The following is a 144,179-nucleotide window of genomic DNA, read 5'->3' on the forward strand; positions in this document are numbered from 1 at the left end:
CTCGTCGGAGGAGCATGCATCAGAGATTTGTTTGAATAGGCCTCGAGATGTTTTTCATATTTCATAGTGCATCAAAAGTCCAAACACTGTTACCACTTACCGGGTAAGTTATAAGCCCTATGTTATATTCTCATTGTCTTTTCTAAAAGCATGATAAGTAGCCCTACAGTAACTCTGCAGGCCTACTGGAAGACCACGGTCCTTTTTTGAGGTAAACTGTTGACCCTGGTGTCGCAGCAGTGGTGGAAAGTAACTAAGTAGCTAGTAAGTACATTTACTCAAGTACTGTACTATTTTACTTTACTGGAGTATTTCTAATTTTCAGTACTTTTACTTCCACTACATCTTAGAGGAAAATATTGTACTCCACTTCAATTATATAAACTTTAGTTACTGTAGATTTGGATTATTAGAAAACATGCATTAACCACTTCAGCCTATAAACTTTGGCTTTTTGAAAATAGCTGATCTACAAGCTCACACTGCAATGCGTTGTGAGCGTGTATCTATTTAAAACACTTTTTTTTGGGATACATTTTAGACATGATAGCTTGTGAAACGTGACATTCTGCATAATTAAGTACTTTCTACTTTTGGTACCCTACTTGAAGTAGCCTACATTTTGATACCAATACCTTTGTACTTTTACTCGAGTACATTTTGAATTCCGGACTTTTACTTGTAACAGAGTATATTTCTACATTGCGTTGTATTGATACTTTTACTTAAGTGAAACATTTGAATACTTCTTCAACCACTGACCCTGGTGTCGTAGTGAACTTACCACTGAGAACGACCACTATGCCAATGGACCAGTGCGGGACGTCCCGCTGAGACAGACCTCTCTCTCCAAAGATCACCCGATGCAGCCAGCAGAGCAGACAGTCCCTGGCCGCCCGTCCGGCGAAGGGAAGGGGATGATGCGGAGAAGAAGTTGTGAAATATCACCGCACGCTGATAATCAATGGAAAATATGACCACTTTCTGTAAAGCCGTATGGATTAATCCAAGTGTCTCCTGTCCTGTAAAGCAGTTACATCATCCGGAAAGGAGAGAAGGAGAGAGAGATACTCGGGTCCGATGGAGAGGGATGGGATGATAGGGCTTTAATGCGCGCTATCTATCTATCTCCCAAACCCAAGTCCATCAACTGACTCTAGACTGTCTGTCCCTCCCCTTTGTTCTCTTTCCGTCCAGTGTTAAATTCCTGCAAAAAACTTCACTAAAACAGTTTTAGTGCTGTACTTTTCCAACAGTTCTTTAAACTCTCACACGAGCTTTGAAAGCTTTATTTGGGCAGGGTTTGAGGCGCGGTTGAGCCCCCAGACAGGAGTCCCGCTGTGCCGTTGTTGGAAAGAAAACGGGGAGGGAAAATTTGTTTGGCAGGTTTCAAATGTTTCTCTGTGGATTGGAGAAGAAAAGATCCTCGCATCAAGCTTACAATCAGCCTTGATGCTTTTATAGCAACTTTTGATTGTGAAGCCTATATGACTCAAAACACGAATAAACCCGTAACTAATTTAAATTACCTTTTCAGGAATTGTGATACTCTTTTGATGTTTAGTAGTATAATTTCAAAGTGAAATATAGCTGCAAGCAGCGATAATATGGGGCCAGGAGAGAGAAAGAGAAATGATAATTCCTTTAACAGGTCAGTTCATGAAAGTCCTTGCGGTCTTGTTTCCAATGAGTGCCTGTGAGCAATTAGAGGTTAAGAGTCTTGCTCAGGGACAAATTTCATTTCATCGACACATTTGCTGACCTGGCCAGGAATCCACCTGGGGCAACCAGAGTCTCTGGCTCCCTAGGCGGGCTCACTAACCACTCAGCTATGGCCACCCCTCAGAGAGAGAGAGAGAGAGAGAGAGAGAGAGAGAGAGAGAGAGAGAGAGAGAGAGAGAGAGAGAGAGAGAGAGAGAGAGAGAGAGAGAGAGAGAGAGAGAGAGAGAGAGAGAGAGAGAGAGAGAGAGAGAGAGAGAGAGAGAGAGAGAGAGAGAGACGGAATAGATTGAAGAGACATAGAGAGAGACATATGGAATAGATTGAAGAGACAGAGAGAGAGACATGGAAATGGAATAGATTGAAGAGAAAGACATGGAAATGGAATAGATTGAAGAGAGAGAGAGAGCGCCATGGAAACGGAATAGATTGAGTCATGTTTTTTGCATTTCAACTTAAATGAGTCTGCATCAAGTGAGGCTTGAACCGGCAACCTTACGGTCATGAAGCACTCTTAGGTAGCTGCAACACTACCTATAGTGCTATATCTTTGTCCAGGCTGTTATTGTCTGTTGAGGATCACAAACTCTTGCCTTCTGTCATGACCCAAGCCCCTGTTTCACTAACACAAAGATCACTCGTTCACAATCTCCTCAGAACCAAAATTAGTGAAAGTAGCCGATCTACAAGCTCACAAACCATTAAAAGTTGTCAGATTGTACATTGGCTATTTTCACAATGAAGTATGTTATACATTGAAAAAACATACTCTCATTGCTATCTGAAAAGTTGTGAGATTGTAGATCAGCTGTATGTAAAAAACACTCAATTAAGTATTTCATGTTATCTTTAACAATTGCAGATGTATTCATTGATAGTCATGTTGTGTGAAATGCAACTCAGATGAAGTCTGCACCAAGTGAGGCTTGAACTGGTGACCTTCAGGTTGTGGGGCACACATTTAAGCGAGAAGCCACCAACAGACAAGAACCTGTGAAAGGAGATCACACAGATCATACAGTTTCACGCAAATAGCTGAAAAATCCTGGGTTTAAGTGTTTTTCAAACTGCTCAAGATTGCGGACAATCTAAGGGCGGTGCTTACTGGTCAACGTGATAGATGTGTTCCTCATTAGTCAAGGCACATGTGTAAGCAGGTCTAATGGCTGTCGGCCAAACGAGGCATGACTTTTGCCTGTTTAAAGTTTCAATTTTCAAAAAATTGCTATAGCGCCCCCGTTTGACCAATTGGAGTAAGATTGGTTTCAGTGATATTTGGAATGGCCCTTTACATTTCTGCAAAGTTTCAAAGAATGGTAAGTCTGCATGTATGTGTTAGGGGCAGATGAATAATTGTCATAAAACTGCAATATTCATTGGCTCATTAAAGCTTCATTTTTTCACTTATGGAAGATATTTTGCAAACGTTTTTTGGTATAGGTCCAAAGTTCATGTGTAAAAAGTTTCGTGCAGATTACTCAAAAATCCCAGGAGGAGATAGGTTTTAACTGTTTTTCATATAATTCCAAATGGTGGGAGATCTAAAGGTCAGAGGTCAAAAGTCAGAGTGTGAAAGTTGTTCAGCATGAGGAGACGCATGTGTGCATCGAAGTTTCATGGCTGTAGGTCAAACACGGCATGAGTTGTACCTGTTCAAAGTTGGCATTTTTCAATTGAGTGCTATAGCGCCACCTTTTGACGAAAGATTGTGAGAATTATTTCTTGATCGTTTTTCATGACCATCTATCATATGGCCGAGTTTCATAAAAAGCGACTGCACGGTTCAGCCAGAACTGCCAAAAGTGGCAGAAGAAGAAACGGAATAATGCGAATAACAATATGGGTCCATGCTGGAAGCCTGGCCCCATAATAATTAAAACAGATTCATTTGGGTGAAGCTATAGCACACATGGGCATCTAATTTACTATAGCTACATTTTGTCATTGTTTATTTAAATTAAAAGTGAATTAAAATGCAAAAGTTCAAACAAACAAAATAAAAAATATGATAACATTATTTACCATTAATTATTATAAAGTTAGCCACCCATTATTTTGTTGCTAAATTTCAGACAGAATTGTTAATGCTAGTTGGACTGTTAAAAAGACAGGTAAAAGATCAGACTTACAAACAAAAACTGTTATAACTTTCCATCCTGGTGTTTGTATAATATAACCATGCCCCACTAATATACCCGATGCCCCCCCCCTCACCCCACCCCACCCCACATTTCTTTCCCTACCAGTGTGACCTTATACTTGCAGGTGTGCAGCCTCAATTGTCTCCATAAGCACCCCTATCAGTGTTTTACGCTTCACTTGCAAACAAATATTTTAATGGCCACGGGACGAGTGATGGGGCTTAATTTTTGACAAGGTTACTTCATGACTAATGCACTGCATAGCATGAGTGTTTAAGCCGCATTGGCATTTCTGCATGCAAGACATGGTATTATTTATTCAATTCCCATACGCAAGAATGTACATGTTTACATTACGGACAAAGAATGGACTGTTACTATATGATGGAGGATGACACTGTGTTATGGATATCTGGAGGCTATATGCAACCTGCAGGTCTGGAAGTGAGTTCAAGCTGAAATGAGAGATCTGGAGAAAAAAAAAGAGGGAGGGAGGACAGGAAAGTAGAGAGCGATAGAGAGCGAGAGGGAGAGCGAGAGTGAGTCAAAGAGAATGTCTTATAGCAATACAGTCTTTGATGTGAAAGTGCATGATGTGTGTTATGTTCAGACGTGCACAGTGCAGAACTCACCTGTTAGTAATAAGACTGAGTTCCAGTCCAGAAATGGCATTCCATTACATTCCACAAATTCTGCTGCACCAGGGGGCTGGACAAACGTGTGCATGTGCATGCTTACACAGACACACACACACACACACACACACACACACAGAAAAACAAACTGACTCAATAATAACAGACCCATGCAAACACACACACACACACACACACACACACGTAGAAGTGATCAATCACAGACTTGAACGGTTTTACCAAACACTACACTACCAATGACTACGGCATGTAAGATTACATCCAATACAGGCACAAGCTTAACCTGGTCTCAACCCCCCCTATACAGACACACTTCTATCCGACGCATAGCTTTATTTACAGATACAAGCAATCATACTGTACATTGTTACTGTCTTGGTAGCCTAACCATATTCATGATGAGTGTGTACAGTGTGCATTCCATCTTCTAAAACCCTATTCACATTTGCTTGAAATTCCTGCAATTTACTTGTATATTTAATTAGTTTATAAACAGGAAAATACATTTCTATGACCTCACACAACAAAGTTAGTGTGCTGCCTCCAATTTCCTCCGTCTGGAATTCCAGGCTACCAATTTCCCCCACACTACTTAGAAACTCATCATGTTTAAAATACACTTTGTTAAATTCTACATGTGTCAGGCTAGATGTTCTTTCATCAATGTACTTCTTCACGCCATAATTCTGTGCAACACTCCTTTTCAGCCCCCCCCCCCCCCCCCCCTTCCAGGGCTGCAGATGCTAAACCTGGCTCCCATTCAAAGCCAGCAGGAGTTCAAGTCCCCCAACTCATTAACACACGAAATTACCTCCCAGCCTCAGACCCCTTTTAATTCTCTCTCTCTCTTGCACAAGTACACACATACACAGAAGATTTAGCGGTATGTCATAATCACTTTATTCAATATATACTGACTGCCAATGAATATACACAGTACACACAATAATTACACTGGGCGGTAGTAGCAGGACAAAAATTAAATGAGCAGCAGAACGACGACACTCAACATGGACAAGCAACTTCCTTCAAGACAAATCCGCATCCGCCTTTCTCTACTGGTCCTAAAAAAAAAAAAGAACACACATGTTGGAGAAGAAAAGCCCTTGTACAATAAGATGTCATCAACCTCCAGGTCATGAGCAATTTAATTCAACAGTTAATCAAACTAATCAATTTATTAAATTGATTATAAAAAGGAATCAATAATCAAAATACTGAAAGTAGCAGATAAAAGTGTGCGATGATGTGACGTGTTGTAAGCTTGCAGATCAGCTATTTTATGTCATTTTGCGCCACACCATTGTACGGGTAATAATCAGACTAATCAATTTAGTTAAAAATATATATTTTTCCCCTTGTTGATTCATTGATATATACACTTAATCGATAGAAGAAAATAATCAATAACTGCAGCCCTAATTGTGAACTCACCTTAACCATCTGTCCATGAAGCAGGTAAGGTGACTTGAAATCATGCTGGCAGTTGGAGTATCCCATGCCCAGTCCCATTCCTGAGCCCAGCGCCACAGGCCATGTGCGTCCTGAAGAGGGGTATACATTAGCTTACACGTGGCTGTGGGGTCGTATTATTGATGACAGAACTACTACGGTTTGCCCCGTTCCCTCACACAATACTTACGTTTGAAGAAAAGCACAGAGAAGACGATGCCAACACCAACGCCAGTTACTACACAGCGGGAGACAAGGGGAGAGAAAACGCATGATTTTAATCATCCATAGACAAAAAGGATGCACATGATTAAAGAAAAAGGGAGCATTTCAGGTGAGCAGAGAAGTAAATCTGTTGTAATGAGGTGAGTAGCAGCTACTGTGATCTTTGACCCCCCGAGTTGGTATGTAACACCTGTTAGCCAGACATTCTTCATTAGAAATAGAGGTGACACATTGAGAGGTAAGAACATGAACTTCAAGAAAGAAAGGAGAAAAAAAAGTGTATGGAAGAGAGTGGGGGGGGGGGGGGAGCAGGGGGGCTTTGGATGGGAGGAGCTATGACAGCAGACGACAAGAGACACCAAAAGGCATAGAGGTACAGACAGAAGGACTAATGGTGTACAGAAAGGTAAGTGCTGTAGGACTGTAGCTTGGCTTGAGTATGTAGATGGTGGTTGAGCTCACAAGTCAGTTGATTACATGAAAGTCACCAGTGCTGGGGTATTAAGATACAGAACTGTGCAGACTAGAGGGGAACATGAAGAGGAATGTGTTTTTGTGCTTAGTTTCACCTCGCTGCGGGCCACACCACACCCAACTTCAGGCCAGCCAGCACAGAAACACATAAAAAACAACCATTTGGGCCCCTCTAACTCTTAATTGGATTCAGAGAGCTATGCAGCGTGACCGACTTGCCACGGCCAGAACAGTCAGACTGCTCTCTATTACACAACTTACAAATGTTAAACAAGACCACAAGTACAGCAAAAACATCCCACACATCTTTGTTACTGGCACTGACAAGCCATTCCCCTCTCTCCGTTTTCTCTCGTTTCTTTCCAAGTTAGCGTTTACTCTTACTTATTGCAAGTTTTTACATTTTACTTCTGTAAACACTCTCCCCTTTTCTCTTTTACCATCCTCCACCCTTTGAAACCCCCCTTTTCCCAGTGATTTCTGCCCAGCAGTAGGAGAGATGGCCAAATATGTGTGCACTGTGCAGATCTGCAGCAGTTTTGCAGTAATGAACTTATTAGGACATCCTCACAGTTGGACTCCCCCTTTTATTTTGCGCCAGCCTCCACCCTCTCCTCCCCTTCTGTCAGTACATCACCCTGCTCTGTTGTTCCTATCTCGCTGTGCTCACTCTGATACGTCTCCGCTTACAATCCCGACTATCAAATGCACCCTTGTGGGGACAATGTGGATTTCACAACGTTTTGGCCTACAGCTTACACACAGGGGGTTGATTTTGTTTAACTGTAATGGGGATTCAGCGGTCCATTTAAGGGAGAGAAGAAAGTGAGCAAGCAAGCAGTGTGAGCTGTAATCACATAACATGAGCCGGTACTCAAAACCACACGCAAAATCTGTTTTAATTTATGTGTAGCCTAATTTAACTGGAGTGTAAATATTGCCCTAGGCCTAGGGGATTTACTACGCATGTACATGTGAATATGTAGTATATGTGGTATGTGCATGATCAGCAGGCTGGCTCAGCAGGATGTGCTGCATGGGTCAATATAACAAGACATACGAGTTTAATAACCGCGTGGCCTCCTCCATGTCCAATTTTCTAGCTATCGATAGTACCAAGGATGTGTCATTTGTGAATGTAGCCACACAAATCACAATGCAGTATTCAGTGGTGAAGATGCACTGCCAAATAGAAATAGCAATGTTTATAAATACTTCACCCACACATACAAAGCACTTCAGAACTAAAAATGTCAGTGTATGCAAGGAATTCACTGGGGAAAAAACAAAATATAAAATGTTCAACTATTATTCAACTTTCACACTCTTTTTATGAGTTTCACTATATGGCCAGAGGTGGTTCTATTTTGTGATGTCCTGCACACAGCTGCTATTGATTGCGATGCTGTCCTCTGTTTGAAATAACAAGCCTCAGCCTGTATTGTATCAGACCTGATGAAGACCCAGCAAGGGTCGAAACGTTGTACTTAATCTAATAGTTTTTTCTACTGGGAGCTCTTAGTGTGCGGACTTCCCTTCCTCTTCTACTGCATGTATTTGGCATGATTGGTGTACTTTTTAGGGGACAGGCATAGATACTGTATACAGAACATACAGAAAAATCATAAATAGCCTGACAAACTAGGCCTATTATGCATTAAATAATGTATCGTCATATACGTCAATAATATATTCTCATATAGGCCTATATCAATTTTAGAGTCACACCAATTTCCTAAGACATATTTGACCAGGGTGGATGGAATATAAACTACAATTAGGGTTCTGCAATATTAACCAAAGGCATTGAATCTGTTTACCCACATTTATTCATTGAGACATGCAGTGCAATTTAAGCATGCCATAACCAAAGTATATGGATTATGCTAGTTTGTTGTCAGTTTGCACGGGACAATACAGGGTAAAAATATTCGTGAGGATCATCCTCTGAGTGTAGGCTACATGTTTATAACGAGTTATTGGAGTTTCACTCTGCAAAATATTGTCTGAAACGGCTTATATGTTCAGAAATTAAACAAAGGAACGTTGACTTCTTCAGGGATGATGCAACTGTAAAAAGATGAGTCAAATATTGCATTGTGCCTTTAACAGACCGTTAATATGCGGGTAACAGGATAGGTGGGCACCAAGGAAGAGTAGGCACCTCTGTGTTAAATTGGTTATTTTGTCCAAAATGTTAAAAAATATATATATTTATTTTGAAAATGTGTTTAAGTACAGTAAAGTATACATGATTAGAACATGCTTAAACATTCTACAATTAAGATCTAATATTTCTACAATTGATACTAAACCTGTATATGCAGTCATTCTGGGGCATAAACAAGAAGTTGAAGGATACAATTAAGTCTGATAATGATGTACCGTGCATGTTCACATTATGTGTACTTTACATTACTAAAGACCATTTTTTCAAAACAAAAATTCTTCACATTTCGGACAAAATAGGCAATTTTACATCGAGGTGCCCAGTTGTCCCTAGTGCCCACCTATCCTGATGTATCCCGCGTCATCGCTCTGGTCCAAAATACGCTGAGGCGATAAGGGAAGCAACGGACACACGCAAGCCAAAAAAGACTGCAATCCAGGTGATTGTGTAGCAAATGTATGTTATATTCCATTAGGCCTTTAATGACCATAATGAGACAAAATTGTCCACAATTACCAATCACATTATATTCAACCTCTGCTTGCATCAGTTGACCTCAGACATTGTACACAACGTAGCAAATGGATTAGCCAGTGTCCTCACGTAAGCTCTACGATGGTCGAGACAGAGACTGCATATAGTTTGACCAGTACGCCTATTCACTGTGCGAATGTTCACATAAATGTAATGATTTATTAGTTACCCGTTTTCACCACTGTATCAGCCAGACACCGGTCCCATTTCTTTCCGTGCTCTATTGCTGCCATGTTTTCAGCTGTCAGGATTCAGGAAACGGTGCTGCGCAGAACCTCGCGATATGTTACATTTTGTCATGTGACTAGACTTGACCCCACCCAACCCCGTTGTATGATTATTATTATATATTTTATTATTATTATGATTATTATTATCATTATTATGCTATTATGCTGTTACAAGTAAAAGTCCGGAATCCAGAATTTACTTGAGTAAAGGTACAAAAGTGTAGAATACCAAAAGTAGTCCCATTTCACAAGTATAAAATGTACAAAAAATCTTTTGAAAATAGCAGATCTACAAGTTCACAATGTGTTGCATCACGACCATTGTGAGCTTGTAGATTGGCTATTTTCAAATGGGCAAAATGTATCTTTTGCAATAATAATCAAAATAAGTAACTAGTAATTAAAGTTTTCAAATAATTGTAGTAGAGTAAAAGTATAATATTTGCCTCTGATATTTTATTTATAAGTAGTAAAAGTACTGAAAATTGTAAATACTCCAGACTGGAGTCTCCAGTAAAGTAAAAGATACCTCAAACTTGTACTTAAGTACAGTACTTGAGTAAATGTACTGTTTATAGTACACAATATAAGTCAACTCAACACACACTTTAAATAAATACAGGACACAGGAGGTGATTTGGATAAAAGCACTATATAAATGCAAACCATTTAGTAGAAATACACACATGTGGCAGACAAGATACAATTTAGAATAGATGACTAGAAAGCATTATACAGTTTCTCCAAAAGCTTTTACTGTCTGAAATCATTAGTTTTCACTTAAAAGATTACTCTAACTGTGACTTACCTGGCTGTCTTGATAGAGTTGATTAAAGTCTTCATGGCTATACTGTAGTTAATTTCATTGATTGATTGAATATTTTATTAGACAGAAATGTAAAACAGCCCGAGTACAGTCAAACACTTTGTCTAAAAGGATAACACCAAAGATGTCCTTGCGGTCTTGTTTCCATTGGGGTCCAAGGTATTAAATTCATCAACATTTAAGAAATCACACCCAGTGTGAAGTGGGCGGTGTGTGGTCATCACAACATGATTTTGTTTCGGTTTTTACTTTCCTCATTTCAACCATAGTGATTTTGCGATTCTTTTTCACTGATCTCATGAAATACACAACATCTAAGTTAAATATACTACTCTCACATCAAAATGGTTTTAGATTATTTTCATCATGTGTTTCACTAGCCAATCACAGGATGTGGAATTGGAGCACTATGTCACTGTTGTGACACCCAGTGTGAAGTAGGTGGTGTGTGGTCATCACAACATATCTCACCTAAGAAAAAGGATAAATGACTTTTTTTTAAGTCCATACTGCTATTCATAGGGCTGCACATGTGTCATGTGTTTCGCTAGCCAATCACAGTCCTGAATTTGCAAAGTCAGCCAATCACATTACAGTTAGTGGTGATGACACTAGCTGTAATGTGATTGGCTGACTTTGCAAAAGTATCGATTTGCATTAACAATGGAAGGGTTAGGGGTGTAGACTGCGTTGTAGACTATTGGCCAATCACGGTGCAGGATTGGTCAGTGTCCAAAACTCACTTATAGGGGGCGGTTACACCGCCCCAAAAATCACACCCTGTGTGAAGGTAGCGGCGCCTTTGATACATTTTGTCATCGAAAATGTATCTATGTGTTTATAATGTGTTTATAGCCACGTGTCATGTGAAGCTTGACCAATCACTTTGTTGACGCACCTGACCAATCAGAACGTTGACGTACGCACACGGACAAAGTCAGGTATAGAGCAGGATCCGCTCTATACCTAAAGGTATAGAGCGACTAGCGCCGCTAAAAATAGCACCAAACATTCAATATCATCACAAATATATAAAACACTATATGTACAGAGTAGAAAAGGGGAGGTGGGGGGGGGGGGGTGGAGGTAAAGAAAATGGGGGGGGGGGGTCGCCTGTCTAAGGGAGAAGTGATAACTACCTCCCCCTTTGGCCTCCTGAAAGATGAATTATCAGGGCTGTTTTAAAGGATGCCAGTGAACCACATCTTTTAAGGGATGGGGTCAGGGCAATCCAGGCAGTGCTGTCGGAGAATGACGGAGAATTTACCCATGTTTGTTCTATAGGTGGGTGTTACCAGATCGATCGAATAAATACTCAACATAAATACTGAACATTTTGCCAACTGTGTTTTTATAGCGAGGCTCTGCAGCAGGCTAGCCATTTATGAGAGGGTTGGCCTGGGTGTCTGTCTGTGTGGGTCACGTCTTAACCCCCTCACCAGACCCCAGGTTCACACAGACATTAATCAGTCACCCTCAGAAAAGAAAGTAAAACCATGATGTATGTACTTATATAACAGAATAATAATAACAGATAATAACAGAACATGTTTTGTGCCTTTTGAAATATTTGACTTCATTTGTATAATGGAAGTCAAGGGGACTTTGGTTGGGCTGATACTGTACCCAAATCTGGAGTCACATGAGATACAATACAAGGCCGATGCCAGTTGGAAACGCATGCCCCTCGGCCTCTGGTTATACAATTCCTGTTGTACCTGTTGTCAGAGAACCCTTTATACCTTGTTGTAAGAATACCCATTGTCAGAGTACTTAGTGCAGTATCAATTATTATTAATTATATATAAAATATAGTATATATATGGAGGTCGGTATATGATGTCAGTATGACATCATATTGATGACATCAGGGATCTTCATATATAGGCTGCATAGACAGACAGACAGGCAAACAGACAGACAGAGATTTGTGGATTTTCAGTTGTGGACAACCTCCGGTCCGACCGAATTCCCATCAACCTCGGGCTTCGCCGCGCCTCCGACCAAGTCGAGCATACTATGACACTCGGCTCGGCTTGTGTGTCTGTCTGTGTGCAGTATGTGTGCAGCCGCGCCCCCATGTCACTCACGCTCTCATTGGCTGCCCCCATGTGAGTCACGCTCTCATTGCCTGCATGCACTACAGTGTGGCTGAAATTCGCCTGTGCCCCTGGGTGACTCATTACACTCCTCTGAGAAAAATATAGCAGCGACAGTCAAAAATAACACATCTACAAGCATCTACACGAGTTCATCTATTGGGATATCTAAGAATTCCATGTCATTTGTGCATATTTCAGGCCGGATGGCAAGTAATTGCTCATTCCTTTCTATTCTTCTTATTGTTATTTTCGAGCTGCGTTCGCTTCCAGCGTTCGCGCGTCTTACTTGTATATTATATAATATATATAATAGATGTCATAGATGACTGAAATTGTAGTTCGGCCTCATGAAGTCCATAGGCTGGTGCACCGGTCTAGTAATGCTAATGACAATTATAACTCTGTATAGAAATTGAACAGAGATGGGAAATTCACTTCGTTTGACAGAAGTAGCAGCACCATGGTTCCTCCAGTCGCAGTGTCGCCTCTTATCAAGGCGCCCAGGTGGTCTGCCTTGTTCCTTGGCATGTTGTATGGGAAACAGAGGTTTGAGTACTTGAAGCCCATTGCTGAAGAGGAGAGTAAGATTGAAGAGGCAGAGAAGAAGGCCCGAGAGGAGCAGGAGCGAATCTACAAACAGCTGTCATTAGTAAAAGCAAATTCTGATAATGTTCTGTCAATAAAATGACCAAATAAACACACTGGACTTCTAACATTATTCTATAATTATATAAGTGAGAGTGAAACATGATGAACCAAAAAGCATATACTGTATGTCCAACATGAATTGATATTGTAAAATGTTATCTTAATTTATAATTGTTTACACAATGCAACTATGTACTGTATATGTCCACGTTTGATTTTTGTATGAATTAAATAATAACTAATATAGTTTTGTCAATCTCTTAATTCATTTTCTGAACATTAGTTAAAAACTTGGGGGAATGACACAGAGTTGTCACTTCAGTCCTGATTTTGGAGTCTATATCCATGGGATTGACCATGATGACAGCAAACACCATGATGATCAGACCCACAGAGAATAGGACAGTCTTCACCAAGCACAAAGATGTGCTGGTACTGGAACTCTCTGACCCAAGAACCCCATAAGCAAACATACAAAATGTAAAACCACAACAAAGAGATCCGGATGAAGACATGGTTTTTCATATGAAAGTCAAAGTCATTGATGAATGTTAAGAAAGCTTTTAGATGTTGAACTTATTACTGAAAAAAGAAAAAAGAAAAAAACATAAAAAGTGAAACATGTTTTTCTGAATCCAGCTGACATGGTTCAATTTGCTTTGTGTCTTGCTCCAGCTGACCAGGTTGCTATGGTTACAGACTACTGAACCCTCAGAGAGGAGGCCGAGATCATGATCTCTGAACTTTCTCCTCCCTCCTGGGAGCAGCTTTGGTTGTAAAAGTCTTTTACAGAAGAGTCCTGGCTGCTGCAGGTCACAGTCAGGTTATAGGAATCTGAGCTAAAGAACACTTGAGACTACAGTCAGATGTACTGGGGACACTGCATCTGGAAGAAATGTGACGTTCTTAAAGAGTGGCTCTGCAGGAGGGGTGCGGTCTGTGTGCCTGTCCATTTGTGTGTTTGTCCGGAGCTAATCTCACAAACCACTGGACCGATCCTTGCCAAATGTCTTGTGTACACTGCCAGGAGGCCAGCTTAGGACAAGTTTTATATGTTTTGAATTACTGAACTTTTATTTTATAATGGAAATGAAAGCAGCACGATGTAACTATTTCTTTTTAATTAATAAAATGTAATTTTTGTCCAATCTGTATGGTAGAGTATGTTAATACAATATAACTTATACAATTGGGGTGGTTGTATTTTGTCTCCCTGCTCTTCTATTGAGACATTTAGATCGTGTCAAAGGTCATGTCTCACCTAGACACAGGATCTGACACAGATTTTGACCTGATGGTCAAGATTAAATGTATCCCCTGAGCAAGCAAGCAGGCTCTATCAGCTCAATGGTAAAAACAATTGCACTTGCGCAGGAAACCAGGTTTAAATCATGGGGTAGAGGAGGAAAGTTACAAAGTGCAGCTTGAATGGGGCTCAGGTCGGGGAAAATCATACGTTGAGTCATACGTTATGTGTAATGTCACACAGGCTGGTCACATGAAGTCCAAGATCTATAAAAACAGCAGCCGCTGATCATCTCAAGGAAAAACAAATGTTCTAGGTAACAAAAGAACCACAGAATATTAATAACACACAATTATATTCTAAATGACTGACAGACCAACAGCAGCTGGTGAACCTCTTGGGGGAACATTAAGGAACATAGAACATTAAAATCATGATAGATGAATCAAGGCATTGAAAGTAAATAGCTTATCCCTTTTTACGACATGGCTTAATCCGTAAAAGGGGTCTGTCTGTTTATCTGTCTGTGTGTCCAGAGGTAATCACGCAAACCACTGGACCGATCAGCACCAAATGTGTTGTGTACACGGTCAGAAGGAGCAGGTCAACTTATGTATTTTATTATTATTATTTATTTATTCAAATATATCTTCTGAAATATATATATTTTCCTTAAGAATTAAATGTTTTTAATATAACTTTGTCTTTATTATTTAAGTCGATTTTGCTCGGATAGTGCTGAAACATGCCCACATTTGAAGATGACTGATGTCGTCAATATGACATCATCTATATGGCAGAAATACATTTAAATAAATAAATAAATGATAAAAGCTGAGTGCGCATGTGCCTTTGTCATCACCACAGCATGGCTCTGTAAGAGCTAGTTTTGCATACAACATAATGACCCTCCATATTTGGGTAAGACTGACGTCATCATTCATCAATATGATGTCAGAGATCAACATGGGAGCCAGTGAGTCACCCCATCTTGTTTTAGATTAGATCATTAGATTAGAACTATGATTTTAAATCGTGATCTACTATTGCTTGGTCAAGTCCAGTAGGTAGTCCAGTCTAGCAGATCTACAAGCTCACAATGCATCTCATCCCACATCCCACTGTACATTGTGAGCTTGTAGATCGTCTATTTTCGGCCGCGGGACACCGTGGTACGACCGTTGTCGACTGCAACCACGGCTCTCCTTCCATACTTGGCAATGCGTTACTTACTCCTCCGCTATTGGCTGCCGTGGAGCAGAGCGACCACAGTGACCCGGACGTGCATCTGTCAGGGTTTTTCTCCTCCAGGCCAGTGTTGCCAAGTCCGCTTATTATAAGCGACTTTGGGCTCGTTTTTCTGTAAAGCTGCTTGTGAAATAGTGGTAGTTTGCTGGTTGCGTTTTTTGGGGGGCTTGTTTCTTAAGTGTAGTTGCTTATTTGGGGCTTGTTTCCTAATTGTTGTTTAAACCGGTGGTTCTCAAACATTTTCATGTCAAGGACCCCCCCAAATTAAAATGTCTGCGGACCCCCATCTGAAAATATGTTATGCCAGGGAGCCCCGTACCAGATTTGTGTTGTTAAAATGTTTCAAAAAATGTTCCCCTTTAAAAAAAGAAAAAAACTCCCAAGATTATATTGAAAATAGCATATCTACAAGATCACAGTGACGCGTTGTGAGCTTGTAGATCGGCTATTTTCCAGATAGCCAATGCATCTAGGTTTAAAGTGCTCATATTATGGCCTGTAGTTGCGCTTCTTTTGGGCTTGTTTCCATAGACCCGCGGTTGCTTATCTCTCAAAACCTGGCAACACTGCCTCCAGGGCGGCTCGGCTCCTCTCCTTCCTGTACCCCGGTTGAGGAAGTAGTGAATAATTCGCTGACAGGGTTGGGTTCTGTCTGTGAGGGAGGCGAAAAGAAACATCTATCCGTTCGGTGGGGGAGACAAAAACAACAATAGCACCAGAGCCGGAGCCATAACCCATAACAAGCACAATACCAAGCACCAACGTATAAAGTCACCGGTGACATTCTAAGTTCCCCACTGAGCTCGCCTACAGGACGCCGCAGACATGGTAAGGGCCTCGGGGCTGGAGGGAGAGGAACGACGGGGCAGTGGTGGTTGGGGAGGTTTTTTGGTGGGGGTTAGCTTAGTGCTAACTAGGCTAGCACGCTAAGCTAATGCTAGCGTTAGCATTGGGTCCTTTATAAGGAAGCGTCGGGTGGGGTAACTCGAGATATCCTTTGAATCGCCTCTTCTTGCATCTACTTTTACACACTGGTTTGGGAAAGTACCTTGGAGGATGGATCCCCAAAAGAGTTTAGACCCCCGTATCTGACAGCCTGTTAGCTGGGCTAGCTGATCATGATCTACCTGCTGCTATAGCTGGATGCACAGTGTTGGTGCTGCAAGCAGCACAAAGTTAGCACAGGATGTTTTGGATTTGAAGCAAGTTTATGAATAGAAGAACGTGGACATCTCCAAACACCTCGGTCCACTGGCCGTGCACTGCACTCAGCATACATGGGTTAAAATAGACAAGACGCCAGGTTGCCTGTCGCTATAATAAGCCTGCTTGCTCCTCCTATTCCTTACTTACCATGTCGAGCAGCGGCTACCCCTTCCTTCCTCCTTCAAAGTTTTCCTAAACTCAGGGGGTTGAACTATTTCGTTTTGGCCCATGGTTGCATTTAACATTCACACAGTCAGTGGAGTGCAAATGATTGCTGTTGCCCTGTCATTTGTTCTGTTTTAACATTAAAAGCTATTATTTCGGTCTCTTAACTCTCATATAAGGCTGATTGATTGAATACTTTAGCAGTTTTCAAAACGAGCACAGAAAAGTACAGTTCTATACAAAGGGATGCTAAATAGGATTAAACCCAAGAAAGCACTATGGCTTGTTTCCATTGGGGTCCTGTGAATATTTGACAAGAGGATTGGTCTTTTATTGCTGTTTGACAAAATAAGAAGCTTTTGTTGACTAATGGATTATGATGAAACCTCATCCGACATGTTTTGTTTGTTTAGATTTGTTCAGCGATGATTCAAAACCAGTGGGTTGCATTGTTTTGACAGGGTCCCAGACAAAGACCAAATTAGAGGGATGGTGTCCTGACTTGTAAGTCTGGGCAACATTTCATGTGAGAATGAGAAACCAGAGTTGAGAGAACCCCTGCTCTAGTCTAAAGTATACTATTTACATAGATTCTTAATCTATTTGGCCAGACCAGGTGGCTTTTCTCCCCCAGCCCCTCTCTCTCCTCCTTGGGCCTCACCTCATCCATCCTGCTGGCTCAGGCTCTGTGCTTTTCCTCGACCCCAAGGGCCTGTTGGTCTGAGCGTGTTTACACGGAGACGGGACCATTGGTAAACACACTGTCAGAGAGTGCAGGTGTCTGATGGAGCAGACTGATTCATCAGCTGAGAAAGATGTTAGGACGGGCAAAAAAAAAAGCGTCTTGAAAAGGGAGAAAAAGCCACACAAGCTTCAAGTTTGGAAACTTATGTTATGAGCTGGGTGACCCTTAAGATAAAAGTGTTTACGGAAAGCATGGTCTCCATTTTTTGTATTTTATTCTTCTTTTGACCCGCAGGCAGCTGTGCATGAGGTGTGACTGAATTAAGTTACAGTATTTTGTAGAGAAAGCAAGCCTTTTGTCATTGTCACATGCAATTGAGTTTTTCCGCAAAATGGTGTATATGCGGAAAAGCAAATGTTGATTATTAAAGTTATTACACTGTTATTATTTTATTACACTGTTATTATTTCCTATCATTTACTGTACTCGCAGGTTAATGCGAGTACAGTAGTAATAGTGATCGTAGATGATAGCTTTGCCATTTAATTGTAATGGTATTTGAAAAATATTTTGGACCCTCCCTCCCTGGTATTACATGTTCCTTCATCTTCCTGAACATTTCCCTGGGGTTTCATGTTGTGGCTGGCCTGTCCTGTCCTGGCTGCTACTCACTGCATTTTTATGTCGGAGAAACCCCTGGGGGAAGGCTCTGCTATGTGGCCCCTTGTCTGTTCTGCTTCTTCCCAGGATGTCATTATAAGAATTTGTTATTATTAGTACACTTAATTTGTTAACCACATTAACCCTGGTGTCCCTATTTTGGTCAAGTTTTAAAAATGTCTTAAAAGAACTTCAGAAATAGTGAAAATAACTACACCAGCTCACAACGTGTTGTGTGACGAAGTATAGGGGGCTTATATATATGTATAGGGTGTAAAGTGGTTACAAGAATAGTAACAACATTTGACGTACACAAAATCCTCTCTTTAATCAAACCATTGCCTTAGCAAGAAGGTGGGAAATTAGGGACAGAAATTCATTTGTTCCTCAAGAGTCAAAATGTTTGGCACAAACAGTAGCTTATTAGTAAGCGTGCGCAGGTTGTCACTATTACAGCAAACAAGTCTAATATTTCTCACTCCAAATAAGGGATTGGTATTAAGTTGTAAACAGCCCATTCATTGAGTGGTGGCTATAATGGCATCACTTATGCCTAATGGTTATTTGGAGGCAACTTCCTCTTCCGTGGCATTTTTTCATTGCTTTTACTGTTGACAACTGTCTGCTTCATGTCTGCTTTTTGGTTCCAGTTAAATGTACAAGGCTATGGGTGTGATCTCGAAGTGCAAGGTTTGGCTGTCCTGGTGTGAATGTTCCTCATAGAGCTTGATCCTTTCATAACCTTGTACAAAATGTATCATGTCCCCATCATTACCTCCAGCCTTGTGGTGAAATGTGAGAGCTTGGTTTGATCTTTCCATCTCCCCAGAAGCCAACTTTCTTTTAACAATAAATAGGCCTATTTGTTTACACCGTTTGTGTATGGTGCTTTAAAAAAGAATTATTAGGGTTAGTGGGATAAGTACATTGTTCTAACCTCCTGTTTAACCAAAAGCACAGTGAATAGCCTATATGTGTATACAAAACATACATTATTTGTTATTCAATTGTTGGGTTAGGCTTTTTAGGGGCAAGGCAACTTGGAAACTGCAGGCTTTTTTATTCCTGGAAAGTTAGCATCCTATAATGGAAGCCATCTTCTCGCGTTGATAAAAATCTAAAGAAATCTTGTGACATCATTGTTAGGCAGGGTCTAATGATGATGTCACTGGTAGGCGGGTTTCTGAAGTACGGTGATGTCACTGGTAGGCGGGTTTCTGAAGTGTCCACAGCCCTCCTCTGAGACACAGATGGAGTAGGAAAAATGGTAGCATATTATAATGAGCATCCCTATTCTGAGGAGAACTTTAGCCAAAAATAGCAGATCTACATGCTCACAGAGGCGTTGTGGCGTTTTGTACTGTAGATCAAAGTGAATGGTCAGGCTTACTAATTATTGAAGGTTTAAGTGGTTAAATGTCTGAACATCCACATTAACATGAATCCAACACAACACTGATGACAGTGCTGTCAAACAAGTCTATATGAAGCCATCTATGAAATCCATGAAAAAGTTTAATCTGAAACAGAATTATATACAATATGTAGTGGGGGGTCCCTGCTTCATCTCTCTCTCAGCTACAGGGTCCTTGACCTGAAAAGCGTTGAAGACCTCTGATATAGAGTGATAATAATGAATGACCTGACCTTGCTGCATTTGTGTTGTCTTTCAGAATGACCAGCAGCTAGACTGTGATAATTACCTGACCTGGCTGCATTTATGTTGTCTTTCAGAATGACCAGCAGCTAGACTGTGCCCTGGATTTGATGAGGCGTCTGCCTCCCCAGCAGATTGAGAAGAACCTTAGTGACCTCATTGATTTGGTGAGTTACTGTCTGTCTGGCAGAACAAAGCAACCAAACCAACCACTGAATGCTACTGTATGTCTTCCTTTCCCAGGGAAGTATTGAAAAACAGACAAAAGAAAAATACACTGTTTGTGAAATATCTGTCCATTTCCATTGTGGGGTTGAGCAGGTGTATTACCAGATTTGGGTAGCTTGTTAAATTTTCAGAAAATTTAACTTAATATATATTTTCCTATATTCTGTTAATGATTTAACGGTATTATATGATATACAATAAAGAAAGTACTTAACACCTTTATATCATCATTATGAAAAAAACGCTCTTCCAACACCAACCTTGTCCCCAAGACCAAGCTATGCACCATGGGCGACCGGGCCTTCTGCTCTACAGCCCCATGTCTGTGGAATGCCCTCCCCGAACAAACACCTGAGAGCACCACAGTCCACTGATGCATAAATATGGACTAAAAACCTACCTTTTTAACAAAGCGTTTTCTTAATTATTCTTGGGCCTTTTTTCTATGCCCTGATTTTACCTAGCTTTTAATTTGACCCTTTAGCCTAGTGTGGTCCCATCATGTGATTGTTTGGTGTTTTATGCCATGTTTTTAACCCATTTTGGGCAGGAACCCCTATTTGTAACTATACCTTTCAGGACGGGAATCCCTTTTGGGGTTCCTGTTGTTATGTACAGTATATAGCAACATACATTTGTTGTAATTTTTGAATAAATATTTGGAAGTTTTTCAGAAAACGTAGGTCAGGATTTAGACGGCGTTTTTAGAATCGGCCTCAGGTCTAAATGGGTTAAACCCTGTAGCACTTTGAGATTTGCAAGAATGTAACGTGCGTTATAAATAAAATGTTTTATTATTATTAGTTCAAATTTCCAATTGTTATGACTTCCCTAAATGTGCATGGCAAAACCCATGAAGCCCACACATCGACCCTCATTTTAGACATATCCGTTTCTTTTTCATATCCGTTTCTTTCTCAGAAATATAACTGCAAGCGGTGTGTTGCGCATTTTCATATAAAGGCGTGCAGATCAAATCCGACAAATTAAGCTGAGTCAGACACAAATCAAATCACACTCTGATCGGTGTTTTGCGCCGCACTTTGTTTCATGGGTATATCCGGTCCTCCCAAAAGACCCCCCACCTGCTCACCTTCCTCTGGTGGGTTCACCTTTAACCTCCCTTCCTTTTGGGCTTTAGCTCTTTCTCCCGGCCTACTTTGTTGTGTCTGGTTGTTAGTGATTATTAGTGCAGCTGTCAGTCACCGTGAATGCCAGGCGCATTTGGTGCTCCCGCCCTGCCTCCGTTCGCACTCTCACCCCCGGTGATCGGAATCACCTGGGTTTTTGCCTCCTCATTGTTTCTATTCACACATCTCCTACTTTACCGTCTCCTACTCTCTGTTCTTTACTTTTCTTTTTCTTTTCCCCCTAACACACACACACACACACACACACCCGCCTCCCTGTCTTACCCAGTCAGGGTTGCCAGGTGTGGGGGACTGTGTTCGGGGGGAACAGGGCCTCCTTTGTGTCTGTGTTCTGATGGAGGGAGATTCAGGGGAGGGGGTCCATGTCAGTCTTTGAGAGGTAATTTGTACCCCCTTATCCTCTTGATATTATGTTACCCCCCTTATATGCCTTCGAATGTGCCCCCCCCCCCCTGCCCCGCCAGCCCTACCATTTCCCCCAAACCATTTTAGCCAACCGAGAAGAACAGGAATGTGGAAAAGAGAAGGTCTTACTCATTCCCAACTTAAAATGACTGAAGGATATCGCATGTCGAGACTCTTCTGTCTTCCTTGGCCGGTGTGTTTCTCATTACAGCCAACGGTTTTTCTTCTTTCTTTCTTTTTTTCTTTTCTAGAAGAGCTGCCATCCATGCACAGGTGGACTGAATTGACAAAGACAGCTTCTTTCATTTTCCTCATTTTACCCTCTTAAAATGTGGGCTTGAAAAACCCTGTGTGAAAATACAGGTTGTGGGTGATCAGAGTTCAGGCACGCTGGGGAAGTAACTACAAGGCGCTTTTTTTGGGAGGCCGAGTGGAAACGTCTGTTTTGATGTGGTGAGCGTTCCCTCCCTGTGTGCAGGTGCCCAGTTTGTGCGAGGACCTCCTCTCGTCTGTGGACCAGCCCTTGAAGATTGCCCGGGACAAGGTGGTGGGGAAAGACTACCTGCTCTGCGATTACAACCGAGACGGCGACTCCTACAGGTGTGATGCACAACTGCATTTTTTTTTTACCACAATCGTTATGTAGTGTGTATCATTATGTACAATTTTAAACTCCTGTATGTATAGGAATATTGTGAAATATGGTGCCAGATAAACAACTAGAGTTTTACAACATTATGCCTTTTTAGACGCCGAGGAAAGTGAGAAATATAATTTTTTCGTTCTGTTTTCCATCCTGTGATGCATCAGGTCCCCTTGGAGTAATAAGTACGAACCCCCCATCGATGATGGCGCAATGCCTTCAGCCCGCCTGAGGAAACTTGAGGTGGAAGCCAACAATGCCTTTGACCAGTACAGAGACCTGTGAGTACCTACCTAGCCTGGTTGCAGACGAATCTGCCATTGCAAAAACAAAAATTGCCCGTGGCAGATTAAGTCTGGCCCCTCTCAATAGAGATTTCATTTCTCTCCCTCTGAAGTTGTGAGGGACCAATCAGGGCCCAGTATGCAAATATGGGAAGGTTTTATCACCAGAGGCATTTATTTTATTTGTCCCTCGGAAATGCAGGTTTCACACAGAGATTCCAGACTAATATCTATGCAGTGATATTAGTCTGGCCATGCCAGGCTAGTGAGTACCATCACACTAGCCTGACACTCAGCCTGAATTTTCATTTCGTTTCACTCCATTATTCAGTCTGAAAGCCCTCTCAATGCAGCCGATTTCTGAGATGGGGGCGTGGCCAAAGTGGGACTCCACTATGAACCAACGCGATTGGTTCATACTGGATTATCCCGATTCGTCGTACAGATTTTCAACCGAGAAACACCCGCCTTCGACAGCGTCACCAGACCCTGAATGCGAAGCAAAGGATTCAGGGGGTGGAGCCAGGCTACCATCACACCAGAGCTAATGAGGAATTACCACATATATATTTTAATCAATCATTTATTGCCAAAACCAACTTGCAGTTGATTTGGAATTTGGTGAGGTGTGCTTAGAGATAATAAGAAGAAGAAGAATGCGGAAATAACGCTTGCCATCGGGTGACCAATACCGTATAGTTCCAAAAATGTAATTCTCACAATGGGTGTTGGTGAAGCACAGCACGCACAATACAAGAACTAACTAATAGCGTTGTGGCGAGTGTGTTATAACTCTCTCTTTCAACAGGTATGCATCCTAGCATCTGTCATGCGAACAAGTAGAATATTGCCCCCAAACCTTAAATATAAATAGCGATTTTGCCTGGGATTCTGGATTCTGGAATTACCTGCCTGAGCATATTAGGGTAGCACAATCGATATGATTGATGCGCTTGTTTCTATTGCTTTGTTACTTTTTTATGGCATTACATTTTTTCATACATTGTGTTTTATATTCATTGTTGCATTATTGGATCTGTTTTTGCTTAGCTCTAAACTGAATGGTACTGTACTAATAGGGTTTCAGTGGGTTATTATTAAAGTCTTAGAAAGTATTAAATCCATTTTGCCAACTTTAATACCTTACGAATAAGTTTGAAATACACTCAAGTGTATCAATTCAGTGGTATTACATTGTTTGCTTTTCAATTATAGCTTAGACCGTGTTATTGAAACGTTCACATTTGTCACTGCCTCATATTCACTTCCGCTGTGATTTATTTTGTGCATGTTCAAATGAATATGACTAATTGGTTACTTTGATAAAGTCACCATACTGGATGGGTCAGACCACTGCCAGCGGGTTAGGGCGTTGACAGAACGAGGCGACGGCTAAAAGGGCAGGCTGTAGTGGAGGGTAAGCATTGTTTAGCTACGTCATTACTTCAGAGACGACATGCACCTCTGCCAGAGCATTTACACTTGGTGACTAATGATTGGTACGCTAGCCTCATTCCCTCTTGAACATATCTTTTGGGAACTTGGGGGGGGGGGGGGGGGGTCATTCTTTTTATCCTCTTAGCTAAGGACAGCTTGTGTACATGCATCGTATTGTGAATAGTCTGCACTGCACCACCCACTCGTGATAGTCAGGGGGAAAAACACGCGCTCTCTCCTGTGTTTCTGCCTACACAAGCGCTAACTCCGTCTGACAGACATGTGAGACATATACTTGAGAAAAGATTGACAGTCAACAATATATTCAACTGTGTGAAGAAAAGAGTGCTGAGAAAGTGGCTATATGCACCCAAATGTGAAGCTAGTGTTGCAGATCCATTTTACTTAATCACCACTTGAGCCCTATTTTGTACTTTATCATGCGACGGTGTCGTGTGAAAATAGCTCAAAAGCCTTCGGAAGCTTTCAGAAATATCACTCATTGTGAGCGATATTTCAGAAAGTTTTGGAAGACTTTTTTTTTTTTTTGCCTGTAATGACATGCCAAAATAGGGATGCCATATTGAAAGTGGTGAATCAAGCAGTCAGAGCATTTGGAACTGGCTTGTTTCAGTTTTTAACTTACTCTTATGTACCACGGGAAAACAGGATCATCATTAATCCTCTGTTATTATTATTAACAACAACTAAGCTAGTATCACTAGAAATGTATAGTTTGTAGCAGTTGGAAGGCACAGGCGTTAAAGTCTTATCATCATGGAGTCTAGGGGTTTGAATCCGTTGTGGTGCATGCAGCTTGGCTGACTGAGTGTCTACACAAACACAATTGGCTGTGTTCTGGGTTAGGGAAGCTGGGTGGGGAGGGTGATCATTGGTGCTGCGCCAGCAACTCATGGGCTGGGGTGGTGGGGGGGGGGGGGGGGGGGTGGGGGGTTGAAAGGGAGGACTAGATTGGCGGTGCAATGACTTTCTGATGGGGGGCTCCTCACTGGCAGGTGAGTCAGTAGGTTACGGTGGCAACACAGAAATAAGTGGGTAGGGTTAATTGGCATAACGACTATTGGGTGAGAAAAGGGGTTAAAATAATTGACTGCTCAAAATGTAAATAAATACAAAACAAATAAAGAGTGTGTCTATGTGGCTGATATTACAGTTATAGACGGTAGAGGCAGAGATAAGGAGAGCGATAGGCGGAATGAGACTTGGGAGAGACATGTGTAGGAGGAGATGGTGCATGAAGGGCATAGGATAAAAGGATCCAAAAGCAGAACAGGAGTTTAGTGATGGAGATGCATATGTATTAACCCATGAAAACCGGGAAAGCATCTGTTATTTAAAAAAAAATCTTGAACGAAAAAGTTTGAGAACCACTGATTTAGAAGGCATTTGTTGGCTTCAGGTCTTAATGGGTTAATTAAGCAGTGAGAATGGAGAAATGAGGAATGAAGAAGATAAATGCCACCCCTTCATTTGTATAGCACCTAATGTATAAAAAAGATGGATGCGTATCTCAAATCAACACATTCATGCAACCCGCATTTAATATGTAATATCTTCAGTAAAACGTGATGATGAACACCTCGGGCTTGCTGTGTATTTAAAATGCAGCCTTAATCCTGAATAAAAACAAACTGGTAGAAAGGACCTGGTTATTACCGTAACATATGTTTACATATACAGTATCTGTGCAGCCATAACGTACTGCGACCATTTTGACTCATTTTGATTTACAATTGGTTGAAAATGTCCACTCCATAGTGGAAATCTGACGCATGCAGATAACTTGCTGTAGAAATACAGTTTATTTCTTATTCTCAGGGAGTGCAGCAAGGATTTCCTTGAAGCTGCACATCTGTGTTTCCATGAGAATAGCCAGGATCACCTTCATATGTTTCCTGATGTGTGGTTGTCAGGTACTTTGAGGGCGGCGTATCCTCTGTGTACCTCTGGGACTTGGATCATGGCTTCGCCGGGGTCATCCTCATTAAAAAGGCAGGGGACGGATCCAAGAAGATCAAAGGCTGCTGGGACTCCATCCATGTGGTGGAGGTGCAGGTGGGGGTTCAGTCCTTCTTATGAAACAAAGCATTCCTTTTCCAGGAAAAAGAAAGCAATACTTTATACATAATACAATTTGATTAGTCGGTAATTGCTCTGTGTATCTGTCTGTCTTGTTCTGTGTGCAGGAAAAGTCCAGTGGACGAACGGCTCACTACAAACTCACCTCCACTGTGATGCTGTGGCTCCAGACAACCAAGACTGGCTCTGGTACCATGAACTTGGGTGGCAGCCTTACAAGACAGGTGAGTGTTTTTATAAGACTCAACTGCTTTTTCTCTTTGTGTGGACCTACAGTAAATAAACATTTTCTGTTTGTCTTTGTTTGCGGACACATTATTGGAGAAAACGTACAACTCTTGCCAATCGTCTTACTCAACGGTGACTTTTTTTTTAACCACCCATCCATCCATCCATTCATTTCTTCACACTTCTCTTTCTGCAGATGGAAAAAGATGAGACGGTTGGAGAGTCTTCCCCACACATTGCCAACATTGGCCGCCTTGTGGAAGTGAGTAGAACAACTACTGCACTGCTTGGTTAACTACTAATAAGTCTGGCTGCCTGCATACAGCTTATCATGTATTCTATTCAAACGCTGTAAAATAACTGCATACGTATATAATGCATTTCAGAAGAACATGTTTCCCTATGCAGATATAGAAACTCTTGGAAAAGTATTTACATTATTATTTCCTGAAAAGATGTGGGGGGGAAATACGTTAAATCCTGACACATTTCATGTGGTTATGGAACCACAATCATTTCACTTTATTTTTTGTGAACAAAGTGTTGCATATAAACGTATTTTAGTTGTGCCGTGCTTTGTCGATGAAGCATAAAACTGACCTGGATTATTAAAATATAAAATGTATAGGAAGTTGAACCTCTTTATCCCCCCCCAGGATATGGAGAACAAGATTCGCTCCACTCTCAACGAAATCTACTTTGGGAAAACCAAGGACATTGTCAATGGACTAAGGTACGTCCATATAGACTTTTGTCTCAATCATTTGTTCTTTCTTTACAGCACAGCAGCTGGCCACCGTGCCTGCACAAAGGGTTTTTCCAGTTTTACGCGTTAGTCTTGTCTAGCCACTTGGTCTTGCCTATTGATGTCATTCCTGCCTTCATTCATGTTAATTTCGATCCTTTATTCATACTTGCCATTACCGTCCTCTTTTGAACTTCACTTTTCCTGCCCTCTTATTTTTTTCTTCCTCAATTCTATATTCATCCCTCTCCTTGCTCCTCTTTCATTTCCTGTTCTGTCATTCTCTTCACTGTCATTCTCTTTATTTTCCACCTCTGTGATCTTCCTGCCCTGGTGGTTGTCCTCTGGGCTGCAGATCTATTGACTCTCTGCCTGACAACCAAAAGTATAGACAGCTCCAGAAGGAGCTGTCGCAGGTCCTCACCCAGCGCCAGATCTTCATTGACTAGGGTCAGAGGTATAACCTGGCATGGGTTGTCTGTGTGTGTGTGTGTGTGTGTGTGTGTGTGTGTGTGTGTGTGTGTGTGTGTGTGTGTGTGTGTGTGTGTGTGTGTGTGTGTGTGTCTGCCTGCACATATGTGTGTGTCAGTGCTTTGTAAGCGGAGTGAAACAAAAAGTTCTATTTGTGACCTATCAATTTCTTTGACTCAGCGGCCGCATTTTGATGTGTCGATTGTTGAACACTGAAAGATAATTAATGCCCATTGTGTCGTGCATGCTAAATATGGCGATACCTGATTCAAAATGCAATAAATAACCTCCATCACCAACCAAATGTGAATGCAGTAACGTAATAAGTCATAGATCAAAAAATGTTATGGGACAAATCTTTGACAATAGTGTTAAAAACATTTGACGAACCTTGGCTGTGACACATGTGCACAAAAGCCAGTATAAAACATGACGGTCACGTCGGCAATATGTGGTTGACTGGTGAATGCTTGCAACGTTTACATGCAGCAGCAGCTGTGATGTCCTTGACTGGTGAGCAATCACGATGGTTATGCCTAGTGACACACATTCAAAGAACTGTTTAAACAGTGACGGACTTAGACGGATCTGAACCTGCCATCTGTTTGCACTCATCAGAAAAATCACAACATGCATACATTCACAATTCAGTTTAAATTTGCGAAGATTGTAACACTCATCATGAAAAAATGCAGATCTACCACCTTCCAGAGACCTTGAACACAGCGGCACTAGATACTTTATACAAGGTACAAAAGCCCCTCCAAATAATCATAGAATGAAAATGTATACTCCATTGTGTGCCAGACCTAGAAAAGCCTGTGTTTTCTCAGCTATCTAGTTGAAGTTATTTTTGCCAAGTTTCAAGCCGAGAAAGAATCCAGCTGCATTTTCAAGCAGGAAAAAAGGGCAAATCTGAGAAAATCCTAAAGACCTTCAGGATCCCTTAGAAAATGTTCCTCATATCAAACGTTTTAGAGAAGTTGTTATGAAGGAGTTTAAGTTTTAAAAGCAAACAGCAGTAATGGTAACCATGGATATTGTGTGTATAATACATTGATATAAAGGGTGGGCTCCAGTAATTTGCCAATCTAAATTACCATTGAGGACTATGATGGACAACATTCAGTCATACAACCACTGTTGTTCCGAGTTTCACTTTTCAACAGAAACAGCATTTTGGCTCACCTTCTGAATGTCTTGAATGACTTTCAATCCGAAACAGACCCGTTACTCTGGGACTCCAGGCTAAACTGTCTCCTGTCTTCTTTCATATGTCTTAATTCATAATTGTAACAACACAGGGTCTTTAAAGTGCACATACTGGTATTTTAGGAAAGGTCATGGAAGGGCAAAACCGCAGAAATGTATATCGAAATGTATATCGTCAATTACTACTTGCTAGTTTTTTGTGTGTAAATAAGATATATTCTGTATTAAATATTACAAAAAATAGTATAAGCTGTACTACTAAAAAAGCTCTAATAATACCCTGTTAATTAAGGCCTCTGCAGCTGTGGTAATTATTGCCGCTTATAAGACAATGGGAATGTTATTCTCTTAATTAACCATGAGGGTACAGTCTGCCTATACACGTTAATTAGGACTGCAGTGTTCTGTAAGTCTTATAACATTTCTGTTCTCAAACCACTTTGATGTTATTCAGAATTTGGCTCCAGAGTACCCACTGAACTCATACATTGGCACAGTAGTGCAGTAATAAAAGGCATTATACATCTGTTATCCATAAGAAGTAACCTTATGTTACTGTAATTAGCCTGAATGCTAATGAAGTAAAGGGAGACTGATGAAAGAAAAACGCAAAAATGAAGGAAACATGCCCAGTGAAATTATATGGTTTTTCCTTTCAAAAACAAAATTTTACTTATTTGGCCCCTGTGATGCTAAGATCTTACCTAAGCAGGTGGCCATGAGTGAATTTGACTAAAATAAACATTACAAACTTGAAAAAAATGATCAAGTTAAATTATGCCTCACTCTAATTGCACTTCACTCAACTCCAAAGCGTGCGTGTATGTGTGCAGGTGTGTGTGTTTGTGTGTGTGTGTGTGTGTGTGTGTGTGTGTGTGTGTGTGTGTCTGTGTATGCGCGTGTGTATGCATGCACATGTGTGTACGCATGCACATGTGTGTACGTGCATTTGCATGCGATCATGCACTTGACATTGAGCAAGAGTGTGCTGTTGTGCAGGTTTTTAGTTTTTGAGGGTCTCGCCGATGAGGAATGGTACTGTTTATAAGCTAGTATCATGCCACAGAAGAGCATATGATTATAACTGCATGAAAATAAGTGACATTAACTTTTCACCTGGGTGCTGTGTAGTTATTAATGAACATCAAGCCAACTTTCTTATCTTTCCAGGTAAGACGAGTTGGGATGGTCCACACAATTAACCTTTTTTAAAATTGAATTATCTTTCTCTACTAATTGCCTTAATTCATACTCTAACAACAAAGTATGACTGAAGCCTAATTTATACTCTGTAGTATGACTGAGTCGCTTGCCGACAAGAACTGATGCGGTTTCAGACTTTCAAATCAGATCTTTTCGGCAAGCAACGCTGTCTCAATGCTTTATTTATGCGCCGTCGTACAACAACGTATTAACCAGGCTTGTAAATTAAACTTCAGATCTACAGATATTGTCTTGCTGAAACGGTCCTCTGAAAAGGTTGCTTGTGTTCAACTCTGAGGCACTTGTTTCATCCTGCACACACTAATGCACACTCTGTTGGTCTCTCCCCCACAGGAGTGTTCAGACTCTGGGCGACAAGTCGAAGCAAGAGGCTCTGAAGAACGACCTGATGGAGGCGCTCAAACGCAAACAGCAAAGCTAGAAATGCTATGTTCTCTTTCTCTGTCTCTCTCTCTCTCTCTCTGTCTCTCTCTCTCTCTCTCTCTCTCTCTGTGTCTTCTCTCATTCTTTCCACCACGTCTTTGTCATCTTTTCTCTGTTTCTTCACGTCTCTCCCTCCATGCCTGTTTCAGTGCTGCACTCTTGTTCATTTGTGGAAAACAAAAAAAGGAGAAAATGCTTAGCTTTTTATTTGTTTTGGGTATTTTTTTCTTCCATGCATCTCATCTGCCATGAAGCCATTCACACGCTCTCTCTCTTTCTTTCTCTCTCTCTCTCTCTCTCTCGTGCTATGGATATAATGATAGTATTATGACGGTTATGATGATAATCTTGCAGTGTGAGGGCAACGTTTATAATCCCTTATGCTCTCACAGTTGATGTGTCCTTGGTCAAATGATCGACATCGGCTCTGCTCTCATCTATGATTGGGGAACTGCAGGGTGGGGACACATGCTCTACTGTACATGGGGGCAGGATTGGCAGGGCTATCAAATAGTCATTGTTAACATCAACTTGATTTCTTGCACCCATTTCATCACACACACACACGCACGTACGTCAAAAGCCTTATTTATACTACGTTGCACGACGGTGTTGCTCACCGAAAAGAGCAGAAATCAGTTATACACTACCGCGTGACAAATTATAAATTAGGCTTAAGCCACTTCCTGGTTTATCTCTATTACATTGTAACTGTCAATGTAACTGTCATTCTTCTGTGTGATTTGAATGGGAGAGGATGGCCCAAAGTTTGTGTTAGAAAGGATTAGTCGGCGGTTTACGTCTGATTTATACTTAGTTGTGCACCGGTGTCTCCCAGCGAAAATATTTTTCATACATATTTTCGGTGTGAGACGAGATGAGCAACCCAGTATATATCAGCCTTTACCCTCTTCGTTCCATTCTGTCCGCAGGTGTGTGTGAGTCTGTGGGAGCATGAGGCTGCAGTCAGTGGGAAAGGTAGACTAATAAAAACATGGGGAAGGACTGTTAAATTCACTGTGTATACCCATGTCATTATACCCCCCCTCCCCTCCCTTACACTGTGTATAACATGACAATTTGCCTCCCCTCTGTTTCCGCTGTCCAACTCTCTCTCCTCTCACCTATGTCTTTGTTGGGGGTCACAGTTTGTCTTCGCGTCTTAACGGAAAAACCTTGGATCGTTTCTGTTTTGGAGGGGAATCTTATGTTGTATTTTGTTTTTTGTTTTTATTTTGTAAAGCTTATGATTCATATTGTATTAGAGCCTCCAGCAACAATAAAAACAGTAAAAAGCTACTGTGGTTGCTCTTGTCATCTATTTTTCGTCTCCTATTCGTTTGCTGTTAGTGTTTTCACAACTGCTTCAGATGTGCGATTAGTGAGGCAGTGTCTGTTCTGTCCTGCTATCTCGAAGTCGTTGCAGAGCGAAAAAGAATTTAACCCATTTAAACCGGTTTCACCTATACGTTGTACCTTTCAATCCGGGACAGCATCTCTGTCACATTAGCTGTTGCTATATATATATATATATATATATATATATATATATATATATATATATATATATATATATAGCAACATTTATTAAGAAACAATTCATACAAATGTGAAGTTTTTCAGAACTTCCAAGTCCATTCTTCTTGTTACTCCTTACACTAGACAGAGGTATAGTAGATCATCTCATTGTGGTGTCAGCCACCCAGAGTAACCTTCAGATCTTCTTGAAATTGGTCAATGACAGTCACTTGATTCCATGAATTAAAGTTCTCAGTCGCCAAGACTGATTTCAGTCATTTGGATTCCATGGAAGCCAGCATCTTCTATGGAAGCACGTTGCTCAGCAAAAATAGTCGATCTACAAGCTCTCAATGCGTCTGCGACGCATTGATAGCTTGTAGAAAGGCTATTTTCGGTTATTTTAAGATCAGAGCATTTGAAGTGGTCAAACTAGCAATATGTTCAGAAGCGTCTTCCATAATATCTTAATCGTCTCGGATATTTCATATAAAAGCAAAGAATCTGTGTTTTCTTCACATGGTTCGGCAGTATGTAGAACAGCAGGAACAATGTTACTAAAGCATCCTAATTTACATATTGTGTTCATTGTTTAGGAATAGTGTGCGTGTGGTGGGAGATTCTTTCACAAGGATTCACAAATGGCACATTAGGACATTTTCAGTCGTGAGATTTAATTTAGCTTTAATCCATGTTAATGAAGCCACCTTGAACAGTTGAAAAGGACTTTACCAGTCCTTTTTTTAAATGTGCCGATGTGGGTCTATTCATGATTGATTGTTACTGAAGTCTTGATGCCTCTCAACACATCCAAATCACACTAAACTTACCACATGTAATCAAAAGTGCTATTCCGAGTGATGGGCTTCACTAACATTTTGTCATTTTGGTCTGTCGTGCCATAATAATGGGATTGGGTTAGAGGCCTATGGTACAAGGCACCCACATTTTTAAGTGAGATATACAGTAGCTTAAATTGTCTGTTTCTGTCCTTGAAGACCAGTAAATGTTTTCATGGTCTTGGCTGCATTACAGTAATGTGATGCCATGTAATTGTACAAAGAATGTCTACCTGTTTTGTCATCATATCCACATTAGATTCTCACAAAGATTATTGTGTGAATATCACCAACAGTCATCTCCAAAATATCCTCACATTGCTATTGAGTTATTTGGTCAGATATGCATTTGTATAAAAATGGCTTAATTATAGCAAAACATTACCAATAAAGGATGCTTCTATATAGCTACATAACTAACAAATGCAAACAATCTGTCGGGAACAAGATGCCAGCCCACAACTGATCTCATAAATATTGTAATTAATTCGTTTATTGGGCAATTCATTGGTTTACCCTGCATGGAGCATGCTTATAACCTACCTGCCTATACCTGCTGTAGCAGAACTTTTAGCTGCACTAATACATTTACACCACTAGATGTCAGAGAAGATCAGCATATCAATCCAACTTCCATTTAGCAGCTATTCTCAACAGAAACTACTTTCTTTACAGAAAGTCTTTGTTTACTTCTGTGCATCTGTCTCTTGATGATTTGAAAGAAGCAATCGAGGGAATTATAATGTTTGTTCTATTCACTCCGTTTGAATTGCACTTTAAACATATTTAAACGTGAAGATACTGAACCTTAAAACATTACAAAACGCTTGCTTTTAGATTGTGCTGGTCACAAGTCGGCTACTTTTAATTTGTACACAAAGGAGGCTTTTCAAAATGCCCATGATGGCAGAATGCCCGGTGATAAGGATGTAAGATCAGTCCACATGATCCATTAAATTGTATCGTACTGTACACATGGCCTAGTAGTAGCACACACACACAATACACGGACGCGCGCGCGCACACACACACACACACACACACACACACACACACACACACACACACACACACACACACACACACACTCACACTCTCTCGCTCTCTCTCTGCCGCGCACATGCATGCACACACACTCACTCTCGCGCGCGCGCGCACACACACACACACACACACACACACACACACACACACACACACACACACACACACACACACACAGAAACAGGTTTATGATAATGAGAAGCCTCAGGGCGCAGGGGTAGCAGGAGCCATTTTTCTCATTCATGCGGAGTCCCGCGGACAGAGTGGAGGTGTCGCCTTGTTTAGATGAAGAGAAGAAGGTTACGGCGGTTCGTCTCATAACAAATTACCCTGGATTACACCAGGAGAGCATGGATTCACTACAACACAAGACGACGCACAGACCACGGAAAGTTTAAAGGGAAACGGCGGCAGGAATTACGACTCTGAAACCGCGGGGTGACCAGTGACCGACCACCACAACTCAGGAGAGATGCGCGTAATGAAGTGGGATTTGTTCATATTTGTTTTCGGCTGGTTACGATGTATCTCTACGGTCTGTAATGGATACATTGTTCACATCAGTGAGGATGCGGAGCCCGGGACGGTTATATCCAGTGTGGATCAGCGGAGGAGCGCACGGTGCACTTTGGATCAGGTCATCGCTCCGAGATCCACGCACGGCTTCATCGAGACGGACTTTATTGTGTCCGAGACGAACGCAACGCCCGCGGTTGTGTTCGTCTCGGACACAATAAAGTGTCCGTCGCTGCGCTCGAACCCCTTCTCCGTCTACACCGTGGTGGACTGCAGGGACAATGGCTCTGGCGCCAGGCACCTCGTCACCAGCCAGTACGACGTGCACGTCCATGGTAGGAACTGTTCAAACAAACGCAAAGGGAAATCTAAATACGATATGGAGGTAATTAGTCTATTGAATTCCCATAATAGCCCTCATCTAGAGTGCCGTGAGGCGGGCTCCGCTTTATTCCCTGTGTGGGATCTGTTACCTGCCCCGTTGACCCACAGCCGTGTCCACTGCAAAGTCACCCAGAGCTCCGAGTTTTACTTTTCCGAGGGTCAATTGTTTGCGTCTGAGACGCTGTGCTGGCGGCACGACACGCTTCACGAACTTGACTTGCATTGTGGCCACCAGCTCAACGGAAATAATGCACCAGCCGGGTCCAAAGTTCACAACATCTCGGTCCACTGGCGTGTGGGTCAGGGCCCTTTTAGGCAGGGCCACCTGGGGAAGTTACTGGAGAAGGCTGCCCAGTCTGACTCAGGCATTGTGAGCAGGAGGGGGAAGAGAAGCGTCAACAGCGGCCCCCAGTTCCAACCACCCATGTACCAAGTGTCTGTGCCAGAGAATAAGCCAGCTGGTACCAATGTTGTTGTTTTGAAAGCGGTGGACTCGGACGAGGGTGAGGCGGGCAGGCTAGATTACTTCATTGAAGCCCTGTTTGACAGCCGCTCAAACAACCTCTTTGCTGTGGACCCAGCGAGCGGAGCTGTCTCCACTGTGGAAGTGCTTGACAGGGAGACAAAGGACACGCATGTGTTCCGTGTGACCGCAGTGGACCACGGCACACCCCGCCGTACAGCCATGGCCACCCTTACTATAACAGTCAGTGACACTAACGATCATAACCCAGTGTTCGAGCAGGAGGACTATAAGGAGAGTGTCCGTGAGAACCTAGAGATAGGCTATGAGGTCCTGACAGTCAGGGCCACCGATGGGGATGCCCCGGTTAATGGTAACATCCTGTATCGTGTCCTTAACAGCAATGGTTCTAACGATGTGTTTGAGATTGACTCAAGGTCCGGGGTAATCCGCACCAAAGGGCCAGTAGACAGAGAGCAGGTGGAGGCCTACATGCTCTTGGTCGAAGCGAATGACCAAGGTCGTGACCCCGGTCCCCGCAGTGCCACAGCCACGGTTCACATCGTGGTGGAGGATGACAACGACAACGCTCCACAATTCAGCGAAAAGCGCTATGTGGTGCAGGTGCCCGAGGACATGGCCCCCAACACGCAGATCCTGCAGGTTACAGCCACTGACCAAGACAGGGGGAGCAACGCGGTCGTTCACTTCAGCATCATGAGTGGAAACACCAGGGGACAGTTTTACATCGACGCTCAGACGGGACAGATGGACCTGGTGAGTCACCTGGACTACGAGGCCAACAAAGAGTACACCCTGCGAATCCGAGCTCAGGACGGAGGGCGCCCGCCACTGTCCAACATCAGCGGCCTTGTCACGGTGCAGGTGCTGGACGTCAACGACAATGCCCCCATTTTTGTCAGCACCCCCTTCCAGGCCACGGTGCTGGAGAACGTGCCACTGGGTTACTCCATCATTCACATACAGGCAGTCGATGCGGATTCTGGAGATAACTCACGGCTGGAGTATCACCTCACTGACACCACGCCCAACTTCCCCTTCACTATCAACAACAGCACCGGGTGGCTTATTGTGGCTGCTGAGCTGGACAGGGAGAGCGTGGATTATTACAATTTTGGGGTGGAGGCCCGCGATCATGGCCTCCCGACCATGTCCTCATCGGCTAGCATTAGTATGACCATCCTAGATGTCAATGATAACAACCCAGAGTTCACTCAGAAGGCCTATTACATGAGGCTGAATGAGGATGCTGCAGTGGGGACCAGTGTGGTAACGGTGTCTGCCGTAGACCAGGACATCAACAGCGTGGTGACCTATCAGATATCTAGTGGAAACACCAGGAACAGATTCTCCATTACTAGTCAGAGCGGAGGAGGTCTTATCACATTGGCACTGCCCTTAGACTATAAGCTGGAGCGGCAGTATGTCCTGAGTGTTACTGCAAGTGACGGAACAAGGCTTGACACCACCCAGGTGTTCGTGAACGTCACAGACGCTAACACGCATCGGCCTGTGTTCCAGAGCTCCCATTACACAGTCAACATCAATGAGGACAGGCCCGTGAGCACCACTGTGGTTGTGATAAGCGCCACCGATGAAGATACCGGTGAGAACGCACGCATCACCTACTTCATGGATGACAGCATCCCTCAGTTCGACATCAACTCGGACACGGGCGCTGTCACCACTCAGATGGAGCTGGACTACGAAGACCAGGTTTCCTATACGTTAGCCATCACAGCCCGGGACAACGGCATCCCTCAGAAATCTGACACCACCTACCTGGAGATATTGGTGAACGATGTCAATGACAACTCCCCTCGGTTCCTGAGAGACCATTACATGGGCTCAGTTATGGAGGATGTGCCGAAGTTCACCAGCGTGGTCCAGGTCTCTGCCACTGACCAAGACTCGGGACTCAACGGCCGTGTGTTTTACACCTTCCAGGGGGGAGATGACGGCGATGGAGATTTCATAATTGAGTCCACTTCCGGCATTATCCGCACACAGCGGCGTTTGGACAGGGAAAACGTGCCGATTTACAGCCTGCAGGCCTTTGCTGTGGATAAAGGTGTCCCTGCACTGAGAACATCTGTGAACATCCAAGTGACCATCCTGGACGTGAATGACAATCCTCCTATGTTTGAGGAAGAGGAGTTCGACATTATGGTGGACGAGAACAGCCCCATAGGCATGGTAGTGGCACACATATCAGCCTCAGATCCAGATGAAGGGAGCAATGCCCAGATTATGTACCAGATAGTCGAGGGGAATATTCCAGAGATATTTCAGTTGGACATTTTCTCTGGAGAACTCACCGCCTTGATCGATTTGGACTACGAGACAACTTCTGAGTATGTGATTGTAGTCCAGGCCACCTCAGCGCCTCTGGTCAGCCGTGCCACAATTCACATGAAACTTGTTGACAAGAACGACAACGTGCCCGTGCTCAAAAACTTCCAGATCATCTTCAACAACTATGTCACCGACAAGTCGAGCAGTTTTCCCACTGGAGTGATCGGACGCATCCCGGCCTACGACCCAGACATCTCCGACCAGCTCCACTACAGCTTTGAGATGGGGAATGAGCTGAACCTCGTCATCCTGAACCAAAGCACAGGGGAGATCCAGCTGAGCCGGGCTCTGGATAACAACAGGCCCCTGGAGGCCTCCATGCGGATATCTGTGTCAGGTGAGGCCACTATTACCCCTTTAACTGCATGCTTTCAACCCCACGTCTTTTCTGAATATAAAAGCAGAGTAGAGAGTTAAGTAGGCTACATGTTAGAGGGATTTATTCCTGTACTCTACTGTACTATGCTCCACCTCGTTGTTTGAAATTTAAATGAAATTCTCTGGATACTACAAGTAATGAGTATTTAAATGTGGGTTTCCTTAGCTCCATTATTCCAGTATCATTCCCTAATTTCCTTTAGAATGAATCATTCATGAGGTAGGATTAACATTCAGTGCATGGTCTTTTATGTTAGGCCACTTCATCAAAACATATTCCCATCAGTCACAAGCCCCCTCAGACCTTTTCACCAATTCACTGAGCCTGTCAGGCAGTGACATACTTATTCAAGGTAAATTGTTTCATTTGCTTATTAGGCAGCCACTTTTGTCATCTTATTAAAGAGGAGACTTGTTTATACACCCCCAGATTTTGTCATTTAAATAGCTGTTCATCTGAGCATGAGCTGTAGCCAAATGTGCTTGTGGGATCCACACTCCACTGATCACCCTCCCCCTGCCGCCCCCATAATTACTCATCATCCTTTTATACCATGAAAGGTTTCATTAAATTACAGTCTGTTTTGAAGAGTTTGTCTCACGGTGATATTTAGAGACCCCAGGTTGGGAAACACTGGTGTCATCTGTTTGAATAACTCTTTATGGAACAGTAATGTTTGTATGGCCTCTATTGAACACTGTTCACAAGAAGGCCATATTTACTACTCAAGCATGTTTTATTATTTAAACTAGGCAGATTTGGGTCACAGTTTTATCTCTGCACTGCTGTTCAAAGTGAACAAAGTGTCAAACATTTGTGGATTTGTATCCACTGCTGTTCAAAATGAACAGCAGTGGGTACAAATCCACAAATGTTTTGACACTTTGTGTTCACCAGTGTTATTGTCTTAACCTGTTTGACATAGTTGCATCACTTACCCTCCCTACACTTTATTCATACATCTTTATTGGCTATGATGTGACTGAACTTGAATCTGGGAGAGAGAATGTGTTGTGCTGGGATCTTGTGTGTGAGACACATTCTTATCCTTGACCTTGACTATTGGGGGGGGGGGGGTGTTATGAGATCAGCAGCATGAGCCACATGAACCTTAACGTACCTATTTTGAGGCCAACATTCGTCAAAAATGGCCAATCTACATGCTCACAATGAATCGCAATGCGACACGTTGTGAGGGTCTTGTAGATCGTCTATTTTCGGGAAAGAGATATGGAGTAGAGGGGAAAAAAGGAGCGGACCAAGAATTGAGCCCTGGGGGACACTGGTCAACTAAGCATGTAGGATTTAAGTGGTCAAAGATAAATACATTTAAAAAGAAAAGAAAAGCGAAAACCTTTTCAGCAAGGCATAAGGAAAATGTTGCATAGTAGATTTGATTACAGGATACAGTGCTAACAGGCATTGATTGTTGACATGGAATTATTGGCTAATTAAGTGCTATGTTCCTGTTAAGGACACTCATACTCCTAATGCCAGAGACCTATATTGGTTAGTCAGGGTTGTTGTTATAATGGATTGGATGCCTGCTTTGTTTTAACTATCTGTCCTCCCTCGAGCCTCCTTAAAAGAGGAGGAGTCCCCAAATGACAGATGAGATCGCTGCCTGTTTCTCTGGAGGACAATAGTGAGCTGTCGATTTTCAGAGGCAAAGCGCTAGAGCTCATGAGCTCCTGTTTGGGGGCAACAGCTGTGACTCTTCCAAGGACCAATTAGAGGCCTTGTTTCTCCGCGCGTCCAGCACCTGCTGGGGTATATGTGTCAGCACCCCTGCCGGGGAGAGAGGGAGATGGAGGGGAGGGATAGAGGGCAGGAAGAGAGAGAGAGAAGTGAAGGAGGGACATAAAGTGATAGCATTAAGTGGAATGGATTTTGGAGGATGCAGAGAGAACTGTAAAATGGATGCAGGATCATTAGTGAGGCACTACTGTAGAGGGAGATTGGGGTATAAAGATGAGCAGATCCGCTTCTGCTGACCACAATTTAAAAAGAGCTTCTCCCTCAAGGGACCTCTGGAGTATACCCCTATTATCCTTTTGCTTTATGATGCAGTGTGAGGCCACTTATGATGGATGATTGTTGACAGGGTCCATTATATCTTGTTAGACTGTTATTAACATAGTTTTTGAAGTAGAACGCCACACAAGTATTGAACAGATGTTTAGATTGATCTTTACAATCCCCTGATGTCAGGGTGTTACCTACCATAAAATATACTACATTTATCTTGACAAAAAGAGGCATTGCAATATGTCCCATTCGTATATAAATCATGTCATCCACACACGTACCTCTCCAAAGAGAGTAATATCTGAACGAGATGATACCATCCATTGTGTTGATAAAAAAATACAAAATGTTGTGGTCTAAACTTTAAGGAAATAAACCATGAATTACAACATGGTAATAAATGCACCATGGTCAACTAGGAGGTAAAATAAACATAGGAAATACAGTAGTTTATCTACAAATGTCAAATGTAGCATTTGTATTTACTGAATTAGCTGCATTCAAATTATTCAAAATAATATTAGCAGTGTTATTTAGAATACAGCTACATATTCATTTTCTAGCACTTTTTGTCTCTCTCTTAACATTGATGGTTCCAATATAATTCTGGTTCAGTCAAAACAGCCACTAAAAGAGGGTAACATCTGACTAATGGACTCGATTAGACAGCGTATGTGATTGTTATCTCTGCCAGGAGATCATGCATTTGGCTCTGTGTGTCTTTATGAGTGTGTGTTTGTCCGTTGCTAATCTTGCATAATACTAAGGCCGATCAGCATCATATTTCTTGTGCATGAGCAGGCCATGGACCTCAATTCTCCAATATTTTCCAAACCGATAAACAACAACCATGTCATTTTATAATATATGTATTATTGCAGCGCAATAATCCCGATCCCAATCATCCCGCCTGTCTATGGACCGGCACTAGCCAATTGTAAGCTGTTGCATGAGTCATGAGTAATCATGACGGCAAGTAAACATTTTGGCAGTTATGTTTGTCAACTACAGTATGGTTTATAATTTGTCCTATTTACTGAACTAGTAGCTGAAGTCCCAGGTGAGATGCCAGACTAACAACAGCAAAAAATGCTCCTTAAATATATTTGTCTGTTTAGTTTTAGGGCATAGGCCAAGTTCTTACTTCCTCTCGTAAAGGACCGGCTAATGAAGTGTAGGCAAGCCAAACCTGACACGTTTCAAATTGCAACGTTTGATTGAATGGTGATACAATCATAATTGACACAAGTAATTATCAGAATCCCTTATTATATCCCTTACCCCCATTACCCCGTGTCATTTTCATACTCGTGCACAGCCCAATACATTATCATCACATGCCCCAGGCCCAGACACAGAGAAAGATGGTGAGAAGAAGTAGACGATGAATGTGTATGGGGGAGGAAGACAATAGAGACGATGTACTACTGTTAATCACATGCCGCGCTTAGTGCTTTATTGGCTGTATGTTGGGTTCTAATTTTTGCTCCCCAAGTTGAAGATAGTGGAGCTAGATAGGAGATAGTTGAAGTCACACCGATCCAGGGAGTTATGATGAGAATTCTGCTCACGGCGCTGGTTGGGAAGCGCTTTATAGGCTCTGGGATTAGTTTTAGTGCATCTGAATCCTGGGATCTGTCTGTTCTCTGTTGACATACTATGGGAAGTGGAATACTGTTCCGAGGCAAGCATGAGCTTGCATAAATAGGTGTTTGCATTTGATGGGGAAGGATTTTCTCCCTTTCATCCCTGCAACCCTGTTAGCTTACTATAGGAAATGCAGATAGTCCTTTGTTTTTTTCTCTTTAAGATTAATTGTAAGCTTCTTTGCTTCAGTATATAGGCTAGTAGTGTACAATATAGGATGACATGAAATGCAGGAAGAGTGGATGTATGCAACAATGGCTGTGAGATGAATTTGAAACCCTTGGCATCAAATACATGGTGTGCACCTTATCCCACCATAACATCCTGTCCTTTGTTTGGATAGAGAAAATGTACAGCACCAAGCCAACAGAACTGAGATTGAGCAGTCAAATACATCCCCTTGACAAATGAAGGCAGGCTCATTCTTTTCACATCGCACTGCAGTTTTATGTCAGCAGCTAAGGAATCTCTAAAGTTCTACTATTGTGTTCAAAACCTCTCCATACCTGTTGATGTATGGCTTAGCTTGCCTCCTGTTTAATGATGTTTTATCGAAGGCTGCAAAAACACAGACAATTAACTTTCTCAAGTTTGTAATTTCTCTTACAATCCTTACTCTCAGTTATTGTACTATGCTATGCATACATGTTTACCGATAAACACTGAACAGACACATTACGTCGTACCTTTTTCTCAATGCACAATGGCTCTAATAGTGCTGTTGAATGTTAAAGGTTTTCTCTTTTCCCCCCTCTTGATTGTCACTATCCTTGCATAAAGATAATGCTACAAGAGTGGAATTTTAATGGAGGAAGCTCCTCTCCGCCGTATCTTCTAAATGAGAACCCATGCAGCCTGTCCCAGTCGGTGTAATTTCATTACGGTCTATTAAGACTTTAAGCTCTGTGTAGACGGAGTTATTCATGATTTTTTTTCACTTCAGGGCTAAGGCTGGGTGTAATATTAGCTGTTGGATGGATAGCTGCAGAAGAACTGGTGCTGTGCGGGCCTCCAACAGCTGGACTGTTCTCCTTTCGAACTTCCTCGCTGTTCTATTATTATTTCTCACCTCCAGTACACCTTCCTCTTGTTTATGCTATAGCTACACCTTAACCCATTCAATCCAGGAACACATCGGGTTTTAAGATTTCTTTGGCTATTCAAAAATAGCAGATATACAAGCTCATAGCGCGACACTTGGTGCCGTGCTATGAGCTTGTAGATCCGCTATTTTTGAAAAATCTTGAATATTTGTGCAAATCTTTGAATATATCTTTTTTAATGCCAACATTTGGAACTCAAATCTTTGCTTCTGGGGGTGTCCCTGGAACAAAACATTTTGAGATGGGGGTACACCGTAATCTACAGTTTTTTCCTAAATCCTAACAGTATGTTGCTATATCAGTGGTGCTCCAACTTTTCCATGTCAAGGACCCCCAAAATGTATTTGGCCGCGGACTTGATTTTAACCTGAGGTAAAAAATGTTCGCTTTAAAACATATATATATATTCAAATATTTGCACAAAGTTTCCACGATTTAAAAAAAAATGCAGATCTACAAGCTCAAAGCACGGCACTTGTTGCAGCGCTATGAGCTTGTATATCTGCTTTTTGAATAGCCAAAGAAATCTAAAATGACAGAGATGCTTTCCAGGATTGAATGGTTTAACCCCCCCCCCTTGTGGCTGATAGGTTTGTAGTGGCACAGCTGCTTGCGTGGTACACACATGTTTTGTGTGTGTGTGTGTGGGTGTGTGTGTGTGTGTGTGTGTGTGTGTGTGTGTGTGTGTGTGTTTTGATCGACTTGTGCCATCTGTAATCGGGCCGCATTTAATTCCCTGCGCGTTACTCACCTCCCACGACGGTGTTAGTCACCCTCGCAGGCTTGCTTGGAATGTTCGTATCACTTGTTTTCTCTCCCTTTAAACATCACCTATCACCTTGATCCCCGTTTCTCTGTCCCCTCTCTTTTTATTGGCCTGTCATCCATTGCTACTCTTCTCCTATCTTCCCGTGTCCATGGTTCTCACCCCTGCAACCTCCGCTGTTCCCTCCCATCATTTCAAGCTCCTCCACCTCCTCTTTCTTTTCTCCCCCCCCTCTCTCCTTTGAGTGATGCCCCCCCCCCCCCACCCCCCTCTCCCTAGTGAAAGGAAGAATGCTTAGAGAAATGCTTTGTTAAGCACCCAGTTGTCATGGTGAACCCAGCAATGCTTGAGAAATTCCTTGTGGGTGGGGACAAGGGGTAAGGTCCCTTTTGTGAAATGAAGATTGGGGGGAGGGGCAGCACATAAAGTTCTAAAGTGCAACTGTCCCCCTCTTGCCTCTTTCTGGTGAAGTATGTGGTCTTTCTTTTGGACCAGGAAAACTATAATGCTTGGAGTCACAGTGACCTGTCCTCCTGGCCACTCTTTCACTGTGCCGTTTATAAATACTAACTCGGCTATAATTCCACCAGTGGCTTTTTAGGTGAAAGCTGAAAATCTAGCTATGTTGTTGTTGCTATCAGGCAGAAACTTTGTATCTCCACATTAATTCTGTGATTTAATGCCCTACTTCGTCATACTCCAGTGTCACACACATGTAGCAGAAATAATGGTTAAGTCTGTCTGTGTTGGTTTTATACATAGCATAACAAATGAAAATAACTACATTGGATCCACTGGAACACAGGTTCTTCTTTTTTTCCCATTTCCTGAAAAGTAACAGTTTTGGACGTACGAGGTTTCTACCCGACGAAAACAAGTGATATGACAGTGTTGTCTGAGGTCTTTGATTTGTGACATGGACACCTCCACAACCACAAGGGTATCTGATTCCCCGCCGTCGGCTTGTTTTCTCAAAAGGAGAACATCTCCTTTGTGGGCCTTGTTCCTTGCTTGGTTGCATCGAAGGTCCGGATGAGTTTTGGGGGGCTGGCAGGTGGGGGGGTGGTGGGAGTGGTATGACATCATTGCTTGGGGGTGGGGGGGGGGGGTCATGTTTGGGATTAGCATTGGTGCATCGCTGGGGTTGAGGCCTCGGATGGCGTTTGCACATAATCTCAGGGTTGTGTCCTGTATTGTCCCCACTATCTCAGCAGACAATGGGGACGGGGAACTTAGCGGGCTCTGTCTGGGATCACACCCCACTTTCTTTGTGCCCACTCATTTGCCCTTATGCTGTCTTTTAGGGAGTTTCACTGTGGTCTTATTAGTCAGCCATGCAGTATCCTGTTTACTGTATCGTCTGATGGGTGTACACAGGCTTTGTTTTGTGAACTAATCTACACTACAGTGAAACATTTCTTGAGTATGCGTAATGAAAACCCTTAGTACAATAAATGTTGTCTTCCTGTGTAAAAATAGGTGCCATAATTAATCAAACTAATTGATTTCAATGGATTATACATTATTATCAATTAATAATCAATCCCTATTTTGGGCTTGCATTATAGGTGAAAAGTTTCTAAAAGTTTCTTAAAAGTAAAAAAAAATAGTGGAAAAAAAATCTAGATTTCAGTTATTTTCACTATTTGTTTACACCATTGTGAGACAAAGTATAAGATAACGCTTAAGTGGTTCATCTATTTGTTGATATATTAAAGCAAATTAAATATAAAGAACACACTATCGAAAAAGTAATTAATATAATTTAAAAAGATAATCGATAGATAAAGCCCTAAATAATAGTAAAGAAATCATTATTTGTCTACAACATGTGTTTGTGTTGTTACACTGTGACCAACACATACAGTATGCTCTATGTTGTGACACTGTGTTTTAACACATGCTGCATTGTAAGCTTACTGTGGTGATTTTACAGTGACCTGTGAATGAACTGTATTGGTTTTGTACTACAGTCAGTGGTTTGGTCATTGTGGTAAGAGGTGTGACCAATGAGAGACAGTGAACCTCAGTGCATAGGAAGTGGCTACATGTATCGCAAAGGTTGTGGTTAATAATCATAGGATGCCTGTGAGTTCTCTGAACAGATGGTTTCTGTTTTGTTTCTTACTGACTGAGCCAGCTTGAGGCAATTTTGTGATCTAGACAGGGTTGACATTTTAAGTTCATAATCTCAACTAAAGTTTGACATAATTCCCATATTTGTCTTCCCACAATATTTTTCTCTTAAGGGATTCAAACATAGGCTAACTGCATCATATGATTACATTTAATCGTAGTCATAATTATTACTTTATTTTATTTTCACTTTTCAAAGGGCTGTTACAAAGTGCTTAACAGAAAAATATGCTATAGCACACACAGTTAGAAGACAACAACAAAAACAATTAAAACATAGAACATAAGACTCCATAAAACTAAAAGAGGAATAGAATTTATTACACAACAGATTTACTATGAAAGTGCCTCCCTGTAAAAGCAAGTTTTGAGAAGTTATTTTGAGAAGTACTTTATTTTGATCTTGACTTTGCTAGCCTCAGTTTCTCAGGTAGGGAGTTCCACAGCTGTGAGGCTATAATGCTCGGTTACCTTTTTGTAATGCGGCGGGCTGTCGGAACAGTTAGAGGGTCCTACCGGATGAGTGCAGGCAGTGCCTAGGCTCACAGGGTGCAATTATGTCTATGATATAGGTAGGAGCAAGGCCATGTAGGGCGTTAAAGTTTGAAAATCAATTCTATACTTAACAGGTAGCCAGTGTAGTATTGCAGTGATGGGAGTGATGATAATAATAAAGGGTCTTGCCCTTTGAAAGAGTTTAAACGCCTGGAGATGGGAGATGGCCTTTAAGCTGATCCCAGAATACTGGGAATTACATTAATCCAGTCTTGACATAATTACTTTTTCAAGGTCTGCTTGAGATAAAACATGTTACATTTTACAATCTTCCTAATTCGGAGAAAGAATCATTGTTGTACTACATTGGTGATTTGTATGTCAATACAAATTGTGGGCGGAGTGCCTAACGTTGGAGGACAGGTTCCCAAGTTTCTTTTTCAAGTTACCGGTCAGGTTAGTTTCAAGTTTCGTGACATCCAGCATTTTATATCAGAGAGACATGTCACATGCCATAACATCAGATAAATTGATTGTCATTACCAGTAAGGGGAATAATAACGTTGGGTGTTGTCCGCATAACAATGTAAATTAATATTATAGTCAGATCATCTGACCCAAGGGAAGTATATAAATAGAAAATAATATCGGACCAATAATTGACCCCTAGGGAATACCACACGAGAGGGATAAGAACTGAAGACTTCTCCCGTTACAACAGAGAAAGATCTGTCAGAGCGAAACCAGGCAAGAGCAGGGTCCTTAATGCCTATACAGTTAATCGTTAATCGAATGCGGAACTCAAATCTAGCTGGATTAAAAATGAACAGCTGTAAGTCATTATGGTAACATTAATAAGAGCTGTTTATGTGCCGTGCTGGGCATGGATTTATATTGCTCAAAAATACTACTGCCATTCATATGTGAAATTAATTGAGAGTCAACATACTTTTGATAGAAATGGTAAGTTTGAAATTGGTCTAACATTAATTAAAACGAGAGGGTCAAGTTCCCTTGGTTTTTCACGATTATTGCTTGAAATTCCCCTGAAAACAAATTGCCCACCCATTTCTTGTGGCTGGTGTGTTTTTATTTTTCATTTAAGGTACGACATAGGTACTAAAACAAAGTAACAACATGCTCAGTATGTTTTCTATACTGAATGAGTATTGGTATGCTTGAATAACAGCCTCATGCTTGGTCACTTCTCTGCATGCTAATGGCTCTTTACCATTGCGCTGACAGCAGTTTTCCTTTGATATGTAAATGTATTGATTTGAATGTGCAGATCCTCCTCTTTGGCTCGAAGCCCCTTCATGATAACCAAAGAATCTCCGGAATGCCCCGTTCTTATGGTTAGATAGAAAAGTTAACGTTTCACTGAGGATTGGTGTCTGTTTGCAGCTATACAGGCCAGTGGCCACAAATTATTACAAATACATTTTCTTCCAAGATTGTCAGCCTACGCTTCTGAGTGGTGAATGGTTTGACATTGAACCTGCTGAAGCATTTCCTTTACTCGATTAAAAGACAGAATATCACGCCGGGATCTAGTTTGTGTTGCACATAAGGTTTGATTGGGGTGCAAAAAAGTATGCCGGTATTATTTTTTGCAAGAGCAGATGTCTATGAATATTTATTTCACTCTGCCTTTTTAATGACCGGGGGAAAAGGGAAGAGGCCGCACACACACAGAACTCCACTACAGATATGATAATGGAACATTATGATGCTCAAAGTACTTTAATTTGATCTAAATGGCACTAATACTGTTGCTCAGATATGGATAACAGCAAATGTGCTGCGTGGGAGTTTAAAGCTCTCTGTATTCACACCTTTTATCTGAGTGTGAAATCTGTAAGTGGGCTTGCTGTGATATATTAACTGCTTGTGTTAATTTGTGCTTAGTCTCATAGTGCAGCTATATTCCAACAATGGGACTAGCTTGTTAACCCCTTAACATGTTTACCTCTTGTATGATTGAACATTTTCAAGTTCATTAACTTCTACACCGAACGTTTATCTGCCAAACGTGTTTTTATATCATAGTATGTAAACGATAATATTTTGAAGGCTTCGATTATTAACCACTTAAGCCCTTTTTTTTATACTTAGTCGTACGATGTGTTGTGTGCCAAAAAATATCCCATCTACAAGCTCTCAACGTGTTGCTTCGTGGCACGTTGTGAGCTTGTAGATCTGTTGAAAGTGGTTAACGGAGTGAGCATGCTGTGTTGTAGCCTCTGGCCATTAGTAGGCGATCAGATTGTACCCAGGTTAGATAGACAAAAACATTGCACTACAGAGGATTACCAAGGGACTTCTGAGGGTGATATGGTGATGGGAGCCATTGTAAGGAGGTGGACACCTGGCAGGGGACATTGGTAGTATTTTATGTAGGAGGAGGGGGCATCAGCTTTAACCGTTGCTTGTTCTGTGGGGGGTCAAGAAGAGGGGAGTTGGCGGGGGGAGGAATGAAAGGGAGAGAGGCGGGGGGGGAGGGCTATGAAGCGCATTTGTTTCCTCAACGCATAACCTCCAACTAAGCATCATTCTCCATTCAGGCTGCAGTGTGTTCAGCCTGTTTCATGTTTCATCCTTAGTTAATTCAAGCACTGCAGCGCATTCCCCAATGACATTTTAATATGTTCTCAAGGGCCGCTTTTCCTTTTGATCGTCGGGAATTCAAAAAAAATTTTTTTTAATTAAAAGAACACCAAACAGGGCACACATGACTGATTTAATGAACGAGAACTCTGATAAACATGATCTAGTAGTAAATAGATTTTTTTTCTCACGATCCCTGATCATTACAGCTTAACAATGAATAACAAGAGAAAAAAAGCTAAAGTTCTGCTCTTTCATGTCCCATCACCCAAATCGACCCTCATTAACTTCCGTAGAAGACTCGTACTTCTTTTGATGGAGTGCTCATTGAGTTGCAGCCCAGCCTGCTAATTGGTGCGATGTTAAACCTGTTGTCCTTTACGGGGGTGGAGTGTTCTGCAACACACAGGTAAAACAGAACTCCTAGTTCTCAAACATTTTTAATTCAAAGACCCCCATAACTCAGAGAGTGTACAAATGTGGTCCATGAGACCTTAACAGTGTCACAGACAACAGCGTGTGGCTGCAGAAAATAGTATTGGATTGATTTCTGCTGGCAAACATTTTGACGCCCTCTGTGATGTTAGATGGATAGACAGATGCGGTGTGTCTATCATAAGACATGGACATATATTTATGTCCACACACACACACACACACACACACACACACACACACACACACACACACACACACACACACACACACACACACACACACACACACACACACACACACACACACACACATGGAGGTACATGCATACGTACAGTACATACATACATTGTAAACAATGTTGTCACATTTGTGGTATGTATACAGGATCACTTGTTTAAACGTGTACATGTTTAGACAAGTGATCCTGTCACACACCGGTGTCTTGTCTAATTTAGGGAACAGTGAACTGTGCGGGGAGTGTTGTCCAGCTTTATGGACTACAGCTTACCTCTCATCAAAGGTCCCAGTGTTGATGTGTCACAGACCGCAGTGTGGTTTACTTCAATGCCGTAATGAATAGGAACTGCGCAAGAGGCCGTAATCCTGTCAAGGTGATGGCAGAACAAAGCTGTTCTCTGACTCTGCTACACCAATGCTTCAGAAAGCGCAACCCCAAGTGTAATAAATTAGGCAGGGGTCATCTAAGGGCAAAGCAGAGTCCCGGTAATTAATGTATGCAATTGCCATGCTGTACCAAGGGCAACAGAAATTCACTTTAATTTAATCATACGGTCTTATTGTCATCCCCAATGGGAGTGCGCTTCCAGGTCGAGCTGTGTGATTAGTTCTGATCATTGTGTGTAGACAGATGTGTTGTTCCTGTGTGTGAGTGCGGGACTCAACACTTGAGCGTTTGTCAGCAGCATGTAAACACGACCGCGTCTGCCAGGGGAGTCGCACTACTAGTACAATTGTTTGTTTTAACAGTTGCCATTCTTTTGTAAAGCTCCATGTGTAGACCAACCTGGCAGTGAGTGAGGGTTGTTGTGGCCATTCTGGTGTAATAGGCAAACGGTTGCCGCTTTATAAATATATCAATATCTTGATGGTAAGAAATTTGATATCACCTCATTAACCCATTAAGACCACACCTGTGTAACCACTTATACTTACATATACAAGCTCATACCGCAGCACTATGAGCTTGTAGATCTGCTATTTTTGAAAAATCGTGAAAAAGTGTGCAAATCTTTGAATATGTAATTTTTAAAGCAAACATTTGTAAAATATTTTGTTCCAGGGACCCCCAGAAGCAAAGATTTGAGTGACAAAAAATATATATATTCAAAGATTTGCAAAAATGTTCACGATTATAAAAAAAAAGCTGATCTACAAGCTCATAGCGCGGCACTCTGTGCTGTGGTATGAGCTTGTATATCTGCTATTTTTGAATAACCAAATAAATCTAAAGTGACACAGATGCGTTCCCGGATTGAATGGGTTAAAAAAAAAACATGCAGCAGTTTAGCGCAGAACCTTTCCTGCGCAGCTTGCTGGCGAAAGCAGAAAGAATGCAAAGTCGACCAACGGCCTTTTCCCCCTCTGAAGTGATATTTAATTTATGACCTCTCCACTGATGTTAGGAATGGGACCCTGGCCTCACTACCCTTTGATCCAGTACTTAGTGCGTGCTGCACATACAGTAGTGTTCCTGTGTTGAACCCAGGCAGGGGCCGCTATAAGCCACGTTCCCCCACTCCAAAGTGTGGGCAGCCTTATGCAACGCACAGCTGCCTTCGATGGAGCTTCTGTGTGCCCCATATCGCACACAACGAGTATGCCGTGTTCATATTTAGCTTCCGTATGCGATGTCATCATCATCATGGGTCTGATGTATGGCCGCTGGGAGAGCCGCTTGAGGATGATTATGTATCTGTCTAGCATGGTGATGAATGGTATTTTCATAGTTGTCTCTGTAGTGTCTGTTCCCTCGCCGCAATAAACCAGAGGTCGTTTTCTTTGTCTCGCCTGTCTCATCCGCACGTTTTGGAATATACACCGTGGACTGTATGTTAGTATTTAAATAGCCACTGTGTGACTATTTTATTGATTGTAGAATTGAAATACTGGTGCCGTTTTATTATTAACTAGAGTTTCGGGGGGCTACGCCCCCCTCAACCCCAGGCGCACACGGGGCTTTGCGTTTGTTGGTCCCTCCGTGTCCCTGTGTCTATATCCGTGTAGCTGCAGCACAGAGTGGGCAGTGTAGATGGGGATTATGGCTGTTAGAGGCATGTATGCGCACGGGGCCCGCGTGGGCGTGTGTATATGGGGGTAGACAAATTGTCTAAGTAACATTTGCAAAAAGGGGAAAAAAAAAAAAAAATTGTAAGAAAGTGTAATGTAAAAGTTACAAAATGATGAAAAATAAGTAGAAGAAATTATATTTTGTATGTTTCGCGGACCACCAGGGGGTCCGCGGACCCCCTGGTGGTCCGCGCGGAAATCGTGGGATGAAAATTTCCAAAAGGAAAAAAAAAAAAAAAAAAAAAAAAATATGAAGGTGGTTGCTTGTTTTTCTGAAAGCTGGCGAATGGCAGCCCTTTCTGCAAGATGGCGGCCGCCTGGTGTTGTTGTGAGTACGTGTATTTGGGGGGGGGGGAGCTGTGGAGCTACATAGTTGTCCAGAAGACACACACAAACATACACCATGTACAATGGACGAACTGAGCAGCAATATAGACATTCACCACACGAACGTGCATTGTTGACAAAGTGATTGCACAGCTGCTGCAGGCATGACAACCAGGTTAGCGTTAGCGACATGGCAGCTATCACAGCGCCCTGTCCGTCGTGCTGCAACTGCCTGTGATGGCTACAGCAGTAACAGCAAGCTGTCTGCGATGCCATTGTCTGGAGACTGCTCTTAGCGTGACACGACCAATGAGAGTGAGCGCTGTAGTTGTTGCTAAGATACGGTGGCGTCTCTGCCCCATAGCTTGTAGATGTCTCACACATGATTGGCGTAGGCTGCGTTGCCAGGTCTGACTTTGTGTCTAAGCAATGGTCGGCTTATTTTTGCGCGCCTTTGGGCTCGTTTGCATTGTGCGCACGGCAGCGCTTGTTTAGCGTACGTCAGCGCGACGTGGCAACGGACGTGGCAACGTGAAAGGTGATTGGCTGGTGAAAAGAAACACCCGACGTTACACCAGAAATGGTGCCTGGAGAAAATGGTGACCAAAAAAAAAGTTTGGAAAAAAAGGAAAAAAGCCCCGCAGCGGCTGCCTGCTGTTGTGGTGTTGAGGTCGTGCGCACGGTAAACGGTACGAAGCTGCCTCCCCTTCCGTTTTGTCCGACATTTGGTGAGTAGAATTAATTATGTTGCGCGGTGGAAAAGGTGTAGTGAACAGTGAGATGTCCCCTACGCGAGGCGTAAATTCAGTGCGGCCGCCGTGGCGAGTCAGTAGGCGACATGTGGTCTGGCGGTGCGTTGTTTATCCGATAACAGAGCTGTGGGGTGTCACCACCGAGGGTGCGGAAGTTGCTCGCCATTTATATAGTTAGATAATAATAATAGTAATATATTTATTATTTATATACCTGATGTTGAAGCAGTGTTAAATACATACTGCTTTACATACAATTGAAGAAAATGTAAAACAAAAGAAAAAAACAGTATGATTTCTTTTTTTTTTTATCAAACAAAATGTCAACATTAAATTATGGAAAGGCACTATGAAAAAAGCAAGCATTCATAGGGCATGTACACAATGTATGTGTTTACCTTGCGTACTGCAAGTCGCCCTGGACAAAGAGCGTCTGCTAAATGCCTAAATTGTAAAGAAATAAATAATCAAAAATCACTATGGAAAGGACTTTGGATACCAGCACGTTTTAAGAAGTGACTTAAGAGAAGACACTATAGATGTATGTGGCACATATAGGCAACGTCCTAGTTTTAATGACCTTTGTCTCATGTCGTCATCCAGTCTTATCTTTCTCCCACGTTGTTCCTGTCACTGACTGACCAGTGCACAGAAATCGATGAGGCACACATTCCATGAATGTAATCTCTGAATAAAGCATGGAAGACTTGAATAATGCCGGTTAGCCTTTGCCGGCTCTCAGCTGCAGGCAAGGTCAGTCCGTGGGATAGAGTGGTAGGAGGGCTTTTGTGTCTGATGTCTCTTTCTCTGTCAGCCATGTGCTCTCTGTGTCCGGCATGCCTTTGTAGATGGAGGAGCATCACCATGGCCTAATGAGGACTTAATTATATTGACTGCTTCTACATGCCTGTTTCAGCCTCTCTTTCTCGTGTTCTGGCAGTGATTTAACTCACTTTCTCCCTTCATCACCTTCATCATTTACATACAGAAACTTCCTGTTTTCTTCCTTTGTCACGTTCAACATACAGTATACAGTACATACAGAAACGTGATGTCACACACCATGTAGTTTTTTTCCTACGTCACCTTCAGCATTTACACACAGAATCTTCTTGGCAGTCCCTGTTAGATTTTTGCTCTGAATCATTCCCATTTTTTTGGGTAGGATTCATAATTCATAAACGCTTCTTGATGGTTGGAACTGGATTTCATCAATATTTTACAGTTTAAAAGCTGAGTCGTAACCTTAAGTTCTGGCTGATATTTAGTATTCTCTAAAACGAAAGGGAAAAAACATACAGCAAAAATATTTATGCCTGTTGGTACTTTAAATGTGTGTACTGCAGATACTCTAGATTCTATGATGACAAATATTATTTGACAGACCGGTGATCATTTGACTTCTCTAAAAATGATCACTGCCGACCTAAAGGGCCTGGTGTTTATGCCTGTAACCTCACAGATAAGCCTTACTCCTTTCCTTTTGGTACCATGGCCTGTGTGAGTAATAAATGTCAGAATGTGTTTCCTATTCAGCTGAAGATGATTTCAGCTGCGGAAAAAGGACAAATTTAGTGCAAATTTAAATCATTCAATAATTTCCCGAGGCAACATCTGCTTTCCTTTAACTTCAACATAATTGTTAAATGCTTATCTTTAATTTTCTCCTATTTTCGGATTTCTGGTCCCCAAACTGAAGGTATAGTATTTGTTGTTCTTATATCTGGCAGCTCTGCCAATGATGCCTGGCTCACCTACGGTCCTCACACACAATTCTGCCCTGGCTCTCTCTACAGTCTCAGTGTGAGTTTAATCCTCTCCTGGCACTACTTGTTAGCTACAGAGCGTTTTTGGCACCCGAAGGCCCAGAAATGGTCAAACAACCCGGCTTAAAGGAGTGTTACACTCCATTGCTGGCATGTTGTCTTGTAACCAAATAACCATCCTTCCTTTACTCTTTCTTTTTGCCCATCAATCCCAATACGCTATCCATTCCTTAAGCGGAGGTTCCTTCCCCATGGAAGGACCTGTTTGAAGAAGGATAGCCTGGTTTTCTTTTTAGAGGAGATTCTCCTCGCACACAATTTCCCAGCGCCATCTCACATTGAGCCCAGCCCAATGCTTGGATAAAAGAATGTGAATTGGCAGAGAGGACATGATTAAGGCAATGTCTGTCCTCATACATGGCCTAACCTTTAAGAGTCCCTGTTCTGTAAGCAGTTTTTTTGGCTACTACCGCCGCAGAGAATCTATGGTCATGTGACTTGCATGAACAAAGGGAAGTCTCAGAATATTAATCGGGCATAAAAAGAGTGGAATTTTGTTGCTTTGTGTGACTTTAAGGCATGCTTAGGTAGGTGGGGTTGTAGCTACTCAACTGCATCGATTTGGAATGTTGGAATCGATTAACATATGCAGTAATAGTATATATTTTGGCCAAAATAAACAATTATTTTAATTATCTGAAGACTTTAAGGTCTCTGCAATAAGAAATGGCAAAGGACTATAGTTTTGCTCATTGGTCTGGAGGGGATTTAACTGCCTGTCTCGCATGAAACTCAGCTCTTGACATGTGACATGTAATATGATTAGGATATGTCAGACCAATAATTGGACATGGACAGATTTTAATTGCCCATAGAGCTCTCATTGGTTTAGCATAATTTATGTCAGTATATTACTATTTCTACCGTTTTTAATTTAAATGTTAGTCCTCAATTTGGGTTTTATAGTTGCTTGTTGGCTTTACTAGATGTCTGGTGAAATCTTCTGCAATACTTTTGATTTAGCAACAAGCATTGACGATTTAAATGAATACTAATTGAACCAGTATACAGCTCAGAATGAATGAAACCTTTCTAAATGATCCAGCATGCCTGATCTTCAAACTTAAAAAAATCAAAACACAGAATTCCACTAAATGCATACATTTGAATTGTAAATAACTATATTTATAACTAAAAATATTTAAACAATCATTCACATCTGTAACCTAGCTCACATTTTCGTGTACACAGGTGTGTGTGTGTGTGTGTGTGTGTGTGTGTGTGTGTGTGTGTGTGTGTGTGTGTGTGTGTGTGTGTGTGTGTGTGTGTGTGTGTGTGTGTGTGTGTGTGTGTGTGTGTGTGTGTGTGTGTGTGTGTGTGTGTGTGTGTGAGCACGACGAACACTCGTGTCTGTGTTTGTTTGTTTGTTTGCATTCATGTGTGAGTGAGTGAAGCGACTCCCCAGTCAGTCTGTCCTTTGATTGCCCGGCCTGTTTCCTCTGCCTTAAGGCCCTGTAGCGTTCTGGTGCTGGAGTGGCTTGTGTGAGAGCAGCAGGATTAAAGCCGTGTCAGACATGGTTCTGCTCGGCTCTGCTCCTCTTGCTCTATCCCTCTCCTTTCCCCCTTTGGCACTTGGTGTTTAAACTTGCCCAGCGCCAGACAGAGATCCGGTAACTTTGGGCACTGCTGTTTGTTTGTGTGGGTTCTGTTCCACCAGGGCTTACGGGTTCTGTTCCCTGGACCGCTTCCAGAATCCCCAAAACAAAGCGTCCTATTGATTATCTTTGGGGGGCGTGGAGGTGGAGGTTGAGGTTGAGGCTTGTTTTCATGACAGGTTTGATTTGATTAGATGCGTTTTGTGTTTGCCCCTCTGGCTTCAGCAGCAAAAGGAAGCCTGCAGGTCATCAGTGTAATAGGCAACAAATAGACTGTCACTCTTTGACCTCACTCCGTACGCACTAGTTTTGCCAAATGTGTCACAGAAAAATCTTTGGCATCTTTAGAGTTGTTTTATGGGCACTAGAGCAGCGGTTCTCAAACCTTTTTAATTTCAAGGACCCCCATAACTCAGAGTTACAGATCTGATCTGTAAGGGTCCATTTAGAACCACCTCAACCAAGCCTGAGGGTCTGATCATTAGCTCATCCTTAAACACATTATATGTAAACGTGTAAACCCCAAGATGATTCTGAAAGAGGCAGAATCTTTTAGGCTAGTGTTTTTTCAAATGTGGCAAAGAAAGGTATGCCTTGAAGTGAAAAGGAAGTAAGGAAAATTGGTGTTGAACGCCAATTTCCTCTTTAAATATTTATTATAATTACAGGTTTGGGACAAATATTACGCTTCACTGGACGGAAAACTAACATGACCATGAAGTGAAATGATACAGGCCTATCGTGCTAGAAGACTTTGCATAAGACTCTTGGCTGGAGCAGTTTGCAGAAGTTGTAAAAGACACAGATCTAACAATGATCTGTGCTTGTTAGCTACGTACAAAACTTTTCTTTTTGTTCCTATTTATTTAAATGAGGCAGTCTGGGGGGTTCAGGTCTTCATTATAATTTTACTCTTCAGTAAGCAATCGCCTGAGTGCTCCAGGAAAAAGACTTGGCTGATATTCGCTGATAAGCAGTTTTTCCTTGTTATTGCCTTGATTTATAATGCAGAAACCAGGAGAGAATATCGGCTTAACAAAAAGTCATTGCTCCATGAAATTATAGGCATTGTATAACTGATGGCTGAGATATGCTTTGTCATCACGGTAATGACAATGTAGATATACTGTATATAATAATACAAAATGTATCAAGTCAAAATAGACAATTAAAAAGATGTGTATTTAGTGGGACAACATCATTTCCTGGGGTTTCCTGGGGTTTCCGGATAAGGCAAGAATGTCTGTGAAGGGCGTGAAATTACTGTTTGGAAACTTGCAGTGTAGCCTATTGGTACTTTCTCTCAATCTTGGCATTTGGTGGTTAGCCGTCTTGGCTTCGGCTTGTAACAACAAACTTGGGAAAAAAACATCCCATTGTTTTGGGTTTTATGTGCAAACCCAAGTGTTTGACATTGAGCAAATAGTATTTTCTGTAGCTGTTTTAACTGGTTTTGCACAGGGGCATCATTAGGGGTCCCAGGAGATGGCAATTGCCAACCCTTAGCGTTCGCATTTAACCTAAAATGTAAAGTTTTCCACATGTTTTGTCCACCATTTTGCAGATTAATCAGATCGGCTTTAATGGCCATTGATTAGTAGTGCACCTGAGCTCTAAAATATTGTACATTTCTTTTTCGTATATGTTCCTGTGCATTTAGGTTCCAATAGTGTCTAATAAACACAGTGTTGTCTATCGCTGCTTGCACATGACGCACCATACGTTGTCATTTGAGTGAATGTTCTTCTGGTGTTAAGACTGGTTAATGCTGTTTAATGCTGTGCAACAACATTTGTGCGTAGTGCTTTGACTTTAGTGCCACCAAAATTCATAGGCCTTTTTTGGCACCCCATGGTTGTTTCTGAAATGACACCTCTGAATTTAGATTAGGTCTGACCTTGTCTTCCTAACAACCCAGTGTTTTACATATACGGGTGCATAAAATAATTGTGTGGTGATACATTGGGAGCGATGAATATCTCCTACAGTAGCAAAGCAGTAACAGCAGAATCAGTGACCTTGATTTTCATTTGTCTCAAGTATAAATGAGCTCTGAGGAAAGATGGGATTTCTAATCTTTCAAACATTCATAGACACGTTCATAAATGTATGTTCAATGTTCATAGAGGATTTGTGTGATTTAGGTGCAAGAACATTCAGTATTATTGGCTGAAAATTCTAAGTATTAATTTCACATTTCCCGTTCCTTCCTTGCTTCCATTCAGATGGAGTCCATTCTGTGTCGGCCCAGTGTCTCCTCCAGGTGACCATCATCACAGACGAGATGCTGTCCAACAGCATAACGCTGCGGCTCGCCAACACCTCCCAGGAGCACTTCCTGTCCCTGCTGCTCGCCCAGTTCCTGGACGGGGTGGCGTGCGTCCTCTCTGCCGCCCGCGAGGACGTGGTGGTGTTCAACATCCAAGACGACACCGACGTCAGCGCACGCATCCTCAACGTCAGCCTCTCCGTGGCCGTGCCCACCGCCGGAGATCACGCCCACCGGCCCGGAGGCGCTAACCGAGGGGGTGAGCGGCCCGGCAGAGGGGTCGAAGGCGGCGCCGCGGAGGCAGAGTTCTTCGGCTCGGAGGAGCTTCAGGAGAGGCTATATTTGAACCGCAGCCTGCTGGCGCGCATCTCCTCCCAGCAGGTGCTGCCCTTCGACGACAACATCTGCCTGCGCGAGCCCTGCGAGAATTACATGAAGTGCGTGTCGGTGCTGAAGTTCGACAGCCTGGCGCCGTTCGTCGCGTCCGACACCATCCTGTTCCGACCAATCCACCCGATCGCCGGGCTGCGGTGCCGCTGTCCCACCGGCTTCACGGGGGACTACTGCGAGACGGAGATCGACCTGTGCTACTCCAAACCCTGTGGCGCTCACGGCGTGTGCCGTAGCAGAGAGGGAGGCTACACGTGCGAGTGCTATGCCGACTACACAGGTGAGAGAACGCTCAAATTGGCTTTAAGCCTTTAACTGGTGGTTTTCATGGTCAGTGTGATCTCACGGTTGCTTGACCGATTTCAGAATCCATGGGATAGTTCACAGAGGAGATGGTGTGTGGCTGTGTGCACATCTTGTTCCTGTATTTAGGCCAGGTGCTGGACATCTAGGCAAGAATCAAGGAGAAGACAACACATCCGCACACTGGTTTAAAGCTTCCAAAACGTATTTTATTAATGGTGCAACGTTTCGACCTTATAGGTCTTCATCAGGCAAATATCTGCCTTATAAAAGACCTATAAGGTCGAAAAGTTTTGGGAGCTTTAAACCAGTTTGCGGATGTTTTACCATCTCCCAGAATCCATGTGATGCCATTGAAATACACCGTTGTTCTGAAATGTGATAAGATGGTTGAACAAGATGTTGAAAATAACAGGAAATAACTCCTGCTCAGAGGTTGCTTTGCTTCCCTTGACTAAGGCCCCATGGGACCTTGACCACCTCCATTCACTGTCACCTCTCAGGTGTTTATTGAATGCGTCCATTTACAAGAGAGGAAAGGATTTGACACAATGATGACCCCGGTTGTGCACTGTGCAGACAGATGCGGAGTGATGAGTTATTGATTTTATAGACTCACACAAGTCAGTCTCTAAACACTCAACACTCAGCTATGGAATCTCTGGGTGGAAACAATTATATGGGTGATTGGCTTCCAAAGCAGTAGTTGTAGGTTTTTTAGCGTCTGTACTCGCCGCCATTCTAGTAACTACCGTGCATGTAGAAGACTGTCCCCAGGGTAGGCAGAGATCTCAATCGTCTGGCATCGCAAGACTATTGATTTTATAATCCTGGTTCCAGTCAGCCATAGCGGAGTTAAACACAATCATTCCTCTAAATGTTTCCTACACATGCATCGCCTAGATATCAGTTAACAACATAAAAAAACATGTGTGTTACTGACCCCTTCAATTGATACTGGAAGCAACAATCATCTAAACCGCTGTATGTTCAGTTATATTTCAGGGTGGAAATAGTTTAAATGGAAGGCAACTCTACCTCCTGAGCCACTGCTGCCCCTTATTATTATTTACTGCTAGATGAGTAATGTAGTTGACAGCGTGACAAATTTGAAAAGAAATGTCTTGATAAGCTAAGTTTAAAATACATCTTTAAGCTATAATATTTATTTTAAACACATAGCTTATTTACACATCTTCTCATGGTTACCAAAGCATCTGAAAGCTCCAAAGATATATTTATTTGCACCTGTCAAAGTTATTATTCAGTAATCTTTCTGCACGCAGTGATGTGTCTCAGAGCAAAGGGCTGATTGGTCATCGCAGCGTGATAAATAATGTACTCTAGCAATGTGCTCATTCCTTCCTGCAGCCCTTCCTAAAGGCCAGACCCCTGCAGAGGGAGCAGCATTTTCGTATTGCGTGCTAGACTGGATACGACAAAACCAATAGCAATTTAACTGTCCAGAGGAGAATCTCTGAGAGCAATAAGGAAATTATTAATTATGGATGGCTACAGATGGAGAGCGTCTCTTGCAACCACCCCCAAAGCACCACACACACACACACACACACACACACACACACACACACACACACACACACACACACACACACACACACACACACACACACACCCTTGTGAAAGAACAATTGCCTTGGATAAAAAAAGTACCAAACCAAAAAAAGACACATGATTAGACAGATGAAAGGTTGATGCTGCTGGAGAATGTTCTGAGGCTCCATATTTAGAAAATAACAAGGCGCTTTGATGTGATGTGATGTATTGCTGAGGCACAACTGCTAACACTCTGCTATAGTGGTTAAATTAGGCGTTGTTAACTGAGAGCGGTTTAACTGGGTGATGTCGTGTGGCCTTTGGTCTACAAATTATGCACTTAGACACCTCAAGGTACTGAAGATTGTGTACTTTCACTCTGGTGATGGTCGAGGGAAAGGGGAGTGGAGAAGGGGGAGGGAATTCATATATGCTAATATGTGTGAATATCACAGTATTTTCCCCGCTCTTTGTTGAGGGGTTATGTAGGTCAAACTCAGATTTTCGTTTCTTTTTTCGAGTCGTTCTTTCTTATTAGACTTATTACTAGTCTTCTTTGAAGCTGTGTAGTGGTTTTATTACACCCACTCCATATCTAGTGTTGTAATTAGTCTAAATGCGATCTTGTAAAGTAGCAGTACACCACTACTTTATAATATGTAGCCATTTAGTGCGATTGTAACTTCACTGTGTACCCATTTAGACCTGAGGCCGATACTAAAAAAGCCTTCTAAATCCTAAATCCTTTGAAGTTTTCTGAAAAACTTCAAATATTTATACAAAGATTACAAGAAATGTATGTTGCTATATACTGTACATAGCAACAAGAACCTCAAAAAGGGTTCCCGTCTTGAAAGACCCCAAAATGGGTTAAACACGTAAGCCCTATCGTTGCACGATAGGGCAGGAAAATAGCCAATCTACAAGCTCACAACGCATTGCATCACAACAAGCTTGTACATCGTCTATTTCCGCTATTTTTGAAAAATGCCCGAAATAGTGATACCCGATTGAAAGCGGTTAAAATGTGCAATGCATACCAGTCCTTTTGAGTGCCGACCAACAGTAAAAGACTCTGAAAACGTAAAGGTAGTTGCAAACTCGTAACTTAAATGAAAAGTTGAATGAATTAATCTAGCCTGATGATACCAGAGTCATAGCTTCTGTTCTAGTCTAGGACCACATACCGTGTTATTACTAGATGAATGATCAATTCAACTAACCCCAACAATGGCAGTCCCTTTTCCTTTTTTTTAAATAGAAATTGAGTAAGTAGGTACATTGATAAAGTTATTGGGATGTTCTCGGGAGGTTGTGGTTTCCATTATATCATGTCAATTTCTTGACTTACATCTTTTTCGATTAATATTATGCCCAAATGTTTTGTAGTGTGGGCTTGCACTAAGGGAAAACAAAACATCTAATGTAACTTGTTATGAAAAGACATGGGATAAACACCCAGCAGAACAATTAATCTGGAAATCTGGAAAACACCCCTCATGTCAACATATTAAGCTCCTTTCAGGCCACAGCTTGGTAGTTTCTCACTTCTGCTTGTAATAAATGAATACAGCTTGCAGGTTCTGGTGCCACCTGACCTGACTACACTGGCTCATAGAGCATTACACTGGCTCTATCAGAACCAGGCTCCTTGCATCATAGAGCAGTGTTTCCCAACCTCGAGTCTGGGCCCCCCTTGTAAGAGCCACGTGGCCCATACGTCAGAAGCCTATCTCCTGTTTCTGTAGCTTGAGGTACAAGTACGTCCCTCAGCCATGATGTAGAAGTACACCCACTGGACCTGGCGCTAGTACAGTATGTCGCAGGGACTTACCCCTAATCCAACCCTTGATGCCGACTGCCAAGCAGGGAGGCATTGGGTACCATTTCATATAGTCTTTGGTATGACTTGGCCAGGGGATTGAACCCTGTCCTCCCAGTCTCAGGGCGGCCACTCTAACCACAAGGCCGCTGAGCTGGTCCCTTGGGGGCATGAGGCCATGTCTATGCGGAGGTAGTCCAAAACTTTAAACATCACAGAATCATAACTTGCATTTTTAGGTTATTATATTGTCAAACATTTAAAAAATATTTTTTATTGCAAACATTGCACATCTACAAGCTCACAACGCATCGCATCACGGCACGTTGTGAGCTTGTAGATCTGCTTCCCCACCCCCACTAAGTACATAGGGCTTAAAGGAGTAGCTTCACCCAAAAAATGACTTATTTTCTATCAATTGCACACCCCACGAAGGCTTGAATTCATGGAGATTCTTTTGTTTTTGTCGCATTCCTGAGCCAATTATTTGATGACCGGCGGAGTCTCCGGTAGGGTCTCTCCTAAGAGTCTCATACCGGAGACTCCGGCGGTCATCAAATTATTGGCTCAGGAATGCGACTAAAACAAAACAACCTCCAAGGCTTCATGTGGTGTGTAATTGATAGGTGTTACCAAGGATACGACGCCCAGCATTAAGATCGCCTAATTTGGCCAACGCCCACGTGACGTCACAGCATGGCGTCACATCTCTAGAGATAAATACTGGCACTGAACAGAAATAGATTTGGAATGCATTATTTCTCTCTATATCCTGCTCAGCACAAGACATCTTGGACTCAAGCGTGATGACGCTCGAAATAAGTTCTTTTTTTGGTCAACTACTTTAAATGGTTAATATGTCTGAAAAACACAACGTGCGTGCATGCACTTATGGGGGGGTCTCTGCTTTTGGCCAGATGTAAGAAGGGGGGTTCCAAGGAAAAACGGTTGGGAACCACTTCCATAGAGCATTCCATCATAGAGCATTCCAATGTGGCTTGCCAAAGAAATTAATCTGCCAGTGCCCTGTTCCATAAGAAATACAGGCTGAGATAAATTTCCTTCTAGATTGTGACATATATCTCCCCCGTTTATCAAACATTGTCAAGAACCAAACATTCAAGATACAGATTTAACCACTTAAACCCCAGCATCCGTACTGTGGCGAAAGCTTTCGCTGAAAATAGCAGATCGACAAGCTCACAACCTTGTTGTGTCGCATTGTGAGCTTGTCGATTGGCTATTTTCAGCGAAAGCTTTCCCCACAATAACAGAAAACAGAAAAGACACTAGAATAGAGCCCTGAGGGACTCCCCATATGGGGTTTAAGTGGTTAATTGGGTGAAAATGCTGATGATACTATACTGTATGGAACAAGCAGGTTGATAGTGGTTTTTCACTAGTCAGAAAAAGGTCCGCCAAAACATGTTAAAAACGGCTGTTAAACGCCGCACAGAAGGTCTCGCTGGGCACCAGCCACCAAAAAAGCCCACCCCTCCCACACTGTACAACACCTGGGAATGGCCTAGGAACCAGGCATTGCAGAAGCCCACCCCCCCCATTCTGCAAAGGTCTATGTCTACCCCCCCCGTAGTGAACAGCAGCCCCACACCAAAATCGCAACCCCGTACGCCCATTCCACCACTCCTCCCACCCCCCACTGTATTACTTATTGGTGACTCAATCATCAAGCACATCAAATCTGCTAACACAATTACACGCTGTTTTCCTGGTGCAACCACGGTTAAACTCCTGGAGAAAATCCCCGAAGTTCTGGCTTCTCTCCCCTCCTCCGTCAAAACGATAATCCTTCATGTGGGTACAAACGACCGCTACTCAGAACAATCCAGAATCCATTTCACGCATCTCCTTGACCTCCTCAGCAGCAGCGGAAAGTCCATTTACATCTCTGGTCCACTGCCCACGCTGTGTCGCGGTCGAGGAGATGTCCGTCTTAGCCGCCTGCTGGCCCTGCACCACTGGCTCCAATTTGCCTGCTTCTCACACAACATCTACTATATCCACAACTTTTACCTATTTTGGGACCGTCCATCGTTTTATGCCGCAGATGGCCTCCATCCGAGCATACTAGGCTCCCAAATGCTCGGCATCAATCTACATCGCTCCATAGTTACACGGTCGCTACCAACGCATTGACTATTCACAACAACAACAACAGCAACAACAGCTGGCCCGTCGACTCCGCAAGTGTCCGATTACACTTCCGGTCACCCCCTAACCAGACCAGATAGCCGCTATACCGCCCCCTTGTGGTCGGGCGGCCTTCCTCCCTCTATTTTCCCCTGCAAAACCACAGATTACTGCAACAACTCCACCAAAAATAACAATTTTGTCATTTCTGTGCTACAAACCCACCGTCCGGCCAGAGCCCATCCCCAGAACCACCTTAAGGGCGGAGTGGACCCCCGAAATCTCACTCAACTACAATACGAAACCCCCACCCAAATTGATTCTGATATTGCCAAAATGGCCCTGGTAAATGCCAGGTCCCTGAACAATAAACCTGACATTATAAATGACTTTTTTACCTCCCGTGGACTAGATTTCCTATTTATAACAGAGACATGGACCCGAGCTGGGGAAGCAAGTCCCCTTTCTGTGCTCTGTCCCGCAGACTGCAACCTTTTTAACTCCTCCAGATCCCTGGGCCGGGGGGGCGGTCTAGCATCAATTATAAATAAACGTTTCCACTGTCGTGTCTTAACCACCTACTCCTACCCTAGCTTTGAGCTACAGCTGTTTGAACTCAAATTATCAACCCCAGGACTGCTTGCTGTAGTGTATAGACCCCCAAAATCCAAAAACTTCATCGAAGACTTCTCAGACCTGTTATCGCATATTATGCCAAAATGGGAAAATATTCTGTTTCTGGGGGACTTTAACATACACGTATGTTGTCCCACCAGACCCATGGTCAGGGAATTTGAAAACCTGTTAGACTCCTTCAACCTGACTCAACATGTCACAGGCTCCACACACCGGCTCGGTCACACACTCGACCTTATCATATCCCACGGTTTCCCAGTATCAAACATTAATATTTGGGATCAAGTATATTGCACATCTGACCATAAACCTATTCTCTTCAATGTCCCTCTACCCTGTCACACTCCCATACTCCGTCTGCCTACTCGCCCCTGCCGTCACATAAATAGCTCGACTGTTAGTAAATTCACAACATCATACACAGCCACCTCAAACTCTGTCACAATCGAGACCCCCCCACCCCATTTGAATATAGAAGAGATGGTCACCCTATTCAACTCCACCTGCCTGGACATACTCGACAACATTGCCCCTCTAAAATCTGGCCAGCCCAAACTGAATCCACAACCCTGGCTAAATGATACCACCCGAGCAGCCAGGCAACACTGTAGGAAAATAGAACGAAAATGGAAGAAGGACAAACTTCAAATTTCATATGATATGCTAAGGGACTCCATATTAAATTACCAAACCACAGTCAAAACAGTGAGAGCAAACTATTACTCAAACCTCATCACACAAAACTGTCACAGGCCAAAAGTTCTCTTCGATACAATAAACACCATAATCAACCCAAAAGTAAATGCTAACCCGGATACTTCCCAATCCACCTGTGAACATTTTCTCCAGTTTTTTATTGACAAGGTAGCTGCTATTCGCTCCAGCATCTCACCATCCACTGTTGACCACTACACCCCTCCCATTCCGACTGCCACCTTATGTCAGTTCACGCCACTGTCTCTCCCATGTCTGTCAATCATCGTCTCCAAAATGAAACCCACAACCTGCTCATCTGATATTCTTCCCTCTCGCCTCCTTAAAGAGGCTTTCGACAGCCTGGGTCCTAGTGTCCTGTCCATCATTAACAGCTCCCTCAGTTTGGGAATTGTCCCGTCTTATTTCAAACATGCAATTGTCCAACCCATAATAAAGAAACCAAGCCTTGACCCCACCATCCCAGCCAACTTTAGACCCATTTCAAAACTACCATTCCTGTCCAAGGTCCTCGAGAAGGCCGTTCTCTCCCAACTGCAAACCTACCTGGATAACAACGCATCCCTCGAGGTCTTCCAGTCTGGGTTTCGATCACTTCACAGCACCGAGTCTGCACTACTAAAGGTCACAAATGACCTTTTCCGGGCGATAGACTCAGGCGACTGTGCCATCCTGGTGCTGCTCGACCTGAGCGCTGCATTTGACACTGTCGACCACAACATTTTAACCCTGCGCCTCGAACACGAGGTTGGCATCCAGGGAACTGCCCTTAACTGGTTCAAATCGTACATGGCAGAAAGGTCCTTCATAGTTGAGCTTGGCAACACCTCATCCTCCTCCGCCCCCCTCTCCTGCGGGGTCCCCCAGGGATCAATCCTGGGCCCCATCCTCTTTTCACTGTATATGCTCCCCCTGGGCTCCATTATGAGGAAACACGGCATCTCCTTCCACCTCTATGCCGATGACACACAGTTATATGTCCCCCTCAAACCAAATGACACACACTCACTGGATCCCCTGCTAGACTGCCTCACAGACATAAAATCCTGGATGTCAGACAATTTCCTCATGCTCAACGACAATAAAACTGAAATCATTCTCTTTGGCTCCCCTCACAAAACAAACATCATCACCACCTCCCTTGGCCCACTGACTTGCAAACCACATGTCAAAAACTTGGGTGTAATCCTGGACTCTGATCTCAAATTCGACAAACAAATAAATGCCGTTATTAAAGGTGCCTTCTTTCAACTCAGACAAATCAGCAAAATAAAAACCTTCCTATCAACCCCCGACCTGGAAAAAGTAATTCATGCCCTCATCTCCTCCCGCCTAGATTACTGCAACTCACTGTATGCAGGTGTCTCTAATACCTCCCTTTCCAGACTGCAGCTCGTCCAAAATGCGGCTGCAAGGCTCCTGACTGGCACCAGAAGGTGGGACCACATCACCCCCATTTTGGCATCCCTTCACTGGCTTCCAGTCAAATTTAGAGTAGATTTTAAAATTCTATTATTCGCCTATAAAGCCCACCATGGATTGGCTCCTCCCTACATTTCCGAGATGCTTCCCCCCCCCGACAACACTAGGACACTAAGATCAGCGGATCAAGGGCTCCTCAAAGTCCCACACACCCGCCTGAGAACAAAAGGGGACCGTGCCTTTTCGGCTGCTGCCCCAAGACTATGGAATAATCTACCACCATCCATTAGGGCTGCACCCTCTTTGGAAATTTTTAAAAACAGTCTAAAAACGCACCTGTTCTCCCAGGCCTTTTAAATTGTAAACTAGTAAATAGTAGAAATTGTTGGACACCTGTCCACGTGCTCCCACTTTTTCTCTTTTATGCTACTTGCCTTTTTGCTATGATTTTTGTATTATTGCTTTTTTGTATATATTGTTGTTCTTCCTGTTTTGTTTTTGTCCTGTGTATTTTTTGCTTGTGTATGTATTTGATGCTTTTTTTGTGTGTATTTTAACCCTGTTGTACAGCACTTTGGTCAGCCTTGGTTGTTTTTAAATGTGCTCTATAAATAAAATTGACTTGACTTGACTTGACTTGGTATAGCAGCAAGTTTATTTCTAAAACATATATAGACTCACAAAGATAATCCCTCTCAGTCATCACTTATGACCTTATGAAAGTGTGTGGCACAGTGGCCGTGTCTAAATCTGCAGAGACCCTTCCCTGTGCCGATGTTTTCTTATCTGACTGGTTCCGGATGTTTCTGCCAGTGCCCGTCAACCTTGGGGCAGTAGGTGTGCACTATTGGTGTCCTTGAGCCGGAGAAGAGGAGACAACTTAGAATGTTGTGTTTATAAACCGCAACCCACAAATCCTACTTCAGCAACATTTTAATCAGAAATTCCTCAATGCTTCAGTGAAGTAGCAGATTTATGTAGTTTTAGTTCAAAATGGTCTTGACACCACACCAACACAGGAGAATTATCTTAAATCAACATCCATTGGATTGGGCACAGATGTCATTATTTTCTTAGTTTCAATATGCTACCACCAAAGAACCAGAATTAATTTAGTCACACATGCTTTTTTCTCTTTTCTTGTTGATGATTCAGGATGTCTCTCAATTATCCTGTCTGCTTCTTTCTATTTGTTCCAACAAGGTCATTCAGTCATGTTGAAAACGACCGCTTTTATTTGATGGATTTTCCTCTGTAATCTACATCTCCCACTGTTCTGCCTCAGTGAGTGTTGAATTCACCGTTCTCCCCACTGTGCTCAGTGCCTAAGTATGTTGGACTCAATTACTCGGTGTGTGTGTGTGTGTGTGTGTGTGTGTGTGTGTGTGTGTGTGTGTGTGTGTGTGTGCGTGTGCGTGTGTGTGCGTGCGCTCGTGCATGTGTGACTGTGCGTATGTTAAATTGCTCACTCCAGGTGGGAGTGTGGGTAAGTATGTGCTGAATAGCTGTGATCATATGTGCATAGGATGCTGTGTGTGTGTGTGTGTGTGTGTGTGTGTGTGTGTGTGTGTGTGTGTGTGTGTGTGTGTGTGTGTGTGTGTGTGTGTGTGTGTGTGTGTGTGTGTGTGTGTGTGTGTGTGTGTGTGTGTGTGTGTGCGCGTGTGCATGTACTTGATGCAGAACTGTTGGCCCGTAGGCGTTGCCAGATGGCGGTTGGGTGGAAAAGCGAGGAAAATCTATCAAGAGAAGAAGCAATGTTCATAAGGACATATATAGTGAAAGATCAAACATGTCTGAGTCAGTCTGCATGTAGATAGACGACCCAGACTGAATAACCCTTCGCCAACCTACATTTTGGTCTTATATATACTGTAGCTGTTTTTCTCAACATATCCCCAAGGCGGGTAGATGAAATTATTCTGACTGTTGACTGTTATCATATTGCATATGCCCGTAGCAATATTTCATCAGCGTACCGCCAACCTCTACATGGCCGTGTCTTAATGGCCTCTGGTTATGTATTATTAAGTTAAATAAAATGCATGAATGCACTTCTAGCTTACTCTAGGAATGTATATCGCACTATGGAATGGCAGTGCGTGCACCACGCCACCACTAAACATTATGTTTAATTTGAATAACTAAACTAAACATACTGTAAGCTTACGCACTGGCATAGTGACACTTTAACCACCTAAGCCCCTATATGTATAATACGGTAACAGTCGATCTACAACACTCACAACGTGTTGCATCGTGACGTGTTGTGAGCAATGCCAATGTAGATTGGCTATTTTTGCTGTTTTCAAAAATGTTGGAACATTTCAGAACATTTTTTAAAACATTTGGGCATGTTTGCCTATGACATGCCCAAAATCTATCCCTCTATCACGTGTGCCAACTGACCTTCGTCATGATAACATGATGGAATCACAGATACATTTATAAAAGTAATGGGTCGTCGCACTCAAAGTAGCAAGAGTGAGTTGACTTTTTCATTATTTTGTACACGTCTCTAAAATGAACAGACGTTTCGGCTATCTAGCCTTCGTCAGTGTCAAACTCACTGGCGTGGTGGTAACAAAACGTTTATTTATCGGAATCACAGATACAGAATGTCCTCTTCTCTGTGTGTGTGTGTGTGTGTGTGTGTGTGTGTGTGTGTGTGTGTGTGTGTGTGTGTGTGTGTGTGTGTGTGTGTGTGTGTGTGTGTGTCTCTCTCTCCCTCTCTCTCTCTCCCTCTCTCTCTCTCTCTCTCTCTCTCTCTCTCTCTCTCTCTCTCTCTCTCTCTCTCTCTCTCTCTCGCGTGTTTAATGTATGTTTTGTTATAATTATCAAAATCTACAAAGAAACTAGTAACTAATGTTTTCAAATAAATGTAGTGGTGTAAAAGTACAATACTTGGATCCGAGATGTAGTGGAGTAGAAGTAAAAGTTGTTGGACATTGGAAATACTGAAGTAAATACAAATACCTCACAATTGTACTGAAGTACAGTACTTGGGTAAATGTACTTAGTTACTTTCCACCACTGTTAGCGGGTGCGCTGTGAGTCAAAAGGTGGCGTGAGCACATCGGACCTGGTCAGCTGTGTACCCAGCTGGTCTAACTGTACAGTATTGTGTCCTGTCCTCACATTTCACTATAACAGAAAAGGTGCTGGGGTTAGAATAGGAAAAGCCCTGTCAGTTATAGTGCGAGACAGAGCGACCCAGTCTCGGGTTCCCAGAGCTCAGTGTTGTCACGTTGCCCTCAGGGGTGTTCTGCCACTACTACACCGTGGAGAGAAGATGATGCTTTTCTGTTACTTAGCAGCCCCAGGAACATGTGCTTCTCCATGTCCACTGTGGGGTGAATTGTACACAGTGTAGAGACCACTGTGTCCCAAACAAACTACTACTACTACTACTACTACTACATTAAAAAAATATATATATTATTACAAAAGATGAAAAAAGGTTTAAACAACAAAATCACAACTTTTTATCAATTAAAAATTCCAATATTTTTCTAAAGTACTGCATGAATAAAAGCAAAAAATCTAATACATTTCCATAAATAAATAAAATAAAAAAGGTTTAAAGTAGTAAAAATAGCAGATCTACAAGCTCACAACGTGGCATGTTGTGAGCTTGTCTGAAATTGTCTCAAATTATTCAATTTATATGTTGTTAATATTGAAATATTTTACCCATGCAGTAGAGCTTAAATCTTTCCTTTTATCCAGCAATAATGTCCCTATTGTTTAAATAAATAATTGCCTCATTTTGAAATGAAATTCTCAATCAGTTCCCTTATCAATAATGTAGTTTGTGGTAGCAAAATGCTTGATTCAATGGCACAATATTTGAAAAATCCTATTAAGTAAATCAATATCTAGGACCTTAAGAAACCATAGAGGTCATGCTGGTCCACAAACCAGTGTGATCTCTTGAAGACCCCTGTACATTTTGCTAGCCTTAATGATTAATGCTGACAATAAACAGTGTGGAGGTTGGGAGGGCAGACTTGGAAGGGTTGCAAGTAGAGCAGAGGAAACGCTGCTTAAATAATTGATCGGGCGTTCAGTGGAGTTGTGACTATAAGCTGACATGCACTCCTCCCCACCTTGCAGTCACAGTGCCGCTCACCTAGCAACCCAGAGCCAGTGTTGCCAGATTTTGCGATAGAAATAAGCAACCAGGTCGTTGAAAACAAGCCCAAATGAAGCGACTATATGCCAAATGAGCACTTTAAACTTATACATACAGTATTTACAAGCAACTTTATAGAAAAACAAGCCCAAAGTCGCTTATAATAAGCGGACATGGTAACACTGCCCAGCCCCAGAGCTGCTGTTCCACAGCCATGCACCTGTGACAGGAGGGTTCTCCCAGAGGAATCTCCAACTGAGAAAAACACACTGTGGCTCTCCCAGTTTACAGTCAAGACAACAGCGCTTTGTGAGGGTGTCAACAGGGAGCAGACCAGATACTTAACTTCTGTTAAGTTTCTATGCATTCTCTCGAAACTAGAATCCTGCTTTCATACAATATTCATTCATATAGTTTGCTTCCACTACTTGGAAACTTTCATAATATGCACACAGTTGTTAGCAGTAACAGATTATAGTTTTTATGATTTTATAAAACCGTTACCAGGTAAACAAACATTTAAATTTCTAATGCCAATTTTCTCAAAATGTTAAATTGTCTACATACTGCTTTGGAAGCTAAAGATGTTTGGACGGATTTTCTGTATATATATTTTCTGTTTTTGTTTTTGTGGCATTATATTATAAGTGTATTTTAACATAATTGAATTAAAAGCCTGACAAAAAACCTCTGTATATTACCAACCAATAAGTTATTGATCACATTAAAACAAACCATAATGTTCTGACCTCATCTATTAAGTCAATAATATGTTTTACATAATATGCAAATGAGTGCACATCATTTGTGTAAGTTATTGGGGGGCACTAAAACTAACAATACAAAAAACCTTTTGTGTATATTCATTTGTTCATCTTTTTCATTCTGATAGGACAGGAATATTTTTTTGCATATTCACCTGTAGTAACTCTCCTTAAAGAGACAGAATACGCTTGTTGCTGAGAGCAAGTGGCTGAATTATTTACCAGAAAGCTGTAAGGTAGTTTGTTTTCTAGCCGACTGGAAGTTATTGCTTGTAAACGCTCAACATTGGGAAGAAAACGCTAATGCATTGCCATGGTTTGATGGAGTACAGTGGCAGATTAGAAGCTGCATGTTGTTGGTTTGTAGCATAATGGAGGCTTTTAATCACTGCCATTCAAATCAAATTTATATTAGCAAATCAATACATTTCCAGTTCTATATTGAGTCTCATCTGCAGCCTCCTTGGGATTTCATTTGAATGAATGGGCAATAGCCCTACAAAGATAATTAATAAACTGTATCTTCCGTTGACGTTAGGATAGTGATTAATCGTATTGGAGTAAACAAGAGCCATGTTTGTCAATGGTCTACTCTACAACATAAAGACGCATCTTTGTCTGCACCCTATGTGTGCCAGTCAGTACTCAGTACTACTACACGCACGGCGGAAGTGTTCCACACTGCTGCTGACTGAGTGGCTTTGACACAGATTCTCAGTTCATGCATGGAAGCATCCAGTCTCGACCCTAGCAACTGTGCCAGCAGCCTCCCATCCGGAGAAGGGAGACAAATGGCACATGTGGGGATGTGGGCTACAGGAACGCGGAGTATGGCAGTCCGCTCCACTCACTGTGACACACTTTCCCTCTTCTCTCACACTGCCTCATTATACCACTACTACTACTACTGTATTGTAAATCATCATTACCATACTATTGTATTCTAAAAACCATTACTATACCACAAGTACTGTATTCTACACCTCTACTGTAGTCTATAAAACTACTTCTTGTATACTATTACCACTAATACTGTATTCTGTACCAGTACTACTGTATTTTCTCTCCTCCCCTCAAACACAACCATCACATTCTGTCACTGTCAGCCTGATTGGACCTGAAGTAGAGCTGGTAGAGTGGCTATTTTCGCACGCGATGCCACAATGAATTGTACAATGAAGTATGATACAGGGCATAACTGGGTGGTTCATTTGACTAATCAATTTAATGTCGATTATAAAAAATCGATTTGAATGTTCTTTGTGTCGATTCATTGATATATTAGAAATGAAATGTCAGAAGGTGTGACGCGGCTCGGTACTTGCTGTGCTGGACGGCTGCTGTGTAGTGAATAGAGATGTGACAAACTGTAAGGGAGAACGATGGCTGTGTGCCTTGGCATCCCTGAGGATGCAGCCGCATTGACAGCTGTAGCAAAACCTATTTGTCACAGACACACACAATATTAATCCCCCATCCATCGTTGTCTGCCCCTCTCTCTCTCAATCTCTCTCTCTCCCTCTCTCTTACCATTACTCCAGGTGAGCGGTGTGAGCTGTCATCCCGTTCGGGCCGCTGTGCCCCGGGAGTCTGCAAGAACGGAGGCACGTGCGTCAACCTGCTGGTGGGCGGGTTCAGGTGCGAGTGCCCGTCGGGCGGCTACGAGAAGCCTTACTGCGAGATGACCACCCGCAACTTTCCTCCCCAGTCCTTCTTAACCTTCAAGGGCCTCCGTCAGCGCTTCCACTTCACCCTCTCCCTCACGTGAGTATACTGTGACACCCCTCTCTCCATGCAATCGGGCCGCGTGGTTCCAACCACGTACCCCCGTCATTCACTCCCACTCATGTTCCAGCGTTCCCCTCCACATTCTGTGAGGCACTCTTGTCAAATCGTCCGCCCCCGACGTCCCGCTTTTGCCTGCATGCTCAGCGGCGTAAAGCATGGTCTTTGCCTAAACACCCCCCCTCTAAACCCTCTGCCCCCCACACTTTATGTAACCATAATGGTGTTTTATAACAATAATGGAATCACTTAACAGGCCACTTTTATAGAGGACCTCTGGCACGGGAGGAGTGTGTTATCTGTATTTAGGAATACAGAGTGCCAGTGTGAAAAACCCAGTGTGCTGCAAAGTGCATGTGCTGTGAAAGCTTTAAGGAAGATAAATGGTCATCCCCGATGTCCGCGGAAGACTGTGTTTTTTTGGAGATGGGCCTTGTGTAACCAAGAAGAGCATTAATCCCAGACGCAAGACTGTGATCTTATTACAGTCGATGCCAGCCCAGTGGTCACTCTGAGCTACGATAGAGTCAGCGCTTGGCCTAGTTCCACATCGTCCCACTCATCAAGGTGAAGCTGATATACGCTGCCTTTGGGCTGTTTGTCTGTGTGTGTGCATGCGGTCATTATTCCTCCTCACAAGGATGTTCTTTTACTGTGCACTTGTGTATGATTCTTATTTCTTTATATATATATATATATATATATATATATATACTGTATACCAGTGTTGATTTTGACAGCAAATTTTGATTTAGTTTTAGTCATAGTCTTTTGAATAAAATTCCATTTAGTTTTAGTCATATTTTAGTCGCCTGAAATATTTTAGTTTTTGTCTAGTTTTAGTCGACTAAATATCATAAGATTATAGTCGACTAAATCTACAGTTGATTTAGTCGACTAACATGTATTTTGGCGGTGCCTTGATGGCGTAGTAACGTCTGATTTTACACTTAGTTGCATGCTGAAAATAGCCGATCTACAAGCTCACAACGCGTCGCGCTGCAACACGTTGTGAGCTTGTAGATCGGCTATTTTCAGAGCGTAACACCCGAGCGCAACCAAACATAAAATGACTTGTCTTTTAGTTCTAGTGGATCTCTTCTCCACTCGTTCCTCACTAACATTTTAGTCTAGTTTTTATTTGTTGACGAAATTGTCAATATATTTACTCATAGTTTTAGTCATCGTAGCTTAGTTTTTATTTCGTTTTTATTACGTTTTCGTCAGTGAAAAAAGGTAGTCGACCAACATTTTTCATCATAGTTTTAGTCGACGAAATCATCACTGCTGTAAACACACACATGCACACAGTAAAATAGCCTTTAGTGAGGTGCTTTGCCAGTTGTTGGCGGTGGATGTGTGGGGGGGAGGAGTGTGTAGTGCTCTGGAATAAACAGATGACCTGTGAATACTGAACACATGCAAACACAGCAGGACCTCCGTGTTAATGAGAATCTGTCGTGAGCTGAAGGAAACGCGCCGTGCGATGAAATATAAGCAACAATGGGAAGCACTTAATTCCGTGTGATATATCCATCATAACAAAGCCGTCACCTCTGGGAAGGTATCAGAGGAGATGTGTACCGGCATACTGCTTTACTTATTGAGATACATGTCACTTTAGACATGCTGCTCAGGGGTTGACGCTAATAATGGGTGTTGGTGAAAGCGATATGCCTTTTGTTGAGTTTTATGGATTTGGGCTTTCTCTGTGTGAGGCTCAGGTGGCAGTGTAATTGATGAAGAACCGCTCAGACCAGTTTGTTTTTTGGTTGTTTTGTTTTTCAAAAGCCTGTCTACATTTCACCGACTGTTCAGAGAGATGTGTGAAGCAGTCGGTGAGTAAAAGCTGCTGATGTCTAGGGGGCTTTGAGGCAGGTGAGCTCAGCGTGTAGCCCCCGTTACCCGAGATGGCATTGATCAGGTTTCGGCCATAAAGAGCAGCTAAGACCTAGATCCTGTTTACTGTAAACCCGCACAGACAGTGCTTGTTCTGGGATTTGTTGCAACAACAACACTGTGGCCCAGGAAAACTCCGGCACACTAGTCGAGGTTTGAAGGAAAGTGCACAAAAATAAACCTTGATAGAAGAATGACATAATATAGAACATTGATGATATTACTGTTAATTTCAACCCCAATTCAATATATCTGGTAGCTCTATTTATTTATTTATTTGTTTGTGTTTGCTTGTTTTTCATTTTCACAAAAACAAGAAATCCCCTAAGTAATGAATACATAATGATTGCAGATGATCTTAGTAAAATAAATCTAAGAACTTCTCATTATCTAATAAAGAATCCTGCACTGTTTGGTCACCAAAAAAACGATTATTAAAAATTCTGTTAGACAAGACTTTCCATTCCAGTATTGTGGTGCAGTGCGGGATGCAAGCTTGAAACTACCTCGATGATGCTGTGCACTGATTATTTTTTCTCTCTCGTTAGCTATCAAAGCATTTTAGAATCAGCCTACAGCCACATTGCTTTCAGTCATAGGAGTTCTTTTCACCGCTGTGTACATCTTATGTGTGTTGCACCATGTCGCGTGCCATGACACGGTTTCTACATAATGGTGGACTGGTTGTTATTTCTACTGACGGGTGCCTAATGTGACATGTAATGATGCCAATGGAGTCCGTATTTAGTTCCGGCTGATTACTCTTATAGTTCAGAGGGCTCGGGGGGCAAGGCGGATAAGCCTTTTAAATCGATACATCAGATGCTTGAAGGCTAAAGCCTCATTTATACTATAGGAAAATATCTGATAATTAAGCTAAAAATGCATCATGATGCCTCAGGCTTAAGACGGGGAAGATGAGTTATTTTTTTCTTTGATTGAATGTCTTGTAGCTTTCTTAGCATTTTATCTGTGTTTTGTCTGTGATATTATGCATCAGTGTGTCCCCTTTTGCTCTCCTCTGAACTCATGATTATAATTTTTTGTCAGTAAGCTAGTCAGCAGTGTCATGTCCCATGGCCATACTCCTAGATTAGGAATACTGCACATACAGCAGTACACACAAGATACCCCCGCCCCCGAAGGACAGGAGGAAACAAACACTCGATATTCTGCGAGAGCGTCCCAAGATGTGTTGGTGTGGGAATTACAACCCCTTACTGACAACACATTATTCCACTGCAGCTGTCTGACAATGATGCTGTTTACATGACGGCTGCAACTCAATTATCAACCCAATCTGCCTGAAAAGTAGTTGAAATGTGCATTTGATTAATAACTGAGCGAAACCACACTAGTTTTGATTGGATCTGATCGAGTTGAGGTTTTCTCTCGAGGTCAGCCTGTTTGGAATAAGAGTAAATTAGACCTATTACTGGATTATTGCCATTTTGGATCACATGTCAGTGAAGCAATTGACTGTCTGAACAGGCTGGGTTGGACCTGGCAGCAAGTAAGAATGCCTGTAAGCCACAGGAATGTCAGGTTTGTCAGTTCTCAGAGAAGACTCTCTTGGTTTCTTCACTGTGTGGTCCCCAGGAAGATGGATCAGGGTAAATCCTATTGGTGGTCATGTATACATATATCTGATATGACATAGTTTCAGATATCCTTGTAAGCTTATTCTTAAATTACATTTAAACCCACAGAGCACGCCTGGCGAGTAAACTGTTGTTAATAAACCATGTGGTCAAACTGTGAACAGAGCTGACAGGGTGATCCCTTGTTAGGAAGGTGCAGAGATGCAATGCTTTATTCAAATCAAATGTTATAATCAGAGCATTAGTATGAAAACAGGCTACATGCATGGCCACTCTTCAGTCTCAGCTTCAACGTAAACAGAGAGGTTAAATTCAGGTGGTGGTTTCAGCAGCTGTTTTTGTTTTCCTCTGTTAGAAGAAAACTAAATGCATCTTGAAGCTATAGTTGTTTCCTGGTCTATGTTTAATGCATCTGCTTGCTTCCAGTTACTTCCAGTCTTGGCTTTCCTGCTACACCCCCCTAGCATTGACATTGCCCCAGTTTTCTGTCTCTTTTTCTTTTTTTATCTCACACCGTAGTACCTATTCAATCATGGCATGCAGTTTCTGTGTTTCCGTAGTGTGCTTTTAGCCATGATTACACTGCACGTTCGTGTGTGTGTGTGTGTGTGTGTGTGTGTGTGTGTGTGTGTGTGTGTGTGTGCGTGTGTGTGTGTGCGTGTGCGTGCACGTGCGTGTTGCGCGCACGCGTACGTGTGGTGCTTCCCTTGGTCTCAGTCTGTCTCAGTGTCTCGTGGTTAACCCGGGTTAGCTGTTCAGTGATCTGTGTAAAATTTTTGCATTGTTAAAATCTTGCCCTCTTTTCTTCCTTGGCAAATCACATGGCATACTGCGTTACTTTGCCATAGTAGAACTACAACTATGAAAGGAAAACAAGCTTAAATACATCAGACATTTACATATAATGCAGACATTTTTTCTGTAATAGGACATGCCTGAATGTGAATGTTCTCTTAATATGGGACATAACTGCATAATTTAAAGATCTCCAGGCTCAATTTGTATGTTAAAAATTAGACAAACCACAATACAACATGTTGCAGGATATCAGTTATGTAAAATGGTTGAAGTGGCAACAATGGGGTCTTGAGATTAGAGAGGCTGAACAGAGACTGAATGGTTGATGGTTCACTCTCCTGTTCCTATTGAATCACCTGCACATAAAATGCCAGGTGAAGTGCCTCTGAGCAAGGTGTCCTGCCAAAATGACTATTGTCATAATTATATGTATGCTGTGTCTCCCTAAAGACCGTGAAAATGTGACTTCCTATTCTGGTCAACTTATGTCATTTATGTAATTTACTCTGATCTTGCACTTTTTAACCCATTAGAATCGGTCTCAGGTCTTAATGGGTTAAGTTGCTCTGGATGAGAGCATCTGCTAAATGCCTTAATTGTAATTGTAACCTAAAGATTAATAATGCTCTCCGTGTGGCACTCGGTGTTAAAGAATGGGATTGAGGGCAAGAACCTACAAATTGGTACAAGCTACAGTTCTAGAAGATTTGTTCAATGCCTGTCCTTGCATGTCCTTGTGCACCATTACACGGTTGACCTGCTCAGAACAGCTATTTGTTTTTTATACTGTAAATCAGTTGTTTTCAACCCTTTTCATATCAAGGATCAGTATTTATTCTGCATTTGAGCCACGGACCACCATTTGATGAGTTTTAGACTCTCAGACCCAAGACTTCGAATATTTTGTTATCGATATTGTCCACAATTCCATGCTGTATTGATGTTGGTACCATGTAGGAGAGATAACAGGCAAACGTTGATCAAAATAACAATTCTTTAATTAAGTAATGCAGACGTTTAACAATAATTTTACTCTTTAGAGCGTAAAATGAAACCAAATGGACCCGTCATTTTTTAGGGGACCACCTGGAACCACCTCAAGGGCCACTAGTGGTCCCCGGACCACTGGTTGAGAACCACTGCTGTAAATGAAACACTGTTTATGTCTTGGTACATTTTGGTTGTCAAGAATATCTGCATTTCTTCTGTTTTCCAGATTTGCCACCAAAGAGCCCAATGGTTTATTACTCTACAACGGTCGCTTTAACGAAAAGCACGACTTCATTGCCATGGAAATCATCAACGAGCAGATCCAGCTCACCTTCTCTGCAGGTATAGTAGGAGAAATAATGGTTAAACCATATTTTATTATTCTTCGTACAACGGTATCGTGCAGCAAAAATAGCAGATCTACAAGGTCACGGCGCGTCACAACACCTCGTGAGCTTGTAGATCTGCTATTTTGTGTGTGTGTGAAAACGTTCCTTTTTCCAGGACACGCATACTTAGATACAATGCCATCGCTGTCATTTGATTTCAGGTGAAACCAAGACTACAGTGTCACCGTACATCCTCGGAGGGGTCAGCGACGGACAGTGGCACGTGGTCCAAGTCCACTATTACAACAAGGTACGCCAGAAGCAATAGAATGTAGGACAATTTGGTCCCCTATCATATAGGGGGGACGATCCGCAGCGCCAGAGAGATGCATTTATAGAGGGCGGTTTGTGATTGGTTAGTTTCAAACTAGGTTAACCCATTAAGACCGGGAACGCATCTGTGTCATTTTAAGATTTCTTTGGCTATTCAAAAATGTGTGCAAATCTTTGAATATTATATATTTTTTTTAAGTGAAAATGTTTTACTCAAATCTTTGCTTTTGGGGGGGTCCCTGGCTGGAACTAAATATTTTGAGATGGGGTGTCCGTGGCCGAATACATATACATTTTGGGGTCCTTGACATGAAAAGGTTTGAGAACCACTGACATAGTTTTTTCAAAAAACTGTTAGGATTTAGAAGGCATTTGTAGAATCTGCCTCAGGTCTAAATGGGTTAAGATGCCACACACAACCCATTTATACTGGAGTGGATGTTACCTGTCCGTTCACAGAAGCCAGAGGATGGCAGGATAATGAGAGTCTGAGAGCAGGATTATTTAGTCTAAACCACCAGCCTATGACAGCAGGAATACCACTCATTGTTGCATTTGGACTGAAATCGGCACACAGACATACTTAATTGCAGTTTAACAGACAGAACAGGTTTAGTTTGAATGCACAATAATTGGCCCGTTGATAACCGTCGCTCTTCGCCGTATTATCACATTGGCACCTGGATTTTCATAAATGAAAAGCAGTACTGAGTGTGCAGCACAAATGTGGTCCATTTCACCCTCTGATTGAAATTAACACCCTGGATTTTGCCCACTGTGGCCAGAAAACCCTGAGATGTGATGGGTTTTTTTTGTCACTTGCTTAGAGCTGCTGCTGTGTCACTCCAAAGAGTTATCGGTGACAGGCCGATGATCTGGACGAGTGCCAGTGTGCCAGCTAGACACAGTGGAATGAGGGAGGAGAGAGAGAGAGACAAAGAGAGACGGACAGAAGTTAGTGAGCTGAACTGGGAGCAAGAAACAAAACGGTGGAGAATGTTTTAGCCCAGTGGTTAATATCAATAACTGTTGAGAGTGTGCAAATGGACCCTTACAGGGTCCTTTTGGTTCTATCTGTACACTCTCAAGAGTTACAGACCCTTTAAGGGTCCCTCAAGGTACCCTGAGGGTCCCTGGACCCCACTTTGAAAACGACTGTTTGAGTTGACAGACGCTTATCTATGTTTTGACAAATATGGTTCAACAGGGGCAACTTTTGAAATAAATCAGTGGGGAATGTATGGAACCCCCCCCCCCCCCCCCCCCAACACACACACACACACACACACACACACACACACCCCAGACCAGCACACAGGATGTTACATTTTCGCCTATTCAGGAAGTCACTTTGCATCATAAAGATGTTGCCAGGCAACTCCCCCAGCGTGGATATTCTATTCAATGTCTATGATAACATGGCCGTGTCAGATTCCAGCCAGCAGAAGTAATGCAGGAGGGGGGGCACAACAACATCTTGTGGCCCATTGGACGAAAAAAAACGCTTTGGTTGCCTTCCAGGGAAGACATTACACTCTCATTAATCACTTTAGTACAAATCCCAAAGTCCAATGAATCTCTGAATCATTTGCTCTTTAGGTTGACCTAGTACTTTTACATGTAAATGTTTTACATATTTACCATTGATTTATAGACTTGTTTGCTGTCAGCGTTGGTAATCCAGCAGCTCTTGGACCCCATAGAGGACATTTCGTTTTGTTTGTTTTGTTTCCGCTACATTCAACATCCCCGGGTTTATATGTCATTTATAACATCAGCCCCTTTGTCCCCTTGACTGCAATGCATCAACTTAATATGGGACACTGTAAAAAACAAAAAAGGCCCCATAAAAGAGGAGAGAATCTGAACCCCAGGACCCTGCTGCACTAGTTGAGCTAATCCCTCCAAATCAAAGTCCTCAGCCTCTACAGCCGCGGTGAGCTCATGTAGTCCAGGTCCTGCGAGTCACCGAGGTAGAAAGACAGCTCCTCCCTCTTGAGGTATCCCACGGTGGCCTAGACTGGCCTGTCCCTGTCCGCAGGGGGTGGGGCGGGATGAGGTGGGGGGAGGAGGGGGGGGGGGGGCATTTTAGATTGAAATGTGCCTTTCAGGAGGAGTGGGGACTGTGGAGAATGGCAATGACCGCTGCCTTTGTGCTCCGCTCTGCTTCCATTGGGACCACGGGCAGTGAATGATGCAGCCCCGGGGAAGGTGCCTCTCTCGCTCTCTGTTCTCCGGCAAGGACAGAAAAGCGAGGCAGGAGAGGACCAAATGGATGGAGAAGAAGAAAAGCAGAGAGGAGTATTGACTCTGGGTTTTGAACGGGCGACACGGCGGCGCTTCAGGGCCACCCCTCTGGTTGCTATGGCTTTCCAGTCAATCTCACATGATGCCATATTTGCGTAGTTTGTCGCCCATGAACCTCCTTGTGCGCGTCCCTGTCATAGAAGGGTGACGGACTGACGGGGTACTCATATCCTCCACAATCCCCCCTGTCGCGGCATGTGAGAACACTGTTTAATGTAGTCCTGTGAGTAAATATGTACCTTCCAATCAGCGCTGACAGGACTTGGGCTTTGTTCTGCCAGAAAAGGCATTAGCAGACAGTCATTATAGGAGAGTCAACAGCCGTGACTGATGGTGGCTGTAGTGTAGCAAGCCAGGGGCCCCTGGGTGCCATGGCACACAGTAGGGAGGTCAGTGAAAGGACCAGCGGATCTGGCCCAGAGTCAGTTTTGGACCTGGCATTATAGCAGGATGAAACCGTGGAAAAGAGCGTGTCGGATGATTTGAAACTATGACAATCCCAACAGGACTTTTCACAACGCTTGCTTTCTTACTCGCTCCATCGTCGACAAATTTGCCACAAACGTGCTGAATGATCTTCCGACTCAACAGGGGTGGTACTGAAAAGAAACTGTGATTTTTGCAATGCTCAGGCTTTGCAGTGTGATTGTGGATTGTCATCATAGCATTTTAGCTGTCCTTTCACTCTCCACTATGCTTTTGAATAGTAAAGGTGCCTCCATGCACTCATCAAATCACTAATGCAATTCATTTATTTGTTGTATAGATTACTAAATACTCCAATACTTATGGAGAGGAGAGTTGACATTGCTGTTACATCTTAGGTCATTCATAGGTGGACATAAGGTGCTGTGAGAGGCTGGCTCTTGTTCTTTCCAAGTTAAGGAGTAGTGTTCTTTGCATTTCTATCATTCATTCCATCATTGATCACAAGAACGCCCACCGAGACAGGCATGGAATTACTGGCAGCTTCTCAATTAGACGGCAGTATTCATGGCTCACAGAGATATCATCTAATCTCCTCAGTGGGTGCAGCTGAAGGGCCATGTGAGAGAAATTTGGCCAAGCAGTAGTCCCTTCTATATTGCATTGGGGCGATGTGGCTTCGCTACAACATTCCAGTGCGAAAGTTGACCTAAAGTGACGCCTGCGATGTCTGCTTGGGTGGCAGCATATTTCTGTCCAATCCACTCGGGATCTTATCTTAGCAACATTAAAGTAAGGGATCAGACAGTCACAAAGGGGCAGTCATAGCAGTAGATGTTTATCATATGTTCTATTATAATTTGTAAGGCTTTTGCATAAAATGAGGTCACTTTTGGTTTGGTAGGATTGAGGGGCTAATTTAAATGTTGCACAACCATGTCTTTTGCAGAGAATATCTGATTGTTCCACAACACATAAATTACACTTAAAGATAACCAATAATAAACCCCTGTGCATATTCTTAACTTTGATTTGATTTATTTGAAATGCAATAAAACCACAGGGTTACTGCAGTTCAAGGATAACACAATAAAGTCCTAAGACTTATTTCCATTGCGGTCCTCTCACAATCAACAGTTAATAAGTAAAAAAAAATACATAACAGTAACATATACAGTACAAACATAAAAACAAGCACTCCACTATCTTTCCCTAGATAGATACCTAGCAGCATTGCGCTCACCCCGCCCAAGGCCCTCCTATCATTCCTGGACCCCAGACGGTCTTAATTCCTGTTAAATCCTGTCTGACCAGTGGACAGCTTCACTGGGACCGTCCTCTCTCTCTCTGTGGGAGGGAGGCCGCTCCTCTCATCACGGTGGCAGCAGCGCGCGACACCAGCTTGAACCTATACTTATAGTTAATATGAGCTCTACATGACCTCAGAGGAGCGGTCCCGTTTGAAAAGAGGTTGTGACCTTTATTGACAGGATCATTATTCTCTCCGCCTCAAACCCCTCCTCCTCTTGTTGCTCCCACCATTGATTTCACTGACAATGAAAAAGATCCTTTTGTCGGGACCTCTGGCCTGAGAAGGGCGCTAGGCCCCTTTCGTGTGTGTGTGTGTGTGTGTGTGTGTGTGTGTGTGTGTGTGTGTGTGTGTGTGTGTGTGTGCGTGTGCGTGTGTGTGTGTGTGTGTGTGTTTGTGGGAGAAGGGAAGTGCACAAAGTGTTTGTGCACGTGTGTTTAGCAGCCACTGCTTTTTTTAGCTGTAGCTGTTTTGGTGTGAATTATTTTTTTTTTTAAAGTGGAAACTAGCAACAGAGAAGGTTGTGATACAAATGACAATTTCATGTAAGACAACCATGTTTTCCAAGTAGTTGTGAAACATGATAAATTGTTGTAGCAAGTCTTTTAGGTTCTTTTCATACATACAGACAACCACAAATAATTCATCATTATACATGCTGTAATAACACAGTGATGTAATTTTGTAAATAAATAACAGTATTTTTATGTACAGGTGCTTGCATTTCATTGTTCATTGTTCAACAACTGTTGTAAGGGGCAAGTAAAATGATTTAAACTCAATAGCAACAAAGAAATGAAAACATTTGTCTTCATTTCAAACTGGAGCAGTTAGTGGCATGGTGAATTGTTGTGCGTTTTGTTCATTATACTCATGCAGAATCCTTTTCAAATCCCATCATATTATTATATTATAATAGAATTTTAAGTATTCACAGAATTATTGCTGAGTACACATATTGCAGGCCAAGCAGAAGTGTTTTATTTATCTTTTGATAATGTTTTTGGGGGCCTTTATTTGGATTGTGGAGAGGAGAGTGACACAAAGGAAACACAAAAGAAAACAGTGAGAGAGAGAGAGAGACAGGGATCGACACGCAGCAAAGGTCGCCAGGCTCGGGAATCGAACTTGCGACTTGCTGTCAGGCTGCATTTGAGCCTCTATGTGGTGTGCGCCTTAACCACTATGCCATCGGCTCCCCAGAAGTGGAATGATATTCATGACTTTGTCTGTCAACCCCGCAGCCAATCCTAAACCAGGCCGGACTGCCTCAGGGACCCTCGGACCAAAAGGTTGTCATTGTGAACGTGGATAACTGTGACACCTCGGTGGCCCTGAGGTTCGGTCACATGATTGGAAACTACACCTGCGCTGCCCAGGGCAGCCAATCAGGATCTAAAAAGTAAGTACTCAGAAAAGACATTGGCTATAGTAAAAAAGTGAGTTGTAATTGAACTGGAGAATTTCAATCATAAACGTTATTACTTTTTTTCTGCTTTGTATTTAATGTATGCTCTTATTCAAAGTTAATAGTTCTGCAGTGATTTTAATGATTCCACTGATTAATTTATTTTCTAAAGTGACTGCTCATCCAATTGGGAGATAAACGATCATTCTTTCAAGTCAATTATTCTTCCTCGGGGTGTTTATGCTGTAGCCTTTTCAACTCGTACAGGAAAAACTATAATAACTCAGCAAAACTGTGTTGCTGTTACCTTTTTAACGTCCACTGCTCCAGTGTTGTTAACCACTGCCAACCTGGTGTGCCTATTTTGGCCACACTAGGTTGTCACTATAGGTGAAATTCTGTAAAACATCTACAAGCTCACAATGTTTTGCAGTGTGTTATAGGCTTGTAGATTGGCTATTTTAGCTATTTTTGAAATAGGGCTTAGTAGTAGTTTAGAGTACTAGTTCACTTAAAGAAATATTTATTTTCTATCAATTACACACCCTATGAAGCTTTGAATTCATGGAGATTTTTTAGTTTTTGTCGCATTCCTGAGCCAATAATTTGATGACCAGTGGAGTCTCCGGTAGGACCAGCCACCTGGTCATCAAATTATTGGCTCAGGACTGCTGACAAAAACAAAAAAATCTCCATGAATTCAAGGTTTCATGGGGAGTGTAATTGACAGAAAATAAGAAATGTTTTGGGTGGTCAGTTTGTTTTGCTGGATGCAGAGCAAAGCATGAGCTGTTTAAAACAGACCCGGGTTCTTTGTTCATCAGATCCCTGGACCTAACGGGCCCTCTGCTCCTCGGAGGCGTGCCCAAGCTCCCCGAAGACTTCCCCGTTCAGAACCGCCAGTTCGTGGGCTGCATGAAGAACTTGCTCATTGACAATCGCCAGATAGACATGGCCAGCTTCATCGCCAACAATGGCACTTTGCCAGGTACAGTATGTGACATCGCAGCCTGCTGTTTGCCATCTGCGCACTTTCAAAGTTCACGATTACTTTCATCTACCACAGCTGTGAACATTGTGCAGTGCATCGCCGGAGTAGCCTAGTTTCTTACTTACGTTACGCAATATCACAATATAGAAATACTCTGTTTCTGTCCTGCATTCAAAGTTTTACTTGAGTAAAACTACAAAAGTATTGGCATGAAAATATTAAAGTATTAAATTACCAAAGTAAAAGTAAGATCTTTCTAAATGTCTCAAATGTTTTCAAAAATAGTTGTCCTACAAGCTCACAGCGCGATGCGATGCGTTGTGAGCTTGTACTGTAGATGAGCTAATTTTGAATAGCCTAAGTATAAAATTGGGCTTAAGTGGTTAATGTATGTTTTGTAATAATAATATAAATCTGCAAAGTAACTTATAACTAAAGCTGTCAAATAAGTACAATTTTGCCTTTTGGATCGGATGTAGTGTAGTAGAAGTATATTAAAAAATCACACCCAGTGTGAAGAGAGTGGTGCCTTTGAAAGTGTAACTGGTTGCATCCTTGTGTTGCAATCAGCAACAATATGTTGTCACGTGACACGTGACAACATATTGTCACATGTCACGTGAATCTTGACCAATCAGCCGTGCTCAAACATACGGACGGACATACGGACGGACGGACATACGGACAAAGTCAAATGTAGGAGTGGTTGGCACCACTCAAAAAAAGGACTACAAAAATTGTATCCCAAAATTGTACTTACAAGTACAGTACTTGAGTAAAAGTACTTAGTTACTTTCCACCACTGCCTTGTTTAACACCGCAGTGGAAGTAGCGAGCGCAGCGGGGAGCAGAAGATGCTGTGAAATGCTCCTGCTACCTGATAGGAACATTGATTATCCTCCATCTCGCTGCCACTGCGACAGAATAATGAGGCGGCTCAGAGCAAACACACTTAACAGGCATTTCATTTCCTCATCTCCGCAGGATGTGCCGCCAAGAGACACTTCTGCAACAACAGTCCGTGCCTGAACGGGGGAACGTGCGTCAACCTATGGGGCTCCTTCAGCTGCGATTGCCCTCTAGGATATGGAGGGCAACACTGCGAGAGGGGTGAGTCAGTTCAATTAAATAAGACACAGGGCACCGGGCTGGAACATCTCCAGTGTGTATTAACCATATTAACCACTTATAAACCCTCTATTCTTAGTAAGACGGACCTGAGTCTACACCAAATCTCTTTCAAAATGTGAGCTTGTAGATCTGCTGTTTTTGGCTAATGTTCCCCTATAGAATGTGGATGCTGGGGTTCAAGTGGTTAACCCTGGAGTCCATATTTTGGTCAAATGTCATTATAGGTGAAACAAAAGAAAAGGAAAGAAAAATCCCACATTAAAAAAGAAAAAGAAAAGTGAAAATAGCCATTCTACAAACTCACACTGCTTGTAGCTTGTGTGTGTGTGTGTGTGTGTGTGTGTGTGTGTGTGTGTGTGTGTGTGTGTGTGTGTGTGTGTGTGTGTGTGTGTCTGTGTGTCTGTGTGTGTGTGTGTGTGTGTGTGTTGCGCAAATTGCTGAACCAAACTTTGTATGCACATATATTTTTTTAATAATGGAAGTCAGTGGAACTCTGATTGGGCTGAAACTTTGTCTACATTCGGAGTCATATGTCATAGACATATGTCACAGGCTGGCCACAGTATGTCCGAGATCCACATTGGAGCCACGCCTTTCCCATGTGGATCCCGAAATAGGGCTTTAGTGGTTAAGATAAAGTCAAGGCTGTAACAGTGTCCTCACCAAACACTGCAGTGTGTGCGCACTGTTGAATATACAGCTATCTTTAATTTCACCGTGTCCAATGGTTCCGAGTGAGTCATCACCTGTCTCATTTGGGAACCCCTTTCTCAGTAATGGAGATATGCTAATGTGGGGAGAGTGTTCATTATCATTTCATGTCCACTATCTGCTGGCACAGCGGGGTAACCTAGCGCATGAAGGAGGGAATGAGTGGAGCTGTCAGTGCTTCAGTTAGTGGTGTTAACTCAAAATAAAGTGAAAAGATAGTGTTTTATCTGAAGAATGACTGACTTCATTATAAAGCGCCTGTTGACGTAACCCACAAGGGTACTTTCTATTGCCAGAAATATTTTGACTATCTACTTATCAGAAAAGAAAAAGGAAAATATTTTGGGTTACATTTAGTTAGAGGAGACAGCTTTGAACCATTTTAGTGTGTGTGTGTGTGTGTGTGTGTGTGTGTGTGTGTGTGTGTGTGTGTGTGTGTGTGTGTGTGTGTGTGTGTGTGTGTGTGTGTGTGTGTGTGTGTGTGTGTGTGTGTGTGTGTGTGTGTGTGTGTGTGTGTGTGTGTGTGTGTGTGTGTGTGTGTGTGTGTGTGTGTGTGTGTGTGTGTGTGTGTGTGTGTGTGTGTGTGTGTGTGTGTGTGTGTGTGTGTGTGTGTGTGTGTGTGTGCGCGCGCGCGCGCGTGTGTGTGTGTGTGTGAGAGATGTGTCTATTTTGGTGTATCACAGTTTCCCTTTCTCCTGTTGTTGTACAGCAGCTGTTAGACTTGCTGATTTACAAGGAGCACAGCAGCTTGAGAAAGAAGAGCAGAAGAGAAATGAGTCTGTCTGGGACAGAGAGACTGTAATGACATTAGTGAAAATGGCATTTCTTTCACAAAGTATTCTTCTTCTCCACAAACAAGAAGCGGAAAGGAAAAGGCGAGGACGAGGGCATGATGTGGGGAGGGAGAGGCACTGCTACAGCTTGGAAAGAGGAATAATGTTGAGTGTAGTAAGCAGATATAATAAGATAGATAATAGACTTGCCATTTGCACGAATGCATAGGCGTTCTTATAGCACAGCTCCCTGGGTCAGCATTAGATAAAAGTACAGACGACAAGAGACAAGAAAGAACATACATACAATACTTAAGTAATCCTATTAATAAGCACAGTACAAAAGAAAAGAAAAGCTATAAACAGATCTGTTATCTTAAAAAAAAGGAAACACAAAATAAATAAGTGCTTCATATATTAAAATTCAGTTCAATTCATGATTCAATTCGTTTCGGTTCATGATGCAAGACAGCAGGGGATGGAAGAGGGCTCAGGAGCAGGGAGGCATGGTGTAGCATGCTGACACGTTAACGATCACTAATTGGGGTTTTAGGAGTTTTGATGAACGTGAATATACTTATTATGAACAATCACAGTCATGATCAATGAATCACGGCCGCTAAATACTTCTTCTACAATCCAGCTGTTAAAAGTATTTAATCTGTATAAGTAAACATTGATAGGAAAGGGCTGGGCATGTACAGTAGAACATTATGTTCATACTTAGACATTGTTCTTCTGTCTGTGCCTTCTGGGCAGAGCAGCCACCTTATTTACTCCCATGTCACTGGGCGAGGTGAAACTCTTAACACGTTTCAACCTATTTACACAGTCAAATTAATTTATCTTCTGCTGCAAGGAGTGATTTTTTTAGCTGAGCTTTTCTTTTTAGGGCCTCCGCCAGGGACGTTGATAAGATCTAACATTATTATTGCTAAACTGCACCACCACCACCAGAGAGCTTTTGCCTTTGGGCTGCCTCCTTCTCTCTGCTGCTGACAGTGATGCATGTCACGGTGCATCAGCGTGATTTGTTATTAATAATCAATCATCACCGCCAAGGTGGTTCGGGGTGGTTTCCATCAGCGTGAAGAGGGAACAGCCTAATCAAGAGAGAGATGGCAGAGCATCCAGCGAGCGTCCTTTCATGTGTTGTGTGTCTCCTTGATGTGAAAAAAGAGACAAAAAGCTTGCACTGGCTGCATACCAAGTGAATGCGTGTTTAAAGTGCACACAGTGCACACAGGTGCCTAATGCACCCAAGCCCACACACATGCACTTCACATACATATGCATATTATCGCTGTCAGGTAAAAACCTTGTATGTCCTTGTATGTCCAAAACCGTGACTTTTCAGAAAATAGAAAGATTTGAAAGAATGCTTTTCATTATATTTGTGAAACCCACAGACAGAATTTCACTTTGAAATCAGAAATGACTAAAAGAGCTTGTAGATCGGCTATTTTTGCTACTTTTGTGATACACTGTAGTATGACAAAATTGGAGAATTTACACAATTATGGAGATACAATGTTTCTGCCCGACAGCAACGATATAATGTATGACTGAGATTCCTCACACTTGATCACATCATATTTAGCACCTTCTGTCAGGATGTAGCAGGTTAGAATTAGAATTTAAATGACAGTTATTACTGTTTTAACCGCTTAAACCCTATATACTTAGTTGATCGAGCCCCCTGCCACAGAAAAGGGACACTGTAGGCCTCAAGTATAACTCATGTTATTTTTCACTTCATTGTAATACCTTTTGTCCTTGTGTCTTTTATGCTCTGTTAATCATCATAGACGGGTGTGTAGATCCCAACATGAGAGTGATTCAGTTGTGACAACTTCAGCAGATCACAGAGCATATTGCAGTTGAGAGATGAAAGATTACTGCCAACAAGCAATCTGATCCATGATGACTCACTGTCGCAGACCACCTGCTGTGGCACGCCAACAGTTTTCCCTCCTCGGCGCGCTCTCTCTCTCCCATTCTGTTCACTCTCTATCTTTCTCTCTCCCCCTGCCAATTTCTCGTTAGTTGTTCTATGATTTTCATCATTGATCGCTTGTGTTTTGCAGTGATGGCCAGTCCACAGCGTTTCCTGGGTGACAGTCTGTTGCAGTGGAACAACGTGGCGGCGGTGTTCTCGGTACCCTGGCACGTGGAGCTAGTGTTCCGCACGCGGCAGCGCAGCGCCGTGCTGCTGCACATCGCTGCTGGGCAGCAGCACAACCTCACCCTGCAGGTGAGAGCCCAGGACACATGATGCTGTAACTCCTTCCGCCTGCGGGTGCACGCACGCACGCACACACGCATGCACACATTTATTCCAGTCAGTGATATCTGCAGTGTTATCCAGTTGCAACCTGGTGTCTCTATTTGGGGCATGTCATTATAGGCAAGAGTTTTGAACATTAAATCATTAAAATAATTCAATATTTCAACACATTTCAACATTTTCCTAAATGTTTCAAAAGTAGCAGATCTACAAGCTCACAAAGTGTTGCATCGCCAACCGGAACCGCCGCCGGTCATGAAATCATTGGCATAGGAATGCGACAAAAACAAAAAAATATAATATAAGTCTCCATGGGGTGACTAATCGATAGAAAAAAAATCCTTTTTGGGGGTGAACTATCCCTAACCCTAACCCTTAAGTGGTTAACTCTGAAGTGTAAAAATGGACACCTAAGTGTCCTTCTTTACACTCTGTTGAGTTGAATTGACACTGCAACATTTGCTGTGCATATGGCCTCACCCTGCTTGAGGCCAATGTTGCATCATACATTATTTCGCTCGACAGACGAGAGCATCCCCGCTACAATGCACAGCAATGTCAACTCATGTGTAAGGGCATGCACAGTGGTAAAGAAATGATATATATTACTTACTCACTACTGTATATTTAATTAGACATGCACTCTGACAACAACACTTGGAGAGCGAACCGGTGGATCTATTCATTCTAGAAGTTAAAATGGTGCGTTTACGGTTTATATAGTGCCTTTATCCAAAGCGCCTTACAATGTGCATTACATTCACCCATTCACACACACCAACGGAGGAGGACACCATGCAAGGCACCAACCTGCCCTCCTGAGTCTTACCAAGAAAGTGTGATGTGATTAGTGATCTTCACAGCTTAAATAGCTTTGTTATTGTGAGTGAACGCTGGGGAAGTTTGCTCGGACATTTGAACTGACCAGTGGTCCAGTGTCAGTACTGATTTGATCAGAATCTATATTGTAGCACACTGGTTCCTAAACTGGGGGTCGGGACCCCCATGGGGGTCCCCAGATGGTTTTGAGGGGTCCCCAGATGATTAGCTTAATGTGCAACATTGTTTTCTCACTCAACAGTAAACAAACCAACATACAGGGTATCTGCACATTTCTAAAGTGACAATTTAATGACTTCTAAGACCTTTTTAATAACAAATTGTCTAAATTGTCAAATATTAAGTAAGAAAGAGGCAAACGTTGTGAAAATAGCCGATCTACAAGCGCTTGTAGATCGGCTATTTTCACAATATTTATCTGTGGAACCGAGTCAAACTAAATGTAATGCCTACAATTCCAAGTGCTTGTCAGGGTGGGGGGTCCCCAGTTCAAATATGATTGTTTTGGGGGCGTCGCGGCCTGAAATGTTTGGGAACCCTTGTTCTAGCAGAGAGTGGAAGCATTAGACCATTAGTGGAAGCATTAGACCAGTGCACTCTAGCATAATGTTATCCTGTCCTACCGGGCACAAGACTGGTCTTTCTTTTTAGGATTGAGGCTCCACCTGTTGGCTGTCTGAGTATAGCAGCATGTCACTAAATGTTTGATGATGTTGAAACGACTTGAGACAGATCACAATAACTTAAGCCACCCGTCCGTCCCAACATCTAAGCGTTTTTTGATTTTCACGCCCGAGCAGCTGCTGCTGTATTTGTCTGGACTCTGGACTTGACGCCTCTCTGATGTTACATAAGCGTCCGATGTCTATTTTCAGCCATAGTGTACCTACTGTAATGATATGCAGGGATGTGAGCTTTCAACATCCCCTTTAGAACGGTGCGAACTGAAACATGTCTGCCAGTTCTGCAATGTAGAAATACTCTGTTACAAGTAAAAGTCCGGAATTCAAAATGTACTGAGTAATGAGTAAAAGTACAAAAGTATTGGCATCAAAATGTACTTAGAGTACCAAAAGTACTCATTATGCAGAATGTCCCATTTCAAGTTTTCAAATGTATAAAAAATCATTTGAAAATAGCAGATCTACAAGCTCATAATGCGTTGCGTTGCGATGCATCGTGAGCTTCTAGATCGGCTGTTTTCAAATGGCCAAAATGTATATAGGGCTGAAGTGGTTAATGTATGTTTTGTAATAATAATCAAAATTTACTAGTAACTAAAGTTTTCAAATAAATGTAGTCGAGTAAAAGTGCAATATTTGGATCCGAGATGTAGTGGAGTAACGCAAAAGCATTGGAAATTGGAAATACTCAAGTAAAGTACAATTACCTCAAAATGGTACTTAAGTACAGTTCTTAAGTATATGTACTTAGTTACCTTCCACCACTGCCCACGTGTGACGTGACTCTCACTGGTCTCTTCTCTTTTGTCTCCCGTCTCCTGTCTCTTTAATCCTCCCACTTCTCTTTTCCCTGCCTTTTTCGATCCCTAACTCCCTGCTAACCATGTCCCTGTCTCCTCTGTTCCGTCCCATCCCTGTCCTGTTTATTAGCTGCGTGGGGGCAGTGTGGTGATGGGCCTCCAGAGGGGGGAGGACTCCACCCTGTCGCGGGTGGAGGAGGTGCTGGTGAACGACGGGGACTGGCACCACCTTCAGCTGGACATCACCGGGTCTACCGGCCCGGCAGCGCGCCACAAGGCCGTGCTGTCTCTGGATCATGGCCTCTACCTGGTGAGTTGACATTACTCCTCTTAGCGCATTAACACCTGAGGCCGATTCTACAAATGCCTTCTAACAGTTTTCTGAAAAAACGTTATGTTTCCATATCAGTGGTTCTCATTATGAGCTGATTATTACATTATGAGCTGTTATTAAATTTTTTTTATTACATTATGAGCCCTTATTACATTATGAGCCGTTATTACATTAGTGGTTGCTACAGACCCCCAAAATGATATGTATTTGGCCGCCGAACCCCAATCTCAAAAATATTTTGACCCCCAGAATCAAAGATTTGAGTAAAAAATGTAAGCTTAGAAAAATACATATATTCAAATATTTGATGGGTTAGAGCAGTGGTCTTCAAACATTTTCATGTCAAGGACCCCCAGATAGATATGTATTTGGCGGCGGACCCCCATCGGAAAATATTTTGTGCCAGGGACCCCCCCCATACAAGATATGTGTTGTTAAAATGTTTCCAATATATGACACGATGTACTTTTTAAAAACCTTTCTGTTGTATGAAGCACTTTGTAACCATATGTTTAAAATGCTGTACATATGAAGTTTTACTTTGCTTTACTTTCAGGCCAGTATGGAGGTGGATGGGAAGCTAAAGGAATCCAAACTAAAGAGTGTCAGTGTTGGAGGCGTGAGCAGGGCTGATGGGAAGATACAGCACGGCTTCCGAGGCTGCATACAGGTCAGACACGCACACACACACGCACGCACACACACACACACACACACACACACACACACACACACACACACACACACACACACACACACACACACACACACACACACACACACACACACACACACACACACACACACACACACACACACACACACACACACACACACCCACACACACATTTTTTTTTTCAGAAGCAAAAAAGGAAACATTCAAGAGAATCTTAGAAATTCCATAAATTTACAAAACTTTTAAGAAATAGTGAAAACAGCAGATCTTCAAGCTCACCACATGTTGTGGTTGCGACACATTGTGAGCTTGTAGATTGGCTGCTATTTTTTAAATAGGGCATAAGTTATCAAAATAAGAAAAAGAGGTTGCGCATCAACAATGGGTTTTCTCAGTGGAGTGCTAGACCCAAAGTCAGTATACATATCAAAAAAGGAATTTTAAAAATAATCCAAAAAGGTAGCACATCCAAAAATGTCAATAAGTTATCAATTCACAATGTCTTTTTGTAAGTTCGGTTCCCGGCAACAGATTTATCTTTTTGGCAGCTGAAAAGGTTTGGGGGAAGGCCTGGTGTGACTGTGTGTGTGTGTGTGTGTGTGTGTGTGTGTGTGTGTGTGTGTGTGTGTGTGTGTGTGTGTGTGTGTGTGTGTGTGTGTGGATCTCTCCAGGGTCTTCGTGTGGGCGAGGGCCTCAGTCTGTCCCTGGCCAGGAAGGTGAACATTCAGCAGGGCTGCAGTGTGCCGGACCCCTGTGGCTCCAGCCCCTGTCCCGTACAAAGCTACTGCAGTGACGACTGGGACAGCCACTCCTGTACCTGCCTCACTGGTCAGTCCAATTCATTACATGTCTCCATTAACCCGTCTACAAATGTCTTCAAAATCCTAACAGTTTTCTGAAAAGCTTGTGTTGCTATATCAGTGGTGCTCAAACCTTCTCACGTCAAGGACCCCCAAAATGATGTATTTGGCCGCGAAAAATATTTTGTTCCAGGGACCCCTCCCAGAAGCAAATTTTCTGTGAAAAAAACAACCGCACAAGACAAACACAAACCCCCCCTCCCAACCCTCACAAGAAAGTAAATTACATGGTATTAAAAAGTACAGAAAAGAGGGCAAAAAGTGGAAAAAGGAGAGAAAAAAAAAGACAAAAACAAAAGCAAAACCTGAGAAAAAGAAAAAGAAACTGAGGCGATTCTTTAAAAAAATCTAAATCCTAACAGTTTTTGGATTTTTTTTTGGCGATTTTTCAAAAATAGCAGATCTACAAGCTCATAGCGCGGCACTCGGTGCCGCGCTATGAGCTTGTATATCTGCTATTTTTGAATAGCCAAAGAAATCTAAAGTGACACAGATGCGTTCCAGGTCTTAATGGGTTAAAAATATACATTGAAAGATTTGCACACATTTTCACGATGTTTCGAGGACACACCTGACTGTGTGCTGTGTGTGTTTCTCCCTGACACTGGCAGGTTACTATGGAACCAACTGTACTGACGCGTGTGCATTAAACCCGTGTGAGCACGAGTCGGCCTGCGTCAGGAAGCCCAGCTCTCCTCGGGGATACACGTGCGACTGTCCCAGCCACTACTTTGGACAGTACTGTGAGAAAAAGTGAGTGATTTGTTTCAATTTGTGCTATATATGTAATTCGCCTGTTCCTTCCCGTGCAGTGGTGGAAAAAGTACTCAAATTCTTTACTTAAGTAAAAGTACCAATAATGCAATATAAAAATACTCTGTTACAAGTAAAAGTCCAGAATAAAAAATTAACTTGAGTAAAAGTACAAAAGTATTGGCATCAAAATGGACTTAAAGTACCAAAAGTAAAAGTACAAAAATATTTGAAAATAGCAGATCTACAAGCTCACAACGCGTCGCGATGCGACGCGTTGTGAGCTTGTAGATCTGCTATTTTCAAATATTCTTGGTATAAAATAGGGCTTAAGCGGTTAATGTATATTTCATAATGTAATCATTTATATCTGAAAAGTAACTAGTAACTAAAGTTTTCAAATAATTGTAGTGGAGTAAAAGTACAATATTTGCCTCTGAGATGTAGTGGAGTAGAAGTAAAAGTGTTGGAAATTGGAAATACTCAAGTAAAGTACAAATACCTCAAAATTGTACTTAAGTACCGTACTTAAGTAAATGCACTTAGTTACTTTCCACCACTGTTCCCGTGTGAGTGTTATAATGATGTTTCCCGACTGTACTGTACTGTTGGTAATATATTAAATTTAGTCTATTTATGCCCCCATAAGGACTGACTTGCCCTGTCCCAGAGGCTGGTGGGGTCATAAGACTTGCGGCCCGTGTGACTGTCTGACAGCCAAGGGCTTCGACTCTGACTGTAACAAGACCAGTGGGGAGTGTCGCTGCAAGGTGAGCATGTTGTCCCACTTACCTCTCATTACACCTCCTTATAGCAGATGACTGTAATAATAATAATAATAATAATAATACGTAGAGCCTAACCGATGCCCGATATTTGGCTCCGATCCCGATTTGGAAGGGTCCTAGACCACCGATTACCGATGTTTGGAGCGATATTTTGTCAAAGGGTTTTTTAATCAACTTTGACTTTGATTTGTTTAAATTCTATTTAAAACATTTGAGAACATTTAACTTATAGACAAACAATTTATACAAATAAACACAGGGTTTAACCACTGTGTTTAGGGTTTAAACATTTAAACCCTTAAACCCACCTAAACCCTATTAATCTTTTTTCAAATATATCTGATCTACGTTGTGAGTTTGTAGACCTACTATTTTTTAAATTGTTTGAAAACCTTTGAACATTTTCTCCTATAACTACACCCAGGATAACGACGCCAGGTTGAAAGTGGTCAAAATAAATCGTACCGTATATCTTATGTTTTTGACGATACCAGTGTCGTCAACAAAAGTCACATAATGGCCGATATATCGGCCAAACCGATGTATGGGTCTGGCTCTAATATGATGTGCCATTTTGCCCTTATTTCCAGGACAACCACTACCGGCCCCAGGGCAGCGACGTCTGCCTGCTGTGTGACTGCTACCCGATCGGCTCCTTCTCCCGGGCCTGTGACAGAGAGAGCGGACAGTGCCAGTGCAAGCCCGGCGTCATCGGACGCCAGTGTGACCGCTGTGACAATCCCTTCGCCGAGGTCTCCCCTAATGGCTGCGAGGGTGAGGATTATGCAACGTTGTTCCCATGCATTTACATTTTTTTGACATGTTCTCAGTGCTGGGTTATAAAAATAACCCATTTCTCTCCAGGTGAGCATATCAGCGCTGTCTGGGGGAAACCTTGTATGTCCAAAAGCGTTATTCTTCAGGAAATGGACAAAGACAATTGCTAAAAAAAATAGACGATCTACAAGCTCACAAGGATGTAGCTTGTAGATCTGCTTTTTTCACGACTTTTGCGCGACACTCTTGTATGACGAAGTGCGACATTAATTCACGAAAAAACATGGAGATACAAGGTTTCCACTCGACAGTGACGATATATAGTGTTTTTTTAGTTTTTGTCTGCTTCTCCCTTCCTGTCACCTTCTCTTATTCCTTCCTATTCCACTGTGGGTCTCTTCCAGTTATCTATGACAGCTGTCCTCAGGCCATTGAAGCTGGGATCTGGTGGCCCAGGACTAAGTTTGGTCTTCCTGCAGCAGTTCCCTGTCCCAGGGGTTCCATAGGTAAGGATGCCTCTCAGGCAGCTTTACCCCAATTACCATAGGATAATGGGAAAGGATGTGAAAGTTGCCTCGAGCCCTTCTCCTCAAACCCCTTTCCTGTGTCTATATCTTCCCCTTCCCAGGCACAGCCGTTCGCCACTGTGACGAGCACAAGGGATGGCTGCCTCCCAATCTCTTCAACTGCACCTCCATCACCTTCACTAAGCTCAAGGCCCTGGTGCGTACTGTAGATCCACTGCTACTCTCTCTGACTCTAACACAGTTGTTTTAAAAAAAAAGGACACCCAGTTTGTTATGTAATTAGGCCACAGACCCCCCCCCCATAACCCAGTTATGAGTGTACAAATGGAACCACATTTGGTTCCATTTGTACACTCTTGGAGTTACAGACTGGTAAGGGTCCATTTGAACTATCAGACATTTAACTGCGGACCTCCTGAACCCACTCAAGGACCCCTGGGGGTCTATGGGCTCACTTTGAGAACCACAGCTCTGACAGCATAGCACGTTCTATCATGGACTGCTTGCAGCATGTCATATAAAACCATTCCCCAGTTATTTCCACATTTATGTTACTTTCACTTCTAAACTGTATGTTGTTGTATGTCATGTTTTTGATACAATGCAAAACTGTTGTTATGAGGCTGTCTGTGTGTATATATATATACTAGAGTTTCGGGGGGCTACGCCCCCCTCAACCCCAGCCGCGCACGGGGCCCAGCGTGGCCGTGTGTATATTGGGGGACCCAAATCGCCGGAGTGAAACAGTGGAAAAGTTTGTTTGAAAAAGGAAAAAATTTGAAGAAATAATATTTGTTATGTTTCAGGGGGTCCACAGGGGGTCCGCGGACCCCCTGATGGTCCACTGACCCCCTGTGGAGTGTTGGGACGCGCGGGGACACCCCTGGAACATTGCGGACCATTTCGGTGTTTTTTTTTTTTTCATGAAGGTGGTTGCTTGTTTCTGGCGCAGGCTGTGCAAACCTGGCAACCCAGTGCATGCTGCCGCACGTTTAAGTGGCGTAGCGTCATGAGGGTCAGTGGGGCCGTGGCTCGGTCAGTGAAGACCCTGTAGTGCGGATGATATGTGGCATAGAGGGGCAGATTGTAAATCCACAGAGGAAACATCCGTGGGCTACCATTGGTTCAGCGATTTGTGCGGTCGCCCTGCGGCCCCTCCTCCTCCACCAATGTGCAGTATTGAGAGCCCTGACGTCACAACAATTGGAGCGATGGGCACTGCACTGTGGTTGGTTAGGGTACACCTAGGGCCCAGGTAGAACCCAGTTAAAGCCTGCATGGGCAAACCCAGTTAGGACCCGCCTTGGTCCCACATAAACATGGCTAGTTGGGGCCCACCTAAGGGCCAGGTAGAAGCTACTTATAGCCTGCATGGGCATCGCAGTTGGGACTGAAGTGGATGCCGCTGACATTGCTGACATGGGGTCCATATGGTTTAGCCCACCTTGAAACCATATGGGAACTACGCTGGCATGCTGGCTGTAATGCAAATGCTGCATCATACCTGCAGTGTGTAGTTTGATGTTGTGTGTGTAGCAGATATACCTGCAGTGTGTAGATCAATGTCCATAGGAAAGTCAATGCCCAGCAGTGTTTTTTTTCCCCAGCAGAGTTTCTAGTGTCTCTGTGTCTCTTTGGAAGAGGTTGCACATGAACTCTGCAGCCGCACTGAGGCGCTCCAACACAAACACTGTGACATTAAGCTGCTTCACACAACAAACATCAGCACCACGCTGCTGTTTGTCCAAAAGACACAATATCTCCTCTCCCACCGACGTCATGTGTTCATTTATCGACAGCCGTACAGACTCCTTTTGACACATTTTACGTCGTTTATCCAGCTCTCACTGACTCTCCACATCGGGCTGTTATTTTGCTGCGATCAAGTCAACGATGTGAGAGATTAGCTATCACAGACGGACGGACAGGGGGTGAAACATAGTCTTGCGCCATGCCTTTCGGCCTGGCGGAGACAATAAAAAACCGAAAGTAAAGGAAATGGCCATTTCTGCAACAGAAGTAGTCAATAAACTATGCTATGAAAACATGGGCCACATTGGCAAAGAATGTAAGAAAGAGGAAATCATGTAGAAAATAGCCGATCTCCAAGCTTACAAAGGCTGTCAACGTGAGGCGTTTCGAGCTTGTAGATCGGCTATTTTCACAATATTTACTTGTGGAACGGAGTCAAACAGAATGGGGGGGTCCCAGATCAAGTACGTGTATTTGGGGGGGGGGGGGGGGGCGGCGTGAAAGGGTTGATAAACACTGCTCTAATCGGAGCGAAATTATGTGAAATTACTACATGACCATAATGCAGCCTAACATGCGTTGCACGGGGCGGTCCTGCCATTACGTTAGTTACTGTAGTTGCTGTGGAGCTACATAGTTCTCCAGAAGACACACACAAACATACACCATCTACAATGGACGAACTGAGCAGCAATATAGACATTCACCACACGAACGTGCATTGTTGACAAAGTGATTGCACAGCCGCTGCAGGCATGACAACCAGGTTAGCGTTAGCGACATGGCAGCTATCACAGCGCCCTGTCCGTCGTGCTGCAACTGCCTGTGATGGCTACAGCAGTAACAGCAAGCTGTCTGCGATGCCATTGTCTGGAGACTGCTCTTAGCGTGACAGGACCAATGAGAGTGAGCGCTGTAGTTGTTGCTAAGATACGGTGGCGTCTCTGCCCCATAGCTTGTAGATCTCTCACACATGATTGGCGTAGGCTGCGTTGCCAGGTCTGACTTTGTGTCTAAGCAATGGTCGGCTTATTTTTGCGCGCCTTTGGGCTCGTTTGCATTGTGCGCACGGCAGCGCTTGTTTAGCGTACGTCAGCGCGACGTGGCAACGGACGTGGCAACGTGAAAGGTGATTGGCTGGTGAAAAGAAACACCCGACGTTACACCAGAAATGGTGCCTGGAGAAAATGGTGACCAAAAAAAAAGTTTGGAAAAAAAGGAAAAACCCCCCGCAGCGGCTGCCTGCTGTTGTGGTGATGAGGTCGTGCGCACGGTAAACGGTACGAAGCTGCCTCCCCTTCCGTTTTGTCCGACATTTGGTGAGTAGAATTAATTATGTTGCGCGGTGGAAAAGGTGTAGTGAACAGTGAGATGTCCCCTACGCGAGGCGTAAATTCAGCGCGGCCGCCGTGGCGAGTCAGTTGGCGACATGTGGTCTGGCGGTGCGTTGTTTATTCGATAACAGAGCTGTGGGGTGTGGACACCGAGGGTGCGGAAGTCGGTCGCCATTTATATAGTTAGATATACTGTATATATTCATGTATGTTACACAATCATGTCTGTAAATTTGTCCACCAGAGGGTGCTGAAGCTGCTCAACTGTGCACATCTCTCTATTTTCATCTCAACCCAGTGGCTAATTTGTGTAAAAAAAACAAAAAGATTTCAATGTGATTCCTTTGACGAGGACGATTTACCTGGTGTTTTGCTTAAATACCCTTCCTTCCTCCGCCCCACCCCCAGTCAGAAAAGCTGTCCCGAAATGCGACGCTCCTGGACGCCGGTCACGCCCAGAAGACGGCAGCCATGTTGGCCAACGCCACGGTGCACACGCCGCGGTACTACGGCAGCGACGTGAAGGTGGCGTACCGGCTCACAGAGAGCCTGCTGCAGCACGAGAGCAACCAGCAGGGCTTCAACCTCACCGCCACGCAGGACGTGCACTTCACTGAGGTGAACCATGAAGCCTGATTGAGCCAAAGATTGCTGATCTATAATCTCACAGTGCAACACGTTGTGAGATTATAGATCTGCTATTTCCGGTGCGCAACACCGGCACGCTACTAAGTATATCTCATGCTTAACAGCTAGAAAAACTGACATATCTATTACACGTGGAAATATAGACGTAAAACACAAAACATGAAACTGCTTAACCACCAGGGCTCTAGTGCCCCCTATTCTGGGGGCACATAACGGGTCAAGTTGCGACGCGTTGTCAGCTTGTAGATCTGTTATTTCTGGTGCTGAGATTTGGAGTGTAGAAGGAAATGAGCAGACCAAGTAGTACAGAGCCAACTCATTACTGTTTTACTATGTATATAGAGGGTTTAAGTGCTTAAAGTGATTGATCTCTTTGCATGTCATTGAACAATATGATTATATATTTGTGTAATTAAATTCAAATATCTTGCATTATAGATAGATAATCAATCCAGTGTTTCCACACATGCAGTGCTTCATGCTGTGTCGGCTGCATTATTAATAGGAATGCTGAGAAGGACAGGTTCTTCTAGCTCGCCTTCTAGCTCCCTCTTCCTGTCATACTGAATCCATGCTGCTCCCTGTCTGACAGAACCTGGTGCGCGTGGGCAGTGCCATCCTGTCCCCAGAGACACGGCCACACTGGGAGCTCATCCAGCACACGGAGGGAGGCACGGCTGCCCTGCTGCGCCACTACGAGGAGTACGCCAACGCACTGGCACAGAACATGAGGAAGACCTATCTCAGCCCCTTCACCATTGTCACCCCGCATATAGGTGAGCGGTTACCCCAAGGAAGACAAACATGTCACCGAATGCAGTGGTTCTCAAAACCTTTTAATTCGAAGGACCACCAGTTTGGTTTGCATTAGGGCTACAGACCCCCATAACTCCCCATAACCCCTAGGGGGTCCTCAGAGTTACTTCAGGGGGTCCGCCAAATCTTTATGTGATATGATTTTTCTATTTACCATAACCACTCGAAATCTAGCATCCCTTTTCTGAGGAGAACTTTAGCCAAAAATAAGAGGTATAGGTGTAGAGGGAAAAATGAGCAGACCAAGTAAACAAAAAAAAGTAAAATTTACTTGAGCACCTGCCCCTCAAAATGTCTGTGCACGCCACTGCCTGTAAGCGTCCATTTGTTTCCTAACAAAAAAAAAGTTGGGATTTTATTATTTAGGTGCAAGTATAAAAAGTGATACACTTTTTATACTTAAGCACAAAGGCTTAAAACTGTCTCTTTTCTGCATCTGTTGTCCCTGCCCCTGTGACGCACCGGACTGGCCGTTTTAGGCTGAGGCGCACCGGTAGACTCCCTTTGTTCATAAATATATGTTCATTTGTGCAGATTTTACTATTTGTCTGACCTTGCTTATGTGTATATTATTATGTATATAAACAGTAATCTCCGTGGACCGTCTGAAAAAGATGAATTTCGCTGGAGCCAAGCTTCCGCGCTACCAGTCCCTGAGGGGCCCCCGTCCAGCGGACCAGGAGACGGCCGTCACCCTCCCCGACTCCGTCTTTGAACCGCCCGTGGAGACCAAAGGCCACAGGCACCTGGACGTCTTCCCAGAATCCTCCCCGGGGAACCACTCGGTGGCCAGCACCAGGAGGAAGAGGCGGCACCCGGAGGACAGACAACAGGATGCCGTCGCCAGTGTGATCATCTTCCACAGCCTGGCCTCGCTGCTGCCGGAGAACTATGACCCCGATAAGAGAAGTCTCCGGTAAGAAACTCCGGGAGCAGGAAAATGGAGCTTTGTGGAAAGCAGAGAAAACAGTCATGGTTCTTATTCACCGGCTGCGTTTTTTTTACTATTCATTTGGTGATTATACATGTTGGTGATTTTATTTGTGCTGAAAAAATCGACCTTGTTATGAAACAATTATTACCCCGCTTCATCGCCTCATTATATTCGCGTTCTGTGTGGAATCGATGTACTCAAATCATAAAGCGTAGGGTCGCACTCAGAAATAAAAGTCACTTATTTTGTTATTATTTTATTATTCCATAAGATGACAGACGTTTAGGCTATCCAGCCTTCATCAGTGTTTAATGTACTCATGATACAAAGCCGTTAAACAAATGACTTTAGTGATGTCAGTGTTGCTCACCCAATGTGTCATCATGTGTCTGTGGCCCACAGGGTGCCTAAGCGGCCGGTCATCAACACGCCAGTGGTCAGCATCACGGTGCACGACAATGACGAGCTGCTGCAGCACACGCTGGACAAACCCATCACCGTGCAGTTCCGTCTGGTCTCCACAGAGGAGCGCTCCAAGCCCATCTGTGTGTTCTGGAATCACACCATACTGTGAGTGCACGTACACACACACACACATGCGCCCGCACGCGCACACACACACGCACGCACGCACGCACGCACGCACGCACGCACGCACGCACGCACGCACGCACGCACGCACGCACGCACGCACGCATGCATGCTTGCACGCACACACACACTGAAATGTTCACCCTTGAGCTGAGTTAACATCTGTCTAGCCCTATGGTGAAGCCCGATTTAACCTTTGTTGTGTGTGCCAAAAATAGCCAATATACAAGCTCACAACGTGTCGCATCGCTGCTCGTTATGAGCTTGTATACCGGCTTGTATCACTAAAGCATTACTGGATGAGACAGTGTTTTCACATTGTTCTTGTCTGGGTTTTATTTTCAATAGGGCTGCAACTAAAGATTTCTTTTCATTATTGGTTTAATCTATGGTTAATTGAGACCATAAAATGCGGGTAAATATGGTAGAATGGTAGAAAATCATGGCAAATGCTCATCAAGTTATCTGAAGCCAAACTGACATCTTTGAATGTCTTTGTATGTTTTACCCATGCATCTTGTCCTTTTTATAACTGAACAAAGACTCACAGATTCACATTATGGCAAAGTTGTAAATAACACATGTTAGAAATATTTACATGATCACTAAAGCGATTATTTGATTGCAAAAATTGTATTTGAAACATCGATCAATTAATTAATCACTTGCTTGTTTCCACCTCTGATTTTCAGTGCTGGTGCTGGAGGGTGGTCAGCCAAGGGCTGTGAGGTGGTGTTCAGGAACAACACTCACATCAGCTGCCAGTGCTACCACATGACCAGCTTTGCTGTGCTCATGGACATCTCCAGGAGAGAGGTACAGTAAGAGCTAAAAACCACTGTCGACCAGGCGTCCCTATTTTGGTGCATGTTACATGTTAGTATGTCAGGCAGAAACCTCTTATCTCCATATTCTAACTTTTTGTGTTTTTTTTTTGTGGAAATTAACGCCCTACTTGATCATACTACAGCGTCACACTAAAACATCAAGAGTAGCAGATCTGCAAGCTTGAAACGCTACGCTAAGCGACACTTGCAGATCTGCTACGTTTGCTATTTTTTAATTTTAATCCTGAAAAGTAACCCCGACAAAGTTGATAGGCAGAAATGTTCAAAAAGTGATCTACAAGTGATGCGACATGTTGTGAGCTTGTAGATTGGCTATTTTAACTATTCATCGCATGGCAATGTATTTATTTTACTAAACTATTAGCTCATTTCACAAGTTAGCTTGGACAGAGCCTCAGTCTGCGCCTCTGCCCTGGTTAAATAACCCTGCCCTCTAGTGGAGGAAATTGTTGAACCTCAGTATAGACATAAAGTTCGATCTGAGTATGTGACAAAAACATTATCAATAATCGATTTGAATGAACCCCCAGGGAATCATTGATGGTTAGGAACCAAATGGACGCTTACAGGTCTGTAAATCTGAGAGTGTACACATGGAACCAAGTGCGTTTGGACATGAGGACTGCAACTATCCAATATTTTCTTAGCGATTATTCTATTGAGTACTTTTTCGATTAATTGAATAATCGAGAGAAGCCTGCTTGTTTTTTATCGATTGTTTTATTATTATATCAACAACTCAACACAAAAAAAAACATTGAATTGACTTTTTTTTGTTAACTTAATCGATTAGTCTGATTAACCACTTAAGCCAAATAACCGATCTACAAGCTCACAACGTGCCACATCGCAATGCATTGTGAGCTATTCATTTTCACCCCAGTGGATTATTTTCATTCAAATCGATTATTCAATCAAAACGATTTCTCCAATTAACCCATTAAGACATGGAACGCATCTGTGTCACTTTAGATTTCCTTGGCTATTCAAAAATAGCAGATATACAAGCTCATAGCGCGGCACCGAGTGCCGCGCTATGAGCTTGTAGATCTGCTATTTTTGGAAAATCGTGAACTTTTTTTTTTTATATTTTTTTTCCCGAAAAACTGTTAGGATTTAGAAAATGTTTAGAATCGGCCTCAGGTCTTAACGGGTTAACTGTTGCATCCCTACTGTACGGTACATGCTATATCCGTCTTCCTTCAACTCTGTCCTCTCCCGAACTTCTGCATTATTAGAACGGCGAGATCCTGCCAATCAAACTGATCTCGTGGTGCAGCGTGGGCGTGACGCTGGGCTTCCTCTCCCTCACCACGTTGTTCCTGCTCTGTCTGAGAGCCATGCAGTGCAACAAGACCAGCATCATCAACAACGGCGCCACCGCCCTCTTCTGCTCCGAGCTCATCTTCATCCTGGGCATCAACCAGGCCGACAACCCGGTAAGAGATTCAGAGATCTGTCTTCTCTCTTTCTCTCTTTCTTTCTGTCTGTCTACACCAAAGTTAGAATAGTTTTGAAGCGAAAATAGCAGATCTACAAGCTTGCGCTGTGAGCTTGTAGATCAGCTATTTTCACTATTTTTAAAAGAAACATATTGGAAAAATCCACCCAAAATTCTAGGTTTATTTATGAAATATATAAAATAAAATAGCCAATCTACAAGCTTGTGTTGTGAGCCTGTACATTGGCTATTTACGATGTGGCCACAATGCTCAGCCATGTATAAATCAGGCATGACAATGTTTTGATCTCCATCTCTGTGTCTTATGTAGTTTGTGTGCACGGTCATGGCGATCCTCCTGCATTTCTTCTACCTGTGCACGTTCGCCTGGCTCTTCCTGGAGGGGCTGCACGTCTACCGCATGCTCAGCGAAGTGCGAGACATCAACTATGGACCCATGAGATTCTACTACCTGATAGGCTGGGGTGTGCCTGCCTTCATCACAGGTCTGAATCTTTGCTTTAACCACTTTAACCCATAAGAAAATAATAGCCAGCACTCTGTGATACACACTGAGGAAGGCTTGATGCCGAAACGCGTCCGTGTATGCTGTCCGTGCCTCTATGAATTAAAAGTACCAGAAGGACTTCAAAGTGCTGGCTAATATTTTCTTATTGTGAATCTTTGTAAGCCGTGCACCCGGCAAATTGAATTATACAGACTGAGTGTGCTCGTTTTTGTTTCCACTTTAGGCAAAATATTTTACAAAACTAATTCTCAAAAATGTTCATTTGTAACACGTGAGCTTGTAGATTGGCTATTTTTTAAATGTGGCATACGTGGAAGCCATACTTACAGTACAAATCCAAGCAAATGCAGAATTAGAAGACCTTTTGGCTTTGGTCAAAATCACATCACCAATATGTGCCCACGTGTCATAGGAGAAGCTGGTAAAATGTTGCGTCGGATGGAAAGTTTGATCTTATGATTTGTGTTGGTTTGTTGCCAGGCCTGGCGGTGGGACTGGACCCAGAGGGTTATGGGAACCCAGACTTCTGCTGGCTGTCTATGTATGACACTCTCATCTGGAGCTTTGCCGGTCCTATAGCAATGGTTGTGTCGGTGAGTCCATTCATCTCCTCTCCTCTAACTCGTCTTGGAGTTTGTTTGTCTTTAATGGGTTTCTTTTTTTAACCCATTAACACATCCACCGCCAAGGTTTTTTTGTTGTTTTTTTCACGTCGCCATAGACCTTGTTAAAATCCATAAAAGTGATCTCTGCTTTGTTTACATACATTGCCGACATCTGCCTGCGTCTCCCACTCAAGACCACGTGTCAAACGGGGCAGCCATGTTTGAGTTCTGACCGTTTATATTAACATGGGAAATGCGAGGAGAAAAAACTACAAGGGCTAAAATGGACTTTCAGTGTGCGCCTTAAAATGGAGGCCGACGGGAAACGAAAAACGGGATCGCAAATAGTCCCGACTTCCGGTGGTGTTACACTGAAAATGGTCCGTGTAGAAAATTGAAAAAAAAAAAAGGAAAAGGAAAAAGCACCCGGACCGTAGGCTACGGTCTCGGCGCTTAACAGTTGGATTTAACGGTTCTTGGCGGTTAATGTGTTAAGACCTGGAACACATCTGTGTCACTTTAGATTTCTTTGGCTATTCAAAAATAGCAGATATACAAGCTCATAGCGCGGCACCGAGTGCCGCGCTATGAGCTTGTAGATCTGCTATTTTATGAAAAATCTGGCTATTTTTTTTCGAAAACTGTTAGGATTTAGATTCTTTTTAAAGAATCGCCTCAGGTCTTAATGGGTTAATTAGTGAGAATGCTGCGTGGTATGTAAATTGATTGCTGTTTTATTGATTTCCACAGATGAACATTTTCCTGTACATCCTGGCTTCCAGAGCCTCCTGTTCAAAACACCACAGCTTTGAGAAGAAGCAGCCCCCTGTGTGAGTGGCAATGCTGTAACCTGAGTACAAACACACTAAACTACACTCACCGACATTACTTTATTATAGAAAACACAATAAGAGAGAGAAATTATCCTTGACACTCCAAACAGATAACATTAAAAAGATCAAAATGTAATTTAAGTAAATACAAGTAGACTCATCGTTTCAGAGATATTTATATCCACAATCATGATATTACATGGAACAATATAAGCTGTACAAAAGAATAACTTTTTTTTTTAAATCCTGAAGTTGTTTTACTCATCATAACAAAGCAATAACAAGCCTTTGTCTCGCTGCATGTAAACTCCATGTCTGCAGCTCTGGACTGAGGACAGCAGGGGGCGTTCTTCTCCTGGTTACAGTCACATGCCTGCTGGCCCTCCTCTCTGTTAACAGCGACATGATCATCTTCCACTATCTCTTTGCTGGGTTCAACTGTGTACAGGTGAGCCCTCTCTCATATCCTCTGCTGCTCACTTTGAAAGGTTTCATAATAATATAGTAATGATGATGATGATGATGATAATACATTTTATTTATGGACACCTTTTGGCAGTGGTGGAAAAAGTACTCAAATGTTTTACTTGAGTAAAAGTACAAAGGTATTGGTAACAAATGTACTTAAAGTACCAAAAGTAGAAAGTACTCATTAGGCAGAAGGTCCCATTTCACAATTTTTCAAATATATAAAATGTATATAGGGCTGAAGTAATGTATGTTTTGAAATAATAATCAAAATCCACAAAGCAACTAGTAACTAAAGTTACTTAGTCACTTTATACACCACTGCACATTTCCTAATAATGATGACACTTCCCCTTCTTGAGATTTTCTGGAATTTCTTGACCTCCGACTTCCCAGTAACTGACAACATTGACACATCCTCATAGGTCACGAGGTCATTTCAGTGCACTGTTCCGTGGAAATAAATATTCACTTTCACTATCCTACAATATTAAACGCGTGGTCAGGGACCACATGCAATACCTTCACGGACCACCAGTGGTCCACAGACCACCTGTTGAAAACCCCTGCTGACTGTAACTGATTCCTGTCTGGCCAGCCCTCCACACAGTATTTCATGACTGCATCAGCATGACGCAAACACTGTCAACCTGCATCCGCTCGTGAAGCTCAGTCACTTGCAGTGGTGGAAAAAATACTCAAATGTTTTACTTAAGTAAAAGTATTAATACTGCATACTGTTACTTTACACCACTGCATGTTAGACACAAGATGCAAAAACAGCAACTGGTGTTCCTAGAAGCACCTTCACATTAAAATCCTCAATGTTCATCTCATAACTTAAACGAAGTATGAGTATTTGACTGAGTAGGAACATGGAAGGAGTGCACTCTCAGAGCATGTGGACCTCACAGAACAGTGAGCAGGCCAGCTTAAACAGACGGGCTTAGAGACGTGATTTGAAAGTTGTAATGGAATGCGACTGAACTGGGGGAGAGGTGTTCCAGAGCCTGGGTGCAGAGCTTGAACAGTAAAATGCTCAGTGTTCATTTATCCATTTGTAACTCTTGAGAGTGTACACATTCGTACACAGTCTGTTCAGAGTTAATTTAACATTCAAGATGTTGCTGTGTGCACACTGGTTCTCAACGTCAGGGGCCAGGGACCACCGGGAGGGGGTCCAAAATGGACACTTACGGGTCTGTAACTCTGAGAGTGTACAAATGTGTATAGTGTGAGTGCACATTTCTACACTCTCAGAGGTAAATTAACACTTTACAGCGTTGGTTCTCAAAGTGGGGTACGGGGACCCCCAGGGGTACTTGAGGCGGTTCCAGGGGGTCCCCAGCTAAATGATGGCTAGGAACCAAATGGACCCTTATGGTTCTGTAACTCTGTACACTCTGTTCCATTTGTACACTCTCAGAGTTAAATTAACATTGATTTTATATATATAATATAAATTCGGGTCCCAGAGGTATAAATCCCATTAAATGGGGGTCCATAGCCTAATACATGTCAAACTGGGGGTCCTTGACATTAAAATGGTTGAGAATCACTGCTAGAAAGCCGTATAAACTTTCTCTTATGGGGGTCCCTGGCTTATCTTTTCAAATGGGGGTCCGCGGGCTAATAAGTGTCAATTTGGGGGTCCTTGACATGAAAAAGTTTGAGAACCACTGCTTTACAGTTTAGATTGGGGGTCCCAAAGAGAAAAAATAAATAAAGATTTTTTCCCCCCATTTGTACACTCTTAGAGTTACAGACCCATAAAGGTCCATTTGGACCCTTGGTGGACCCCCAGACCAGACATTGAGAAACAGTGCCTTAGCACCCAGAGCATCCAGCTGCAGACTTGTGTCTCGTGCCTGACTGTGTTGTTTTCCTGCCTGTCTCTACCATAGGGTCCATTCATCTTCTTCTTCCGCATAGTCTTCAACAAGGAGGCCAGGAATGCCATGAAGTACTGCTGCAGCCGCAAACGGCCCGATCATATGATCAAGTCCAAGGCCTCTGTGAGTCTCTTAACTACAAATACCTTTGTGTGTAAAAGCTTGCATTTCTTAACACCTCTGGAATGTAGAGCTGAGGGTTTGAAACATTTCAATGTAAAGAGCGAATGCTGCCTTTGGGAACCGACCCGTTATATACCCGTCACAAGCTCTTAAAAATGCAATATTTATATGTTTTATTCAATGTATTCATTGTCACTCGTTGCGTTTTGAGAACGATTCCTTTGCGAACGCTTTAATCAAAAGGTTCGTTCATGAACAGAGATCCACAGTCAGTTGGCTATAAAGTGAAATAGCACAAAAGCATCTCAGGATCCACATGGGAACGATGTGGACGTCAGTTGTCTATGACTTTTTTATGACTCCAAATTTGATCCAAGCCCCATTGACTCTATTATGATATTACAGTTAAATACATGTTTAAACACATGTATAATGTCTGAGATACTTATGTGGCCTACCGGCAGTGTGCACAAAACATTTGGCACTGATCAGTCCATCGGTTTTTAGATTAGCTCCGAACACGCACACACACACGCACACGCACACGCGTGCGCACACACACACACACACACACACACACACACACACACACACACACACACACACACACACACACACACAAAGGCACACAGACCAACTTTGTATGATTTTTCTTTTTGCCAGGCCTACAAATGTAACGCCAACTACATGGATGGTCGGCTGTACCACCTTCCATTTGGAGACTCCAGTGTCTCTCTGAACGGCACCATGCAGAGTGGCAAGAGCCAGCAGAGCTATGTTCCATTTGTCCTCAGGTAAGCAGTTGCAGAGTCCACAACGGGTTAGGGTTAGGGTTAGGGTCAGGCACAATGGTCACATCTGTCCCTGATGTCCCTGTTTTTGGCATGTCATTAATAGGCTAACATGTTAAATGTTTCTAATGATTGTATGGAGTGTAAATAATAATCATTTTGCGTTTCCCAGGGATGATGGACTTAATATCAGTCAACCTAATATTGCACTGAATGAGCATGGATCACTTTTCCATGAAACTAAAGAGCATTTGGACGGTACGTTTCTTTCATTCTTTATCTCCGACTCAAAAGTAATGACATTGTTTTGTTTTATAGAGATGGATAATGAGTTTAGGAAAAAACAGAGCGATTTAGTCACGATGCCCCTTGTGCGTGTTGCATGTGTGTGTGTGTGTGTGTGTGTGTGTGTGTGTGTGTGTGTGTGTGTGTGTGTGTGTGTGTGTGTGTGTGTGTGTGTGTGTGTGTGTGTGTGTGTGTGTGTGTGTGTCTGTGTCTGTGTGTGTGTGTGTGTGTGTGTGTGTAGATCGTGACACTGACTCCGACAGCGACCTGTCTATGGAAGATGACCAAAGTGGCTCCTATGCCTCCACACACTCCTCCGACAGTGAGGATGAGGAGGGGCCTTACCCCGCAGAGGAATGCTGGGAAAGTCTGGCCTCCAATGTGGCCGGGAGACCACCACCACACCCACACGGTATATGATCCCATCTAAACCACAGTGTACCTCACCCTATATAAAGTCTACACTGACTCCCACGGCTGTTTGTGTTTTTATAAGAATTATGAATGATGATTGATTAAAAAAGCGATTCCCAACCTGTACTAGGCCGTGAGGACATTGCCGTATCCCTTAGGCCAGGGGTCTTCAACAGGGGGTCCGGGGCCCCTTGGGGGTCCTCAGAGCTACTATAGGGCGTCCGCCAAATCTTTGTGTGAGAGGATTTAGTTTTTTTTTACATTAACCACTTGAACCATAGAATTCCTTTTCTGAGGGGAACATTAGCCGAAAATAGCTTGTAGATAGCTTGTAGATTGGCTATTTTTGGCAAAGAGGCTATAGGTGTAGAGGGAAAAAATAGCAGACTAAGTAAAAACATTTTTTTTAATCTGAAACACAATTTTATACAAAATAGAGTAGGGGGTCCCTGCTTCATCTCTCTCTCAGCAAGGGGTCCTTGGCCTGAAAACGTTGAAGACCCCTGCCTTAGGCACTCAAATAATTGACAAAACACTTAAGATTGAAATCTAAACCACAGTTACCTCACCTACTCTATGACTCCCACTTCTTTGAACAAACGGCCGTTTGTGTTTTTATAAAAATGATGAATGACGATTGTATAGAAGTTGCCAAAAGCTTCCGGTGTTTTCCTAAATGTCTTGTGTGGTCGTGGTGCAGATAACAACCTGGGTAATAAGCTGTACTGGCCTGGAGAGTACGCCACAGTGGTGGAGGAGGATGGTGAGGGCCTCGCAGTGGGAGACAGACTGAAGGTGGAGACGCTGGCCAACGCTGACCTGGGTCCAGGCCGGGATAACAGAATACAGCCGGACGATAAGGAAAACACATTGCTGCTCCTTTCCAGTCTGCCAAGCCTGCATTCGCACCCTCAGAAAGGTAAGCAGTCTGTTTGGAAAGTCACTGGCGATTTTCATAATGATCGGATTAATCATTTTTTAATATTTATATCGTCCCTGTCGGGCAGAAACCTCATATCTCCATTTTTCAACTTTTTATGTTTTTTTTTGTAAATGAATGCCCTACTTTGTCGCTGGACAATGTCACACCAAACTAGCAAGAATAGCCAATCTACAAGCTCACAACGCGTCGCGATGCAACAGGTTGTGAGCTTGTACTTTTGACCGAATTTTGAAAGTGAAAGTGGTTAAGTGCGCCTGTGGGTTTAAAAAAATATTTAACCAATGAAATGTATTAACAGGAGCTTGTGACTAAATTAATAACTACATTGGATGCACACAGGCTATTTTTTGCATTTTCTAAAAAGTAACCGCTTTGGAGATGGTTTAGCCTGACAGTAACAATATACGGATATATTTAAATGCAGGTATCCTGAAGAAGAAGCAGCTTTCTCCAATCGCAGAGAGGAATGGCATCAACCGTATCCACAATGAACTCTGTGAGAGCGTAACGGGCCCCACCTCGCCCCACAGCTCCACGTCCAGTGACACTAGAGTAGTGGGCACGTACAAACCCGCCATCCCTGACCAGCTCAATGGCGTTGCCATGAGCATCAAGGCGGGGACCGTGGATGGGGACTCGTCAGGATCAGAGTGAGTACCAGCTTAAGCCCACACACAGTAAAATTTGGAGCGTAAATTTTACTCAGAGGGTTCAAATGAGGTTACATTTATAATTTGTGATCTGGTCTTTACCGTGTAGTGTCAGAGATTACATTTAGGTTATAGCTTTTCATGAAAAAGGCCTTTACACACAAGGGGCATGACGATTAATCAATACAAAAATGCAACAAACTCACCAGCAAATATTCTGCATCAACATATAGTTGATGCCTCATTAATACAGGTTGATCTGGACACAAACAGTTACAAAATATATATCTTTGAGTGAATTAATCGCACGCAAATAACGCCCCCCCCCGTGTGTAAGGTCTTTTAGTCATATTAAAATGGTATCGGGGCAGTTTTAAGTTGATTCTGGGTGTTTAAATGGTTAGATATTGAACTGCGATGTTGTGAAAAGAAGTGATGTTTTTTGCATACGTTTTGGTGCTGCTGTCCTCAGTGTGATGTCCCCTCGTCCTCATTGTTGTGTAGTCTGTCACATGTCTGTCATTATTACCCAAATAGAAGCCCACCCTATTCCCAGCGCAACTGCAAACAGCTGACCCAGCACTCTGGGGAGTGGGGACATGCCTTATATACATACAGTACCTACCTGTATATGTGAGGCATGTGTGCAACTTGTTACTCTGTATGTTGAAGTGACACGAGTAACACTTACATACGTGTATATGAAAATATCAACAGATCAATAATGACTAGGGATCTGCAAATAAAATGAAAGTGATCAATTATTTTACACTGTCCAATAGCAAATGAATTACAGTAATTACAGTATAACAATATAAATAAGTGCTAACTCTTAGAATCGCGTGTACTCAGTTTCCAGCGCAGTTCCAGCCCTGCAACATTTGACTGGATCAAATGGTTCTTGCGTACAGCTGGTTCAGTTTAGATAAGAGATTAGAAGCATATAAATTAATTTGGCCTGGTGGGGTAGGGGTAGAATCAAGGATTGAATCCAAGTGGTTCTAGATTCTGTTCCTGCAATGGCAATTTTTAGGGTAAGTGATATTTTTTGGTTAAGACAGAAGTGTTTTTTTTGTGAAACGGTTAAAGCTCTATTTTCTTATAGTAATCATTGTTACTCAAGTGTTTTTCAACATGGGTCTCCCTGTCTCTCCAACTCTTTAGTAAACAGAAAATACATTTTCAAGTGGGTTGTGTTTTTTATGGTGTCCAATTTTGTCTACTCATTTCTTTGTGTTATCACTTCCAATTTGGATTTGGATTTTGGATTTTTTGACAAATTCGTATCCCAAGTTGAAAATGCATTTTCTGTTTACTAGAGCTGGAGAGACAGGGAGATACTGAACAAACATTCTATATCAATGATTATTATCAGAATATAATTTAACACTTATTTCAACCAAAAACGAAATCACTTCATGCACCTTTAAGTTTAAGAATGTGTTTGGTACTGTATGGTTAGAGTTAAGATCTGGAGAGGGCGTTCAGCATGGAACTGGGTTGGAATGTGCATACACGTCTAAGAATATAGTGAGATAAGAGTAAGTAAGTAGAGTATAGTAAGATATATATTTTTGCAGTGAATCTAACTACCCCTCTTTGCCCCCTCTCTCTTTCCAAAAATCATAGATTTTTATACTTTAATTTCCGTTACTGAAACACTGATCCTCATTCAAAAATAACAGGATCATTGTCTTCAGATTGACTCATCATTTAGCATCTCTCACTCAAAAATGTGTATGTATGGACGTACGTACGTGTGTGTGTATGTGTGTGTGCGTGTGTGTGTGTGCGTGTGTGCGTGAATCATTGTCACTCATTTTTTTTCTCTCGTTCCTTTCTGTTCTTTCCTTCCCCCCTGTGTTCGTCTCATCCGTCTCCATCCAACGCATCCCTGTCCCATGTCTCCTCCTCCGTCCAACGTTTTCCCAGCAGCCATCGCAACACATCCATGTGACCCAGCTGACGGAGGGGTGTGTCTTTGCAGGTCATAGAGCCTCGCTCCTCGACGCCGAGCCGTGTGATGGAAAACTATTTAACAGGACATGTGCCGAGAAACTCCCCATAACCTGAAGGACAGTGGAACTCCCCTTTCTCATCACCATACTCTAAAGGAGTATGCAGGATTTTGTGTGTGTGTGTGTGTGTGTGTGTGTGTGTGTGTGTGTGTGTGTGTGTGTGTGTGTGTGTGTGTGTGTGTGTGTGTGTGTGTGTGTGTGTGTGTGTGTGTGTGTGTGTGTGTGTGTGTGTGTGTGTGTGTGTGTGTGTGTGTGAGTGTGTGTGTGTGCATGCGTGCGTGCGTGTTTTGTTTAAGGATGTGTGTGCCAAACCTCAGGAGTCACTGCACTGGCGCAGGCTCGAGCACACTAATAGGAATGAGTCTCATTCTCCCTTTAAAGAAATCATTGTTTTGTTTACATACTTGAAGCAATGCACTTTTTTTTTATTCACACTGCCAGGCAAAATCTGGCAGTTAACTTTTTTTTATATTCTGGGATATATCATTTTTGGAACAATGCAGAAGTCCATCCTTCTGGCGGGGTTCATCAAGTTGTAGGATTTCAAACATTCAGGGAATTTCCTCTTCATGCATAACAAGTTTTGTAATGTCATAAAGGTTTGTCTGTATAGTTTATGTTGTTAACTTTGTTGCTTTTTTAGAAACATTAGTATTTGTGTTTAAGGGAAGGCGCCAGTCTGAGGTTTGCTCCAGGGTGGAGTTGAGTCTCAGGTTCATTATCTGTGTTTTGACTTAAAGTTGCTCCTTGCGCATGGATTGCCCTACGGGCGCAAAAGAAAAGAGTGGATCATGTCCACAGACAGAGGAGAGGCAATACGTTGTCTCAGCTCTCTGAGAGACTTTCAGAACATTTCCATCCAGCTGTGACTTAAACTGTAAAATCCTGATTTTTAATTTAACTCTGAGGTGTACACTCACAGTTGAATGAAAGCAAGATAGGACCCTTTGGTAGAGGTTTGTATTGTGTAGTTACCTTGTCATTGTGTGACTACACCAATTGGTGAGATTTATTGCGCAGTTGATTAGAACTGACTTCTACGGCGAAACAGCTCTCAAAGTCACTCTTTTTGTACATAAACGAATGCAAACAAAGCTGAAACATTTAACTTCCTATATCTCGCCAATTGGACTAGTTACATCAACTCAAACATCTACCAAGTGCACTATTGCTTTAACACTCAGGAGTTTACAGTGTACCATCATACTGTGATAGACTGAAACTCTCCAATCTGTGGTCTGTGAACTTGGACTTGGACAAACGGGAAAGACAGAGAATCACTGTATTACTGTATCTGCCCAGAACGGACGGACGGACGCTCCATAAGCTATTTCTCATTAATGAAGGATGTTTCCTGTGGCAACATGCTAATCAAACGCTGGTGAGCTACCGTGTACAGATTTTAAGCTTGAGAGAGTGACTGCCTTCAACAGCACCCAGCCTTCATTGTGTCAGAACAGGGAGAAGGGTGGTGGACGTATGTCCGGATCTCATAAAGGACTCACCAGGACTTTTGATACATAAACTTTTGTAAATTATCGGGAGCCAATTTTTGTACGGACATCACGTGCTCCCGCTTTTCAACATTTTTGTCCAATGTTGAAATGCATTCAGATGACATCAGTGACTAAACAACTGTGTTTTATAGATTAGTTATGAAGCATTTGTCATTTTGTAAAATACTTAATGTAATACTTGCAAACTTGTGCTATAATATTTGAGCTGTATTCCAATTTTATTGTACAGAGTTGCCTGAAAAGTTTTCATGGAACATATCTTGAAATTAATCATTGCATAAATGTCTATTTACTTCACACAGACCAGTCCCACATACAGGGCCAATGCGTCTGTCTCACTTGGAAAAAATCATTCTGAATATGGAAAGAAAATAAGCTGTATCATAAATACTTGTTGCTAATTTCTGTATATTTTTGTGATCTTTGTGGATATTTTATTTTTGTGTACAGTACAAATCTATTCCTCCAATGCCACAAGCAACAACACCTCTTTCCGTTCTTGAAAAGTGGAAACTGACACTTGTAACTACGACACGATTGTTTCTTTACTCTTGTGCCCATATTTTAGTTGAGAAACTGTTACATAGCATTACCCATGTTACCTCAATATTTGTGCCAAGTCATGTAACAACATTGTTTTTTTTTTTTTTATCTGTACAATGTATTTTGCATTTGTTAATCTGCTGTTTGCTGATATCAAGGTGCATACTGCTACTGTACATACAAGTTGAGAGATCAACTCTTTGCCATTCGAGAGAGTAGGCTACAAATGCTAATTTAGATATACCTATAGAACCCTATTCATTTATACCCTGATTGATTTAAAATCAATCTGTTGTTACACAGATGAGGAGTACTGGACACATGGCGCTTACCTTCCTTTGCTGTTTTAAGCCTAATTTATACTACGTCAAATGACTGAGTATATATTAAGCATGATTCAACATTTCTCCATTGGTTTACTGTTCTTAGCTGGCCTGTAAAAAAAACATTCATCATTATAGCGCCAAACAATCAAGTGCTTCAGAACCAAGACCTGTTATAGGTGACTGATGTCAAAGCTTTAGTGTTAACAGGGTAGACAGTAGAAAATGGCTGGTATTTTTCTATAAGGAATTGCTTTGTAAAGGATTTCACCCACATTCAATGAGTAAAACAGACAGACATTAAAAAATTCAAGATTCAAGATTTTTTTATTGTTACATCTTATGTAAGAGTACATATGAGTAAAATGTTTTGGTTTTAATGATGGTATTAGTACTGTGCCTGTGCTCATATTGGAGAATCCAGTGGTGGAAGAAGTATTCAGATTTGTACTTAAGTAAAAGTAGCAATACCACAATATAAAAATACTCCATTACAAACAAGTGAAAGGCCTGTATTCAACATTTGAGTTGAAGTAAAAGTACAAAAGCATTTACATTAAAATATAGTTTACTACCAAAGTAAAAGTACAAAGATTTTCCAAAATCTGTCACTTTTTCAAAAATAGCTGATCTACACGATCACAACGCATCGCAATGCAACGCATTGTGAGCTTGTAGATCAGCTATTTTCAAATACCTATGTATTGTAATAATAATCTAAATCTACAAAGTAACTAGTAACTAAAGTTTTCAGATAATTGTAGTGGAATAAAAAGTACAATATTTTCCTCTTGAGATGTAGTGGAGTGGTAGTTTAAAGTATAAAGAATTTAACTATTAAAGTAAAGTAAATGTACCTCAGAATTGTAGGCTACTTGAGTACATTACTTGAGTTAATGTACTTACTGTAGTTACAGCTGGCCTGTAAAAAAAACATTCATCATTATAGCGCCAAACACCATTGCTATTCCATAACTATCTTGTGTCTGCCATTTACCCACATATGCATAACTTGCCCGTTCTTGTCAGTTGAATGCCACATAGCATTTATTGCATGCATGCTTTTCTTATTTAATTTGTGGACTCCAGGAAACGAATGGGGATCACAATAAAGAATGATACATGCAAACACAGTAGGTAAACATTACATCAACCATTCCCAAGCTGTGGGCCAGAGGGTGTTGCAAGTGGCCCCCATTTTAATGATAATATAATATTAATATATATATATATATATATATATATATATATATATATATATATATATATATATATTAAAAGGACAGTATTTTTTCATTAAAACCTTTACAAATGTGCTGATGACGATAAATATGAACATAAAGTTATATGTAGCTATACTACGTTAGTGCCATTGATCTAAGCCGGAACATAATCGTTTATCATTCAAAGGAACATGCTCTGAAAATTGTACATAGTATGGATTTGAACACATAAACTTAGTGGCAGTTTTTTGGCCATAATGAGGTTTCTGCCTGACAGACAATATATTTATATTTATATTGAAAAAAGCAAGTCAAGATTACTAGAAGACACCTGCTGAAAGACAGTGAGAGATGGTGTAATGGGATAGTGATCAGACTCTCAGCACAGAGGTTCCATGTTCAAATCCCAGTCATCCCATATTTCAATGTATATATGCTTTGACATTATCAAGGCCAAAATACAAAAAAGCAAGTCAAAAGCACTTGAAGACACCTGCTGAGAATATAAATGATTTCAAAGAAAAAATCGGTAGCACTTTACAATAATGACCCGTTATAAAGCATTTATAAACGTTTATAAGTAGTTTGTAGACTATTAACAAATCATTAACAACCTGTTTGTTGACATTTGTAAATGATTACTAAAACCTTTATAACTACAGTTACAAATCATTTATAAAGTATTAGTAAGTAGTGAACTATTCATTAATAAGCCATTTATATACATCTGTAAAAGATTATTAAATCATTTGTAACGACCCATTCTAAAGCATCTATAAACGTTTATAAGCAGTTTGTAGACTATTAACAAATCATTAACAACCTGTTTATTGACATTCGTAAATGATTACTAAAACCTTTATAACTACGGTTACAAATCATCTATAAAGGTATTTTATGACTATTCATGAATAAGACATGTATAATATATCTGTAAATGATTATTAAATCATTTGTAACTGATGTTACATAATATATACAAGCTATTGGTAGCTTGTTCATGTTTAACATATGCTTTGTTAAACATTCCTAAAGTATCTATAAATCCTTAATACATGTTATTATGTGCCCTATAGTAAAGTGAAGACAGTTCATCATTTACAACTGTCTGTTAATGTGTTTGTTCATGTTTAACATGCTTTGTAAAACATTCCTAAAATATCTAAGACTATGCATTATTATACTCTAACAGGAAGGCTGTACTTGTCAGCCATCTGTTAGCTCAATGGGTTGAGACGCAGTATTCATGATCCAGAGGCCATGAGTTCAAATCCCATTGATGTCTTTCCTATGATTCTTTCCTTTGCAGACTGGCTTCCAGAAGATCAACTGAAAACTACCAGGAAGGCTTTACTTGTCAGCCATCTGTTAGCTCAATGGGTTGAGACGCAGTATTCATGATCCAGAGGCCATGAGTTCAAATCCCATTGATGTCTTTCCTATGATTCTTTCTTTTGCAGACTGGCTTCCAGAAGATCAACTGAAAACTACCAGGAAGGCTGTACTTGTCAGCCATCTGTTAGCTCAATGGGTTGAGACGCAGTATACATGATCCAGAGGCCATGAGTTCAAATCCCACTGGTGTCTTTACTGTGATGCTTTCCTTTGCAGACTAACTTCTAGAAAAACAAGTTAAAACCACCAGGAAACCTGTAACTCTCAGCCAACAGCTTAGCTCAACTGGTAGAGCGTCTGTCCAATAACATGACTTGACTTAACTTGAGTGGGTTTGATTCCCACTCGAGTCAAGTGTCCCCGGTAACTTGAGGCAACGGATAAATTGACTGATATCCTTAGTGATGCTTCCCTTTGCAGACTAACTTCTAGAAAAACAAGTTAAAACCACCAGGAAACCTGTAACTCTCAGCCAACAGCTTAGCTTAACTGGTAGAGCGTCTGTCCAATAACATGACTTGACCTGACTTGAGTGGGTTAGATTCCCACTCCGAGTCATGTGTCCCCGGTAACTTGGGGCAACGGATAAATTGACTGATATCCTTCGTGATGCTTCCCTTTGCAGAATAACTTCTAGAAAAACAAGTTAAAACCACCAGGAAACCTGTAACTCTCAGCCAACAGCATAGCTCAACTGGTAGAGCGTCTGTCCAATAACATGACTTGACTTGACTTGACTTGAGTGGGTTCGATTCCTACTCGAGTCAAGTGTCCCCGGTAACTTGGGGCAACGGATAAATTGACTGATATCCTTAGTGATGCTTCCCTTTGCAGACTAACTTCTAGAAAAACAAGTTAAAACCACCAGGAAACCTGTAACTCTCAGCCAACAGCATAGCTCAACTGGTAGAGCGTCTGTCCAATAACATGACTTGACTTGACTTGACTTGAGTGGGTTCGATTCCTACTCGAGTCAAGTGTCCCCGGTAACTTGGGGCAACGGATAAATTGACTGATATCCTTAGTGATGCTTCCCTTTGCAGACTAACTTCTAGAAAAACAAGTTAAAACCACCAGGAAACCTGTAACTCTCAGCCAACAGCATAGCTCGACTGGTAGAGCGTCTGTCCAATAACATGACTTGACTTGGCTTGAGTGGGTTCGATTCCCACTTGAGTCAAGTGTCCCCGGTATCTTGGGGCAACGGATAAATTGACTGATATCCTTAGTGATGCTTCCCTTTGCAGACTAACTTCTAGAAAAACAAGTTAAAACCACCAGGAAACCTGTAACTCTCAGCCAACAGCATAGCTCAACTGGTAGAGCGTCTGTCCAATAACATGACTTGACTTGACTTGAGTGGGTTCGATTCCCACTCGAGGCAAGTGTCCCCGGTAACTTGGGGCAACGGATAAATTGACTGATATCCGTAGAATAACTTGTAGGAGTGTGCTGGTTCAAATCCAGTTCAACCCACTCAACCCATACTGCGTCTCAACCCATTGAGCTAACAGTTGGATGACAAATATAGCCTTCCTGGTAGTTTTCAGTTGATCTTCTGGAAGCCAGTCTGCAAAGGAAAGACATCAATGGGATTTGAACTCATGGCCTCTGGATCATGAATACTGCGTCTCAACCCATTGAGCTAACAGATGGCTGACAAGTACAGCCTTCCTGGTAGATTATAATAATGCATAGTCTTAGATATTTTAGGAATGTTTTACAAAGCATGTTAAACATGAACAAACACATTAACAGGTTTAAGTATTACGTTCTCTTTCGTATTATCCACACCTGTGTGGCTGAAGAGATAAACACAGGGTTTGAAAGCAGAAGGTTTGGGGTTCAAAGCTCCTGAAGAACATTTTCACTGGCCATCTAAATTCTAAAAGGCGGGTGAACAATGACGTTCCCAATTGTAACTTCCATGCCAGCGTGGCTCAAGAGATAAACATAGGGTCTGAAATTAGAAGGTTTGAGGTTCAAGGCTCCTGAAGAACATTTTCACTGTCCATCTAAATTCTAAAAGGCGGGTTAAGTATGACGATACCAATTGTATTTCCATGCCAGCGTGGCTCAAGAGTTAAACACAGGGTCTGAAAGTAGAAGGTTTGGGGTTCAAGGCTCCTGAAGAACATTTTCACTGTCCATCTAAATTCTAAAAGGCGGGTTAAGGATGACGTTCCCAATTGTACCTTCCATGCCAGCGTGGCTTAAAAGATAAATCAAAGGTTCACAAACTAAAGGTTCGAGGTTCAAAGCTCACTCAAAACAACTACTAAATAAAAACTAAAAGGGTAATACAACAACAAAACAATGGAGCTGTGGTCAATACAAACTGGTGATACAATAAAAAAATGTCTCATATGTGAAAAAAACAGTGGCCATAAAATCACAAAAAATACTAAAATAAAAATCTTTAATTAATATGTAAATGTATTAAGCTCCTCCCCCTGGAGGTGGGCTCCCTCCATGCTCCTCCCTCTCCTACAAGAGCTAAAAGAGGGCGTGAGGAGGGAGGCGGGCTTCATCCATGTTTCTCGCCTTAAAAAGGCCAAAAATTGTGATCTTCCCTGACCAAGATTCAAACCCACGACCATCCGCTTGTGAAGCCTATGCTTTACTCTTGCACCACCAGGCCTTTCACATTAATTAGGATTTTGAGGTTATATTTAAAGTTAAAGCGAGAGGTGACACGTCAAAAGATGAAAATCCACAGCAAACACCTCTACCCCTGACAGAATGACTGGATCTACTAGATACACCCTCTGATGATCAGGGAAAGGGTTCATTATGACACGACTGAGATTTAGGTTGTCTAAAACCATCTGTTAGAAAACCTTTACTCTGGCTGAGTCTGAACCCAGATTTACACTTTCATTGAAAGGAAACAGAGAGATGTTTCGTAATGTCATAAAAATTCATACCCTTTTTGTCATTTATAAATTCCGAAGTTTCAGATGATCAAAACTATAGCAATTTTGGTGTTAAATCAAGTAGGCTACATTGTTCTCACTTTGGACTGGACATTAAAAAATATGTCTTAAGTTTTCAACTATAGTTCCTCAAACAGTGCTGTATTATTGACCACAGATCCTCTATGATTAACTGAATTAAGTTTAAGAAAATACCACTTCGCACTCATGGCATGCAGCATATCAATCAAAACAATGATCAATTATAGGCCGAGCTCCATACTTCGTTTTGAGGTATTCTAGTGACTCAGGGATAACAAATTACATAAATTCAACCACTTAAATGTAATGTATTTATTGCAACAACCAACCAAGAGTGTTGCAAACGGCTGAGTTTGTAACAAAATGAGGAAACTCACACAAACAAAGAACGTTTAAATTATTTTATTAAAACTAACTTAACCCCATATGGGTAACCGGTGAGCCTCAGGGCTCAATACTAGTGTATTTTCTGTTTTGTGTTATTATGAGGAAAGTTTTGATTGAAAATAGCCGATCGACAAGCTCACAACGTGTCGCAGTGAGCTTGTCGATCGGCTATTTTCTGCTAAAGCTATACCCACAATACGGATACTGGGGTGGTTAACAGTGCTTAAAGGGCAAGACCACTTTGGTAGAGGTTTGGGTTGTGTAGTTACCTTGCCATGATGCATCTCCAAAGGTGGGCAAGAAATCTAAAATAATTGCTCCATTGATAATAAAAAAAATATGCTCCTCATTGAATTACATTGTAGGCTGAAACAGCTCTCAAAGTCACTCTTTTAGCACAAACGAACGCAAATAAAGTTGATTCAGACTATATAGAACATCACCAAACCCAGTACCGTTTGTTTTTTAAATAAAAATGCTGACATCGTGTTGATTTTGCTATTTTTATTAAAAAGAACTCGGACTGGATCCGCGGATCTGGATCTTCAAATAGTAAAATCAACAGGAAGTTGACATTTTTATTTGAAAAATAAACAGTACTGGGTTTGGTGATGTTCTATATTGACTGAATCAGCTTTGTTTGTGTTCGTTTACGTGCTAAAAGAGTGACTTTGAGAGCCGTTTCACGGTACAATGTCAATGAGGAGCATATTTTGAATGATCAATTTCTATTCAATTATTATACAGCAATTATTTTAGATTTCTTGTTCACCTTTGGAGTTACATCATGACAAGGTAACTACACAACCCAAACCTCTACCACAGTGATCTTGTTCTTTAACAAGCAAAATCCAAAAGGCTAGAGTGCTCCCAGTGAGCTTCACGGTGACACAATATAACGTCGGGTGGAAACCTCATATATCCAGAACTGTTACTTTTCAGGATTCAAATTCAAAAATAGCAAAAGTAGCAGATCGAGTAGCTCAAAACATGTCGCTTTACGCCATTTTCGAGCTTGTAGATCTGTTACTTTTGATGCTTTTGTGTGACACTGTAGTGTGATTGTTGTTTATTGTTTATTTTAGATCCCCATTAGTGACTGCCTCAGCAGCGACTATTCTTCCTGGGGTCAAACAGTACAATAAAAAAGAATTACAGTGCAATTAAAAAATTATAATTGATAAGCACAAATAAATAATGTTTCATTATTGAGCCATCGGCTACATTCCTCAGTGATCCTTTCTGCACATCGTATGACCCCTGTTCTGTTGGTTACGGTGACAAGACATGGGATAATATCCCGGTTTTCACCACAGTTAAAATAACACTTGTTCTGAGAGATGTGCCAAGTGCTAAAATAGTCGACGACCATCCTGATGAAAACACCAGGTGCAGATAAAAAAAAAAAAAAAGTAAAAGAAACGATCAGAAGTAGCAGAAATAGCAGATGCATTGCAAGGCGTTGTTAGCTTTTAGATCAGCTATTTTGGTGATCACAGTGGTGTCACACGGATTAAAGTGATAAGGGTCTCAGTTTGGGTTTTTGAAAACATGGTCATCCTACTTTTGATCCCTGAGCAACTTGTTGAGAAGCATACACCAGACTTTCGTACAGACATACAGACTAACTTTTGTTTCGGTAGTGACAAACTTTCGTTTCGGTAGTAACATGTATACCTCACTTCTCAGCTGACAAGCACGACATCACTCCACCAGCCCTACCTCCCACACCTTCACCGCAGCAGCCTGACAGCCAAGGTAATGACTTCTGTTGTCCTCATCCCCTCCATGCAGTCTTTCCTCTCTACACTATTTCCCACCTATAATCTCTCATCACCAACATATGCTCTGCCCAGCACAACAACACACCACCACTTCTTTTGTCTCACTGATTCACATATATCGCATTACTGCTCATTACTGGCGCACACTTTCCCATCATGACTACACTCACCTTCTCGCACATTCTATGTCCACCCAAAGCACGCCACGTCTCCCACCTGCACTTAATCCTTTTCATCCAATGTGTACCTCATATACTGTACATGCCACATCACTTCTCAGATGCCGGTCATGATGCCACACCACAACGCCAGCTTCACACCCCTTCATTGCAGCTGCCTGACAGCCAAGGTAGACTTTACTGCATTCCCAAACTTCCAGCCATTCTCTTCGCAAAAGCATATGTACAACCTTTTCCCTCACATCACCAACATGCACACAGAGGAACACTGCCAGTCTGTGTGTCTGTCTATGTGCGTGGCCCTTTATCGTCTGCAACACGCAGCCGTCCTTGCAATAATCACATCCACATGCCATTACTGCTCATTCCACTACCTCATCTCTAACTATCTTCACTTCCCAGCTCAACTCCTCGCACAGGACACACACCCGCACGACCAGCAACAGCCGCCAGACACACGGACACGCACATTCACCCAGCCCCATGCCACAGGTGATGACTCATGCTATTACATTGACCTCCAACACATTCTCTTCACTTCAGGGACCTCTTTATTTCACATCCTCACCACATCACCCTCACCTACTTCTCTTCCACAGTACACCTACCGTGTCAAAAACACATTGCTCATTGATGCCTTTACTTGCCTTTCCAATGCAACAAATATATCCACCTCAACTGTCTTCCATTATTAGGTGCAGACCATCAACCCAATCGCCTCAGCACACACCTGCCTACTGGCACAGAACAAAAACAACACCATCAACACAGTCACCACACACCGGAGCAGGGCTGCACACACAGCAGGCCCTTCCTTGCAGCTGCCTCACAAGCAAGGTACTGCCTAATGCAATTCTCATTACTTCCACTCATGCAGTCCACTGTCATCCAAGTACTACCTACTCTTTCACATCACCACCATGCACTCACGACTACAGCCTGTGTGTCTGTGTGTGTGCGCGCGCGTGCGTGCGTGCGCGTGCGTGCGTGCGTGCGTGCGTGCGGGCGTGCGTGCGGGCGTGCGTGCGTGCGTGCGTCTGTCTGTGTGGCAGTGTCTGTGTGTGTGTGTCTGTGTGTCTCTGTCACACAGAGTGTCTGTGTTTCACTCTATTGTCTGCACGACACAGACGTCCTTGCGCACATCTGTTGTCCTCAGGTGGACGTCCTCTTCTGTTGCATTGGCCTTCACATCACACCCCTCGCCACATTCTTTGCCCTCATTGCCTTTCACCTTCACATTGCTTCACCTCCACAAACAGCACCACACACTATATACACCGCAACATACATGTGTGTGCAATTCTTTCAGTCTCCACCCCACATTCCTATGTACATCTTCACGCCCCCAATATCTATCACTTACATCACACAGACTGCCTTACTGCCAATTCACGCACCTCTCATCCACACTGCATAATGGCTCCTCACACTACTTCATAGCCAACTGTCTTCACTTCTCAGCTCAACTCCTCGCAAAGAACACACGCTGCCAGCAGCACCAACCGCAGCCCAACACCGAGACGCTCCTTGAGATTTTGCGCCAGGCTGCAGCCACAGCACAACCTTCCTTGCAGCTGTCTCCCAAACAAGGTAATGACTTATGCTCTTCTCCACTCTTGCACACATTCTCTCCACTGCACTGTCCTACACCACATCACATTCCATTTCACATTCCACTTATTAATCTAACTCCACTGTCTTTCCTTCTCAGCTGCACACCAGGAACACACTACCAGGACTACCAAGATGTTATGCGCTTCACCATCGAATATCTCAACACCCTCTGCCCCAGTGGATTTCCCCGCCACATCATCACTCTCAAGCCTGGAATGCCCTTGATGCTACTCCGCAACATCAGCCCTAAAGACGGACTGTGCAATGGCACCAAACTCTTCTTCCAGAGGTCCCTCAACAACAAGCTCCTGCTGTGCACAATCGCAGCCACACAAAAGGAAGTCTTGATCCCTCGCATCAAGTTCCTTCCTGAAGCTGGACAGTTCCCTTTTGACTGGGCCAGACGACAGTCTCCGATCCGCACTGCTTTTGCCACCACCATCAACAAGTCCCAAGGGCAGACCCTCAGAAGAGTGGGAGTCTGGCTACAGTCCCCTGTCTTCAGCCACGGACAGCTTTATGTTGCCAGTTCAAGGACGGGTGACCCAGCAGCCCTGACATTTGCCATACCACACCAGACAGACCACACTGAAAATGTGGTTTTCAAACAAGTGCTTCTTCCACATTGAGGTAAGTCTTGCATTCTTCCATGTGCCATTTGTAATAGCTCTACATAATTGACAATACCTACCGCTTCAAACACAAATCACTGTCTTCACTGTCACATGATCCATGGTGGACGTCTCACATTGTGTGCTTCCTTCCCGCCTTCTCCATTTCGCCCATTCTGCAGCCTCTGTCATGCATGACTATCTGTGTAACCTCAGCCCGTTGCAACTTCCCTTCATGGTCAAGTGCTCCTTCACAAAGAGGTACGTCTGCTGCATTGTCACATGTGCCATTTCTCATTCATCTACATAAGTGCTGCTGACAATGACGCAAATTACCACTTCACAGACATTTCACTGCCTTGCCCGCACACCAGCGCCCGTTCCAGAGACCATCTCACAGCAGTCCTCCACCACCTGCAGTGGCCCCCCATCAAACAAACAATCCACTTGAAAACACTACTATTACTACAGTTTTCCCCCCTAATCAACATGACGATGAGCTGACCAATTGGTGGTTGCCAAAGTCGTTACATACAGGGATACACTTTTATCCCGCACTGTTCCAACAACTTCTGGCACCACATAGGTCACAACCCCCTTCTGCTCATCACACAGCACCACAACCGCTGTCATCAAAGTCACCGCTGCCATTCAGCCATTCTGCAGAGCCTCTCATGACAACCTGCGCCACCTGCCGGCCTTGCAGCTTCTTTCCTGGACTACTGCTTCGTCCCCCTTGAGGCAAGGTTCATGCATTGTTACATTCCTTTCTCATAAATCCACATAACTAATAGTGCTGCTGCTTAACACTTCACACACATATCACTGCCTTTCCTTTCACATAATCCCTCTTCAACATGTCACATTGTGTGGTTGATTCCTGGCTGCTCTTTCACTCCCATTCTGCAGGCCCTGCGTTGCCAATCTCTGGAACCTGATGACGTGCCAACTTCCTTACATCATGGACATCTGCTTCTTCCCCATTGAGGTACATCTGTTGCATTCTTCCATGTGTCATTTATGCTTGCACTACATAATTGTCAAGGCCTACCACTTCACACGAAAGACGCTTCCTTACACTGTTACATCTTTTCAAAATATCCATTCCTATGCAAGGCCCAGTAGCAAACAAAAAAGCACACAACCCCGCAAGCTATTCCGCCCTACGTACACACAACACTCACTCACACGATCAGGTGGCAATAAGGTGAGTCTGCAATGAGCCAATATTCACAACACCTCTTTGCAAACAACAGAATCCCACGATCCACCTCCCTTAAAGGAGCATACATCCCATCTTAATGCCCACTCTGTGCTACAGCGACACAAACACAAAGACAGACACACGTAGGCACCAGCGAACGCAAAGCCCCGCGCAACGGCTGGGGTCTCGGGGGGCGTAGTCCCCCGAGACTCTAGTAAATGGATAAAGTGGTTAAAATGTTTATGATGCTACCTTAACTACTCTAGCTGGGAACCCCCTGAAATCCCCCCAAGGACCCCTGGGGGTCCCCGGACCGCACTTTGAGACAGGCTAAGAGCTTGTAGCTGCGTTAGCATTTGGAACCGTATCCATCACACTAAGAGCTGGTGTGTGGACTTCACGTCTGATAAACCATTACAATACCAGTGGTCTTCAAACTTTTACGTTTCAAGGACCACCATAACGGGTCCATTTGGTTCCATTTGTACACTAAAGAGTTACAGACTTGTAATGGTCCATTTGGTCATCAACAATTATAATGATAATGAAGGATCCCAACCCTACACAATGAACATAAAGAATAAAACAAACCATGTAAGGGTAAATACAACATTATGAACATAAAGACAAAATAAACCACATAAGGGGAAATGCAACACTATGAACAAAGAATTAAACAAACAATGTAAGGGTAAATACAACACAATGAACATAAAGAATAAAACATAAAACCATAAAGGGTAAATACAACACTATGAACATAAATAAAACAGACCATATAAAATGGTAAATACAACACTATGAGTAGGGCACTGCAGGGAATTGAACCCCATCCCGGTAAACCAGGAGAACCACACCAGAGCCTTTGTTTTTATGTTATTTACAAATCACATGGTAACATTCACTCATTTACATTTCAACAGTAAAGTCACTTCACAATTTTCAATGTAGATATTCATCTATACTCTTTGTCCAGAGTGACTCACAATAAACAAGGTAAACACATACATAGAAAGCAGAGACAGTGTAGCGTCTCAGTAAACTAGGATCACAGGTAAACCAAGAACCTAGCATCAGTCTAAACGGTATAATAAATTAATAATCTGTACATAGAAACTATAGGATGCCAGGTCAACAAATGAACCCAGCATCTGAGGTATATTTTTTTTTTGAGGCAAATATTGTACTTTTACTCCACTACAATTATTTGAAACCTTTAGTTACAAAACATACAAACATTAACCCTATTTAAACTTTGGCCATTTGAAAATAGCAGATCTACAAGCTCAAAATGCATCTAAGTGCTACAGGATGAGGTGGAGTCTGAAGATGAGTCTCTTCACATTACAACAATGATGAGCTACGCTGTTGGTCACAGAATTCCTGAAGCAGCACAGCTGTACAGTTACAGATAATGAGCCTATTGAGATCAGATACGGTAATGTTTAGTGATATAGCGCCTTTATAAAAAAAAAGAAGAAAGCAATAAACAAAAACATCACATTCTGGAAGTTAAAACAAAACATACATTACAACTGAAATATGTTTTGTGCAAATATTACATAATTTCCAATGATATCCATCAATGACTAATGCTATTATGTAATTTTGACAAGCCATAAAGTCATGACGACCAAGAAGAAAACAGGAAAACAATAACCCAAAATACATGTCAATAATTAACATTACAACAATAAAAAAGGAGAAAAACTAAAACAAAATACAGATAAGATAAAATAAACTAACAGATATTCAAATTAATACACAAAAACACAAAAAAAAAAACTCTTGCTGACCTCCCTCATCTATCCCGTCACAGAGACAGAGATTAAGAAAATATATTTGCATTTTATTTGTTCATGCTCATAAAGTGCTCCAAGAGCTAAGTGAAAAGTGCAGCAGCAAACTTTTGGGTCAAAGGACCATTGTCAGTGCCTCGCCTACTGACCGCCGTGAATAATGAAGCTTTACCCGCAAATGACAACACATAAATCCACATCACATACATCGCCTATGGTCATATGTGATGTGGACTGACGTGATGAAGACTTACCTGCACATGACTGAAGTGACGTGAAATGATAAGACGAGACGCAAATCAAATTAAGCAAAAAGAAACAAGACATAAATCCACATCACATACTACACTACACTACACTACACTACACCAGACATACACTATGGTCATATGTGATGTGGACTGACGTAATGAAGCTTTAACCGCAAATGATTAGATCTGATGATATAGCACTGACGATGGTCCTATGACCTAAATGTTTGCTGCTGCACTTTTCACTTTGATCCCTTGGAGCACTTTATGATCATGAAACGAATAAAATAAAAATAGCTTTTCTTTGTCTCCGTCTAAGGAGTTTGTGGAGGGAGTCTTTTTTTCTGCCAGTTTTGCTTTGTTTTTGAGACCAGCTACAGTCAGTAAATATTCCTCTTTTTCCTTTTATTTTCCTACAATAAAAAGAAAGAAAGAAATGTACAGAAATAAACGTTATTTTTCAAAGGAACGTCATATATTTAAGGAAACACATGGAACCTAATGGACCCTTGTCCACTGTTTCCCAAGTTATGGGTCGGGACTCAATAATGGGTCGTGGACACATTTTCTTGGGTCATGAGTAAATAACCCCCCCAACCTGTTAATTAAGTATTCAATCAAAGCTTCCAGCAGGTGATTGGCCTGTGGATTACGGTTCATTGAACATTGTAATGTATTAAATACATTTGAAAATGACATTGGTTTGTTCTGAATGGAGCAGATATGACATATTGGAATATTGTTGATGTCCAAAAAACATTATAAAGTGAAAATAGCCGATCTACAAGATCAATGTCACAAAATAAAGAAAAACATTCAAAATAATGTAATTTAATAAAATACTAAATAAGAAATTCCATAAAGAAAAGAAAATAATGAAAATCTACAAGAGTGAAGATCTACAAGCTCAAACTAATTTCATAAAGTAAATTAATAAAAGAAAAGCAATTCCATAAAGTAGGGGAATCATTTGTTTAACATACAACTTACATTTAGTTGAAATTTAAACCAGTGGTTCTCCTCCTAAATATTTGGCAAAAACATTAAGATTTAATATAAAAAAAAGTTATACTAAGTTGATTGGTCTTTAAAGCATGCTCTGAAAAGGCCCACCCATCTGTCCACTTAGCACGGCTGCCATGTTAAGTGGTCAGATCCAGAATAAGGTTGAGAACCACCGATTTACACATTTCAAAGATCTACAACTACAGCAGATGAAAACCTAACCCTATGGATTAAGTACATGAGCAACATGTAATCAAGTTTCACAATTAAGATTGACATTTTTAGAGGAACTTTATTTTATTTAACACTTTTTTAAAGCTGAAAAATGATAAGACGAGACGCAAATCAAATTACGCAAAATGATACAAGACATAAATCCACATCACATACTACACTACACTACACCAGACATACACTATGGTCATATGTGATGTGGACTGACGTAATGAAGCTTTAACCACAAATGATTAGATCTGACTATATAGCACTGACGATGGTCCTATGACCTAAATGTGTGTTGCTGCACTTTTCACATTGAGCACTTGGATCACTTTACAATCATGAAACAAATAAAACAAAAATTGATTTGCTTAATCTCTGTCTATAAATCTTCCTCTTTTTCCTTTTAGTTTCCTACAATTTTTAAAATAAAACATTTACAGAAATAAAAAGTTCTCATATTTCAAAAGAACCTCATAGATTTAAGGCAACAAATGGACCCTGGTCCGCTGTTTCCCAAGTTATGGGTCGGGACTCAATTGTGGACACATTTTCTTGGGTCATGAGATATCCGTTGGTTCTGCACGGAGCAGATACGACATATTGGAATATTGTTGCTGTCCCAAAAACATGAAAAGTGAAAATAGCCGATCTACAAGATCAATGTCACGAAAATAATCAAAAACATTCAAAAGAATGTATTTTAAGAAAATGCTAAATAAGAAATTCCATAAAGAAAAGAAAATAGAGTGAAAATCTCCAAGAGTTTAGATCTACAAGCTCACAAGCGCAAACAAATTTCATAAAGTAAATAATAAAAAAAAGCAATTCCATAAAGTAGGGGAAAAATATTAGCAAACATTTATTTATTTTCTTCATTAAATATTCCTCTTTCAACTAAAACTTACATTTAGTTGAAATTTAAACCAGTGATTCTCCACCCAAGTCATTGTCAAAAACAAAGATCTAATATAAAAAAGTGATACCAATTAAATAAGTTGGTTCCAATGGATTGATTGGTCATTAAAGCATGCTCTGAAAAGGCCCACCCATCTGTCCACTTCCAGAATAAGGTTGAGAAGCACTGATTTACACATTTCAAAGATCTACAACATCAAAACATAACCCTATTGATTAACGCTCTGTACATGAGCAAAATGTAGTTAAGTTTCACAATTAAGATTGTTTTTAAAGGGTTTAAAGGGTTATTTTATTCAACACTTTTTAAAGCTCTGTGGATTTTTTGTTTTACTTTTTTTTTTAATGACAACCTGATAATGCATTTAATCATCGGGTAAACAATACATCATATTTTTATCAAAAAAAACAAAGCAAAAATATCCACAGAACTTACAAGTGTGAAATACAATCTTGACTCTTCCAAACAAAAACATTTAGAAATTTGTAATAATTTAATCATTTACAGACCATAAATGTGAAGCCATGTTAACATCTTTATACAAAAGGAAAACCGGTTGAAGAAAAGACTCACTCCACAAAAACCATAAGAAAAAACACCTTAGACAGAGACTAAAAAATATATATTAGTGTTCTATTTGTTCATGCTCATAAAGAGCTCGAAGTGCTAAAAGTGAAAAGTGCAGCAGCAAACGTTTGGGTCAAAGGACCATCGTCAGTGCCTCGCCTATTGACCGGCATGAATAATGAAGCTTTACCCACAAATGACAACACATAAATCCACATCACATACTACACTACACTACACTACACTACACTACACTACACTACACTACGGTCATTATGTGATGTGGACTGACGTGATGAAGCTTTAACCGCAAATGATTACATCTGATGATATAGCCTGACGATGGTCCTACGACCTAAATGTGTGTTGCTGCACTTTTCACTTTGAGCACTAGGAGCACTTTATGATCATGAAACAAATAAAACAAAAATAGCTTTTCTTTGTCTCCGTCTAAGGAGTTTGTGGAGGGAGTCTTTTTTTCTGCCAGTTTTGCTTTGTTTTTGAGACCAGCTACAGTCAGTAAATATTCCTCTTTTTCCTTTTATTTTTCTTATGATTTTCTTAGTCTCTGTCTAAGGAGTTTTCCTTACGGTTTTTATGGAGTGAGTCTTTATTTCTGCCAGTTTTCATTTGTTTTTGAGCTCAGTCAGTAAATATTCCTCTTTCCTTTTAGTATCCTACATTTGTTTTACATGAATAAAATAAAATATTTAGAGTAGTAAAACGTTCTTATGTTTCAAAAGAACCTGATACATTTAAAAACAAAAATCAAATAAATTCCATTTAAAATATTAAAATAAGAGTAATGAAAATAGCAGATCTACAAGCTCGGCTTGTAGATCTGCTATTCTCACTAGGTCCCAGAGAGACATCACATTTCTCTTTTGGGTCTCGAGCTAAAACGTTATGAAAATCTTTACGCTGAAATGTTTACATTCCACTGTGTTTTTGGCATTGCTTGTTTATTGATAATTTCAGATCCAGATTCAAACAGTGACTATTTTTCCTGGGGTCAAATAGTAAAATTAAAATGAATTAAAAGCACATATAAGCAGCAAGCAAAATAGAACATGTGCTATTTCGTGAAAACAACAAATCTAAGCAATAAATTAGAAACAAAAAAAAAGAGGTTGTGAAAACAGATTTACATGCTCGTTGTGAGCTTGCAAATCTATTATCTTCACTAGTTTGGGTCCTGAGCTAAAAGGTTTGGGAACCTCTGCAGTGGCACAATGCCTGGTAGCTGTTAAATATAGAGCTTACACATTTTGAATGACATCAGTTATGACTGTAATGTTTAGAATGCAATCACACAGTTATGACTAATGTTTATTTTATTTTCCGGGAGTAATACAGTCTACAGTGACTGAACTGCCTCTTACACAGTGTCACAGTGGCTGCTAGCTGATGCCTATGAGTTCAATTCAAAGTTTACAATTTTAAATGGTGCATTTATCTATAGTACCTTTAACCAAAGCACTTTGTAATGTGCATTACATTCACCAACATACTTACCAGGGGGAGAGATAGAGAGATGAGAGGGATAGAGAGACAGAGAGAGAGAGATAGAGAGACTCGTATAATTTACATCATTTGTGTACGATTGACATAAATTATACGAGGCGCATATGACGCAATGGCAGCAGCATTCTTTGCTTCATGTTCTCTGCATCAGTCTCAGTCCAGCATCAGTCCATTTTCTTCATTATTCTCCTGCCAAATGACGAGCATTGTACGCAAACAACGTGAAACAAAGTCCACATCACATACTGGTCATATGTATAGTTTATATTATTATTATTATTATTATTATTATGATGTGATGTGGATTGACGTGATGAAGCTTTACTCGCAAATGACGGCACAAATAACGAGCAACTATACGTGATGCACATGCCGACATCCGTCACACACACCTTCACATCACATACTGGTCATATGTGATGTGGATTGGCGTGATTAAGCTTTAACGCAAATTACGCAACGCAAAATCAATTGTGCCAATATTTGTCAGCAATACAGCAACAGCATGAATGACATTAGTACACAACATACAACACTATGAATGACATTAGTAAACATACAACACTATGAATAACATTAATACACAACATACAACTGGTTATTCCTGTTGCTTGTGTTGTATCATACAACACAAGCAACAGGAATAACCAAAGTCATTAACCCTTTAAGACCTGAAGCCGATTCTACATGTCTCCTAAATCCCAACAGTTTTCTGAAAAACATAAGTTTCTATATCAGTGGTTCTCAAACTTTTTCATGTCAAGGACCCCCAAAAATGATATGTATTTGGCCGCGGACACCCATCAAAATATTTTGTTCCACGGACCCCCCCCCCAGAAGCAAAGATTTTAGTTAAAAAATATTTGCTTTAAAAATATATATATTCAAAGATTTGCACACATTTTCACGAATTTTCAAAAACAACAGATCTACAAGCTCATAGAGCGGCACTCGGTGCTGCGCTATGAGCTTGTATATCTGCTATTTTTGAATAGCCAAAGTGTGAAATAAAGCTTTTTAGCTCAAATCTAAAAATGACACAGTTCCAGGTCTTAATAGGTTAAATGCATATGATATGAATGATGGCCCTACATCTCTCCCTGTTCTGACCTACTGTAAACAACGGCGTGTACCTCGCCTAAAAGAAAAAATTGCCGACCGATGTGAATGACGAGCTATCCGCAAATGTCGTGAAATAATCACAAAAATCACATAAATCCACATCACATACGACCAGTAATTCACATACGACCAGTAATGTGATTATTATTATTACCCTTATTATTATTATTATATTATTATGTGATGTGGATTGACGTGATGAAGCTTTACTCGCAAATAGCCTGAAACGGTACAACGCCAATTAAATTACGCGAAACGACACACAACGTAAAGGACGACATGCATCACATACCTCCACATATGTTCATATGTGACGTGGACTAACGTGATGATGTTTTACCCGCATATGTTGTGAAATGACACAACACAACACATACATCACATCAATGCACATCACATACGGCCCCCCTGTACGGTCATATGTGATGTGGGCTGACGTGATGAAGACTTACCTGCATATGACGGAAGCGACGTGAAATCAAATGTAATTTTTACCCGCATGTGTTGTGAAATGACAACACATACATCACATCAATCCACATCACATACTACACTACACTACACCATGGACTTATGTGATGTGGGCTGACGTGATGAAGACTTACCTGCACGGTGACGTGAAATCCTGAGACGCGACGCAAATCAAATCAAAACGCAAAATGCTACGAGACATAAATCACACAAACGCTGGCCGGGACCCAATAATAAAAAACACTGGTCCAGTCCCTTCTTACATATTCTTCACGAATGACGGGCATTGAACGCAAACGACGCAAACCGCTGGCCCGCCACCCGTTAAATGACGGCAAGCGGCAAATTTTACGGTTAAAGCTAAAAAAAAAGTATTTTTTAAAGCTATCAAAAATTTAGTTGATACTATGACAGGGCAAAAAAAACTATATTTTTAACTTTATCAAAAATAGATAAAGCACAAATAGGTTTAACTATGTGAGTTTGCTATGTGACCAAGAGCCACATATACTATACCCTGTCACTATATTATACAACCTAGTATACATATACTGTACCCGGTCACTATATTATACAGCTTAGCGTAGGCCTACATATACTGTACCCTGTCATTACATAAACAGCCTGGTATACGTATACCGTCAGTGCTACAAATGGAACCAAATGGACCATTTGGTTCCATTTGTACACACAAAAACCACAAGACACACGAAAAGAAAGAAGTTATAACTTTATTCAAGCAAATAATGAAGAGAAAAGAGGGGAAGTTAAAGTATGGAGGTCAGGCAGAAACCGTCTATGTCCAAAATTGTTACTTTTTAAAATGGACACAAAATAACCTGTGTTCCAATGGATCCAATGTAATTATCATGATCTTTGCGTTGTGAGCTTGTAGATCGGCTGTTTGTACTGCTTTAGTGTGTGACACTGTCACACGGTATGACCAAGTAAAGAAATGTATTTACGACAAAAAATAAATATATATGTATGTGTGTGTATGTATGTATATATATATATATATACATATACATATATATATATACATATATACATATATACATATATATATATATATATATATACACATACATATATACATATATATATAGATACAAGGTTTCTGCCCGACAACCAATGATAGACCGTGTCACTACTATCACTTACCTTGAACAGCAGCCACGACTCAAACAGCAAATGAAATTAAAAAGAAAGAAGCAAATGACACGTCGCACATCATTTGCTTTCTCTTTTAGTTTGCACAGACCTAGAGCATAGATGACTGTAAACACGGTGTTAATGGGGCTACACGCTACCATAATGATACCAGACATAAATCACATAGCTCCACATCACATACATTTGTACACACAAACCACTAGTTTAGAACTAGTGCAATAGACAGGCAAGAAGAAATAAATGTGTCTGTGAAAAGAAAGATAGACAAAAACAAAAAATCGATCAAATAACTCAGACACAAAAGTAAATAAAAACAAATAATTTTGTTATTGCTTTATTAAAGCAAAGAATAGAGAAAAAGAGGAGAAGTCACGACCACATATGGTCGTATGTGATGTGGACCGATGTGATCAAAGCTTTGGGCGCAAATTACGTGAAACAATAAATAAAATCACATGAATCCACATCACAGAAAGGCACATGGTCCTATGTGATGTGGACCGACGTGATGAAGCTTTACCCACAAATGACGCTTTGCAAATGACGTGAAACGATAGACGACGCAAATGACCACATACATGGTATGGTAGCATGTAGCATGTAGCCCCCTTAACAAGCAGCAGCTGCAATCAAAAGGTTCCTACCTTCCTGCCATCTTCACTTACGGACGTCTTCTTGTCATCTTCGGGTTCTGTAAAGACACAAAAAAGAAAACAAAAACGTTGAGTTGAGCAGGCCTTACAGGGTGACATTTTGGAAGCCAAGAAGATGGTCTGTAGAGCCATAAGCTGGTCACTGACAGGGCTGTGCCACCATTATGGCATTTTACTTGAGTAATTGTCACAAATAATTGCGATTAAGTATTTAATTGTATTGTACATGAACATTGAACATGTTTGAAAATAAATTAACGTTTTTGTCTCCAGAAGAGTGGGCACCCGGGAAAAGTGGGCACTTCAATGTGTAATTGGCCATTTCTATTCCTCAAAGTAAGTAATTAAGTAACTTAAAGGAGTAGTTCCCCCACAAAATGACTTATTTTCTATCAATTGCACACGCCATGAAGCCTTGAATTCATGGATTTGTTTTTGTCGCATTCCTATGACAATAATTAGATTCCCGTCTCCTACCGGCTAATGTATCCGGTAGGAGACACAAAGTAAAGTATTTGTGTCTCCTACCGGAAATACACCCGGTCATCAAATTATTGGCTTAGTGATGAGACAAACTAAAACAAAATCATGAATTCAAGGCTTCATGGGGTGTGCAATTTATAGAAAATAAGTAATTTTTTGGGTGAACTACTCCTTTAAGTACATGATGTGAAGATGCTTGACTGGCCTACAGCCACTGCCACAACCATACGTTTTAGGTCTGATAATGATGTACACACCCGTACATGTTCACATCATGTATACTTTAACATTACTTAAAAAGGGATAGTTCACCCAAAAACGTACTTTTTTTCTATTGATTAGTCACCCCATGGAGCCTTGAATTATGGACCGGTCCGGTAGGCAGCGGTTCCGGTAGGAGACACAAAGGAGACTCTTTGTGTGTCCTACCGGAACCGCTGCCGGTCATCAAATTATTGGTTTAGGAATCAGACAAAAACAAAAACATATTCATGAATTCAAGTCTCCATGAGGTGACTAATCCATAGGAAAAAGTGTTTTAAACTATCCCTTTAAGACAGGGGTCATCAACGTTTTCAGGCCAAGGACCCCCTAGCTGAGAGAGAGAGCTCACTACGCCTCGCAGCGTTCAAGTGGTTAATGTAAAAAAAAGATTTGGTGGACCCCCTGTAGTAACTCTGGGTCCCGGAACCCCTGTTGAAGACCCCTGCTTTAAGAACATTTTGCAAATTCTTCATTTGTTTTACATTTTGGGAGAAACCTTGCCAATTTAACAAAGAGGTGCCGTCTATTCCTGTATCAAACACCATGTTCAAGTAAAGTCTACAATGCTTATCATTTCATTTCAAGTTTCAGAAACAACTAAAGACAGTGGCTCAAACGTTTTCATATCAAGGACCCCCAAATGAATATTCATTTGGCCAAGGATTGGGCCTCTTCCTTACTTCCTTCACATTACCACGTTACCAATGATACTAATGAAGGCTCTGTTCCATTTAGTGTAGCACAGTGGTTCTCAAAGGACACCCATAACTCTGAGAGTACAAATGGAACCAAATGGACCTGTAATTTGTTTCCATCTGTACACTCAAGAGTTACACACCCGTAAGGGTCCGTTTGGAACAGAGCCTTCATTAGCATCATCGTAACACCTGTGAAGGGAAGTGAGGAAGAGGCCTGATTTATTTCCAATATGGCCGCTGATTCCAAAACTCCAGTTTGTGCCTCCTACCTCCAGCATGGTGGTGTTGTGTTACAGTGAAATTGGTGACCTTCAGAAAACATGCGACCATCTCGTGGACTTCACAAAAACTAACATCACCATGTCCAAATGTAAATAACAATTTGTTTATGAACAGAGCAACTCCGTTCATAAACTAACAGCAGTGATTTACTTTGGATGTTTGACATGTGATGGACACATCTTTTGACAGGTCACCAATTTCTCCATAACACTGGAGGAGGCAGAATGTTGAGGGTTGGGATTCGTCTTGAAAATAAAACCACAGACGTCTTGGTTCAGCTCTCAGCCGCTAGACCAGTGGCTCTCATACCAGTCATCAGTTACCATGAGTATAAACCCTAGGGTTTATACTAGACCAGTGGCTCTCATACCAGTCATCAGTTACCATGAGTATAAACCCTAGGGTTTATACTAGACCAGTGGCTCTCATAGCAGTCATCAGTTACCATGAGTATAAACCCTAGGGTTTATACTAGACCAGTGGCTCTCAAAGTGATGTCTGATATCAGCCATCAGTTACCATGAGTATAAACCCTAGGGCAGTGGTTCTCAAACTTTTTCATGTCAAGGACCCCCAAATTAACACTTATTAGCCCGCGGAGCCCCATTTGAAAAGATAAGCCAGGGACCCCCATAAGAGAAGATTTTTACGGCCCTATAGCAGTGATTCTCACCATTTTCATTTCAAGGACCCCCAGTTTGACATGCATTAAGGCTACGGACCCCCATTTAATGGCATTTCTATCTCTGGGACCCCAATTTATTTTGTAAAATCAATGTTAATTTATAACTCAGAGTGTACAAATGGAACCAAATGGACCCGTTAGGGTCCATTTGGTTCCATTTGTACACTCTCAGAGTTACAGACCCATAAGGGTCCATTTGGTTCCTATCCATCATTTAGCTGGGGACCCCCTGGAACCCCCTCAAGTACCCCTGGGGGTCCCCGGACCCCACTTTGAGAACCAATGCCCTAGGGTTTATACTAGACCTGTCACAATTATTACGTAATAGCCTAATTGCAATTATTTGAATTTGCAATTGTGTTTTGCATAATCGTCATAATCATTACCATGTTAAAAATGTTCATATATTTTCAAATATTTTGTGGAAATAGCAGATCTACCAGCTCAAAACATGTTGCGATGCGACACGTTTTGAGCTTGTAGATTGGCTATTTCCACTCTGCTAATCCCACTATGAATGTATTTTTTGTAATTAAATGATGTATATTATTTGTCATATCTACCTTGTGCAACTTTTGTTTACGAAGCCCTAAAAGCCAAAAATAAATTACATTTGTATTCATAATGTTCCCATGCTCAACGTCAAACACAGTTAAATCTTTGATCACAATCAATCATGTGACAATGCATCGTCAACTTCCATTTTGTAATGGTGACACAGCCCTAGTTTATAATGGCCAGCAGTGGTGGAAGAAAATACTGATTTTTTTTTACTTAAGTAAATGTACCACTACTGCAATGTAGAAATACTCTGTTACAAGTTAAAGTCCAGAATTCAAAATTCACTTGAGTAAAAGTACAAAGGTACTGGTATCAAAATGTAGCCGATCTACAGGCTCACAATGTGTCGCATCGCATTTTGAGCTTGTAGATCGGCTAATTTCAAATGGCCAAAATGTATATAGGGCTGAAGTGGTTAATACATGTTTTGTAATTAGTCAAAATCTACAAAGTAACTAAAATAAAGTTTTCAAATAAATGTAGTGAAGTGAAAAGTACAATATTTGGATCCGAAATGTAGTGGAGTAAAAGTATTGAAATTTGGAAATACTCAAGTAAAGTACAAATCCCTTGAAATTGTACTTTATACAGTACTCAAGTAAATGCACCTAGTTACTTTCCACCAATGCTGGCTAGGTGTGATCCAGGTACGTACCGTGTGGGGTCTCCCACCGCTCGGTTGAAGATAGCTGGTATTAATAGAGCCGCGTAGGTTGTATGGCACCACGTCCCGAGCACCGTACGCCTTGTATCTCCAACGGAGAGCGTTCGTTGGCACCGTTATACGTTTCAGCTCTCAGGGCTCGTTGCTGCGTCGAAGATCCATCTTCCTGCCCCTTGTCCTGAGTTACAGACACTCTATTACCAGCTATCTCCTGATGACTCCATCCATCCTTTGAACCTTCCCTGAAGCATTCATACAGTGAGTCAAACGCTGAGTCATAGCTAGAAGCCATGACTCAGCGTTTTTAACTCACTGTATGAAGTAGATTTAGTCCACTCTGCAGAAGGTCACCACATGATTAACCTGCAAGACACAGATATACACCAATATTACATATAATATATTGTAGAATAGAATATTAAGATTGTAAAACAAAAAACAAAAACACATATATATTCCTTAAAGGTAGGGTAAGTTATATTTTTTTGTATTTTTTTAAAAGGTTAAAGTATTATATTCTGATATAATCATTGCTACAGAGTGTTTGTCCGGTCACAGGGGTCTCTCCAGCTCTTTAATAAACACAATATAGTACATGTTCAGGTAGGTGACACAATGTAAGCCAATCAGGAGAGGGCACTGAAAATGCATGTTCTGTTTAATAAAGAGCTGGAGAGACATGGGAGACTCCTTTTACTGAACAAACACTCTATAGCAATGAGTACTATCACAATAGAGCTATTTAATATTGTTACTTAACAAACACT

At 42.0% G+C, this 144,179-nt stretch overlaps 5 protein-coding genes across 8 annotated transcripts in view; 3 read left to right on the forward strand and 2 right to left on the reverse strand.

Annotated features, from left to right (window-relative positions):
* Positions 1 to 1,328, reverse strand: part of nbl1 (NBL1, DAN family BMP antagonist) — a 6,525-nt gene extending 5,197 nt beyond the window's left edge. Inside the window, exon 1 of the mRNA XM_084062079.1 lies at positions 785 to 1,328. The gene's annotated coding sequence lies outside the window, so the exon portion shown is untranslated. The remainder of the gene's footprint in view (positions 1 to 784) is intronic.
* Positions 1,329 to 5,392: 4,064 nt separating this feature from the next.
* On the reverse strand, positions 5,393 to 9,651 carry LOC311048793 (MICOS complex subunit MIC10-like). The gene is made up of 4 exons (XM_084062086.1): positions 9,541 to 9,651; positions 6,159 to 6,206; positions 5,951 to 6,060; positions 5,393 to 5,580 (listed from the first exon to the last, which is right to left on the reverse strand). The coding sequence occupies exons 1-4, from the start codon at positions 9,602 to 9,604 to the stop codon at positions 5,572 to 5,574; spliced, it is 231 nt and encodes a 76-aa protein (XP_083918212.1). The 5' UTR covers positions 9,605 to 9,651; the 3' UTR covers positions 5,393 to 5,571.
* A 3,323-nt stretch (positions 9,652 to 12,974) lies between these two features.
* On the forward strand, positions 12,975 to 13,217 carry LOC311048590 (ATP synthase subunit e, mitochondrial-like; the record flags this gene model as incomplete). Its single annotated transcript, XM_084061853.1, has 1 exon — positions 12,975 to 13,217. The coding sequence occupies exon 1, from the start codon at positions 12,990 to 12,992 to the stop codon at positions 13,215 to 13,217; it is 228 nt and encodes a 75-aa protein (XP_083917979.1). The 5' UTR covers positions 12,975 to 12,989.
* Positions 13,218 to 16,264: 3,047 nt separating this feature from the next.
* On the forward strand, positions 16,265 to 31,894 carry capzb (capping actin protein of muscle Z-line subunit beta). 3 transcript variants are annotated; one of them, XM_084062071.1, is made up of 10 exons: positions 16,265 to 16,499; positions 20,122 to 20,211; positions 22,307 to 22,428; positions 22,639 to 22,752; positions 26,127 to 26,268; positions 26,400 to 26,516; positions 26,717 to 26,782; positions 27,177 to 27,253; positions 27,621 to 27,722; positions 30,506 to 31,894. In XM_084062071.1, the coding sequence occupies exons 1-9, from the start codon at positions 16,497 to 16,499 to the stop codon at positions 27,712 to 27,714; spliced, it is 825 nt and encodes a 274-aa protein (XP_083918197.1). In that variant the 5' UTR covers positions 16,265 to 16,496; the 3' UTR covers positions 27,715 to 27,722; positions 30,506 to 31,894. The 3 variants fall into 3 exon arrangements, with proteins under 3 accessions (XP_083918197.1, XP_083918198.1, XP_083918199.1); XM_084062072.1 differs by having other exon boundaries at positions 27,621 to 27,715; XM_084062073.1 differs by lacking the exon at positions 27,621 to 27,722 and having other exon boundaries at positions 16,268 to 16,499.
* A 2,406-nt stretch (positions 31,895 to 34,300) lies between these two features.
* celsr2 (cadherin, EGF LAG seven-pass G-type receptor 2) lies at positions 34,301 to 118,942 on the forward strand. Of its 2 annotated transcripts, none has more exons than XM_084062035.1 (34): positions 34,301 to 38,072; positions 58,367 to 59,080; positions 73,843 to 74,065; positions 79,601 to 79,716; positions 79,925 to 80,013; positions 85,323 to 85,480; positions 86,311 to 86,474; positions 87,462 to 87,587; positions 91,180 to 91,346; positions 93,833 to 94,012; positions 94,593 to 94,706; positions 95,384 to 95,540; positions 96,184 to 96,325; positions 96,975 to 97,095; positions 97,704 to 97,887; positions 98,295 to 98,396; positions 98,519 to 98,613; positions 101,912 to 102,121; positions 102,744 to 102,927; positions 103,556 to 103,883; positions 104,304 to 104,471; positions 105,185 to 105,308; positions 106,579 to 106,779; positions 107,113 to 107,287; positions 107,791 to 107,903; positions 108,666 to 108,745; positions 109,070 to 109,196; positions 111,121 to 111,231; positions 111,895 to 112,025; positions 112,195 to 112,280; positions 112,549 to 112,719; positions 113,422 to 113,640; positions 114,089 to 114,314; positions 116,247 to 118,942. In XM_084062035.1, the coding sequence occupies exons 1-34, from the start codon at positions 34,469 to 34,471 to the stop codon at positions 116,269 to 116,271; spliced, it is 9,135 nt and encodes a 3,044-aa protein (XP_083918161.1). In that variant the 5' UTR covers positions 34,301 to 34,468; the 3' UTR covers positions 116,272 to 118,942. The 2 variants fall into 2 exon arrangements, with proteins under 2 accessions (XP_083918161.1, XP_083918162.1); XM_084062036.1 differs by having other exon boundaries at positions 116,250 to 118,942.
* Positions 118,943 to 144,179: the final 25,237 nt, after the last annotated feature.

The sequence above is a fragment of the Gymnoscopelus microlampas genome (assembly GCF_963454915.1).
Source record: "Gymnoscopelus microlampas genome assembly, chromosome: 7".
Lineage (NCBI taxonomy): Eukaryota > Metazoa > Chordata > Actinopteri > Myctophiformes > Myctophidae > Gymnoscopelus > Gymnoscopelus microlampas.

Excerpts from the sequence above, each read along its gene's own strand:
- celsr2 (XM_084062035.1), top strand. The coding sequence starts at position 34,469 with ATGCGCGTAATGAAGTGGGATTTGTTCATATTTGTTTTCGGCTGGTTA. Across the intron at positions 103,884-104,303 it reads CCCGATAAGAGAAGTCTCCG|GGTGCCTAAGCGGCCGGTCA; the intron begins GTAAGAAACTCC and ends TGTGGCCCACAG. Across the intron at positions 104,472-105,184 it reads TTCTGGAATCACACCATACT|TGCTGGTGCTGGAGGGTGGT; the intron begins GTGAGTGCACGT and ends TCTGATTTTCAG.
- LOC311048793 (XM_084062086.1), bottom strand. The coding sequence starts at position 9,604 with ATGGCAGCAATAGAGCACGGAAAGAAATGGGACCGGTGTCTGGCTGAT. Across the intron at positions 6,207-9,540 it reads TGATACAGTGGTGAAAACGG|TAACTGGCGTTGGTGTTGGC; the intron begins GTAACTAATAAA and ends CCCGCTGTGTAG. Across the intron at positions 6,061-6,158 it reads CTCTGTGCTTTTCTTCAAAC|GACGCACATGGCCTGTGGCG; the intron begins GTAAGTATTGTG and ends ACCCCTCTTCAG.
- capzb (XM_084062071.1), top strand. Across the intron at positions 20,212-22,306 it reads TTAGTGACCTCATTGATTTG|GTGCCCAGTTTGTGCGAGGA; the intron begins GTGAGTTACTGT and ends CCCTGTGTGCAG. Across the intron at positions 26,517-26,716 it reads GTGGCAGCCTTACAAGACAG|ATGGAAAAAGATGAGACGGT; the intron begins GTGAGTGTTTTT and ends CTCTTTCTGCAG.